Consider the following 140,042-nt stretch of genomic DNA (forward strand, 5'->3'; position numbering starts at 1 on the left):
AGACAGAGCCCGGGGTGGGTTCCCTGACAAGCAGGTAGAATATTGCTGTTGTGATGGCTTGCTCCAAACTAATCTGTGTCTTTAATGCAAAGCCAAGTCTTTCAATGTCTTTAAAGGATTTGGGAATGAATGAAGCTCTCGAGAAAAGAGCCTGAAGACCCAGGGAAGACAGACGTGCGGGGCTATCAAAGCTGAAACGATTCAGGATCAGGAGCTCCCGTCCTGGAAGACAGTGCCACCAGATGAAATTTACAGGAGAAGGCGTCAGCAGAGGGGTAGGCTCGCCGAGCAGAGGAAGACCCAGGAAACAGGCCCGGTCGGAGACTCCGAGATCGAGTTTCCAAGGAAGGACTCGTTAATGAGCGTTCTCAGAACAAGTGGGTATAGCAGCCTTGAGAGGGAGCATCCTGGATCTGCACCTTCTATCACCAAAATTAGATTCCGCTAAATTTAGACTAAAGAAGTACATGGAAAAGTATGATTTTAAAAACTAGCAGAAAGCATAAAATTATATCATCATGGAAGACGGTTTCCTCAGCACCAAAACAATGGGAGAAATCACAGAGGAAAAGTTACATTTTTAACATGAGAATGTTAAACTCGCGTATCATTAGAAAGATCTGAAGTCAGATGGAGGAAAGCTGAATGTGGGTCCCTGCAGGGTGAGATAATCATCGTCATTCGCAGGGTCTGGAGGGCTCTGAACACGGCGATGGACAGAAAGCTCTATGTGTAGACACTAGCAGAGCTCCTGGTCACGGCCACGTTCGGGCTCTGTGGCCCATGGAGCCATCTCTGACTTGTTTGTGGGGAACACCGTGACTCTGTAGAAGAATCTTGAAGGGAAGAAATCGTTTTTTCCCGGGTTATTCTTCTGTTTGAATTCTTTGGTCCTGTAAGAGGGAAGTACACACAGTAAACAGACGTCTGATAAACGGGTCCCCTGCTTTAGGGTTTCTTAACGGACAAATGAGAGCTTCTTTGAATCTTTCAAGCCAGTTCAAGCATCGCGTAGAAGTGGAGGGAAGGATGCAGGTGGTGCTCAATGCTGGCCTGAAGCCCGTGCACCGCCGGACTGCTGTCCGTTCCTGCAAACCAGCAGAAGCAAAGGGAGGAGGGCCGCAGCCCAGGGAGCCCCGGGGGCAGGGACTGTCATCCCCACCCTGGAGGACGCTGTCTCGTGGGCACCGCAACCAAGAACTAACTGAATTCTTTAGAAGAGAATTCATCCTCCCCGTAAAAACCAGGGAGAGACGCCCGCCTCCCAATCCCCAGAGCTTCTACTTCACAAAACTTGCTACTGTAAGTTCATTCTCTGCCCTTGGAAATGCGTGGAAATCCATTCACAAGCACGATCAGCTTCTTGACAATATCACAAACCAGCGGTGTCCTTCTCAAGGACCTGGAGCAACCTCTGTGGGATGGAAGTACCCAAGAGATACCGCACCCCCACCCCCGCAGTGTCCGCGGGAGGCTGACCCCTGTGGGTGCCGTGCGATCTCCGTGTTGCTGTCTTCGTCTGGTCAGGACAGCAGGAGGCGTTTACTCTTCTTCTTCTAAGACCAGCCAGCGCAGGGTCCCCACCGGAGCATGGTTCTGTGTGTCTTGAGAACACACGTGGAACAGGGGACGTCTGCAGACCTCTCAGGGGTGGGCTTTCTTTCCAGCTCCTTGCTGGAGCTCCTGGGGGAGCTCCCTAGCGGGCTCCTGGGGTGCACATCACATTCCTGTTACTGATTCTTCAAAAATAAAGCATTTTCCTTACTGCCTCTGAGAGCACGTTTTCTGTGCTGGGAGAAGCTTTGGTGTCCCTGAGCCATGAGCTGTGTGGGTGGCGGGGACCACGAGCCTTTGCCAGGGACCAAACCCTCCCAAAATGAAGCGCCTACCACCCTTCTGTTGGGCTGCCATGCAAATTAAATATAGTGTGCAAAATCCAGGAGCTCCGACTACCTTGGGCTCCCGTGCCCCCACCGGGCAGGGAAAGGAGGAGGCTCCAGGTGGACGTGGGGCCCAATCCTGCAGTGATGGAGGGAAAGCCTCCCATCCACCCACCACCAGAGGCTTGCCAGCAGGGAAGAGACTCCATCCCCTTTTACGTTTTCGGGAACATCTGCTGGAAAAGGTGGCTACGGAGTGTAGGCATGGTGTGCTCAAGGTGGGGCGAGGCGTGGGTGGACAGGTGATAGTTCCTTGGGCACGTGTTTTCAGGGGTTAACCCAGGGGGTCCTGTGCCTCCCTCTGCATTCTTACATCAGTGTGAGGCTGGTCCACCCTCGTTGGTCCAGAGGGGCCTGCAGGACATGGGCCGTATTTAAGTGAAGTGGAGAGTATATGTAAGTCAGGTTTCTGCAAGAGGCCAGGCTGGGAGCGAGAGGGAGCATCCTGCTGACAGTGCTTGGCTCCTTCTCTTGTTGGGGGGGTAGGGAGGCGCCCCTTCGCCTGGCAGACCCACCTCCTCCGGGAAGACCCTCATCCTCAGGATAGAGGGGCTGAAGCGACCCGTCTCTTGGGGTCTCCCCAAGAAGAGGCCTCCAAGGGGTCGGGCCCCTTCTCTGTCCCACGGCCTCACAGAGACCCCTGCTCGCAGGAGGAATACGGCACTTTTCATCAAATTGGGTTGGGCCCAGCAGAGTTTTAACTGGCTCCCCGGGAACCCCGTTCTGTCTCTTGGGTCCCGGAGAGATCTATTTTTAGTGACTATTTTAGTTTTGTTTTCTAAGGTGAATGAATGTGGCAAAGGCCTGCTGGGGTCTCTCTGATCATGATGCTCCTGCAGTCAGAACCGGCCCCACTGTCTGGGGGGCTGGCAGCTCCTTCAGCTGTGGCCCCCCTCCCTCCGCCGGGGGAAGCGGATGCCTGGCAGACAGGATTCTCCGGCCGCAGCGGGGGTCCCACATTTCTGGTGTGACCTGACATCACCTTCCTGAGTTGGCACAGACCCCACAGGTTAGGGGCGAGGCCCCCAGGCCTGACGGCAGCCAGCAATGGGGGACCGCCGGCTATGAATTCAGGGCTCCCACAATCCCTGTCCAGGCTTGGTGATTTGCTGAAACAACTCCCAGAACTTGGAAGGCACCATAGTTGTGATCACAGCATTGCCACGAAGGCCACGGAGGGGCAGCAGGAGGGTGGGGAGCCCACACAGCGAGGTCGGGGAGGGTCCCGCGAATGGGAGTCGCTGTTGGGGGCACGTGTGTCCTCCCCAAGCCCCGAGCTCCCAGCCTCTTCCGTGTGGGTGGTCTGAGGCTCAGAGCGTTGTCCTTGGTGCCCTCTGGCCAGGGTCTGGCCCTTCCCGCCAGCAGTGCCATCCGTGGGGCACCTCATTCCCATGACAAAGGAAATTCCCGGGGTGCCTGAAGCTCGTGGCGCCCCCACCCGGGGACAGGGACCAGGGCGGCCTTCACTGACTTTACAGGCTGGAGAGAGAGGCGAGGTGTGAACGAGTCCCACACGTACTTGACCCCCCCGACCCTCTTCCTTGCTCCACGGGGCCCTTGGGCGGCCCCTGGTTTAATTCAGCATCGGAGGAAACCGAACGCGTTCGAGGGCCTCGATGTGGGAGAAGTTTCCAGCAGCATGAGAGAGGCACGCCATCTGCTCCACGCCCATACATGAGGCGATAGCAGCCTGCCTCAGTGGTACGGGCTGGACCGTGCACCCCCAGTCCACGTGGTGAGGCCCTGACCCCAGGATCTTGGCCGGGCCTGTATCTGGACACGGGATTCTCACCTAGAGGTGATCAAGGAGAAGGGGGCCACCAGGACGGGCCCTGCTGCTCTCTGGCTGCGGTCCCATAAGAAGAGGGACCAGGACACAGACACACATGGAGGGACGACCCTGTGAGGCCCGGCAAGGAGATGGCCATCTGTAAGACCAGGAGGGGACTCAGGGGGACCGGCCCTGCCACGCCTATATCAGGGGCGTCCAGCCTCTAGACCGGGGACAGTGGAGCTGTGCTGTCCCCCAGCTGTGGGACTCCTTCAGGGCAGCCTGGGGGACAACAGAGTGCCAGGCTGCTGGGTGCTGGCACGGGGCCTCTGCCTCCAGGGGCCGTGGTGGGCCATCGTCAGCTGGGGCAGCCATGGACTGGGCTTTCTTGTGGCTCTGGAGGCTGGACATCCCAGACCAGCTGCCGGCTGGTCGGCTGCCTGGCGAGGGCCTTTTTGTGGCCCACCACGGGGGCCCCACTCTCATGACCTCTTCTAACCCGGACCACCTCCCATCCCATCTCCTGGGGGTTAGGGTTAACTGCATGAATGAACACCAGGACCCTGTGCGAGCCCAAATCTGGTGCTCACGGGGCTCAGCGTGGCTGACCCCTGCTTCAGGCGGTGTGTCTGGCGCCAGTTGAGCCCTGAGCACCGGAGGAGCCTCGGTCCTTGCTATGGGCCAGCTGCTGATCTAAGTGCTGGTCTCCATCTCCTGTAGGCCCCCTATCTGCCTGCAATGTGACCGTGGGGGCTGAGCTGTGCTTGGCAGGATGTTAGGTCAAATCCAGACCTGGGAACGACTGATTTTGGGTCCATGCTGGGACAGGAACAGTTCTCCTTCCTGGGGCTGTGAGGACCAAGGAACACAGATTTGGAAGCAACAAATGGCCTCAACAGGGGCCCCAACAGTGGCCCCCGTCACTGTCTGGGGGGCCACAGATCCAGGTGTCCCCGTGTCCTCCTCATAAGGACGCCCGTCTGGACTGGGGACCTTCCTAAGTGCAGAATGGGCTTGTCTCCAGGTCCTGAAGCAAGTATGCCTGTTTTGGGATAGGGCCCCGTTCTGAGGTTCGAGGGGGACGTGAATGTGGGGCAATGCCGGCCCACGGATGTGCGGACGTCTTTCCTTCCGCCGGTGTCCTTGGGCTCCCCTGCCGTTTACCTCCACACTGAACAAGGGGCTATGAGGTAGGTTCTTGCCTCTACGATCCGGTTTTCGCGAGCGTCCCTCTCCTCCCTCCGAGGGACCTGCCTGTTCTTTTCCTCGTCTGTCTTTCTGTCTCCTAGCCTAACTCCTCCAGGAGCAGAAGGGTGAGCAGAGGACCCCGGGCCCCGGGAGGGCGGGTCAGCAAGGCCAGCCTGGTGTGGTGAAGCCACGTCTGGGAAGAGTCCACGTGGCCACGACCAGGAAACGGGAGGTGCTGGTGAAGAGGGGAATGGGAGCAGACGGCTGGGTGCGGCTCCCACGTCCCACCCAGAACAGCAGGGGAGCTGTGCTGGCTGCCGTACCGGGTGCGAGGCCTGTCCCCCGGCCCCAGTGGGTGGCCCCCGGCTGCGTCCTTCCCCAGCTGAGACACCTGCAGGCTAAGCTCCTCTGCTCCCCTCTCTGTGCACACAAATCCCCGCCCCAGAGTCCACTCCAGGCCTCCCAGCCTATGGCAGGGCCTGGCCATGATAGTGTCTTGGGAGGGGGTTGCTGTGAGGACCGAAGCCGAGCATTGCCGGATATGAAACCCCCGCCCCGCAGGTTGTCTTCCAGGGCAGCTCGAGGGGAGGCAGGTAGATTTTGGGTGGGGGGCCAGGGAGTGAGGTGAGATCCCCCCTCATTAGCTGAGGCAAGCTGGGGGGTCCCCTGCTCAGCTCCATGTGGGAAGGAAGCCCGCCTCTACTTCCTCTGTGTGCGGCTTTGCAGCTCCGAGGCAGGTCGCGGCCGGAATCAGACCTCACGCGGGTAGGTGGTCCTGGAGCAGGAGCCCTGCGGGAAGCGGGTGATGGTACTGGGTGGCGACGTGAAAAACCACACACTTAATTGCTCCAGAAAGTGCTGCGAGCATCAGATCTATATCTGGATTGGAAGTGCTTATTGGCAAAATATTGGAGCAGATGCCGGAGGGAACGGCTTAAGGGGGAGGGTGGGGAGGGCGCCCGCTCGGTCTCCAGACTTTCTGAGTTCGGCACAATTTAATTTTTATGAAATATAACATCTCTTAAAAGGTCGAGAGCTACAATATAAGCCATTTGTGGTTGTTAGAACGGTGTTTTTCTTTTCAAGATAATTTAAAGTGATCTGTAAGGACTGGAGAGGACGGCGGTTTCCGGGAGCCTCGGGAAGGACACGCCGCCACCGCCATGTCCACCCCATGATTTAATCTGCCCTTCACACTAAGCCCCCAAAACTGAATAATGGTCTTGCTCCTTTCAAAATAAACCAGGCATCACAGAGAGCCAGTGAGGAAAATTGATTCCATCGTGTCTAATGAGGACAAAGCATTGCACTCGAAAGCCATAGGATCCTCGAGGCCCATTTGCAAACATCTTCCCGGGATGTGCAGTGAATGTCAGCGGGCCAGCCCGGCCTTCTTCTCCAGGAGCCGTCTCAGGGCTGGCCCCTTTTCTTCCTGACCCCCAGCTGGCTGCCGTCGGACACAGAGGGACGCCTGACAGACTGAAATCTGGTTTCTCTGCGGGGCAGAGCGAGGAGAGGCAAGGAGAAGCCACATAGCCGGGCAGCGAGCTTGCAGAGGGACGTGTTTGCTCCGGGCTGACGGGTCCTGCCCGGCCCTGCATCATGTGAGAAGCAGAGAGCCTGGATCAGAGGCCCCAGACATCACAGAGCCGCCCGGACGGCGTGTGGCTGGGCCCAGCTCCACGTGTCTGAATCAGTGGGTCCGGACACGGCGTTTCTGGTAAGTTCCCCAAAGATGCTGATGCTGCTGGCCTGGGAACCACGTCGGAGATCCACAGCTCTCGGTAAACACGGTGACGCTTCCCGTTCAAACACAGCAACACACACGATGAGCCCAGAGACGCAGTCTGGAGCAGAGGACACTCCGGGAGGGCAGAGAGAAGAAAGTCATTGCTCTGTCCTGACACCACGGTTTTGATGCAGAACGGGGCCAGAACCCATGACTGTGTGAGAATGAGCTGCCCTCAGGTACAGTCCGCTCTGGCCGCTCAAAAGTTCATAAAACAAGCCAAGATGAGGTTTCCAACTTCAAAAAACCCCCAACATAAACACACATGCTTTTCTTAAAAGTGTACTGACTTCCTCAAAGATTTTACTTATTTATTTGAGAGAGAGTGGGAGTGTGCACAGCGAGAGAAGTAGGAGGAGGACCAGAGCTGAGCCTGGAGCCCGACGTGGGGCTCGATCCCACGAGCCCGGGACCATGACCTGAGCTGAGGTCCAGTAGGACACTTAACCGACTGAGCCACCCAGATGTCCCCTTAGTGATCTTCCATGCTGGTCTTGCATCCCGTGACCTTACTGAACCCAGTCCCTGGTTCTAGGAATTCTTCCCATAGATTCCTTGGGTTTTCCGCATAGTCTTGTCATCTGCAGAGAAGGACACCCTCGTCCCTACGTTCGATGTCTGTGCTGTCTCTTTCTTCTCTCACCGTATGGCCCCGGAGCAGCCATGCCTCATAGAGAGCGAGTGGGAGTACTCAGGTCTCCGGCTTGTTTCCAGGTCAGGGGAAAGCGCTCCCGGTTCCCCTGTGAACTACAGTTTAAGTTTTTGTAAGTCCTGGTTATCAAGTGGAGAACTTTTCCTGCTATTCCTGGTTTTTTGAGGTTGTTTTTTTTTTTTTACTTTTTTTTTTTTCCATTTTTGAGTTTCTTGAGAGTTTTTTTTTTTTTTTAATGATTTTATTTATTTATTTGACAGAGAGTGATCACAAGTAGGCAGAGAGGCAGGCAGAGAGAGAGGTAGAAGCAGGTTCCCCGCAAAGCAGAGAGCCCGATGCGGGGCTCGATCCCAGGACCCTGAGATCATGACCTGAGCTGAAGGCAGAGCCACTGAGCCACCCAGGCGCCCGAGACTTGTTTCTGAATTTTGAAAGTTGTCAGGTGCCTTTTTCTGCGTCGGCTGACGTGACCCTGTGGTGTTTCTTCCCTCGCTCATTAACATGGTGGTTACCTCGGCTGCTCCTTTGAGTACGAGCCGCCCCCGGAAGCCGGACTGAGCCCCATTCGGTCAGGGTGTGCACCTTTAAGAACAGAAAAAACACTCACCGCTCTTGGTGACTTGTGTTTGCTTCTGGTTTGTCATGGGTTTTGCAACTATGCCCATGAGGGAAGCTGGTTTATGTCCTTGTCTCTGGGCGAGTGCTCGTCTGACTGTTATCAGGGAGATCTGGCTGCGCGGGGGAACCGGACAGAGCGCGCTCCACTCGCTCTTCAAAGCCCACACCCACTGTCGTGTCCTCAGGCTCCCAACCGTCACGTCCTCGCCTGCAGTGGTTCCCCATAAGGATGCCCCCCCTTTCGACGCTGAGCCGTTCCCCCAGCACAGCCCCAGCCCCAAGACTTTGAGGCAAGTAGATAAGCTTTGGACTGTACAGGACAGCAAATACGTACTCCATCACAGCCTGGAAAGCGGCCGGGCCCGGACTGGAACCCGAACATGACACTGGGTCCTGTGTCTGGTTCAGGGAAGGTGGAGAGGCCATGCTGGGGGGCGAGGGCTTGGTCATCAGGTCACCCTGAGTGAGGACAGGTGACGGGGACCCTCCCAGCAGAGGAGGTGCCGGATGCTCACCCGCCGAGGCAGGGCTGGCTTTGCTCGTTGTCAAGGGTCCCAGGGAGCAGGGCTGTTACAGGTGCGGGGGACCCTTTCCACCCCTGCGGCTCCGGCCCTGGAAGGGGGCTGCGGGGGCCGCTGGGCGAAGTGCAGGAGGACGCTGGCCGGGTCTCGGGGTGCTGCCTTCTGGGTTCTTCGGGGAACCTCGACAGGACTGCAGAAGCTGTTTGGGGTCCGCTCTAGGGACAGCAGCCCTCTTGGTTGTAGCCTCCAGGTGTGGGGCCACATACTGTGCCCCCTGTGGTTTTCCCTTTGTGGTAGGAACAATGTAACTTCTGCATAAGGTCCCGCCTCGGTCAGGCGGGCATCACTATTCCTGCGTTTGGCAGCCGAGGGAGACGAACAGAGGGTCTGGATGACAGACCAGTCGGGGCGTCGGAGCCGGAAGGTCGGAACCGCAACTCTGGTCTGGGTCATAACCAAGAGGTTCAGACCGGCACCAGCTCTGGCGCTCCCGGACCGCTGGCTCTAAGTGACAATTCCCGATGCCCAAGCTTCTACGGGATTCCCTGGTGCAGCTTGGGGTGAGAGCCCGCGGGGCTGCGTGGTGCAGAAGTTGGCGGGTCACCCCCGAGACCCCCGTCACTGCCCTTCCTCAGTCTCTGTGGTGTGTGGGACACAGCCTGGAGCCCCAGCTAGGACAACAGCGGGGTGAACACAGTGGAACCCTTTACCGTGACCTCATATGTCGTCCCCTCGAGGGGCCCGGAGGGGTGGTCAACACAGTTCTTGCTCTTGGGGACATGGACGCTGCTCCAGCCTGCGAACAACTTCCTAACACACGAGAGGGGGAGGGGCGGGGCTGGCTCAGTCGTTTGAGCGTCAACTCTTGGTTTCATCTCAGGTCATGATTCGGGGTCCTGGGATCGAGTCCCATGTCGGGCTCGCGCTCAGCTGGGGGTCTGCTCGACATTCTCCCGCTGCCTCTGCGCCTCCCCACTTGCACTCGCCGTCTCTCTTTCTCTCTCTCAAATAAATAAATAAATAAATATTTAAAAATGTGAATTTTATGGTAGGTGAAGCATATCTCAAAAGAGAAAACGCAACGTAAAATGAAAAGAAAACTAGCCAGAGATTATTTACCACGTTGACCACAAAGAGTCCTTGTCCTCAGTATCCATAAAGGACTGTTGACATCCGTTTTTTTAAACAACGTGGAAACATCAACAAAGGACGCAAGGAGACAGCCTCACATGAGGTGAAGCAGATTTCAAAGGTAGGACAGAGATGGAGAGATTCTGTTTCCCCAGAAAAGGAAAAGGAGATACACATCGTTGATTCGTTCTCATAGTTCCCTGTATTTTTTCTTTTTTACATCTTCTGCTGTGTGAGCTAGTTTTCTATTTTAGAATCTGGAAAATGAATCTTTTAAGATGTGCTATTAACTCTCGCCTTGGGGGCCATGGTGGGAGCCAAAGCAGCCGCAGGAGGGAGGGGCGTGGGACCGCCCGTTTCTGGAGGACACCTGTATGGCCACCCTTATGCCCGGGGGGCTCAGTGGGGGAAGCTGAGGTCCCAAGCTCACAGACGTGACTCACCTTGGCCACATGGCCACGTCTGTGTGGGAGAGTGGATCCCTGTTCTCGTCTGCCCAGACACGGAGACTCCTGTCATCTGCCACCTCCTGAATTGGCCGTCCCAGGGGCCTCGGGGTTTTGGGGAGGGGCAGGTGCCCAGGCAGGTGCAGGATGGCATCAGGCAGAGGGAACCTGCCCTTCATGGAGGGGGAGACCGCACAGTTCCTCACAGGCGCAAAGGCAGACAGACACCTGTCTGGACACAGGACAGACAGTATCACGGAGAGGCAGTGGGCATGGGGCCAGGAGAGCCCAGGCAGCCCCAGGGACGGGCTCCCCTCACAACCGGGTGGGGGGCTGAGCCACAGAGAGGTGACTGCTGGAACACCCAACTCCAGGTGGGGGCTGGGACAGAACCGCGGCAATCATCCGAGTCCCAGCAAGGACTGGATTATTAAGGGGCCGTGTGGAGGGAGGGGGGCGCTCTGGGGAATGAGGGTACAAGAGCAGGGTATGGCTTCTGGATCGTGTGTGTGCACGTGTGTGCATGTGCATTTGTGCTGGGGTGTGCGTGCATTAAGGGGCATCCTTGGGTGCGTATGGGTGCCTGTGTGAACACGCGTGTCTCTGCACCTGTGAGTGCACGTGTGCGCGAGTGAGTGTGCACATGCCTGTGCGTGTTCGTGTGTGTGTGTGTGTACAGTCGCACATGCTTGAGAATGTGTGTATCCCTGTGCCTGTGTGTGTGCATGCCAGAGATGCACCTGGGCTGGGGTGTCCCTGCAGGTGTGCACACATGAACCTGTCATAATGCGGGTGTGCATGTTGCGCGCGTTGCCGCTGACACTCGCTGGGAGCCCGGGTCTCTCCCTGTGCACGTACTGGGTTCTCCCTCTGTGCTGCCTTCTTCCCAGTTCCCTAAATCAGGAGGGGTCCTTGACTGCTGCTGTGGGACTGAGGGCAACCCCCCCCCCGCATCTCAGTGTCCTCTCCTGTCCTCACTTGGGGTTCATGGGGAGGACGGCAGGAGGTGGGGCTCGGAATCCAGCCACCGTTCTACATTCACCGTAGAAAGCGTGACAGTTTGTGTGTGTGTGTGTGCATGCGCGCCCGTGTGCAGGGAGCTGTATTCTCCGCGCAGGGAATGTAGCTGCACGCCCAGAGTCGCCCCGAACGCACACGTCTGACCTTTACTTCCCCACTGAGCATGAGTTCACGAGAACCGTTGGGCCGTTAAAAGCTGCCTGGCCGTGCACACACCGGGAGCCTCCTGTTCCTGTTGTAGGAAGGTCTGACCCAGAAACTGGGAGGCCATGCTTCTCCTCCTGCACCTCTTCCAGAAGCCCTCCAGGTGAGGAAGTGGGTTCGGGCAACACGGAGATCCTTGCTCCGGCTCCCTCCCCACGGTGCCGTGGGGTCAGCTGGGTCCACTGTGCCCTGGCGGCCACGCTGTGTGCTGGTCAGTGGACAGGAAGTGCGCGACCCTGCGAGACCACGAGGCTTCTGTCACTGTGCAGTTAAATGTACAACACACCGTGCCTGGCAGGTGCAATGCTTTTTAAAAAATTTTTTTTAAAAAGATTTTATTTACTTATTTGACAGACAGAGATTGCAAGTAGGTAGAGAGGCAGACAGAGAGAGAGGAGGAAGCAGGCTCCCTGTGGAGCAGAGCGCCTGATGTGGGGCTCAATCCCAGGACCCTGAGATCATGACCTGAGCTGAAGGCAGAGGCTTTAACCCACTGAACACCCCAGGCGCCCCGGCACGCACAATGCTTAATGTCTGCTCCTGTCCAGACTACAGCAAATGCATATTTTAAGGATGGAAAATAGTTTCCCAACGGTGCACAGTCCCATCCTTTCATTTCGTAGGCTGGTTGAGGAAGGAGAGAAGTCCGGTGTCCTCGGGCAGAAAGACACATTTGCAGGCGGCTCTGGGAAATTGGTTAAAAAGCGCTGCCTCGAGCCCCAGCCCAGACCTGCTAAACCAGAAAGTGGGCTGGCAGGGGAGCAGCCCTCCAGGGGGCAACCCACGCGCGCGGTACAGGCCGGGTTTCCCAACCACAGTCTTACAGCACGGGAGTGGGGGTGAAATTCCCGCTTGCATCATTCGGCAACGTGCACGCACACGCACACGCACACACACGTGTGCACACATGTATTTGAAGGCTCTCTGTATGACCTCAGATAAAGGACTGAGCAGGTCATCTGTGAATGAGGGATAGCTTGAACTTGGCTGTCCCTTGGTCCCCCCACCCCCAAAACTTGTAAAATAGATTTGTTTTGTCTGTTTCTCATGGAGCAGGGAGCCCGATATGGGGCTCGATCCCAGGACCCTGGCATCAGAACCTGAGCCGAAGGCAGACGCTTCACAGACTGAGCCCCCAAGGTGCCCCATGATTTCCCTGCTGCTTTGTAGTGGGTGGCTGGGTCCTGAGCTACCTTTCCTGGGACTGGGTGTTGGGGTCGTTTCCAGGGTTCTGTCATGGCATCTTCTGCACCTGGCTTTTGGTGTGCCCGTGCAAGACCCCAGAGAGTGAGTTCCAGGCGACCCGGCACATGGACACGGACATTGGCAAGATGAAATCAGATCGTTTCCCCGAGAGGCGTGGCTCGGCGGACCCTCCTGCTTGGGTACCGCTCCTCAGCGCTCAGGTTTTTCCCTCCTGTGGAGGCGGGCTTTTCGCCGCGACCTCCATGGGCATCCCCCTTGGGACTAAGGAGCTGGAGCATCTTTTCCTTTACATTTATTTGCCAATTACAGTTCTTCGCCCTTTGAATATTTTGTTGCCCATCTGCTCCCCATTTTTAGAGTATGGCTCGTTGGTCTTCCCAAGGGTCCAGAGTCCTGTGGGTAAGTTGGTGAGAACTCGGTCTGAGATGTGTAGGTGGTGCACGCCTCTCCCCGGCTCGTGGCCTGATGAGCAGAAACTTTGCATTGTAATGTCATCAAATTCACTCAGCCAGCCAGCATCTTGCTGGGTTCTTGCTGAAACCATCCTTTCTGGCCCCAAAGTCAAAATGCCTCTCGTCGATGTTCTTTCTTTCTTTTTTTTTTTTTTTTTAAAGATTTTATTATTTATTTGAGACAGAGAGAGACAGCAAGAGAGGCAGAGTGAGAGGGGGAAGCAGGCTCCCTGCTGAGCAGAGAGCCCGATGTGCGGCTCGATCCCAGGACTCTGGGACCATGACATGAGCCAAAGGCAGAGGCTTCACCGATTGAGCCCCTAGGTGCCCTCATCAGCTCTTTAAAAAGGGCTAAGCATTGCGTCTCGTGTTCATTTTTGTTCTAAGGAGACTGAGATTTAGGGTGCAGTAGATAGTCCCAGAACCTATTTTTCATGTCCTAGCTATTGAATATCTGAGTTATTGATACAGAATGTGTTAGTTACTGAATATCTGCCATTTTCCTAGGGGTCCGTCACCTGCCTTTGTCACATAACCAGCCTCCATAGTCACATGGGTCTGTTTCTAGGTCGCCCTGTTCTGTCCCATGCCCATTGCCCCTTCTTCAGGCGCCGCATCCTAGCTCCCCGCCGTGCTCTGCCCTCACACAAGTTTAGAACCAGCTCGCCGATTTATTTTTAAAAACTCTTTGGGGCTTTCGATGCCACTGCGATAGGTTTATAGGCTAATTTGGGGAGAATGGACACTGGGTGTTGGGTTTTCTCAGCCACGCACGTAGAATCTCTCTTTCCATTCTTTGGGTTCTCAGAAATTCCCCTAAAGTTTTGTAATGTTTCCTCACGTGACTCATGCCTCTTTTGTTAGACTTCTTCCTTTTTGATTTTTGCTTCTATTGTAAATGGGATCATTTGGAAACTTCTGTCTCTCTGTTTCAGAGATGAGTAAATATACTGTTACATTTTTAGGTTGATCATTTACCAAGTTATATTGTTACAGGCTGATCACTTCCAATAATTTAGGTCTAGAAATTACCACATTTTCTTTGTGGAGTATCATGTACCATTCAGAGAAGGACAGCCTGGTCCCTTACAATTTTCCTGTGCTCTCTTTGTTTTTCAGAATTGTTTTTCTATTCATTGCCCTTTGCAAGAACCTCCAGTAAATCCTGAATATAAGCTATGAGACCGCATTCCTGATTTTCTTTATCTTCTCCCTGCCCCCAAGATTCTCTCCATTTTTTCATTAGAGACAGGGAGAGAGAGAGAGAGAAAGAGAAAGAGAGAGGGAGAGAGGCAGAGGGAGAAACAGGCTCCCCGCTGAGCGGGGTGTCCGAGGCAGGACTCGATCCCAGAACCCTGGGATCACGATCTGAGCCGAAGGCAGACAGCCAACCATCTGAGCCACCCAGGGACCCAGCATTCCTGATTTTCAATGAAAGTGTTTCTAAGATTTTATCCTAAGGAAAAACGGTTTCTGAACATTTTTACTAGGCACACATTACTGGGTTAGGATGTTTCCTCCCATTTGTGTTTAATTAGGTTGATCATGAATGTGGGATGAGTTTTATCCAAGGCTTTTACTGTTTTAATGAAGACGATCATACGGTTTTCCCCTTATTAATCTGTTTATTTGGAGAATGATATTTGCAGATTTTGCTCACACTGGCAGGCAGAAGAGCCCACAGAAGAAACTGGCGTGTCCTCCTTGTGGTCTGGAAGCCTGTGTGAGTCGGTGGTGGTGGTGGGGGGTGCTCACCGCCATGTCCGTGGCCTCCTGTCCCCCAAGCTACCGACCCAGCCCTCCCAGCGGCTCTAACGCGACCGAAGCTTCTGTTTCCTGGGGAGATGTCTGTAGGTCACATCTTTCCAGGACTGGTTTGGTGTGCTTTCGAATCCATTGGCACAGATTTACTCCTGGTGACGTCTTCATTTTCTCTGAGCTGTGGTTTCTCTGAGTAAGGCCTTTTTTACATTCCCGATGCCCCCCTTGAAGGCCGTGCATCTCTGCAGAGGACTCGTGGTGTTTAGCGGTCTTTTCAGAGAACCCACTTGGCTTTGTTGAGGTCTCAAGATCGAATACTTGTTTTCTAATTCATTTTAGACTTTATTTTTTACTAACCGCATCCTCGTGTGATATTGAATTTGTTCTATAGTTCTTTATTAAAAAAAAAAAAGATTTATTTATCTTGTGGGGGGAGGGTAGGGAGAGAGAGAATCCAAAGCCGACTCCACATTGAGCATAGAGCCTGACGCAGGGCTCGATCTCGTGACCCGGGGATCAAGACCTGAGCTGAACTGAGATCAGACGCTTGACCACCTGAGCCCCAGGCACCCTATGCTTTCGTTCTGTATCCAGACTCTCAAGTGTGGTTCTCAGCTTTTTATTTTCAAACTCAGCTTTCCATTAAATGCCGTACCCACTGTACCTCTGAAGAGGGGTCGGTAGGCAGTAGTTTTTATTATTTATGTATTTATTATTATTGTTTTAAAAGATTTTTAATTTATTTGACAGACAGAGTGACAGTGAGAGAGGGAACACAAGAAGGGGCAGATGGAGAGGGAGAAGTAGGCTCCCCACTGAGCAGAGAGCCTGATGTGGGGCTCGATTCCAGGACCCTGGGATCATGACCTGAGCCGAAGGCAGACGCTTAACGACTGAGCCACCCAGGTGCCCCTGTATTTATTGTTATTTTAAGTATTTTAGTTGTTTCTGTTATTTCGTTTTGAGTCGTGAGATACTCAGACATACGGGGATCTTAACAACATTCTTCTATTTACGTCTGTTCTCATTTTCCTGGGATTGTTGAGGTTTCTTCTGTGTTGGACTTTTGCTGACGCTGCATGTGTGCCCAGAAGCACGTGTAAGGGATCAAACCAGCGGGTTCACGGTGCTGTTCAGCTCTCCTCCGTCTTTGCAGACTGCCCGTCCACGTCATCGCTTCTAGTGGAAACAGGAGCATTACATTACCCGCCCTGACGATCTGCTTCTCGATTTCTTCTGGCAGTTCTGTCAACTCCTAACTCAGATTCCTACCCTCTTTCTGTGGGTAAGTTTAGGGGGATTTTATCGTGTAGACCGAATGCTCGTATCCCTGTCCCAAACATCCGCAGCGAGCTGGAGTCAGGAGGTGGGGCCCCCTCGGTGGGTCAGTGTCCTGGCAGGAGGAGCCCCTGAGAGCCCGTGTCCCCTACTGCCCCAGGGGAGGATGGTAGCCTGGAAGGGGTCCTCAGCAGACCCCACATCTGCCGGCACCCTGGTCGAGTGCTGCGGTGTGCGGGTCGGCGAGGATCAGCCTCTGCCTTCTTGGTGGGGGTCTGAGCTGAGCCCACCCGGACCTGGATCTCCCTGGGGAGTCCAAGCGGCCGTCCCCGTGTGTGGGTGTGTCCAGCCTCTGTGGGGCTTGTCCTATGGAAGGTCATCTCCGTGGGGCTTCTCGACGTCATCCTCTGACAGGTCCGCTCCTGGTCCACCTCTGTCCGCCGTCTGTGGCCTATGCTTGTGTCCGGTCCCCCTAAGATTCAAGAGCTTGGCCGCTTGTGAACTCTGTCACTTTGTGGCAACACCTCCATGTCCTGTAAAACGTCCCGTAAAACGACGCGCAGCCGGCTCGCGCTCCGTGTGCGATCCTCACAGAGTCTCAGGTCCTCAGGCCCAGAGTCCACGCTTGTGTCTCCTGCTGCGTCGGACTCAGTCATGGGCTTCCTTCCGTCATTCATGAGGACGCAGGCTCGCTTGGGTCCCTCTGAGGACCAGGGCCGCCCGAGAAGCCAGCCCACCAGGAGCCTCCCTCCCGTGTCCCTTCCCGACTGCCAGTGTCAAACATGCAGAAAAGCAGAGGGAGGTCTTCCCTGATGGAAGCCATTCAGGGAAAGCTGTAGGCGCCACGTCCTGAGCACGTGGCATCCACGGCCCGGGATCGGGGCACGCCTTTACCCTGTCATCCTCCATGAGGAAGGGCAGGCCGGCGAGCACTTCCTGGTGTCATCGGAGGCCAGCTGTCCCCATAGCCACCCCTCACGGTGCCCTCGGGATCTCCCGTGGACTGTGAACAGCGAGGACCCAGCGGGGCCTCTGTGTCACAACTGATCCTGGTGCCTGTTATTCCAGAACAATCCCCAAGCCTTCCTGTACAAAAGAAGGGCTTTATTTCCCCTCACACAGAATTTCCTGAAGCGGGTGGCCAGGGCTGGCTCCAGCACCCGCATGGAGGGAAGACCCCCCACCCCGGGAGTCCTGGCTGGATGTCCCTTCTCTCCCAGCCACAGGAGGGAAGCCGGGGACATGGAGGACGGCTCTCAGGGCCGGCCACAGCAGTCGGGTGCCCGTCTTCACAGCGGGGAGGGATCAGCAGGGACATCTTTTTTCAGATGATCCTGTCGAGGCCAGATGTAAGGGGGGCGGCAGAGCGCTCCCCTGTGCAGGGGGAGGGCTTGCTCTGGAACGGTCCATGGCAGAACCAAACCCATGCGTTGTACCAGGCCAGACACTGAGCTCTATGGGCTTTTGCCGTGTGAACCGTGCCCCTGCCCTGGGAACCGCTACCCAGATCAAGGTGTGCCAGGGGGCAGGGCACACTTCCGGCGCAGGTGCCCATGCCAGGGTCCGGGGACGGCATGCCGTTACCCTTGCTGCCCCCAGAGCCGTGTTAGGGAGATGTGACGCACACCTGTGCCCGCATCCTGATGTGACCCCCCCACCCCGGGGACAGTGGTGCCTCCTTGGGGCTTCGATCCCCGTCCATGATGACTTCTTGGCATCATCCTAAGTCCCTCCTTGGGGACTTCAGTTCGAGCCCGGTGGCGAAGTGGTTATTCCCGCTCGCGGAGGCACGAGGAGCGAAGCCGGTGGGAGATCACATGACCGTCGGGGGGAGAAGGAAGGCTCACCTGCGTCTCGTCTGACAACCTCTCACCCGATGAAAGGTGCATCGACCAGACCCCCCTCCCGCCACTCGCCGGGAGCAGCGCTCTATAATGCGTACCCGGGAATGCCAGCACGGGCCTGCTTTCCTCTCTGTTTGTAGCTCGTCTTGACCTCAAAAGAAATATTCTTACAGTCGTACGTGTGTTTGCCTACACCTTGCCGGAGGCAGGGTCCCTCCCTGCACGTTGATTTTTTTACCGGTCTCACGACAAACCTGCAACGTTCTAGACTTCGACTGGACCTCCTCGTATTAAACTACATTTTTCTGATTATAAAAATTTGCCGTAGTGCTTTTGTAAACCAGGTACTCGTAGAGAAGTAGGGAAAACACCCACGTGCTCTCTCACCAGAGGCAAAGGGCTTCACACGCTGTTGCCGACCGGGGAGCCTTGCCCCCCATTCCCAGGTCTGCAGCACGTGGACGAGGGCGGGTCTCCAAGGACACGGGTGATTCAGTGACCCGCCCTGACTCAGTGGCCCTGCACCCTCGAAACGCTGGACCCTCGACTTTGTGAGACTCGATGCACCTTAATGTGTGAACATCTGCCTGGTCCCGGTGCTTGGAGGTGAGCCCCGGGGCCCCAGGAGTGGGACCTGTATAATGTGGGTAAGAAACGGTCTCTGTGCTCAGGAGCTCACAAGGGAGGGACATGGATGAAGCCAAAGAATTGTCCCTGGAGACCTTACCAGTGTCCTGGGCTGCTGTGGAAGTGTGACTGTTCAACAATGCAAGTCCCTTTTCCCACCACCTGGCGGCCAGAGGTCCCGGTCCCTCCCCACCCTGGCCTCATGGGAGCTGCTGGTGGCCCCAGGCTTGTGGCAGGGTAGCTGCAGCCTCTGTCCCCTCCCCTCAGGGCTGCTTCCCTCTGCATCCTCTGCTCCTCCTCCAAGGACCCCTGTCCCATGACTTGGGGCCCGCCCTGAATGCAGGATGCCGGCATCTCAGACCCTTAACTACTTTTACCTACAAAGACCTTATTTCAAGTAATTATGTTCTGGGGCTCCAGGCAGACATGAGTTCTGGGGGATCCCACTCACCCACACTGCAAAGATGGACATTTCTGCAACACCCTTTTACCTCAGGGTGGATGCAGGGTCTTGGGCTGGGGCTCTGGTACAGCGACTGCCCCAGGGTGAGCTTGCAGCCCTCACAGGGCTGGAAGGCTCTTGGCCGAGACCCCTAGTGCATGTGCAGAGGGCACTTTCCCATTCAGGTGTTGACCCCGAGCAGGAGGCTGGAGCAGCTGGGCTGTCTTCTCAGGCACGTGGACAGAGCTGACCTGGAATGAGCCAGGGCACGGGTGCACTTCCCTGTGCTGTGTCCCTCCGGCTGCAACATGAAACACAACTTGGGCCAGTACCTGTCACAGACGAGGGTGAATGAGCCCGGTGGCTCTGGTTTCCAGCCCTCTGGCTGCTGCAAAGGGCAGAACTCTGAGAGACAGGGGAGGTTTGATCCCTGGCCACGCAGGGATGTCCAGAACAGTTAAAAAATCACCAGGAGGTCTGGGGGCAGCAGGCAGGGGTGCAGGGCAAGGGAACTGGGCAAGTGTGCTGGGCAGGGGTGCTGGTTGGAGGTGTAGGATGGGGGGTGGTGCAGGGCAGGGGTGCTGGCCTGCCCAGCCTTGCCTAGAGCGCCCTCATGCTAACCAGTGCCAGCAGGTGTCCTGGTCAAGTCACTGCCAGGCTGTGTGAAACCGAGGTCAGTGGGGTCTTGCCCAGGGCATCTCCCGAGTGGGTGGGACACAGCAGCTTTCCTGAAAGTTCTCCCGAGGACGCCTCTGCTGCGGAAACAGGCTCGGGAAAGCTCTGAGGCAGAAGGAAGCCTCTTTCTTTTTAGAGCAAGGAATGGATAAGACCCTCCCTTCCTCTACGTTTTAGGGAAATCGAGCAGGCGACTGGGTGGCGGGAGGGAGGGCGGTTCCCCGTCCTAGCAGGAAACCGCGGGCGTGGATGGAGGACCGCTTGCACCGTGCAGGAGCAGGAGGAGGCTCCTTGCGCCCAGAACGCGCCCTGGCCCGGGGCGATGGAGGGTCCCAGGCAGCGGTGCGGGGGTGGTGAGGAATGGGCAGCGGCTAACCTCCGCACCCCCCCCCCCGCCCGCCCCAGGCGGCAGGGTTGGCGTCTCGGCCCCGCCCCGCCTCCATCCGCGTCCTGTGCGCCCGCAAGCCGCTGTGGGTGTTGGTGCCGAGCACCCTCCCCGCGCCGGAGCCGCAGAGCGCACCGCACCCCTGCGTCGGTTTTGGTTTTCCTGCGAATCCCAGATGGCCTTCTCAGCCTCTGGCTCCTATATTTAACCTATTTAATGAGATTTCTTTTCCAGTAATTCCTGAAACTGGTAATCTCTAATTGGGTCAAATTCTCTACCCACAAGCCAGCGATGCTATTTTTAGCGCAAATCCTCCCGCTGAAGCTTCCCTGCCTTTTGGCCGCAGCTGTCAGAGCCGACTCTGCTCTGGGCTCCCCGAGCAGGCCTCATTCTCAGTGTCTGCTGAGGAACCTGCCCGCCTGGCTCCGGCCTCCCCACCTTCAGCCCTGACCCCCCCAGGACCAGGGACACAAATCCACTTAAGGATCGCGCCTGGTCTCGTGCCACTATAAATAGCGCAGTCGGGAGGCTTTGGACAAGGCCAAGGCTTCCCGGTTCCCTGGCCTTTTGTCCCCGCCTGGCACCGTCCCCCAGGAGAGCGAGCACTACGGCATTGTTTCGTGAACCGCAAGCACCCGGAACGTCCCCAGGGACCATGCTGACCCGCACTAAATGGAATTCATAGAGAATCCTGCCCTTGTCCTCATTCAGCCAGGGGACCCTGCTCCGTTCAGGGGCACGCCACCCTGTCTCCAGGGTGGGAGGCCCTTGTCCTCCCTGACTGCCCCGTCCCCTCCAGGCTTTGGTCCAGGAACAGAGCAGGCTTTCCGGTCCAGGCCCCCTGCCCACTGGGCGCTAGTAGGACCACACAGCGTCCTTCTTGAGAGAGCAGTGGGGACGCGGTTCTACACCAGCCGGCAGGTGCTCTTGGATGATGCTCAGGGCCGGGCCAACTCCCCGACTGCACCTGCCCGGCATCTTCCAGCACTCCTGCCCCAGCAGCCAAGGCTCGCTGTCCCTAGAAGCTGTACTCAGACGTCAAGGCACACATGGCAAATACCGGCAGTCTTTGCGGAGTCCTTTGTCATGCTCAGGGTGACCAGGGACAAGCGAAAACTGATCTGGGCCCCGGAGCCCGGCAAGGACAGAGCCACTACCTGATGAGGGCACATGTCCCTGCACATCCCTCATCCGGCAGAGGGTCCCCTCCTTCTCGGAAAACACCTGCCTGGAAAGCAGTATCTTTTGGATTTAGTAGAAAGCGGTCGTGGTTTAGAGGACTCTCTGGGGATACGCTACATTCGGCCTCTTGAGGGAGGTATGGTTACACCTGGAGGAAGACTCTTCCTTAGAAACCCCGAGTGCAGCAGGTGGGCTCGGATGAGGGGCGTGGCCACCTGAGAGCCGTCATGGTCATGCTGGCCTTCCTCCGGGGATCATCAGACCCCTCCACAGAGCCCATGGCGAGTGGCCACCGTCCTTGGGGTCACCAAGAACTTTCCGCCTGCCCCTGCTGACCACCATAGCCTCGCCCCCGGGCTCCTTGGTCTCTCCTACCAGGCCACGGCCAGCATCTGCTCCTTTGAGGCCACTCAAAGGGAGGGGGTGGGGGAGGGAGGGGCGGGGGAGGGAGGAGGACACAGACCTCGCAGGACCCCGGGCTCCGGGGAGAAGAGCTCAGGACCTGCAGCTCTGTGTCTGGGTCTCCAAAGCTCAGGGTTCCATTTCTGCCCACTGCCTCCAAAAGCACACCTTTCTGGGGGCTTGGGTGCCCCTCTGTGCCCCCTCAGAGGGCACGCCTTTCTGTGGGAGCACTGGGCACGGTTTTGAACACATACTTATCAGTGGGATTCCTGGGCTGGCCCCAGCCTGGAGGCTGGCCTCTCCCACTGCCCAGGTGTCCTGCTCCTCTCCGGCCGAATCCTGGTGCCCATCACGCAAACCTCCTCCTGCCAGCCAGGTCTCCCCGCAGACCAGGTATGCAGTCCGGTGTTATCTGGTGCTTATTGCTCTGGGCTGGCCTGAGACCCTGGCACTGAGGCAAGGATGCCAAGTCTCTGGGGACCCCTGAGCCTGGGTCCGGGCGCAGGAAAGTGGCAGAGCTGGTCGTGAAGCCAAGGTCAGCAAGGTGTGAAGGAACAGATGTGTGGGCCCTGTCCTGCTGCTTCGGCTGTGTGGCTCAGGGATCATCACCCGCTCATGCAGCTCCAGCCCCTGGTTTGACACTCACCCTCTGTTTTGGCCACCTGGGCCATGCGCCCCAGTGGCCTCAGCCAGACTGGTCAGCATCCTGCTGTAGGGGGAGGGTGTGACCACTTACTGCCCAGTGTGGCCCTCAGTCAGCCATCCCAGCCTCCAGCAAGGTAAGCAGACGTGGCCTCCAACTTTTGGGTTAAGGGAGCTGAGCTGGTGTCCTGTCCCGTTCTCGCCGGAGGAATCCTGAACAGACCCCTGGGGCCATTTCCACCACTGTCTACACTGCACATCCCCTGCCCCAACAACCAGCCCAGCAGAATGTATCCAAGAGAGGCGTTTGTGGGGCAAATGCTGCATTCAGCCATCCAGCCGCCAGGGGAGAGGAGGAGGCTGAGCCCCCACGGGGGTTCTCCTCACGCCCTTTGATTCCTGGAGACAACTTGCATTTCCACAGGGTTTCCAGCAGACCCACAGGGGAAATTCCATCCCAAACACAAAGTGGGAGCCTGCGAGGAACACTCGTCTGGAAGCTGTGTCTCTGGCAGAAGTCCCAGGAGCTCGGTGAGTGTCCCCAGGCGGAACCTGGATTACGGCGACTTCTCCAGCTGTTGGGGACTGCTGTGTCTGGAGGGTCCGACTCACCCAGCTCTCGGGGTTAGCATGATGCTCACCTGGTCCTGTGTGCGCAGAACACGCACAGCAGCGGTTGTCCTTGTGTCCACGGTAACCTTGTGGGCTGGGAGCCGTGACAGCCCCTGTTTGTGGAGGAGACGAGGCTCAGAGAGGGTGAGCAGCCTGCCCCAAGTCACACAGCCGGGAGGGGTGGCACGCGTCTGCGCTCTTAGCCGGGACACTGCGCAACGCTGGACTGTGCTCCACGCTGGGCCCCTGTCACACCGCGCCACACCCCCGGTCCAGGGCGCTTCAGGTTCTTGGAAGGACAAGGCTTCAGCAGCTGGGAGCCTCGAATGCCAAGAGACAGAGATTTGCAATCCACAAAAAGTCTAAAAAGTCCGAGGGAGGCCTGGCGCTGTTACCGCTTGAAGCCTGCACTCCTGTCTCAGACGAGGTGCCTGCGATTCTTGGTGGTGTCCTCCTGGGCCAGCAGGACACACAGTGACCATGATGCTCCCCTCCCTCTGCTCACCTCCCATGCGGAGGGGCTGCTTCCAGGAAGGGAAGAATTTCCCATCTGGGTCTGCGCTCTGCGTGGCCCCTTTGCACCTGGTCAATATTGACGCTCGGTAACAGTCAACGTTCTTCAGGGTGGACCCTAGGCCAGAGCACTAGCTGGCCAGGGCCACCTCCCGAGGTGCCGGAGCCCCAGCATGGACAACACACATACTTTCTCACAGCTGTGGAGGCCGGAAGGCTAGGATCTTGGGGTTGCAGGGCTGAGATCTCTGGGCAGGGGGGCGCTGGAGGAGGAGTCTCCCGCCTTCCTGTAACTCCGTGGCTTACGGGCTGATGTGTCTTCAGGCTTGCTCTCCTCCTAAGGTCCCCTTTGTATAAGGACACTGGTTATACTGCATCAGGACCCACTCTAGTCTAGGGTGCTCAGCTTAACAATGTCCGCAGTGACCTTAGTCCCACAGACGGTCACATTCTGAGGTACGGGGGGTCAGGTGCAGCATATGGGGGGACATGGTTTAACCGATGACACTCATGAGAGCAGGGGGTGTGTGCACGGTTTCCCAGCTGGCTTGTCCATCATCCGTGGATGCAACCCGCCTGCTAGTGGCCTTGTCCTTTCAACCCAGCAGACGGCGGCAGAGAAGGTGAAGGGGACAGCAGCCCACCACTCTGCCCCACAGCGGTGCAGTGGGAAGCTCCCACGGAGGTCTGGCACCTCCTGTCTCGGTGAGAGAGGTGGGTGCTGATCCCTCCCCGTGAATGTGCTAGTGGGCGGGGAGGGTGCTGTCACCTTGTGACCTTGACCCCAGGATACTTCTTCATCCCTTCATTCCCAGGTGGCTTGCCCAATTTTTGGACAGCACTCAGCTTTCCTTCTCTAGTACCACTAGGACGTAAAAATACCTATTTAACAAGAGAGTCTACACATGATCCTTGATGCTTGAAGGATCATGCAGACTTGCTACCACTGGGGACAGGTGGGGGACAAGGTGAGGGAGATGGGACCTCGGGGATGTCAGTCAAAAACAGAGGTGGGGCAGGTAACTTCCAGTTCCCCCTCGGCCCAAGGGGCTGCCAGTTCTAAGAGGGGATGGGGACAAGTTACCAGGTGACCAGACAGAGCGCCAGGTCCTGGGGGCACTGGGAACTGGTGGTCAGGAAGTCAGGAAGGCTTCACAGAGGAGGTGCCCTGCCTGTCCAGGAGGGGGGGGACCAGGTGGCCACCAAGAGCGCACTGATGTGAGCTGTTGGGGATGGAACAGTGAGAGCTCCTGGCCAGGGTGACCATGAGGTGCCACTTCTGATGGGTGACACGTTGTGTCTTGTACAAAAACAGCCACTTCTTGTGGCCTAATACCCAGTTCCCCACCTTCTAGACCTTGAGCCCATATAACAGCACATGGCCAATGGCTCTCACCTAGGAGTCTACTTGAAATCCCCACAGTGTCTGAAAAACAGATCCACGCCTGTCACACCAAATAAATCCTGGTGTCTGGAGGTCACCTGGAAAGGACCTCCTGCAGAGGGGCTAGGCTCCTGGTCTCTGCTGTCTGTGATTTTGTGGGACCCCCAGGTCCAGCTCCATGTGTATGGAGGGGTGGACAAGAAGCCGCGTGGGCTCCTGGAGGGGTCAGCGTTTTTGCCCAGAGTCCTTATCTCTCTGTAAGCCACCCGGGGCCAGCCGTTCACCTCTCCTGGTGTGTCCGGGGGACAGGTGCCCGCCCCCGGGGGCCCCTGTTAGCGCCAAAGAAGGCAATGCAGTTGAAGTGAGGCGCAAAGCCCCTTCCCGAGCACAAGCCACGGGATAGGAGGCGCTGGGTGGGGCCCAGACACGCGTGGACACCACCGCACCTATAGTTGTCCCCTGCCAGAAGCATACAGCCCCCTCTCACTTGCGTTTCCAGTCCCCCCCCCCCCCCCCGCCCAGGGCAAACTGCAGTGTCCCTTCTCCCTGTGCTTCCCACCCCATCCCTGCACCCAGAGCTGCACCCCCAGCCAGGGCTCTGGCCTAACTCTGTGTCTGTACGGCTGGGAGGCGCGGCCCCACGCCACGCGTCCCCGTGTTCGCTCGCGGGGTTAGCAGGAGCAGGGCGCCTGGGTCCCTTGCGGCGGCGCCGGGGGTGGGAGGGCGAGCTGCAGGCCCCGGGGTCCCACCGCGAGCTCCTCTAGAGTCGAGGGGTGTCACCCGCTCGGCAGGATGGAGCCCACCCGCCTCATCCCAGGGCATATCGCAGGATTCGTGCGTTTCCCACGCCCCGAGAGACGGCCCCGCGGGCCGCACCCTGCGCCGGCGGGGAAACTGAGGCCCGGGGCGCGGCGGGCGCCGGGGTCACGCCGCCCCGCGGCTCCGCGCTCTGCAAGGCGGGCGCAGCTGGGCCGCCGGAGGACCGCGGCCGGGCGGGCGGGAGGCGCACTGCGCAGGCGCGGCGGCGGGAGGGGACGCGCTCGGGGCGCGCGCGCGGGGCAGCCGGCGCCCCGAGTCTGCCCGCCGCGCCCCGCGCCTCCCGCCCGCGCCCGCCCGCCCCGGCGCCCCGGCCGCCGCCGCATGGCGCTGAGATGGCGGGGGCGCCGCGCGGCCGAGGCGGAGGCGGCGGCGGCGGAGGCGGAGGCGGCGGCGCAGGCGAGCCTGGGGGCGCCGAGCGGGCGGCGGGGCCGGGCGGCCGGCGCGGGCTGCGGCCGTGCGGTGAGGAGTTCGCGTGCCCCGAACTGGAGGCGCTGTTCCGCGGCTACACGCTGCGGCTGGAGCAGGCGGCCACGCTGAAGGCGCTGGCCGTGCTCAGCGGGCTGGCGGGCGCTCTGGCGCTGGCGGAGCTGCTGGGCGCGCCGGGGCCCGCGGCCGGCCTGGCCAGGGGCTCGCACCCCGCGCACTGCGTGCTCTTCCTGGCGCTGCTCGTGGTCACCAACGTGCGCTCGCTGCAGGCGCCGCAGCTGCAGCAGGTCGGCCAATTGGCGCTGCTGTTCAGCCTCACCTTCGCGCTGCTCTGCTGCCCCTTCGCGCTCGGCGGGCCCGCGGGCACCCACGCCGGCGCGGCTTCGGGGACGGCAGCCGCCGACCACGGCGTCTGGCAGCTCCTTTTGGTCACCTTCGTGTCCTATGCCCTGCTGCCCGTGCGCAGCCTGCTGGCCGTCGGCTTCGGGCTCGTGGTGGCCGCCTCACACTTGCTGGTCACGGCTACCTTGGTGCCCGCCAAGCGCCCGCGTCTCTGGAGGACGGTAAGTGCCGCTGCGCGCCCTCCGTCGGGTCTGGGATACACATCTGCCCGGGAGGGACCGGGAACACCGGGGGAGCCGGGCGTGAGTCTACGGATAGGGCGGGTGGGGAAACTGAGGCCGCGAGTGTGGGGGGCGTTCAAGGTCACTCGGCGAGCCGAGGACGCGGTGGGGGCTGCTAGGGCCGGGCTCTTTTCCGAGTGGCCATCCACAAAGCTCTCCTGGGTGTGGGCTGTGGAGAGGGGAGCGTGGAGAGGGCAAGGATTGGCCCAAGGTCAGGCAGCTGGTGAGCGGCCAAGCCGGGCCAGAGCCCTGGCTGGCGCTCTTTGGCTGCACACATGCCAGAAGAGGGACGGAAAGTGGGCGCGGGATGGGCCCCTGGCGGGCAGGGTTCCTGCTGGCTGTGCAGGGCTCTGGGCTCCTCTCCAGTGTGCCTGGACCTCGTGCGGGGCTGGCAGAGTCTCTCTCCCAGCCTGCGGCACCCTGGGGAGGTTGGGAGGGGACTGGGACTTGGGTCTCCTCCAGCCTCCCTGGCGCCCGTTGTGGACCCGTTTCTGGTCTAGAAAGACAGGTTTGCCAAGGTCGAACAGGGCTCCTCCAGTCCTTGCCACCGCCGCCCTGCCGGGGTCTGACCAAGACTGGGAGCATCGGAACTTTGCCACTGCCTTCCAGGAGGGCCAGCGAGACGGTAGCGGGGGACAAGGACGTTGCCTGCTCCCACGGGCTCCTCCCCAGCCGGAGACCCAGGAGACTGGAGGCAGTTGTCCTTGCTGTGTGGGGCTCTCCTAGCCTGACCCAGCAGTGAAACCCACCCACCCAGCGGGGCTTGGAGGGCCCAGAAGGAGGGTTTTGTTTCCGCCTTTGGCAGCATTTTGGCAGGAGGATGGGGGAAATCCGAGGTGGTGGGCAAGCCCATCTAGGGAGAGAATGTGGCAGATGGAGGAGGTGGGGGAGATTGGGGAGATGGGGTGAGGAAGGGAGGCTGCATGGAACAAGCTCTGGGAAGAAGAAGGGGGTGCGGGGAATCCGACTGTGGCCTGGGGGGACCGAGGGCCCCCCCACGAGGACCCAGGGAGGTGCTCTCAGACGGAGATGTCAGGGATGCCCATGGTCAGAGGGATCATGGATGCACAGGGCAGACACTGGAAGTGTATTTTTGGGCCCAGAGAGACCAGCATGTGCTGGGGGCTGGGAGGGGAGGAGGAAGGAATAGGGGAAGGGGCCTGGAGGTGGGGAGAAGAGAGGGACAAAGTAGGAGGGCCGCCAGAAACAGAGGTGAGGCGGAGAGAAGGGGGGAGGGTAGAGGGCTCCCTGCACCCAGGGAGGGGAGGGGGCCTCCGTTCTGGGGGGTTCCCAGCAGGTCCCTGGCTTGTGGCCTTGTCTGTCGTCTGTCCTTAGGAGGTGCTGTTGGACCCTCCCCCCATAACATTCCCTTCTGTTATGTGTTTGGCCCCCATGGTGTGGGCTCCCCAGCTGGACCACCTCCCCACCAGGACCAGAAGGGAGGCCCCGCGGCCAGGTCAGCTCCGGGTGGGGAGGGGAGGTCTGAGATCTGGCGTATGAGGGGTTTGGCTGGTTCAACGAAAGGCGGTGCTATTGTCTTTTTCCAAAACAATTTTCCAAAACATTTCCAAAACAATTTTCCAAAACAATTTTGTGTACAGTTTCTGGTCATCCCTTCTAGAGAACTGAGGGAGTGGAAAGGGTCTGTAAAGGTCTTGGACCCAGGGAGCTCTCCTCCAGGATAAGATGAGCCCCTGTACCCCCGGGGGGCAGGGAGCCGGTCCTGTAAGCTTGGATTCTTAGGGAGCAGGCGTCTGGCGTTTGCTGCTGCTGGCTCCCTGGGCGACACACACCCTTCCCGCCCAGGACCTCAGTTTCCCTACTGCAGAGCTGGCATGCAGGTGGAAAGCCTGTGGGAAAAGCCCTTATTCGGTGTCCTGTCACCTCCAAGGTGCTTTGGCTTCCAGAACGTTCCTGTTCAGATCCACACGTTGCTGCTGGTGGTGGCGATGTGGACAGACGGATGGGGTGGGCGCCGACAAACACGGTGAGGGGCCTGTGTGCTGCCCTGGGGCCGGAGTTTGCCATGGTCCGGGAGGCCGGTGGGGAAGGTGGGAGGCTCACGTACCCAGTGGGGCCTCTGCTGCCCGCTGCCCCACGGCCTCCGGCTGCCCTGCAGTGCAGCCATGTGTCTAGAGCCCCATGTTCCTCGGGAGCTGGTTTGGGGCAGGACGAGAGGTGGAGGCCCATAAGGACAGGGCGACGGATGAGCGGAGCAGTCTGTGCAGGGTGGTTCCTTTTGCTGGACCTTCTGGGCGGAGTATCTGTGCCGTGGGAGGGAGAGCACTGCTCCTGCTCTGGGCACTGAGGCCGGGGGGTCACAGGGGGTTCGGGGTGTCTCAGAGCCTCTGCCCCTCCACAAGGAGGCTCTGGGAGGTTCCCACAGCCATCCTGCCCCGCCCTGGTAGGCCACGTGCTTTGGGGACCCTGTGGCACCCAGGCTGGCCCAGGCCGGCAGGCTGAGAGCGCCCAGGAGGTTGGTGACCGCACGGTTGGGATTTAGATGCTGCTCGGCTGCCCTTCCCTGGGAGGCGGCGGGACCTGCTGGCTCATGCCGGGCCCGTGCTGCTGCTGTCAGCCAGGGCACAAGGAGTTTGGGGAGACAGTCTCACCCCCCCCCCCCCAGCCCAGCGCTCAGGAGGGCGTAAATATTGACCAGGCTGGGACCTTCTTCCCGCCTGTTCCCTCCTGCCCACGGTTGTATGTACATGCAAAGTACAGAAACTCATTCTTATTTAACTGAACAAGTCAGAACCGAAGGCATCATGTTGGGGAACCCTTGAAGTCTGCTCAGGGACAGTGGGGTGGCAAGCCAGGCTGGACTGGGCTGGAGACCTGGGGTGGGGTAGGGGGACATGGGGGCGGTGAGGAGGAGGAAAGGGGGAGATGCCACATGTGTGACCCCTGCTCCCCAGTGGTGGCACTGGGGGACTTGAAGAGCACGGTTTGAGGAGGGAGTGACTGTGCTTGGGGACCGGGGATGGAGCGGGGTTGCTGGCAGTGGTAGCAGACAGAATTGTGCATGCCAAGGTCATGGCTTTGGAGTGGTGGAGGGGGGCAGCAGGGTATGCCTGGAGAGGAGCAGCGGGCTCAGGTGCCCCCAGAGGAGACACCCCGCGGCCTTGCCTCTCACAGCTGTGGGTGTGCACATCCGCCTGCTCCAGCTTCCTTCCTCCCGGGCGCCCTCCCCCCCATTGGCCCCAAATGCCCACTTCTTGGCCAGGGTGGGGCAAAATTGCTGTATCTTTCATCCGGGGCCACTGCTGTGGTCAGAATAACTGCCTGTCAATGGAAGGGGCATATATTTCCAACTCCTTCCTCCCCTCTTCTAAGCCCCAGGCAGGAAAACAGAAAGCACCATCGGGCAAGTGGGTGTTGGCGGGAGTCCCTGTGCCCCTCCAGGTCGTCTGAGCTCTGGGGAGAGCTCGCTGCTGGCAGGTGGAGCGATGTCACCGCCCTCAGAGCCCAGGTACACAGGCGTCCAGGACGCTCACAGCGCGCGCCCCCAGGTGTGGATTGTCTGCTTCCCGCGTCGGTAGTGCCAACTCCCTGCGCTAGGACTCCTCCTCCTCAGAGTCGCCAACCAGACCTAAGCCCCGCCCCGCCCTGCCGGCCCCGCCCCCGCCCCACCCAGTACCCCCTCCCGCTGGCCCCTCCCCCTGGCTCCTCTAAGTCGCCCCAGCACTTCCCCCTGGCCCTTTCCCCCGGCTCTTCCCCACACAGGCCGCGCCCCTGCTCCCCTTTCTTCCTGGCGGGACCCTTACCCAGCAGGACCCCTCCTTCAGCTGGACTCCGCGCCTGCTGGACCCCCTCTCGGGGGGCCTCCTGCACTTCCTGCCCTCCACCAGGCGGCCAGGCCCTTTACCTAGGCTGGACGCTCTTCCCTGCTGGTACTGCCCACGTCCTCCCCCATCTTGGCTGGGTCCTGTGGCTTTGTTTGCTCACCTGTTGGTGCATCCACCTGCCTCTGCTGACCCCGTGCTGCTAGGTGGAGGCTGGAAAGGGGAGGGAGACAGTTGGGACCTCCTGGCTCACCCTGGGGCCCTGTGAAGGCGAGGATGGGGTTTCTCTGCCTTGGTTGGCAGTGACTCCAAAGACCGCCTCCTGGCCTAGGCTGGACCCCCCTTCCCCAGGCCTCTGGTCGCTGGGCAGGGCTCAGCTCTTTCCACCTTGGGCTTCCTGTCTCTCTGCTATTCTCTGAGCAGCAGGTGGTGGTGGGTGTCCCCTCCAGGCCTCCAGGTCTGTGTCCAGTGGGCACCCTGCTGGTACGCCCGATTCCCACCCCTGCATCTGCAGTTCCCCTCCCCATAACCTGGTCTGTTTCCCTGGAGAGTCAGGTTAGCCTCCCTCTGAGCAGCTGGCCCTAAACTTGAAGTCTCTGGAATGGGTCAGGCCAGGGCAGAGGAATTGGGCTGATGGGAAATGGGATCTGGACACGGGGACACATCCCGGCTTCAGGCGAGGGCTGGCACCTGCTCGAGGAGAGTCCTGGGGACTGTTGTCTGCTGCCCCCCACGTGCCCCCCAAGACCCATGGACTGTGTGTGTGCTGGAGTCCGGCCCCACTGGTGGACCCGGTGGGGGTGTCTTCTCTGGAGGATGCTGTGATCCACACTTGGGGGCCAGGCCCTGGGCTAGGGGCTGGGCACCCTATGGAAACGAGACCCCCTGCACTCCAGGAATTTACTGTCTGTCGGGGACACTGGTGGGCACCTGGGACTGCAGTCTGTGCCGGGCCGGGGGGAGTCTGTGTGACCTCCGGAGATGTGTGAAGGGGATAGGGCAGACGGAGGACTCCGGGTGGCTTCCTGAGGCCGGTGTGCTCCAGCCAAGGCCCTGGACAGAGGAGGGCTGGGGATCAGCCAGGGAGGTGGGCGTGCAAGAAAATGCAGGTGCGGGGCGCGTGGAGTGTTTCCTGTTTCTTTGGAAAACGGCGCCGGGCCCTGTAAGCCTTGTCAGCAGATAGGTCTGCTCAGGTTTCTGTTTGGGGGGCCCCTGGGATGCAGTGGGGAGCAGGGGTCCCATGAGTGGGCATGGGTGCTGCTGCCTGGCTCAGACCGGAGCGGTGTCCTTGGGGAGGTGTCTGCTTGCCACGGTCCCTCCTGCTGTGAGAGCTGTCCACCTGCCCTTCCTGGGAGCCGAGGCTTCTTGGGTGATGTCCCTCCTTTTCCTGTGCCCTCTCTGAGGTCGAGAGGGCCAGGGTCAGCTCCCAGGTGGACGGACAATCTGGGCTGTGTTTCTGCAGTCTCCAACCCCGGAAATGTCCTCATCGAGTCTCCTGACTCCGGTGGGGTGGTGGGCTCGTGTGGAGGGTCGGTGGAGCCCCTGACTGTGGGACCTTGGGTGGGGTACTTGCCCCATGCCCGTGTTTCTTCTGGGGGCTCCATGGCTTTTTGGGAGCAGGTACCTTTTCAGGCGCCGTCCTGTCCCTTGAGCATGGGGCCAGTGCTTGGCACAAGCCTTTGGTGACCCGCGAGTTTTGTGACTCCCTGAGCCTGTGTTTGGTGTTTGGTCTTGGAGGTTGGAAGAGACGGCCGGGACGCGGGCGGCGGGCATCCTGTCTGGACGCAGACAGACCCTGGGTCTCCTGGCCCACTCAGTAGTGCTGGTCATGGGCGGGCCCTTGTATGGTGCGTGTACACACGTGTGCACATGGACAGACACACGAACTCCCATGTGCACCTACAAACACAGTCGTGCACACAGGCTTCATGCACACGTCCTCACGCCTTCATGCATACGTCCACTTTTACACACAAACACACCCGCTTGCACACCCACAGGCTGTGCTGGTGCACACCGAATGTCAGCCCTGTGTGTTAGCATTACTATGTTCTTGTGTGATGGTGTGTGTGTGGGGCCCTCCTGTCCGTGACCTTGGGTGGCATCAGAGACCACCCAGGAAGTGAACGAGGCTGCGCTTCCTCGGGTGGGGGGGTTGGGCGAGTGGCCTAGAACATGGGGAGAGTGACAGGGCCAGGCCCTCTGGCCAGCCTGGGTCCCTGCCCCGGAGGATCCCGTTGTGGGACCCCCACCCCCCCGATGCATGGGGCGGGGCAAGGGCAGGGGCACGCTGTCCCTTATTGCCATGCCTGGGTCTTCCCTGGACCCACCCCTTTTCCCTAGAGCCTGGACCCTCTGCTTCTGGGCTGGGGGCATTAGGATCTGCTTTGACCTTTGGGGTGCTGGGGTCCAGGCTGCCTCTAGACCTCCTGGGAGGAAGGCACCCAGCCGATGAGAGGGGCTTCCTGCTTCCCAGCGCAGTCGGCGCGGGGCCTCTGTGTGTGCACACATGGGTATGACCGAGCACATGTGTAATGCACACCCACCTTGGTGGCCTGTGTATGAGTTCCGTGCACGTGTGTGTAGCTTAGTGTGCACATGCATGTGTTCACACACATGTGTACATGGGCATGTGTGGTAGTGTTCTGACGCCTGAGTCCCACGGAGACCCGCAGGGTCTGGATATGTGGGTTTGAGGCTGCTTACTCTCCCCGCCGCATCCAGGACCCACCTTGCCCCAGCTCAGCTTTGTGGTGGGTCTGTGGGCCTAGAGCTTGGGAGCAGGGACAGCAGCAGGGCCGTTGGGAGTCTAGGTGTGTGTGGAGTTAGGGGGCCTCCCCTTGGTGGAGGATGGGGCTGGGAGGGGTAGGAGCCTCACCAGGTAGGAGCAGCCCACCGTGACCATGTGAGCCATGCGGCTGCGACAGGCCCACGGGGTCCTCACAAACTGCTGAGGAATCCCAGGGAAGTGACCTTGGTGGGGGGACAGGACGCCCACAGAGGGACCCAGGTGCGGGCTGATTGGACGCTGATGTGGGGAACCCAGGTGCGGTGGGACGGGACGCCCACGGGAGGACCCCAGCACTCCTGGCACTCCTTTGCTGCTGGGTGCTGACCTGTCCTCGGGAGGCGCTCCCCGTGCGCAGGCCTCCCGGTGCCTCTGCCCATGCGAACGTGCGCTCTTCAGGGCAGGGGCCTTGTGCCGTGCTGGCATCTGGGTGAGGGAGTCCGTTCTGGAAGGTTCTGCAGCCCTGGCTACGGCGACCCCACTCCATGGCCTTCTGCGGGGCTCAGTGTGTGCTTCTCCAGGGGTCTTTGCCTGGTTTCCAGTGGGAGGGAAGCATTCCCGTGAACGCTGTGCCTTCGGGAGGTGGAGGGATCTGGAATCCTTGCTCGCAGACCCGAGCCCAGCTGCGGAGCCCGTTCCAGGATCATCCATTTGGCCTGAGGGCTTCAAAACATCTCTGATTCTTGTTGCCGCAGATCTCCACTTAACAGACATCAGCGCATTCCCCTGTGATCCGAAGGTGCCCTGGGGGGCCATGGGCGGGGCTCATTTCCAAAGTCCGGTGTATTCAAGCCTCAGACCTGGGCTATGGAGGGAGAGCCCCTCTGTGGCTAGAGCGAGTGGGCGCCCAAAGGTACAGGAGGATGTCGGAGCGTCCCAGGGCTGTGGCCAGGAGGTTGGGGACACAGAGGCCCAGCAGTCCCGTGGTGTGGATGGGCCACGCCTGAGCAGGCGGTGAGCTGGGACTGGGGTGCCGGAAGGCCCTCACACCAGGAGCCGCGCTGGTAAAGCCATCAGGGGTCTCAGAGGAGATGTCACTGTGATCTCGCCGTGGCCCCCAGAGAATCTGCCTCTGGGTGTGGCAGCCACAGCCCAGACGGTCCTCAGCTTCTTCAGGGGGTGGGACCCAGGGCAGGAGCTCACAAGAGCCCATTGGAATCGTTTTTTTTTTTTTTTTCTTACTTTCTTTTTTTTTTTTTTTTTTAAGATTTTATTTATTTATTTGACAGAGAGAGACAGCGAGAGAGGGAACACAAGCAGGGCAGTGGGAGAGGGTACTGAGCAGAGAGCCCGATGTGAGGCTCGATCCTGAGACCCTGGGATCACGACCTGAGCTAAAGGAAGAGGCTTTAACTCACTGAGCCACCCAGGTGCCCCTTGTTTTGTTTTTATTATGGAAACTTCCAACACACGCCCCAGTAGAGTAGCAAGGTTAACAGAGCGCTTTCCTGGGGGTGGGCGGCAGTGTGGACACTTGTCCGTGTCCTTCCCCCGTCCTGAGGATGCGAATCTCAGGACACTTTCATTAGTTGGGCCACAGAGACACTCCCAAGCAATGATGTGAGCTTAGAAACACACTCTGAGCGATGTGGGAGAGCTGGCTGGGAGCATGGGGAGGCTGGACCCCATGGAGCCCTTCCGCGCACAGCGGGGTGAGAGGGACCCCACCGACCAGACGCGCGAGACCTTGCGTGGCAGGGAGCCGTGTGTTGATTTAATAAATGGGATGCTCTGTGTGGGGTGGGGGCTCTGCAGTGCGGGTGGAGCTCCCCCCTTTTTATCCTGGGGACGAGCTGCCCCGAGTGAGGGTGAGCGCACCTGCCTGCCTGCACTGCCCGCAGGAGAGGCTGTCCCCCTGTGCTGGGCAGTGGTGGACGGCAGCTTGAAACTGGAGTGAGTTCAGGGGAGAGGTTTGAGCGCTAACTAGGCGGGATCTTGGGGCACGGAGGGGAAGGCACCCGTCCCCGCACTCCAAGAGCTCCAGGCTGCTGGAGAAGACATGGCTCCTGCGTGAGCTCAGAGAGGCTGGGGTGGGGGGTCGGGGAGGCCTCGCGGGGATGCCAGACGATGAAGTGCAGGCTAGTGTTCAGAATTCCTCATGTGCACCACGTGCTCACGTGACCAGGGCTCCCAGCCGTGCTGGAGAACTTGGCCAGGAGCTGGCATCTGACCCCGGCTCTGGTGCGGGGGCCGTGGGTGAGGGCTCCGGAGGGCAGCTCCGTGTGCTCCTGAGTGATGGCAGAGGCTCTGCTCTGCTGGCCGACCGAGGGGGTGTGAAGGACAGGGTCGGGGGTGCACCTGCCCGGATCGCTGCCCCGCACCCTGAGAGTGATGAAGCAGCACAAGTGCTAGGAGTGCCATGGAAAGATCGTGGGTGTGAGGCACACTGTGGGCTGCTGCATCCTGCGGCGATTGAAGCCAGGCTTCTGGTGCCATCCCTGAATGCAGGTGCCCGGGAAGCCCCAGCAAGGCTGCTTGGGGCAGGAACCCCAGACACAAGGCAAGGTGGTCTCCTGCTTTCCCACCTCGGCCTTCAGGTGGTGGCCCTTAACCTCTTGGCCAGGTCTAGCTCTGGGGTCATGGCGGGAGTGGAATCATTTCCATGTGCCAGACCCAGTCCTATTCAGTTTTCATCTCCCTTGGGCTCTACTCAGAGCTCATGTCCTCTGACATGGTCATTGTCCGCGTGGAAGGGATCTGCCTGCCACGGTGGACGTCGGGAGAGTTCATGGTGGTCGATGACTGGGGCCCCAGGCACACGTCGGCTTTTCCTGTCTCTGCACCGGCTCTCCTGACCATCTGAGGGAGCCAGGTGCCCACTGCGGGGTGGGGCTGGGCTCCCCTGGGGGCAGAGGGCTGATGAGCCTGTTTGGCCATGCACACCTGTCTCCAGCTGATCCCATCCTTTCCCCCGCAGTGCCTGTCTCCCTGGCAGTCTGCCCAGGTCCACAAGGCAGGGGTCTACTTTGATTCATTCCTGCCCCTCCTGGCAACACAGGAGGGACCCTGAGCAGCTATCCCTGCTGCACGTGGCCCCTGCAGCCCATGTGCCCCGCTGACGATCCAAGGCTATGCCTCTCGGTCAGCATGCAGTGGAGCTGACGGGAGCAGGACTTCCTGCTGAGGCAGCGGAAGACCACGCTTTCCAGTCCCATGGTCCCCGTGCTCTGCAGTCAGGTGGGAGGAGGACAAAAGATGCTGAAATGCTGTGGGCTGCTTTTCCTGCCACAAGCAGGCACCCTAGTTGACAGTTTCTAGAGGTTTGTTCATTCACAGTGATGCTGGTTCCCTGACCAGAGTCCGCTTGCCCATGAGCCACAGCCATTACTGCTTCAGACATGTCCTGGGTAGTTCCCAGAGGGGTCAGTGTGATGCCTGCGGAGCAAGCGGGCCTGAACAGCCTGGGCACACAGAGGCCTGAAGCCCAGCTCATGTTGTGTTTGAGAGGGTGGTTGAATGGGTGTATGTACATATCGATGGATGGATGGATGGGTGCATGGGTGGATGGGGGGTGGGTAGATGGATGCATGGATGGATAGATTGGTGCACGGATGGATGGATAGGTGGATGGATGGATGGATGATAGAATGGATGGATGGATGGATAGATAGATGGGTGCATGGACGGATGATAGAATGGATGGATGGATGATGGGTGCATGGATGGATGATAGAATGGATGGATGGATAGATGGATGCATGGATAGATGGATAGATGGATGCATGGACGGATGATAGAATAGATGGATGGATGATGGGTGCATGGATGGATGGATGGATGCATGGATGGATGGTAGAATGGATGGATGGATGGATGATGGGTGCATGGATGGATGGATGGATGCATGGATGGATGATAGAATGGATGGATGGATAGATGGATGCATGGATAGATGGATGGATGCATGGATGGATGATAGAATGGATGGATGGATGATGGGTGCATGGATGGATGGGTTGATGAATGGATGGATGATAGAATGGATGGATGGATGATGGGTGCATGGATGGATGGGTAGAATGGATGGATGGATGGATGGATAGATAGATGGATGCATGGACAGATGATAGAATGGATGGATGGATGGATGGATAGATAGATGGATGCATGGACAGATGATAGAATGGATGGATGGATGGATGGATGGATGGATAGATAGATGGATGCATGGACGGATGATAGAATGGATGGATGGATGATGGGTGCATGGACGGATGATAGAATGGATGGATGGATGAAGGATGCATGGACGGATGATAGAATGGATGGATGGATGAAGGATGCATGGACGGATGATAGAATGGATGGATGGATGAAGGATGCATGGACGGATGATAGAATGGATGGATGGATGGATGGATGCATGGATGGATGATAGAATGGATGGATGGATGGATGATGGGTGCATGGATGGATGGATGGATGCATGGATGGATGATAGAATGGATGGACGGATGGATGGATGATGGGTGCATGGATGGATGGATGGATAGGTAGGTGGGTGGATGGATCGATGACTTGGATATATGGGTGGTTAGGTGAGTGGTTGGAAGTCTAGATGGATGATATGGATGGATGGTTGCATGGATGGGACAGATGGATGGATGGAAGGAAGGATGATGTGGATAGGTGGGTGCATGGATAGATGGATGGGTGGGTGGGTGGGAGGAGGACGGATGGGCGGATGGGTGGGTGGATGCGTGGGTGTGTGGAGCTCTTCCTGGGGAGTCTTTCACAGCCCATCTAGGAAGGGTGGGAGTGCAGGCAAAATTGAGAGTCTTCTCTGTTGTATAGGCCTGCAGGGGGGCCGAGAAGGAGGGCCTGGGAAGGACAAGGACCTGCCCCCTCCCCCAGTGCTGATTACGGATCCAGGGCAGTGAGATCTGGTCCACACATGCACGTGTCTGCGTGCCATGTCCCCATGCCACTGGTGGCTCCCCGCAGGCTCAGCCTGCTCAAGAAGGCATGTCACTTCCCATGTCAGGCTGCACCGAGGACTTGCCTCTGTGTGCCTCTGAGGGTCATGGGAAAGCTGGGGTCACTGTCCACCCTTCTGATCCCAGATGTGGGGACTGAAAAATGTCTCGCAGGGTCCCATCCAGATAGCCCGGAGCAGGTGGCAGTGCAGATCTCCCGTTATCAGCATCATGGCTGGGACTGGCCCCTCACTACCCGTGTCCCCTTAGTTATTCATTCAACAAACATCAGGGTGCCAGGTTCACGAGAGGCTCCATCCTAGGCTTGGGGGTCTGTCGGCAGGCCCGACAGGCCAAGACCCTCTCAAGGGGCAGAAAGGGGGCTGGGAAGGTGGTAGGTGAGTGAACCTTCGTGTGTTGGAAGCTGGTAACAGCTGTTGCAAACAACAGAAGGAAGGAGTACAGAGCTGGCTCCCGGGAAGCGCTGTGATACACAAGGGCTCAGAGTCTGCTGCTCTGAGAAGGTCATGTCTGAGCTGAGCCCCTGGAGTCTGGGCATGAACCAGCATGGTGGCAAGAGGGCCCCTGCCCAAGGAGAGGCTCTGAGCAAGGCAGACCAGGCCAGGAGCACATGAGGAGGACAGGAGGGCTAGGGTCCACGGTGCTAGAAGCCAGGTGTGTTGGACAGGTGCATGGAGGCCAGGTGTGTGGGACGGGTACATGGAGGCCAAGTCTGTGGGACAGGTGCATGGAGGCCAGGTGTATGGGGCGGGAACATGGGGGCCAGGTACGTGGGGCTGCAGTGTGTGCACTGGCCCCTTCAGCCTGGGGCTGGCCCCACTTAAGCACTGGTGTGTCTGTGGAGTGGATGCTGGTGGGAGTGGCAAGGACCAGTTCTTGGCCCGAAGTCATGGGGTCATGTGGCTACATGCCATGGACTCTGGAGGTGTTGGCTGGGCCGTGCTTCCCGGGACCTCCTCTCCTCCCATACTCCTCGCCAGAGGAGTGCTGAGCAACCAAGGCAGGAGCTCAGTGCATAAAGGACGAAGAGGGGCCTGGTGTTCCTGGGGGCAGCATCCCAGGGTGTGACCTGGTGTCCTGAGTCAGGTGTGGGGTCGAGAGCAGTGCGGGTCGTAGCCCTCACGTGGCTGGGGAGCAATGAGGAGGGGCTGGGCCTGGCAGCCCTGAGACCCCCAGAGTTAACAGCTGGAACAGGTGGGGGCCCAAGGGGGTCTAGGTTTCCTCAGAGAGGAGGGAGTCTGGCAAGAGACGAGGGGTGTCTTAGGGCGCGGACCTCCAAAGGCCGAGCTTGGGTCCCCCTTGGCCTGTTTTGCCCATGGCAGTCTGTTTGGCTGCCAGTGTGAACCGACACCACGTCTGGGCCACACCTGCCTGCAGGTGACTCTGGGCACAGTTCCTCTGTGTTGTTACCCTCATCATGGCCAAGTGGTGAAACCTCTCTGTGGCCCATTGGGCGGTGGCTGTGCCTGATCACGGGGGTAGGGGTGAGTGAGGGAGGAAGGGGAGGGCAGATGGGCAGCAGGCACTCAGCGACCAGCCACTGGGCCTCAGTTTCCCTGGGTGGATCATCATGGTGGGAGGAAAGGGAAGAAGTGATACAGGTGTGTGTAGAGAAGTGACCTGGTCTGCCCTCACTCTCCTGGCCACTTCTCCCTTGACCCCACGGTCTGCCCGGTGGCCTGTGTCCTATCTCTGCCCCACCTCCCTGGGGACATCACATTTCCGCACTCGCACTCCTGGCGGGCTGAGGACTTCGTCTCTGGAAAAGCCGTGTTTGCTGGCCAGGGAGGCAGGGCTGGTGGCGTCTGGCCCCGTGCGGCACTGTCCACGGTGCTGACCCCTCCGCGTGGAGGCTGGGGGCGCCGGGTCGGGAGGGCGTCTCAGGAAGGTTGGGGCTGGGTCCCAGGGGGTGTCCTGTGTCTCTCTGGTTCCCTTGCCTTCCAAAGGTTCCTTCGAGGCCGGGCGGGGGCACGCAGAGCCAGACCAATCACGTGTCGACCGGGAAGAGTCATGTGCTCTGTGCGGTGACGCAGGACTGTTTGGATGTTTGGAAAAGTGCCTGTGATGGTGCTTGTGGGCATCTTAACCACGTGCAGCGTGCGTTTAAATATTGACTCTGCAGAGCTGCCCTCCATCCTTCCATGCGCTCCGGCGTCCTGCCGCCTGCGACAAGCGGCTTTGTGAACAGTGTGCACCGATGACCCATCCGCAGACAGAGCTGATGGCCTGAGGGGACACTGCCCTGGTCACTGGGACACGGCATGGGCCCCGGGATGGCCATGCCAGCCCCCCGCCCCCACCACCCTGGGCCTACTGAGGGGCTAGTACAGGCATCGCAGAAGCAGTTCCCCCCAGCCTGGCACCTGCTTCAGGCGAGGAGTGCTCTCACGAGGGTGGAACAGCGGGTTTAGAGGGACACAGGAGGATGGCTGGGTCACACAGAGATGGTCAGATCATAGGGAGGGGAGCTGGTCACATGGGGGAGATGGGCTCACTGTGGTTATAGGACTCGGGCAACTCCTGGAGCATCACAGGGGCAGCAGTTTTCCGACGGTGTGGTGTGGGCCGGACGCTGTCCTGGTGGTACGTTCCTGTGTCCTTTGAGACACGAGCTCAGCAGGCATACGTGAGCCTGGGGTCCTCGGCGTGCTGGCAGACTCTTCTGTGTTTGGGGGGAGGACAGTTCTGTGCGAGGCCCTGGGGATTTGTGTCCCTGGCTTTCTCCTGTCCTTGTCACCTTTTTGAACAGCTCTGCTGTTTGCAGCGGCGACCCTGTGTGTCCCTCCCGAGGGACATGTCACCGAGGCTGTCACGATCCCCAGTCCTCTGTCCCAGTCTGCCTCCTGAGTCTGTGTCCCCCGCCTGCTCCCGGCTCCAGCCTCTGGCCTCACCAGGTGCTGCAGTTTCTCCATCCACGCGGCCTTGTGGTCTGCTCTCCCTTGTCCTGCTGCTTGTCCCGGGCAGGTCCCTCTGGCCAGAGACCGCTGCCCACCTGTTTCTGTGTTTGTTTTGTCCCACATAATCGTGTGCAAGTCACAGTGCCTGGTGGAGAGCAGCAGGGACACCCGGACCCTGCAGGAAGTGTGTGCGTCCCATCAAATGTCGAAATCCGTGCTCTTCACGGAGACTGAGGGCAGTGGCTTGTGCAATGCTCATACACATGGCAGCCCCTTGGGGAAGTGGGTGTGGAGCCTGGGTCAGTGCCATGGCCCGAGACTGGTGGGACAGACCCCAGAGGACGCTGGGTGGGGATGTGAGGTCTGATCCTCCCTGGGTCTGCCACGACCTGCGGCGTGGCCGTCGTGGGCTTCCGGGTGGTCTGCACTGGCCGAGAGTTAAGGTTGCTGGAAGCCGACATCCTGCTGGGCCGTCTTCCTGGTCCAGCAGGTGCGAGCCTCCGAGTCTGGGTTGTGGCCGGTGTCCCAGGCGGGTCTTGCTCGCTGCCCCTTCCTTACTCTCATCCTTGGAAGGGAGCGGGCGTCCGGGGATGTGGGCCGAGCAGGGGGCTCCGGACGCTGGGTTCCCTGGACGGTCACTTATCCCGACGGCTCCCTTCATGCTCCCGTGTGATGTGGTCCTTTCTTTCGCTTCCGATCTGCTTCCCTACACTTCCCCACTTGCGAGCATCGGATCTCTCCTGGTGTCATGTTTTCTCTGATACTGTCCTGGGGCGGCTGTCACGTGCAGCCCAGCCCAGCGGCCTGAGCTCAGGCAGACGTCTGTCCCTCGCAGGCCTGGAGGCTGGACATGTGGAATCCCAGAGTGTCCTCTCTGGGTCCTCCCAGGCTTGTTCCTGCGTACACGGCTGTGTTGTGGTCCCTTCATGTTAGGAGGACACCAGTCACACGGGCCTCCCCAGTGACCTTGTTTTAACATAATGACTCCTTGGAAGACCTTATGTCCAAATGCAGCCACACTCTGGGGTGCTGGGGGGACGCTCCCCATGTGCTGTTCCGCTCTGGGACCGCAGGAAGCGGCCGTGCACGGTGGGTCCCGCCGGCACACCCGCCACCCTAGGTCGCACGGTCGTCACACGGGAGGCTCGGCGGAGGGTGTGGGAGCCGCTGCCTAGCTAGCGCCCCACGTGCACGGTGCTCTTGTTCTCTTCCAGCTCGGTGCCAACGCCCTGCTCTTCCTCAGCGTGAACATGTACGGGGTATTTGTGCGGGTCCTGGCCGAACGCTCCCAAAGGAAAGCCTTCCTGCAGGCCCGGAACTGCATCGAGGACCGGCTCAGGCTGGAGGACGAGAACGAGAAGCAGGTCAGTGCGGTGGGGCTGCGGGCTGCAGGGACGCTGGGCATGGGGAGCGTGGGGAGGGGCGGAGGGATGGGGGAGGGAGCATGGGGGGGGCATGGGGTGGGGGGAGGTGCATGGGGGGTAAGCAGGGAGTAGGGAGCACGGGTCAGGGAGGAGGGGAGTGGGGAGCACGGGGTGGGAAGCACAGGGTGGGGAGAGGGGCACCGGCTGGGGAGCATGAACCTGGGGGCACGGGGCTGGGTGGGGGGCGTGGAGGGTAGTGCGGGCCTGGGGTGCAGGGCAGGGAGGGGGTAGTGCGGGCCTGGGGTGCAGGGCAGGGAGGGAGTAGTGTGGGCCTGGGGTGCAAGGAAGGGGGGGGTAGTGCGGGCTTGGAGTGCGGGGCAGGGAGCACAATGTGGGAGCACAGAACACAGGGTGAGGATGGTTGGGGCTTTGGGCCCAGGCTGGCCCCCTCGGCGAGTCTGAGGAGACCGGGCAGCTGCAGTGGGGGCCCCTAGATGTGGAGATGGAGGGTCTGCCATCCTGTGAGGCCCCCCCAGCCTCAGTTTCCCCATGGGTGAGACAGATGTGCTCAGGTGATGCTGTAGGACTAGGAGGTCAGGGAGCACTGACCGCAGAGCTCACTGTGGGGGTTGTTGCTCCAGGGTGGGAAGAGCTGTGTGAGAGTAGGGACTTGGGGGGTGTTCTGCTTGTGGGGGCGGGTGTTGGGGTGGGATTCTGGTGGAATCAGCTTCTGCAGAGCTGGGAGGTGGGGGTGATGAAGCAGGTCCTGGCTGGCCCTGGCGCAGGTGTGCCGAGCCCTGACCTGCTGGCCACAGTGACCCACCGGGAGGCAAAGCCTGCAGTGACCCTGAGGGTATCTCTGTGCTTGTGGTCGTCGTGGCAACCCTGCAGCAGCAGCTGGGCCGTTAAGCTGGGGCACACCTGCCCGGCTCCTACCATAGCCTTGCTGGGGCAGCAGGACCACCCCCAGTCGAAAGGATGAGCAGGACCACCCCCCACCGCCCAGAGCCACTGTTAGCCGTGTGTCCCTGGACTTGTCCATGTCAGCAGTGTCTCCTGGTCCGCTGCTGTCCTGGGCCCCAAGGATGGTCTGGGAGCTCCAGTCAAGGCCCATGACCGGGGGAGGGGGTTTCCCGGTTCTGCTTTATCGGAGTGTCGGTGGCCGAGCCTTGTGTCTGTGGGGGTGGCAGATGGGCTTGCTGGGTATGCACTTGGCTGCAGGTGCCGGGTGTGGAGTATGGGCTGCGTGTTTAAACGCACACACGTGTGTTTATTTATAGACACCGTAACAATACCTAGTGTTGACAGCGAGGGTGTGTGATGGTGAGAAGCACACGGTGTGTGTGTGTGTGTTCAGAGTGTGTGTGTATCAGTGGATGGACTTGACTATGGGAGTTACATATTTGTGTGTACGTGTATGTGCACACGTGTGATGTTCATGCGTGTGCTTGTGTTGTTGCACACATGCGGATCTGTGTGCATTTGCATGTGCCTGTACGTGTGTGTGTGTGGCATGGGTGCAGATATACGTGTCTGTGTTCGCATCCACACGTGTGGGTTTGCATTCGTATAGACTCTGGTTGCCAAGGTGTCTGTACATGTGTGTGTGTGCACGCGTGCGGACATGGGATCTCTGTGTGTGCACGTGTGGGTGTGCATGTGTGTGCACATGTGTGCAAACATGTGCAAGGCATATACACATGTGTATTATGTGACATTGATATAAGTGTGCACGTGTGTACATGCACATGTGCAGGTGTGTGTGGACGTGTGTGCGTATAAACGTGGACATGTGGACACGTGGACATGTGCGTGTGTGGGTGTGTGCACATAACTGTGCATAAGTGTGTGGAAGTTTGCACGCACGTGTGTGGCTGTGTGTCTAAGTGTGTGTCTAAGCATGTGCGTGTGAATGCACGCACACACATGTGTGTGGTTGTGAGTCCTCGGGGGCTGTGCCCTGAGCATTTCTGCTGCCGGCGTTACTCCCACCGACGGAGAGGCTCTTTACCAGTTCTGAGACGCTCGACTGTGGTGGTGTCATCCCCCCTTCAGCGCCTCCCCGACGTCCTGGAAGAAGCCCCATTTGGGGCCACCCCCGTGTGTATCTGAATCTCCCTTTGCTATCCCTCCTGGCTTCTGTCTCCTATGCGCTTCCTTTCCAGTGTCTTTCCTTGCTGGGTGTGTGTCTGTTTTCAACTCTTCTCTTACGTGGGCTGCCTGTCCCCCTGACTGCGTAAGGTTCTGGCCCTAAGGCATCTCCTGGTGCTGCATGCGCCTCTGAACTTGGGCTTGGCCGTGTCTGATGCCCCGGCGATGGCTGCAGTGTGGACCATACCTGCGTGCACGGACTCCCAGCCTCTGCCCAGCACACGCCCCAGCCCCGGGAGTCAGTGGTCACATGTGCTCCTGCCGTCATGGGATGGCAGTGTGGGCCCATGCTGTTGCACATGGGCTCTGAGCAGGTCCGCCCAGCAGAGCCCCCGGTCGTGCGGGGGCTCTGGGCTGTGGTTCTTACGCAGGAAGTCTGCTCCACGGTGAGTGTCCACTAGTCCCGCCAGCCCGGGCAGTGCTCCGTGTCCTCCAGGTTTGGTCTTTGAGCATCTTTTCCCACGTCGTCGTCACGCTGGCATCCGGATAATGATATTTTCGGCCTTTTCCACCGACGGACCCACCGGTGCTTCAGCTATAGCTCGAGGCGGCTGCTCCGTCTTCCGCGTGTGTGTGCGTGTGACTGTGCTCTCGGCAGCGACATTTAGCCCCACGTGTTAGAAACGTTATCCTCACGAGCATCGTGGCTCATGGAGGCTGGGCGTACCCTCGGTTATGTTGCTGAGGGAGCAAATAGGATGTCACTTCTTCCCCTGGGTCTGGGGGGTATTTTCCAAATCACGCCTGCTCTGTTTTATCTCTGCGTTACCCCCGATGGCTCCTGCCAGTCCGGGGGTGGGGAGCGGACGCGGGCCCCATGGTCGGGTTCTGGGGTGTGGACTGGCGATGCCCGCCCCACACTGCTAGGACCGTGCCTCCCGGCCCCTGGGTCACGCGGACGGCCGCTTGTCCACGTGCTTTTGTGCTTCTCCGTGGTGAGTGCGTTGGCATCCCTCCCCGTCCGTGCTCTCGCTGTCCCCATGGCTGCGAATGAGCTGCTCACTGTGGAGAGGCTGGGCTTCTTCAGGAGGGAGCCCCGTGTCCCCAGCTCTGTTTCTGTGGCCTTGCTTTGCTGTGTGTAAGAATGCACTTGTTCCTAGTTCCAGACCTATCTGTTATTTCTCTTGGTGATTTCATCGGGTGCTTCGGGAACAGGAGGGTGAGTGCTGACGGGTCCCTTCCGTGTGTCCCTGGCCGTCTCAAGACTGGGTGAGTCAGGACCGTGACCTGCATGCCTTAACTGTTGGAGCCTGGGGCTTGGGTCTGTCACACGGTGGCGGCTCCCTGGGTAGCTCCGTCCCCTCTCCTCAGGGTCGCTCCCTGCCCCTGGCTGGCTTGGCTGATTTCAGCTCCCAAAGCCCAGTCTCTGGGATGGCTCAGACAGGCTTGGCCCCTCTTGGGGGCTTCAGGTACCTGCAGGCACCTGGTGCCTCACTCCGCCTGGGGACGGCCCAGCAAGCAGGCCAGGGCAGCAGGAGGTGGCTGCGGCGGCTGTGGGCTACAGGTGAGGGACATGCAACCATACAGCCTGCTCAGAGTCAGTGCGTGTTTTCACATTGTGACTCAATTAGCAAAGAACCCAATTTCATAGCCACTTTTAGGGCCTTTTTTAGACCCTGGGCGGGAAAGCGGCACACTGGTGATGTGTGAGGGGATATTAGCTGATGCACCCCGATTCCAGGAGGGGTTGCTGGGGCTATACCCCAATTCTGAGGAAGGGTTCAGAGGATATGCCCCAGTTCTGGGGGGGGGAGTCCTGGGGGGACGCACCTGATTCTGGGACAGGGTCCTGGGGGCAGGCTTTGGTTCTGGGAGGGGGTGCCGGCTGGGATGTTCTGCTCTGGAATGACCACTGTGTGGGGGCAGTTGAGCCCACTGGCTTCTGCAGGCGGCAGCAGATGCTGGGGCGGGGGGCGTCTAGGAACGGGGTCTTGGGTGACATGAGCCGGGAGTGTGCATGGTGCATGGTGGTCACGGGGGGCCTTCACGTGTGGCCTCAGCTGTGAGGACCCGGGAGACAAGGGAAGGGGCAGGGAGGTGTGTGCACATGGCCGCGTGTGGGATCTCCGATGGGTCCTCGCAGGAAGGAAGAGGGTTCAGGCTGAGGTGAGGACATGGAGCAGGGGCGGGCGCTATGAGTGTGCACTGAGCAAGGCCGGGGCGGCTTCCCGGAGCAGGACACGCAGCGCGTCAGAGTGCGACCAGGTGCTCCCTCCTCCCCAGGGCTGTGTCTGCAGGACTGACCTGGCTTGGGTGACCGCGGGCTTGCAGGAGGGGAGGAAGGGGAGAGCAGGGCCTGTGCTGAGGTGCAAACCCCGGGCGTTAGAACCCGTCTGTCCCAGCGGCGGGTCTGGACACCGTGGGACGCACGGCTCTGCTCCCGAATCGGGCTGGACGGCTCTCGTCTATGATTTGCAGATCTGATGCCAACACGTTCTCCACGTCAGTCTGTTCTGCTTTGGGGCAGGTAGGGGGTTTGGTGCTCCCTGGGAGGAGCTGCTAGTCGCTCCCCTTCCCCCACATTGTCATTTAGAACTAACAGCCTTGTGTCTGGGAGACAGATCTTGAGGACGGTACAGCTGGTTTGCTTGCAGGACTTGAGTGAGTGTTCCTGCCTTGCCGGCAGAGCCGCGGGGTCTGGGCGAGGGTTGTCTGCTGCACCGGACGCCTACTCTACTTCTAGAAGTGTCTCTGCCGTACGTTGAGAAGCTCCCTGAGTTGCCAGTGTCCCCAAGGCTGACTTCTCTGGGAGGGACTTGGCGTGTGGAGACCACCCCTCCCACAAATCAGTGTGGACACGGACCGCTATGGCCCCTGCATGGGGTTGTGGCCGAGCATGGGGGTGGGGGGGGTGTGATCCAGAATGTTCTTGCCGCCCGAGTTCACACCCCGATGCTTCTGTGCTGTGGTCTGGTCTGTAAGGAGTTTCTTCCATTTGCCAACCTGAGGCTGGCTCAGAGTTTCTGACTCTGGAGTGACAGAGTAGCCGTGGCAGCGCGGGCACAGCAGAGGCCCAGTGTCCCCAGACAAGCCACGTCCCCCGTTCCCAGCCCCGATGTCCTGAACCACGCTAGGCTCGGCTTATGGATGCCCAAGGTCACACCCTCCCAGAGGACCTGCAGGGTCTTTTCACAGGGGTCTTTCACTTTCAGAACAAAAATGTCCACATTGCATCTTTGAAACAGAAAAGCCTTAGAGCAACCAATTGGGCAGAAAGAACAGGTACCCAGAGGTCTCGGGGATGGGCAACGTGGCTGCAGACAGAGCCGGGCTAAAAACAGATACGAGGGAAACACTCAGGAGGCGTCGGCACCAGAATATTTGAGAACTTAGACAAGAGGCGCCAATTCCCACAAGGCGTCCACTCCTGAAACTGATCCGAGGAGCAGACGAAGGGTTTGGAAAGCCCACGACCGCCGACTTGGTGCTCACGGTCACCTCTGGGTCGGGGGTTCCCCCACGAGCCACGTGGGCATCCAGGGAGGACGCCCTCCCCGCCCCCATTGTCCTGGGGACGTGTGCGCAGGGTAATCCTCCAGAGTCGCCAACAAGCACACACGGGCAGTGGCCCCTGCTCCCAGGGCCCTGCCTCCTGGTGCTGAGCGGAGAGCGGGTTTTGTCTGGACTTCTTGGCACACTGAGATGCCGTGTATGGAGCTCTGTGGGGGCTGCAATGACCAGGTTGTTGTCCCCACAGTTGCCCGGACTCCACGGAAGCAGAGCTGAGGCCACAGCGCCCAGCCCTACGCCCCCGCAGCACCCTGGGCTCTGGCCGGCACCGGCCCTTCTGACTTGTGCCATGGGGCGCGGCCAGCACGGGATGCCCTCCATCCCTCTTCCCGCACGGAGCCAGCTCTGGAGAGCAGGGCCTGCCCAGCGTCCCTTCAACCATGCATGCGGGGTGCTTGCAGTGGGTGGTCCCTTGGGAACAGGGGGTCCTCCCACCTTCCCCTGGGACACTTCATTTCTGCCTGCACATGAGGCAGGTGCCTCCCGCTGGGTTCTTAAAGCCCCTCACGTGGTCTTTTCTCAGGGCTCCGGCACAGAGACCCATGTTGCTTTCTCTTCCTCTCAGGACGCTAGTCTTGTCAGACTAGGATCCCACCCTTTGGCCTCTTTAAACCTTAGTTGCCTCCTGAAAGCCCCTTCTGCAAATCACGTTGGGGATTAGGACTTCAACCCAGGACTGCTGAAGGGACACCCTTCAGTCCATGGCACCTGCCAAGTTCATGCAGAAGACACGTGCGTGGTGGGAAGGTGAGGAGAGGCTGGCCTTACGTCCTGGCTGGGTCATGGTCAAGAGGCCCCCTGGTGCCTGGGGCTGAGTGGGCCCCCAGCCTCGGGGTTCCCTACGTGGCCTCTTTCCTGGGTGCCACGGGAAATAGAACTGAGCAGTTGGAGGTGGAGAAGCAGGCCTGGGCCGATGGAGGAGGCCTCCACATCTGGGCTTGTGGGGTCATAAGTTCAAGAGCTGAAGCAGTTACGGGATTCCCCTGTGGGCTGTCATCCACAGCTCCACACATCTGAATGCATGGCCCATGGCAGGCTCTGGAGACACTGGGCTGCTGGGAGGCTGGTGCCAGCCTTCACTTGGCAAGATTTGATGTAGCTGTGCGTGGGACACAGGTCCTGCCAGTCTCCACAGGGTGAGCCATGGGGAGGATGTGGGGGCATCCATGGGATGTATAGTGTGGAGAAGGAGCAGGGCATCATTTGGCTGGGGCACTGAAGGATGTGTAGGAGTTTTCCAGGTAGAGGCTGGGAAATGGGTGTTCAGGCAGCCAGATTGGGGGGGGGTCACCAGTGTTGTATATGACAGGGCAGCAGGTGGTGGCTGCAGCTCTGTGTTCCTTTGGCTTGGAGGGGGTCATGATGGGGCTAGAATGGCTGCCCTGTTGAGACCGCTTGGGGGTCTCAGCATGTTCCTGGCCCCGCACTGGGGTCTAATCTTGAGCTCCGAGGCTGTCACAGCTGGAGAGCATGGGGATGGGGTGAGAGGCCTCTTAAGGTCACCCCAGACCTCCCCTGACACTCCCCCCCCCCGCCCCCAGCCAGGACGCCTGTCTGACAAGACCCCGACACGAGCTCAGCCTCACGTCCCGGGCACAGGGGCTTCCCCTCCCTGGGCCCTCCTGTTCTTCAGACACTGACCAGTCGTGATTCCAGAACACGGTCTGGCTGTTTACAAAGCCCATTCCCGGTTTGTCATTGTAACAAAGAAAATGGGCGTGTTTGATCGCCCCCTGTGTGAGGACCCGTGTCGGGGATCTGGGATGGGTTTTCCAGGGGGCCTGTCAATTCCTGGAGCCCTCAAGAACTGCAGTTGCTACTTATTTTTTAAATTAAGAAGAAATAAGCCTTATTGATCTATAGTTTACACACTGTCAAATTCAGTTTAAAGGCCAAAACTACTGCCTGAGTTTCTCATATTTATGGTCATCCTCACAATGATCTAACTGTGGAATGTTTTCGTCGTCTGGGAAGAGACTCGTGCCATGTGGCAGTGACTCCCCCTGCCCTCCCAGACTGGGCCACACCCTGGTCGTGCTGTGTCTCCGTGGACTTTCTCGTTCTAGGCTCTCTGTAGGAACAGGGTCATGTGGTGCATGTGTGGCCTCTGGCCTGTGGCTTCCCTCCCTGAGCACGGGGTCTGGGGACGTGTCCACATTGCAGCCTGTGAGCCAGAGCTGCGTGGACGTCCGGTCGTCCCCACTCGGTGCCTGTCCCTGGCAGGGCTCCCGAGAACACGCCCGTGTGAGTGTCGGGTGACAGCAGTTTTCGTTTCCCTCCGGTGGATGGCCCAGAGTGGAGTCGCGGGCCATCTGGGGACTGGCGAGCGTTTCGCACGTGGCTTTACCGTTTCCATTCCCACCAGCAAGGTGTGAGGGTTTTCTCCACACTCGGATTCGTCATTTTCCCTCGATGGAGCCTTCTAGTTGGCACTCATTACAGGTGCATGTGGGGCTGTGAGCCTCAACACAGAGGCATCCCTTGTCCCCTCCATCTCGCTTCCCCAGCAGCAGGGGACGGAGCAGGGGCGGCCAAGACACAGAGCATGCCCGCGCCGTGTGGACCCCCATGCCTCCTCCCCACTGCCAGCTTGGAGCTGTTGTCCGTGTCTGTAAACGTGTCATCTCAGAAGTGGACCCGCGTGGAGTCCTGCTGCATGCAGACTCTCAGGGTTAGCGTCTTCCACAGTCTGCCGAGGGTCGGTCAGGTTCTTGCTGTCCGCGGCTCACCCCCTTTGCTTGCCAGCCATGTTCCGTGGCGTGGATGGCCCTCCGTTGGCCTGACTGCTCACCTGCTGGAGGACATCTTGGAGGTTTCCAGTTTGCGGCGATCGTGAGCAAAGTTGCTGTGAACCTTCCCACAGTTTTTTTGTGTGAATTCAAGTCTTCAGTGCTCCGGTGTGAACGTCTGGGAGTACAGTTGCTGGGCCGTGTGGTGGTCGCGTGTTCAGTTCACTGAGAAATTGTGAAGCTGCTTTCCAAAACGTTTGGATAAGGCTTCACTCCCAACACCAAAGCACGAGGGATCCCGTTTCTCTGCACCCCTGCCAGTGGAGGCTGGTGTCACCAGTGGCTGTTGTAACACCTCTGATAGGTGTGCACCGAAGCATCAGAGCGACTTGAATTTGCATTTCCCTGGTGGCCGTGACACTGAACATCTTTTCATGGGGTTATTTACTGTCTCTGTGTCTTCTTTGGAGAAATGTCTTTTGATGTCCTTTGCCCATTTTCTAACTGGATCAATCGATGTATCATCTGTCTGTCTGTCTACGATCTACCTATTTGTCTACCTATTATCTATATGTCTGTCTGTTTATCATATGTATCATCTGTCTTTCTACAATCATCATCATGTAGCACTCATTATGGAGCGGAGAGGGTTCTTTATGTATTATAGATACTAGTTCTTTGGCCTGTATGTGGTTTGCAAACGTTTCCTCCCGGTCAGTAGCTTGTGGTTTCATCCTCTTAATGAGGTCTTTTGCAGAGCAAATGGTTTTGATTTTGATGAAGTTGGAATTGTCAGTTTGCCCTCTTATGAATCCTGCTTTTGGTGTCAAGTCTAAAACTCTGTGGCTCTAGATCCCAAAGATTTCTCTTACGAGTTTTCTAAAAGTTTTATAGTTTATGTTGAAATATATACTCTGAGTTAATGTTTGCATCATGTGTGAAGTTTACATCCAGGCTCTTTTTTTTTTTTTTCTTTTTTTGTCTGTGGGTGTCCAGGTGCTCTAATGCCATCTGTTGAAAACGCTGTATGTCCTCCATTGCCAGTTTTATTGAGATATAATGGACATAAAACATCATCGAGGTTTAAAGCATGCTGCATGATGTGTTGGGAGGTGATCACCACAATAAACTTAGCTAGCCTCCTTCAGCTCACATAGTTATACCCCGCCCCCCTGATGGGACCACTTAAGATCTACTCTTCCAGGTTTTCAGTATGGTTAGCTACAATCACATGCTGTACATCACATCTCCATAACTGACTTATTTTATACTTGGAAGTTCAGACCTTTTGATCCCCAACACATCCATTTTCCCTCCCACCCCCTGAACCTCTGGGAACCACCAATCTCTTCTTTATATCTGTGAGTTCAGTTTTTAAAGATTCTGCATATAAGGGAGACTCTACTGTATTTGTCTTTCTCTGTCTTACTCCGCTTTGTGTAATACCCCGTAGGTCCATCCGTGTTGTCACAAATGACAGAATTGCCTTCTTTTTTACAACTGAATACTAGTCCATTGTAGGTATGTCCCGTACTTGTTTTCATCCATCCAGGGACACTTAGGTTGTTTCCACGTCTGCGCTGTTGCAGGTAATGCTGGGTTGTATCATAGTTCTGTCTGCCTCCACTGAATTGCTTTTGTACCTTTGTCAAAAATCCATCAGGTGCCTTTGTGTGAGTCTTTCCAAGACCTGTGCTCTGTCCCATTGCCCTGTGTGTTTCTCCTTCCACACAGTCTTGGTGATTTTGGCAATATAATTTCAAAATCAAGTAGAGTGATTCCTCCCACTTTGTTGTTCTGTTTCAAATGATTTTAGTTATTATTGTTTCTTTGCTTTTCTGTATAAGTTTTAGAATAAATCTGGCTTTTGTCTACTAAAATCTTTGCAGGGATTTTGATAGGACTTGTGATAAGCCTGTCTATCAATTTGGGGAATATTGACATCTTTACCATGTTGAGTCTCCCAGTCCATGGACATAGTATGTCTCCCCATTTATTTGGATCTTCTTCAGGTTCTTTAACCATTGTTTTGTAGTTCTCAGCATGCAAGTTCTATACGTGTTTTGATATATTTACCCCTATCAATTCCATTTTTTGAGTAATTGCCAATGATAAGTTGTATTTTTGGTATCAGTGTCCATGTGGTCATTCTTAGTGTATAGAAATACAGCTGATTTTTGTATGTTGATCTTGTATCCTGCAACCTTCTGAGCTTTTGTTTCTGTTTTTGTTTTTCGATATTGTTTTGTTTTGGCATGGTTGTGCAGAGTCCTTCATATTTCTTACATGGATCATCATATTATCAGCAAATATTTAGAGTATTATTTCTTTCTTTCCAGTATGTATGCCTTTCATTTCCTTTTTTTACCTTATTTCACTGGCTGTACTTTCCAATGCTATATGTTGAATAAAGGTGGGAAAAGCAGACATCCTTGGCTTACTCCTGGTTTCAAAAAAAGAAAGTTTAGTATTTCAACATTAAGTGTGATATAATTTGTAAGCTTTTTCTGGATGCTCTTTATTAAGATGAGGAAGTTACCCCCTCTTTCTATTTTTCTGAGGATTTCATTAGGAATTGATGTTAAATTTTGTCAAGTTCTTTTTCTGAATCAATTGTTGTGTGATTAAAAAAACCTTTTTATTTAAATATATGTTATACTTGCAGTGTAATTACAATGTGCAACAATGTTACATTAGTTTCAGGTGTAGAACATAGTGACTTGACAAGTTTCTAGTTATGCTAGCTATGCTCACAAGTGTAGATATGTGTTTTTTATTCTCTATCCTCTTGATATGGTGTAACATTGATTGATATTTCCATATTGAACTCGCATTGTATCCCCTGATTAAACCTGGGCCAGGTGTTATTATGTATTGCTGATACACTAATATTGTGTTAAGGGTGTTTTCATCCGTATTCTTCAGGGATATTGGTCTGTAGTTTTCTTTTTATTTTGATCCAATTTAGATAATATTAACTTTATATAATGAATTGGGTTGTGTTCTCTTGGAGTAATGTGGTATCATATTCAGTAAAACCATCTGGATCTACAGATTTTTTAAATTAAGAATTCAGTTTACTTAATAGATTACAGAGCTATTCAAATATTTTGTTTATAGTATTTCTTTCTTCTTCTTTTTTTTTTCTCTCTCACCTTGACCGCTTTTGATGTTTTTTGTAGTTTTAGAGGAAAACAAAGTGCACCCTGACCTCCCTCTCAGAGAGAAGCCTCAGTCTGGCTGCAGAGCCCAAATAAGATCCCCCTTGGCCGCTGGCAGAGCAGGTTCCGAGTCACAGTCCCTGGGGATGCAGGATCTTTTGCTTGTACCCAAAGCCATGGCAGTGGCGGCTGTCTGGGCAGCTCCAGACCACCAGAGAGGTTCCAAGCAGCAATCGCACACTGAGATTTTTCCACCGGCCTGGGCTGTGAGTGCCTGGTCTTTCTGGGTCTAAGAGCGCCCTGCTTGTGCGCACCTCTTTCAGGGGAGGCTGTGGGTCGTGCACGGGTCTCAGGCTCTGAGAACGGGGCGCAGGTCCAAAAGCACCAGGCTGGGCCTTCGCGAACCTCTCTTGGGGGAGAGTTTGGTGCACGTGTCTTAGGCTCTGAAACAATGGCGTGTATCAAAGGGCGCCAGCTGGGCCTTTGTACCTCTCTCAGGGGAGGATGAGGGATGCATGCATCTCAGGCTCTATAGCAGGGCTCGCGTGTTCTGCCATCTGGCATGGCTCCCATCCCCTCACAGGAGCCGGACCCCACGCGTTCTTGGGCCCGCTGGTAGCTTAGGGACCAAGACCTGGTTTCTCTGCTGCACTCTCTCTGGCTCAGCGCCAGGGGAGGCTGTCCTGGGACCAGGGACTTATGCCCCTGTCCCTAGCCGCCCTGATTCCCACAGTCCCCCCACCCCCCCCACGATCCTTTGCTCTTTTGGAGTGCTTTCAACCAGTCTCCAAGTTAATGCTGGTCCCCAGATGCAGGGCACTCTCGCTCTCGGCGACTTTTCCAACCAGTCGCCTCTGGTGGCTCCCTCCCTTTAGTTTATCTTCCAGTATCAGTCCGACGTTCCCACTCTGCTTTACCTGCCCACTGGCGTCTTCTGCCCCTGTAGAGATCCAGATGTGTATAATTCTGATCTCAGGCTGATTTCATGGGTGATCGGAGTTCTTTGGTAGGTAATCAGCTCACTTTAGGGTACAGGTTGGAAAGGCGCCTCCTCCTACTTCCCCGCCATCTTGTCCCACTCCTATAGTATTTACTTCTTATTGGATGAGTTTTAGTGGGTTATGCTTTTTGAGAAGTTTGTCCATTTCTTTGAAATTGTCAGATTTGTGTGAAGAGTTGCTACTATTCCCTTTAACCTTTTGCTGTCTGTAGGGTCTGTAGTGATAGAATTTTTTCCTGATTTTGTGTATTTGTGTCGCATCTGTCTCTCTTTCTCTCTCACTGGTTTTGTTAGAGGTTTGTATATATATTTTTTATTTTTATTTTTTTATTATTTTTAGAGGTTTTTATATTTTATTGATATATTTAAAATATCACATTTTTGTTTCATTGATTTTGTTTTTTTTCCCTCTTTTCAGTTTCACTGATTTCTTCTTTTGTTTACTATTCCTGTTTTCTTTAGATGGAAACTTAGATTATTTATTTGATAATTTTCTCTTTTTTAATGCAAGCCTATAGTCTCCTAAATTTCCCATTCAGAGCTGCATGCTACAGATACTAGTGTGTTGTATTTTCACTTTCATTCAGTTCTGTGTATTTTTAAAAGTTTCTTTTGGGATATCCTTTCGGCTCCTGGATTGCTTAGAATTATTTTGTTTAATTTCTCAATATTTGGGTTTTTTTCTTTTGTTTTCTGCTATTGGTTTCTAGTTGGAGTCCATGAGTTTCCAAGGCCATACTCTATTATTTGATTTCTTCTAAATAGGCTAAAGTTTTTGTCGTGATCCAGGCAGGAAATGGCTTGTTCTGGTGTGTGTTATGGGGTGCTTGAAAAGGATGTGTATTCTGCACTTCTTGGGTGAGGTGTTTTATAACTGTTGATTATATACTGTTGTATGGTGGTCCTCCTGAGTGCTTTTGTATTATTGGTGGTCTCTGTCCCGCTTTTATATCGCTTTATTTCTCTCAGAAGCCCTCAGCTAACATTGCAGATTTGTCTCTTTCTTCTTTTGGTCCTATCAGGTTTTGGTTCACGTATTTCACAGCTATGCTGTTTGGTGCATGCATATTTAGGATTGCTGTGTTTGGGTAGACTGTATTTTATCATGTGTAATGTCCCTATCTGACTTACAGGATTTTCCCTTGAAGTCTAGTTTATCTGATAATAATACAGACTCTTCTTTTATCTTCTGATTAATGTTCGTGTGATATTTTTTTCCCATCCTTTTCCGTTGAGCCCGACTATTTTATGTGTGAGTTTCCTGGCAACCCTATAGAATTGGGTCATGCTTTCTTAATCTGGTCTGCCAGTGTCTGTCTTCTGTGTGTTTAGAACATTTATTTTTCACGAGATTATTATGTTAGAGCAGAAGTGTTCCATTTTATGTTTTGTTTTCTGTTTTCTTCTCTGTTTCTTTTCCCTGTTTTCCTGTGAGTTACTTGAATATTTTTTTTAGAATTCAGTTTTGATTTATCGTCGTGTCCTTGAGTGTGTGTCTTCCTCAGTGCGGCTTGAGGTTTTACACTATGTGCATAACATCACATTTTACTGTTGTTGCCATCTTACCAGTTACAGTAAAGTGCAGAAACTCCACCTTCCTGTCCTTCAACCTCATCTGTGAGAAACCATCTTAAGTCTTTCTTCTGCATACATTTAGAGCCACATCAGGCGGTGGTATAATTCTTCCTTCAACCAGCACATAAAGGAGAACAGAAATATATTGTAATCATGCATATTTTTGCTCGTACCGTGTTATTTCTTCCTCCCTGATTCCCAGAGATGCTTCCTGTTCTTCTTTTCTTTCTGTTTGAAGGACTTCCTTCAGCCCTTCTTTTGGGGCAGGTCTGCTGGTGACAAATCCTCATAGCTTCCCTTGTCTGAGCTCGTCTTGATTTCTTTCATTCCTGAAGGGCTCTGGGTGGACTGTTCTTTTCTCTCAGCACTGGAGAAACATGCTCTTTTCTCTCAGTACTGGAAAAACATGCTACTTTCTCATGGCCTCTATGATTTCTGATGAGAAATCTGCTTTAATTCAAACTACCTTTCCTCTGAGGGAGAGGCATTGTTACTCTCTCGTTGCTATGAAGGCTACTCTGTTGTCTTCTTTTTCTTTTTCTTTCTTTCTTTTTTTTTTTAAGATTTATTTATTTGACAGACAGAGATCACAAGTAGGCAGAGAGGCAGGCAGAGAGAGAGAGAGAGAGAGAGGAGGAGGTAGGCTCCCTGCTGAGCAGAGAGCCTGATGCGATGCAGGGCTCGATCCCAGGATCCTGAGATGATGACCTGAGCCGAAGGCAGAGGCTTTAACCCACTGAGCTACCCAGGTGCCCCTGGTGTCTTATTTTTCTGATGTTTGGTTATGTTCTGTCCTGGTATGGACTTCTTTGGTTTGTCTCTATTGGGGTTTTCCCAGTTTCCCAAGTGTGGACGTTTATGTCTTTGGTCAACTTTGTGGACTTTTCATCCATTATTTCTCTGAATATTTTTACAGCCATTTTCTTTCTTATCTTTGGTGATTTCATTGACATGAATGTTGGATCTTCTATTACAGTCCCATGGGTCACTGTGTTTTTGGGATTTTTTCTCCCAGGCTTTCTCCTAGGCTTTCCTCTCTTTTCTGCCACCTGTCGAGCTTTTTATTTCATTATTTTTTTGGGTTCTAAAATTTCCATTTGATCCTCTTTTGTATCTTCTATCTCTTTGCTGGAGGTCCCCCCCCCCCTTTTTCAAATGTGTTTGTGGCTGCTCATCGAGTTACTCTTGGAATAGTCGCTTTAAAGTCTTGTTAATTACTCTGATTATTGTGTTTGTCCGGGTGTCGCTGCCTGTTGATTATCTTTATTCATTTGCTGAGACCATTCTGGTTCTGAGATGCTGAGGGATTTTCAATAGGAACCAGGACTTTTGGGGTATAAGGAGTGAGACTCTGGGTCCTGTCTGGACCTTCTGTTTTGGGCTGGTTTTCTGTGACTCCTTCATTTGGCAGGGGAAGGGGACACCACTTGCAGGTGCGGTGGAGAGTCTGTGCTCCACACCGGGCCTCTGCTGGGGCTCGTGGTGGTTCCTCCTTACTGCCACGCTGGAGGGGGGTCTGGCTCCTGCCTGGGAGGGAAGAGCAGAAGAGCCCTTGTTCTCCCCTGACTTGAACAGCAGGCTGTGTGTGCTACTATCCAGAAAGGCCGGGCTGCTGGTGCCGTGGTGTGCGTGCTGCCTCCTCCCAGTGGAGGAGTGTGGTGATGTGCAGGAGTTTCAGTGGTTTGTCTGGAGTGGGACAGTTATCTAGAGTTTTCCTCTCAGGAGGCTGCCCCTCTCCTGGCCTTTCGGCCAGAGAGAGCTGGGTTTAAGGGGAGGCGCCAGCTTGGTGCCTGCTGGTGTTTCTGGGTATTTCTGGGCTGCCCTGTCTCCAGCTCCCAATCTGGGAGACAAGGTGAACAGATTGCCTATGGTCTCACCTCTGGGCTGCTCCTCTGTCCCCACGTCTGTGCCTCCTTCCCTCTGCCTTCCAGAGTCTTCTTGTGACTTTCACATGTAACACCTTGGACTTGAGTACACGTAGCGGGAGGAGGAAGACAACGTCTCCCAGAAGCAGAGTCCTCCAAGCTGTGACTCAAATATTGAATTTTTTTAAGGAACCGTACATTTATTTTAAGCTCCATTTTGATAGTCAGGGTCAGTGTCGTCAGGTTCACAGGATGCTGGGGTGCTTTGTATGATCAACAGATACTTTGTAGGTCCATCTTCATAAAACTGCCCTTTGGATATCTGGCTTTGTATTTTATTGTGCCGATTAGAAGGCATCCATGTTGTGCCCCCTGATGCCGTGTTCGCAGTGCTCACTGCTGCCTGGGGTTTAGGGCTAGTTCGAGATTGGGTGTGGATTGCAGGTAATGTCTTTATGATGTCAGAGAATGACTCTGTCCCAGGTTTTGCTGTTTTTAATCGGGGATGGGCACTTGATCTTGCCAGATGGCGCTTTGCTCCCTATGGGAACGTGGCGTGCCTTTACTTCCGGTTGTGTGTGCCGGGTTTAGGTACCGTCCCTAATCTTGTGCACGGAGCTGATGCTGAGCCTCTGGCCAGAAGGACAGCCTGCCCTTAGGAATTTCATATGACAAAGGCTTATGCAGGCAAGCGTGCTCTTTGCCCCTCATATACAGGTTCCCGGGAGTCCCTTTATGGTTGATGTGGCAGAGCTGATCCGTGTGACCCTGACAACCCAGTCTCCATCTGTTAACTGGTCTGCCATTGTCAGTGTGTGTCCCCTCATCCTCGTGAATCAAGATGGTGGGTAGAGAGCCAACATCGTGACAGTATTCCCAGCAACAGAGGGAGAAAAGGAAGAACAGGCTCTCTTTAAGGAACATTCCAGTAGCTCTCACATGACCTTTCAGACTCCATCTCATGGGCCACCTTTAGCTATGTGTGGAGCCTGGACCATGAAGTGTTTATTTTAGGTCACCAAGCCCCAGATGAGAGGAAGGGGATAGACGGTTGTGCTAGAGGTGGAGAAGGGATCTGAGGACAGCGGCAGCTCTGCCTTCGCCTCTCTCCTAGCTCCTGACGCCACTGCCCAGCATGTTGCCCTCCGTTTGGCCCAGTCTGCCTTTTCAGGCCCTCCTTCCCTCCTGGTGCAGCCCTTGGTCTGTAGCTGTCTCTGTTTCCCTGTCCTAGCTCCAGATCGTAGAGTGAGGACAGCTGGGGTGGTGCACAGACCAAGTCCCAGAGCTGTGTCCTCAGCCGGATCCCCGGAGAGAGAGAGCGGTTCCAGAGCGTTAGGAGAATGGGGTGTGTGTGTGGTAGATGCGGGGGAAGTGGCCTCCCTTGTTAGATCTGATACACCATTTTTATAGGAGCTGATGAGGGATTTCAGTGCCAAACCCAGGACAGTGGTACTCGGAGGTTTGGCAGGCATGATGGGGCGTGGGGCCCCGCGGTACCGTGACCCCTTCTCAGACAACACCTGCCTGTCTCCTCGTCTCATGGGATGGAATTCAGATAGCGCAGGACTGACCCAAAAAGGCAGAGCTGGGATGCGAGGCCAGGCTGCCGTCCTTTTCCCCAGGGACCCTCCACGCAGGGCACTCCCTCAGGGGGTGGGTGCCACCCCCCAAGCCCCTAAACATGGCTCAGTGGCGTAGGCTACCCGGGGTGTGGGGCCCCGTGACACAGGGTCCTTCCCAGGAAAGAGCGTGAAGCTGTGTGTTCTTTGGGCCCTTCGTGGCCAACCTTCTGTAAGGTCCAGCTCTACCTGTGTCCCCGCCTTGTGCCTCACAGCATTTCCAGAAGCTTCCAAGTATGTGCGCGTTGCTAATGCTGCTCTGGGCCTCTCGTGGTTGCGCGTGTGAGTCCTGCCGCACCTCTGGGCACGGCCAGCCACCCGCAAACTGTCTCAGTCTTCACCCCCAGGCCTCCCGGCTAAGGGGGGCTTGGCGCCACCTGCCAGACCCCAGTCACCCACCAGCTCCCATAAACTCTGTAGAGGCTTTTTAACCCCCAGGGCTGTCCTCACACACTCAGCCTGGACATGTCCACGTCTGGACTCCATGTGCTCGGCCAGGACCTGAGGCCTCTCCCCACAGCTGACCTGATGTCCAGAGTGGCCATAGGCCATTGCACCATTGTGAGGTCCCTCTGCATCGGAGTCTGTCCCTTTGGCAGCCATGTGGGTGGACCTCGGGGTACAGCCAGGCCTCACTCCGGGCACAGGCTCTGGGCCCGAGACCAGGGCCGGCCTCCCCGACCCACGCTTGGCTCCAGCCACATCTCGCGAGGCTGGGCCCGGCTTTCCCCCTTGGCAACTTATGTGGAAACACGGTCCCTGCGGAAACTTCTCAAGTGTGTGGGGTATGTTGTCGCAGGCCCATCAAGGGCTCTGTGGAATCCGGAGCCCGCACACCCCGCCCCAGGCCTCCGTGGCCATTTCCCAGAGGACTGCTGGGCTCTGGGTGACTGTTGTCGCTGCCGCCGCTCCCACTGTCCTCCTGAGGTTGTCGCAGGGGATTGTGGCTGTTCCGGGCAGAGATGTGGCCTCACGGAATGGATCTGTGGTCCTGCAGGGTCATTGGCTGCGTGCTCTGGGCTGGCGGATGCCAGGTGCCTGAGGGCTCTGCTGGAGTTCCTCTGGGAACGGAACCGGCTGCCGATGAGGGCCTGGGGCCAGAGCAGAGCTGGGCTGGAGGGATGAAGTGACGGAGGGAGGGAGGGAGGGGCTCCTCTTGCCCTGTCTCTGCCTGTGTTTGCTGTTCTAAGCTGGCTGTCCTCCCTAATTCTACGGGGGATCGCCATGCCGGTTTTTCTCCCTTTGCTTTCTGAAGCAGGGTGGGAAGGGGCGTGAGAGGGACCGAGGGAGGGGCCTCTGATGCAGGTGCGGCCGGCTGGTCAAGGGCCGGTGGGGTTGAGGTCAGGCAAGGATCCCTGGGAAGAAGAGAGGCAGAGTCTGCATGAGGAAACCGGGTCCTCAGAAGAATGATGGAGTCTCCGGGGCAGCCATGCTCCTCTGGAAAAGCCTAGATGTTTATTCCACTCTCTGCAGGGGAAGAAAATCTGACCCCCATAGAGAACGAAGAAACGAGAAGACCAGGGGGAAACGCAGTGTTGTCTGTCTGTCTCTGTGAGATCATGGGAGCCTGTCGGTCCTGGGGAATGGGTTTTTGCAGCCCATCTTGAGGTCCATCTCAGCGCCGTGTTGGGCAGTGGGGTGGCGAGTGAGGCCGGGCCATCCTGTGTTTCCTGCCTGTCAGCCCTGTACGGGGCAGCTGGGGCACACGGGTCGGGGGGGCAATGGAGGAGGGTTGCCACGGTGGCCTGGGCGCTCTGGTGGAGACGCGGGCCCCTTCCCAGTTCTCTGGGAGCGAGTCACCCGGGGAATGAGAGGCCAGGCCTGGGCACAACCCGCCAGGGCTCGGGGGCCAGGCAGGGATCTGCAAGACCAGACCGCGCACTGGTGCATGGTGGGAGGTGTCTGGGCCCTCATGCAGGCAGCATCCCGGTGCCGACCTTGGGGTGATTGAGGACGGGTTGGGAGGCCTCCGCTGTGTCACACGGGCCTGTCTCTCCTGTCCAGGAGCGGCTGCTTATGAGTCTTCTGCCCCGGAATGTTGCCATGGAGATGAAGGAGGACTTCCTGAAGCCCCCCGAGAGGATTTTCCACAAGATCTACATCCAGCGGCACGACAATGTGAGGTAGGGCTGACGCCGGCTGGCGGTGGTGGGCCTTGGGCAGCTCCACTGAAGGCGGTGTGGGGGGAGGAGGAGGAGGAGGCGATTGCAGGGACGGGCGTTGATGGAGAGGGTGAGGGCGAGGGGATGGTGGGAAGTGAGGGAAGCAGAGGTGATGGATACGGGCTGCTGAGGGAGGTAGAGAAGGTGACAGAGACAGGAGGCGATGGTGGGGGGGTGGGGGAAGGAGGTGAGGGGTAAGCGTGGGGGTGCGGGTGATGGCAGAGGTGGGAGCCGTGGGCCGATAGGGGTGGAGGGTCCCCCGTTTGAGGGGAAGAGGGGCTGGGTGTGGGTCAGGAGGCCCAGGTGAGCACCTGCTGGCCGGGAAGCAGGTCCCACGGAGGGCGGGCCAGGAGAACACTTGGCTGACAGTGTCACAGCCGCTCTGTCCCCCTACTCCTCACTTCCTGTCTCCTGCGTGGGCTCGAGAGTGGAGAGGGTTGGCACTGTGGCCCTGAGCTGGTTTGGGTGGTGGAAGTTGAGCGGACTTGGCCCACATCGGAGTGACAGCTGAGCGTTCTGCTCTGCGCCAGGGCCTGGGGTAGACCTCCTCTTGCCCACGCTCTGTCTCTCCCGGCAGCCCTGGGAGGTAGGGATTGTTCCCATTTTACAGGTGAGGAAACGGCCTTGCCCCAGACACACTCTGATGTTTGTGTGCTTGTCTTTAGAGACCCAACTAAAAATAACTGTGCTCCATTCCATCGTGCCTTCCCCGGGAGAGCACTTACACTAGCTAAGTGTGGCACCTTACTTAGGTGTCACTCAGGCAGGCGCTGGTGGCTGCCACGCGGCCCTGCAGACACCACAGAGTAAAACCCTCCTGGTTGTGTTGAGTGCTGTGGACTGAGTCTCCAAAGGCGCTGACATTCACCTAGACTTCCCCTTCATTCCCTTTCTCTCCATGGTGGGTAAGGACAGGCCACAGTGACCCAGCCCCCTGCTGAGACAAGACCACCAGAACAATCCAGGGAGGGTCTGAGGGAGGGGCATAGAGCATCTGCACACAGCAGGGAAGGCATAAGACATAAAGGGCCTCCTGGGGCGGCAGGTGGGGGGGTGAGTCTGGTGCTCAGTGCCCATGTGCCTTTCTCTCCCCTTTTTCTGGCCTACAACAACAAACCCCCTTGTGCAAAGTCACCATTTCCCTCCACCCACATGCCCTGGGAGGGGGCGGGCCACGTTTCCCAGCAGGTGCACGTGTGACAGCTCTGAGATAAGAGAGGAGGCCGAGACTGGGTCCCTGCCCTTGATGGCACGAGCCCCAGCCTAGCTTCCCTGGCCACGCTCGCACAGGGTGAGAGGTGCCTTCCTCCAGCCCAGATGTGAACATCTCACTCTCCTCCTCACCATCCTTGTTAGAGTCCCTCACTGGTTTCCCACCCCATCAGGATTAAAGACCCAAGTCAGTACTCCACTCACAAGTAATAAGGCTGATGCCTTCAGGAACAGTGGTGTAAGGACATCTGTAAATCCTCTCCTCTGGAGAAGCCTTGACAGTACTGACAAAGACTGTCAGAGTCCGTGTTGTCAGAGCACCGGACATGAGCCAAAGCCTGAGGAATCCAGGAATGGTATTTAAGAGAAACAGCTAAATCTTGGCAAAAACAGTGAGCTTTGTAGAGTTCTCACTTACCCTGTTCACTCTTTTTAGCTCTGCGATGGCTTTGAAAACCACTGGCTGCAATCTCAGTGAAAACCTGCCCACTGACAGCCACCTGAGGGGACAGAATGGGGTTAGGGCTTTGACAAATTCTCAGAGAACTGTCCTTATTTGACTGTCTGGGAATTCCCTGGAAAACCTTGCTCAAGGCTTGTCTTTATTTGACCTGACTCAACACTCAGTGTGAACAGCTTTTGCCCTGGGACATTTGTTAAAAACAATCAGTGACAATTGTTTTAACATCATAGCTGTCACAGGCAGTGATAGCAGCTGAGGCCAGCAGCAGGGCACTAAAATCTTAAAACTGGGGAATGAGATGTCTGTCAGGGCTCTGTGAATGTTTCTGGGAATCAGAAGATCATGCCAAACGGTAGGGCTGTGTGCCTGCTCAGGAAGGACCACGAGGACTCTGGGCTGTCCTTGAGGTCTTGAGGCTGACCTTGAGGCTATGTGCAACCAGGAAGAGTAGAGTCAGGCAGAGCTGGAATCTGCTTGGCTACGTGCCCATCATCAAGGACTGAGAGACTTACTGGCTGTAGGCATGTGAGGAAATTTCTGTCTAGCCATTAACGGACCATTAGGCTAACCAACCAGAGATTTTAATGGTCTCACATGAGGATTTGTTAGAAAAGTCACTGAACAACAGCAACAAAAATTCACTGAACAGATAACAACATAAATAGCAACAAGAACAACCCCAATCCTGAGGGTGGGGGATGTTCTCAATTTCAGACTTGCCACATTATACTATTCAGTTTTCCATAAGAACGTGTGCAATATGCAAAAAACACAAATGTATGGCTCATGCAGGAATGAAAAAAGCAGTCCATAGAAGCTGTCCTAGAGCAAGCCCACACATTGGACTTCTAGATAGAATTAATTCCCCATTTTTAAAAAAGTTTTTATTTGAAAGAGAGAGAGAGAGAGAGTACGAGTGGGGGAGGTGTAGAAGGAGAGGGAGAAGCTGACTCCCCGCTGAGCAGACAGCCAGACATGGGGCTCCATCCCAGGACCCTGAGATCATGACCAGAGCTGAAGGCAGATGTTTAATTGACTGAACCACCCAGGGGCCCCTAAATCACCTGTTTTACATACATTCAAAGAACAAACTGTGTCCAAATAAAGGAGAACATGAGAAAGACTTCCAGAAATTCTGACTTTGAAAAATATAATACTTAAAATGAGAAGGTCACTGCGGGGTCAGGGAGGGGCTCAACATTGAACAGATGTGAGCAGGTTGAAGAAAGAATTGGTGAACTTGAAGACATACAGTTGCGATCGTGGAACCTGATGAACAGAATGAACAAAGGGTGATGGAGCGAGAACAGAGGCTCAGAGACTCCAGGGACATTGGCCAGTCCAACAGCACACCCACGATGAGTCCCAGGGGAGCGGAAGGGGGCAGAAAGAATATTTGAAAAAGTATATGGCTCAGAATATCTCAGATTTGATGTAAGGCTCTCACCTACACATTGGAGAAGCTCAGTTAGGGCACACACAACAAGGACACCATTAGACATGTTGTAATCGAGCCCTAAGGGCCAGATACTAGAGGCAAAGCTGGAGAGAAGGCATGTCACAGGCAGGTGACCGCCCACAAGACCAATGTGTGATTTTTCACAGGGAGGGCTGGAAGCAGGGGCTGGGGTGGCACGTTCAAGGGCAGAATTCTGTACCGGGCAGAATCACAGTGAGGGCATCGCTGTGCTGCGTGAGGCGGAGGGAGCCTGTGTGGTGGGGGGTAGGGGGTGGGCCCTGTTGTTTAGACCACCCCACTCTGTAGGAATAGGACGCCCACACACCAGGCTTCCATCCCGCAAGGTAAGGCCCTGTCCCGACGCACACCCCAGCTGGGGCTCCACAGCGGGGCTGCGACAATACCGGGGCTCTGTCGCCTGTCAGCCGGCAGGAGGGAAAAGGGCGAGAAGGCCCACTCGCATCCTACAGGCACGTGCCTCGTGCTCACTGGCTCCTGGCCACTGGCCTTCTTGGGCTGGGGGCAGGTCTGGTGGCCATGGAGTGTGCCCCGCCCGTATCCTGGGGGGGTCAGCAAGAGCCCTGTGGCCGCATGGGCATTCCCGCTTCCCCCAGCCATGTCTATAACGGGAACACGGACACTTTCCTTCCAGCCCGCCCTGAGGAGTAAGCAGGTTCATGTTGGGGGCTGGTGAGGGCAGCCCTCTGCGCGGCTCTGGGCCCCCGCATGCCTGTCGGGGAGGCAGCCTGGCGCCTTTTCCTTGCAGCATCCTCTTCGCGGACATCGTGGGCTTCACGGGCCTGGCGTCGCAGTGCACGGCCCAGGAGCTGGTGAAACTCCTGAACGAGCTCTTCGGCAAGTTTGACGAACTGGCTACGGTAAGCTCAGCCCCCATAAGCGCAGCCCCCATAAGCACCGCTCCCGTACGCACCACCCCCGTAAGTGCGGGTCCCTGGAGCTGTAGGGGGGGCTGGAGCTGTGGGGGGGTGCGGTGGGGAGCCCAGCTGGCTGTGCCTGGTGGGCTCCAGGGTACCACAGCTCCCACCCGGCCACCTGAAATTCCTTTGCACAAAAGAAAGTGCTCGCCCTCACGTACCCAAAGTACCTCTAGGTGGGTCCGAGCTGGAAGATGCTGGCTGGTCATGAGGCCCTGTGCAGGCTGCCCTGCCTTGAAGGTCATGTCTGGGGTCAGCTGGTGACGTGTGACGATGACAGAACCCCCTGCATGTGGCAGGAGAGTGCTGGCGTGCTGAGACCTTTCTGGGACTGGTCACGTTCAGCCTCGCAGAGGTCAAGCCCGGGCCTCGCTAACCAGCCCGGCCTGGGCTTTGGTATGGAGGCAGCTGCCTGCCTGTGTTCCTTGGACCTTGACCCCTTCCCTGTCCTGTAAGGACTTGGGGGGACCCAGGGACATAGAGCCACGCCCACCGGCCCGGCCAGCCTCCCTGGAGGTGGATGCACCTCCCTGAGCAGGTGGTTGTAGGGGAGGGAAGCTCTGCTCAGAGTCAGGACTCTTCTCAGGAAAGATCACTGTTAAAGGGCTTGCTAGAAAGAGTGGACGACGTCATCACACTGGCTGCAGTCTCGGCACTGAGCACGGGCGGGAGAACACTCGGTGTAGGGGGCGAATGGCAGGCCAGACGGACCTGGACGCTGGCCCTGACTCCTCCCTGCCGTTTCCTTGAGGGGTGGCAGGAATCAGAGACGTCCAGCTGTGATGTCCAGATGGGTCGCGCTAGAACCCTTCCTCCTGGGGCACACCGGCGAGGTCCTGGGCCCGTGCCCCATGGGACCCGGTTGGTGGGAGGCTCCTTCCTCTTTCCCGAGGATGAAGGTAGGAGGCAGCTCGGCACCGCAGGCGGGCGCTGCTTCTGGCCATGAGGTCGTTCCATGGGGTGTGGAGCTGCCTGTCCCCGGAGTCCCAGCGGCCTGTGCTCAGGGGTCGGGACACTGGGCTCGTGCCCTGGGAGCTGCTGGGGCTCTGCCCACATGAAAGGTCACCAGCGCCTCTCCCTACCTGACACCTGCAGTTTGGGGGAAGTACATGGAGGAGTGAGGAGTGTGAGCGTGTCCCATGTGGCGTGGGGAGTGTGAGCATGTCCCGTGTGGCCTGTGTGGCTCGCTGGCACGCGGGAGCTCAGCACCTCCTGTGTGCGGGACTGAATGTGTGTTTCGTCCAGTGACTGGGTGCCTGGTGGCCCGGGGCTCTCTTGCTGCTGCTCTGAGCTTTCCTGGGCTGCACCAGCCTCCTGCCCTCCCAAGGAAGCTTCCGGATGAGGCTTCTGTGGCCACCGGGCTGTTGGAGCACCTGCCGCTGGTGGAAGGCTGTGCCCTACCCCCACTGTCCCCATCCGTCTTCCCAGCGACCAGAGGTCCGCATCCTGGCCGCAGTGGGGACGTGTTTGCTTGGTGACTCGGTGATGAGCAGTGCCACCCGCCCGGCTGCCCCTCTCACCCCCCGCTGCCCCCAGGGGACTGTCACCACCCCCCACTCTGGTCTTCACAAGAGCACGGCCCCTGCCCCCAGGACAGTGGGGTCTGTAGACTCTCCTCGTGTCCTTCGGCTGGTGTTCTCACTCTGCGTCTCTACTCACGTCCCGGCTGCTCATTTTCTCAGGTACCGAGCGAGGGCTCTGCTCTGTCTGCGTCCTCTTCCATCCTGCCCCCTTTGCTGCCTGTGTTCTCAAGCTCTGCTGTTCGATTCCTAAACATTTAGGGTTCTGAGGTCCTCTTGATGGACTAACTCTTTTTTGGCGGGGGGCAGAGGGAGAGACAGAATCATGACAGACCCCCGCTGTGCCTTGAGCTGGATGAGGGGCTGGATCCCAGGACCCTGAGACCACGGCCTGAGCCAAATCTAACGTCGGGCACTCAACCGACTGTGTCACCCAGGCGCCCCTAATTAGTTCTTTTTAAAGAAATGACCCTCTTGGGACCCTTCGGGAGCTCAGTTGGTGAAGCGTCTGCCTTTGGCTCAGGTCATGGTCTCAGGACCCTGGGATCGAGCCCCGCATCAGGCTCTGGGCTCAGAGGAGTCTGTTCTTCCTGGTGCCCCCCGCTTGTGCACTAACACTCACACTCACTCTCACATAAATGAGATCTTGAAAAGAAATGTTCCTCTTTACCTGGAACCTAATTTTGTCCTGTGTTAGTATGTCCGGTCTAGCTTCCCTTTGATTATTGTCAGAAAGCGTCTTTTTCATCTTTTTCCACCGTCCCCCCAACCCCCGCCCACTGGTTTGTGTCCTTTTAAAGGGCTGGGTTTGCCTTTTCTACCCGGAATCCGACAGTCCGCATTTGCCGGGCTGTGCAGCCCACCGTGGTTCATCTCCTCTGTTCCTTGTCGTTGTTTTACTTTTCCTGCTGGTCTTTGTGTTCTGTGATGCAGCCCTTGTGCCCATGGTGGCTGACGCGTTGGCGCCATAACCACGGGGACTGCCCGGGGGTCTGCGGCAGAGCCCTCGACTCCGTCTGCGAGGCTCACGGGACACGTCTGCCTGCTTGGCCCTTGTGACGTTGTGCATGTTGTACATTTTGTCATAAACCCCGTTCTGCATTGTTACCGTTTTTGCTTATTCCCCGTTGACGTGAGGAGGCACAAGGGCAAGGTCGTGGAGGTTCATTCAGCCACTCTCGGCCACGTGGGATTGGTGGGCACGTCTCCACGCGGTTCTGCTGCTGGAAACAGGGCATGTGGGCTGGCCACGAGTCCTGTCAGTGTCCGTGTTTCTGAGAAAACTCTTCGTTTTTGTCCTCATGTGTGGAATTTCTTGTCACTGGTGCAGAACGTGGCTGACAGGCGTTTCCTGCGTTCTCGCCAAGGACGGCACTCTGGTCCTCCGGACGAAACACGCGGAGGATGTCTTTTTTCTCTGACCATTTGCAAGATTTTCCCTTCACCGGTGGCTTTAAGCGATTTGATTTGGATGTGCCTCTGCGTGGTTTCCTTCCTGGTGTTTGGGGTCCCACCTCGATCGGTGTACGGGTTCCGTCATCTTGGGAGGAAGCTCTCGGGTTTTCCTGATGCGCCTTGCCCTTGACTGTTGTGACCCGCATCCGTGCCGGCGTTAGTTATCTCCGTTCCTCCGAGTGTTCCCGTGCAAACCAGTCCGAGGGCAGAGCTCGCCGGGGAGTGTGTTCACATCCGTCCCTCCTGTGCCCCGTCCTTTCTCCTCCTCGGGCTTCCCTTGGGCTTGAGCCAGAGGCCGGGACCTACAGGGCAGCTGCATGGACTCACTGGGACCCTCGCATCTCGTGCCTTGGCTTTCTGGCCCAAGAAACGTGAGAGGCGGAATGGCCCGGTGGCCCGCTGTCCCTCCCTGCCCCACCGTCCTTGTCCCGGGAGCCGCTCCGAGCTGTCGGTGCCGCGTGCCTGGAGCGTGCCCACCCGCGGGCTGGGGGTCACGGCTGGGTGGCGCTCTTTCCGCAGACGTGCTGTGCACGCGCCATCGGGCTTGCATGCGGCAGACCGACGGGGGAACGAGGGGCTCTGGCTGGAACGTCCAGCGCAGGAGGGAGGCTGGAGTGGGGCCGAGCGCAGTCAGAACCGGGACCAGCTGGGAGGAGGATGCGGCGCGCCTGTTGTCCATGCTCCGCTCGGGCTGACCCCAGGGCAGATGTGAAGTGGTCGGCGTGTGTGCAGGATGGCCCGAGGGGCGCGACCCCCGCTTCCAGAACGCGGGTGCACTCATGGGTGCGTGCTATCAGGGGAGGCTGCAGGGACGGTCCCAGAAGAACTGTGGTTCCCCCAGAGTCGTGCACCCCGAGTTTTACTTTTCGGAGCTTCCTGCATCGCTTGGGATGAGGCTTTCCTTATTTCTTAATGCGCAGGAAATCAACATCATTTCCCTCAAAACCAGTAGTGTCTGGATTTCCAAGGATCTTGTTTCTGGGAGGCCGCCCGCAGAAACTCGCCCTCACCCTGCCTGCTGGCGGCCGCCCCGGTGCTCCTGCGAGGTCCCTGGGAGGCGGGAGCGGCAGCGGGAATCAGGGCGTCCTGCTCTGGGTGCTGTTTCCTTGGGCAGACACTGCCTTTGCCGCTGGAGGGCTGGCTGCACGCCCATGGGCCACGTGGGGTTGTGGTGGCCCAGGGACCACCAAGGGAGCACGTCCTTTGCGTGCCCCTGAAGCTGGAGTCCCAAGCAGACAGCTTGAACCACGTTGGCATGTCCTTTCTGGGAGAAGGTTCCGTGGCCCCTGGAGTGTGACCGTTACTGCCTGGACCATGAGTGTTGGCAGGGGGCTTGGGGACCTTCTCCCCAGGGTCACTCACTGGTCCTTCCTGCTCTGCCTGCTTCTGGGGGGCAGAGATGTAGCCTGGGGCTGTGCCTCAGGGGTCCCTCAGGGAGGGGACGTCCACTCTGCGTCCACGGCGGCTCAGAGCTGTGGCGTGGCTCCTCCTAGGAAGGTGTGGGGAGCCCAGCTCATGCGATGCTCCTGGGCTCATGGTCAGGGAAGGTGCAGGGAGAGGCATGGTGGTCTGGGCGGGTGGCCTTGCCTGCCATGCAAGGGAGGAACGCGGTCGGTCCCCCGTGTGACACGGAGGAGGCAGGGCTCTCTGCGGTGCGCCTACTGTGAACAATCTAGCCTAGATCATGGGAGCAGCCTGCACAGGTCAGACCCAGCCCTGCCCTCAGGGGCTCCAGAACTCCTGTATGGAAATTTCTCTCCTGTGTGGTGGGCAGGGGGCGTGGCAGCCTCTGCCAAACACCTGTTCCCTCCTGTCGACATTGGCTGACGTCTGTCCTGTCTTGCTTGGTCATGCCTTTCCTCCGAGTCCTAGATGTCACCTCACCTTGTGCCCACAGCCTTGGCCCTTGCCCTTCTCTTGAGCACGACTGGCCACAGCGATGCCTTGTCACCCGCCCAGTGGACAGATTCCCTCTGGGCCCCGTCACCTGCTTGTCACGTCAGGCATCCTTCCCTCAGCAACCTTGTTCCAGGCGGGGTACTTGTCTGGGTGTAATTTGTGGAGGGCACTGACCACCGGCACAGAGCCGGTGCCGTGTGTCACAGCCCCTCAATCCCAGAAGACGGGCACGGCAGGGTGTGCGGGAGGCTGAGGGGCTGGGGGAGCATGGCCGGGATCGCTCGGGGTTTCCACGGAGGAAGAGGTGAGGCTGATGAGGGGACGTGGACCCTGGGCTCCGGGTGTCCCCTGTCCTGGCAACCCGGCCTGGGGGACAGAGCGGGTTTGCGGCTGGGTGTGGGGGTGCAGAGAGGATGTGGGGCTGTGGGCTCCGGACCCCTGGGGTTGGTGGAGTAGGAACAAGCAGGACCTAAATCAGCAAGTTCCCCTGATGCCCATCAGGACACAGACAGAAAACGGGAACACGCACATCGGACCCTTGGGGCCCCCTCCTGTCACCTCCCCTGAGCCCGCAGGCCACCAGCGCTGGGGCTCGGGTCCCTGGGTTTTCCCTGTGTGTTGGGGAGCCTCCCAGAAGCTCCAGCGGTTTCCCCATTCCTCCCCTGGCGTGTCCATCGCCAGCTCCCGGCCAGGTGCAGCGTGTGTCGTGGTTCCTATGGCTCCCACGTGTGTGACCCCCCTACCACCTGCTTCCTGTCACGTCACACCTAGGTGCTGGGGCAGGTGCCCCAAAGGCGGGCTGCTTGGCTATTCACTGGGGTGCGTGTTTCCTGTCATTTTTCCCGCTCTTGTTAGCTTGTGATTCTCTAAATAGAAGAATGTTCTCACGTCCGCTGATGGGTGATCCTCCAAAGCCGTACGTGCTTGGCTTGCGGCACGGGTCCGTTTTCCAGATGAGGGATCCGTGCCCTAGAACGTGCCAGGGGCGAGCGGGGAGCTTCTTCCTCCTGGTGCTCCATTCCGGGTGTTACTGGGGTCTGTGGACTGGGTGTGCGTGGACACCTTCCGTCCGTTCCCGCTGTGCACGCTCATGACTCCCACCCGTGGGCGCCCAGCCTGGTGCCTCCGGTCTCCCTTGGACGGGACTGTCCCTCACCCATGTCCAGGGACAGCGCCACACAGACGCAGCTTCTCTGGTAGCCTGGCTTCCTCCCAGAGCGGGTAGGTGGCCTGCTGGTACTCGGCCTCTCAGGGCACGGGGACGGGCATATTTTTTTGAAAAATAACAGCAAATTCTGAGTTTGTGTGGGTGTTTCCAACTCAGCAAATAACTTCACTCCTTCTATTTTTTTTTTTTAAGATTTTATTTATTTATTTGACAGACAGAGATCACAGGTAGGCAGAGAGGCAGGCAGAGAGAGAGGGGGAAGCAGGCTCCCTGCTAAGCAGAGAGCCCAATGCAGGGCTCAATTTCAGGACCCTGAGACCATGATCCAAGCAGAAGGCAGAGGCTTAACCCACTGAGCCACCCAGGCGCCCCTTCACTCCTTCGGTTTTTGATTCCCTGTCTCCACTCCCTCGAGGCTGGAAGCCTGCAACGGTGAGGTCGTTGGCTTGTTTCGTGGGTTTGTATACCATCGGGTCAGAAGAAGGTCGTCAGTGCCAACACCCGCAACAGGGCCGCCACGTGTGGTTTAGTCCTCCGCCAGCTGTTTCTTTGTTTTGTCCTTGGCCGACATCCCACTGGCCATGATGTCGCATCCCCTGGAATAATGACCTGCGCAGCCACATTTGGACACGGTTCCCTTAGGCTTATTTCATTTTGTTTTCTGGGCATTGCTGTTTGCAACTTAACTTTTTTACAAGGAGATTTATTTAGGTATTTGAGAGATGCAGAGGGAGAGAGAGCTCCCAGCAGACCCCCCAGGAAGCACAGAGCCCAATGTGGGGCTTGAACTCACAGCCCTGAGATCACGACTGGAGCTGAAATCAGGAGTCAGACGCTCAAATGATTGAGCCACCCAGGTGCTCCTCAATGTCACTTTTATTTTTAATTTATTTTTAATTTTTTAAAGATTATTTATTTGACAGAAATCACAAGTAGGCAGAGAGGCAGACACAGAGGAGGAAGCAGGCTTTCTGCTGAGCAGAGAGTCTAATGCAGGGCTCGATCCCAGGACCCTGGGATCATGACCTGAGCTGAAGGCAGAGGCTTAACCCACTGAGCCACCCAGGCGCCCCTCAATGTCATTTTTAAAAGTGTGTAAACTATTTGCACAGCTCGGTTCCTCAGTGTAGACCCGAGACCAGGGGTGCAAGGGAGGACCGCCCTGCCCGCGAGGTCAGACATCGTGCTGCGCGCGGGGCTGTCCTTCAGGAGCTCTCTCCGCTCCAGGCACCAGGAGCAGGTGCACACAAGTGACCGTCTGCTGCCGGGAGGTGCCCGTGATGGGCCCATCTGGGGCTATGAGACGGCCCCACAGCAGGACAGACATCTGCTCCTGGACAGTCCCTCCTGGCGGGCGGAGGATCTGGGACAGCAGGCCCCCATCTCACCCAGGGGCCCGCGCAAATGAACAGAGCAGATGCCGTAGTGGAACGGAAGTGGAAGCAAATGGTGACGTGTGCCCCTCCCAGTGATCGCCACTGCTTACGTCATAGGGTCCCTGCCCTCCGAGGCCCCCGAGCTGCCTGCATGGCAGGCCCGGCCGGTCAGAGCTCGTCCGTGAGCCTGCAGTCCCCACCCGGCGGGCTCAGCGTGAGGCCTTCCCACCTGGATCCCCCTACAGCCGTCTGGGTTCCGTTGGCTACTCCGTCCCCCAGCCTGGGTGGAGGGACTGTCTGGATGCGGAGGACAGAGGTCTCGGGAACAGCTGTGCTGTCGTCGTAAAGGTTTGGGCTCAGCTCCAGGAACCACGGGGAAGATTTTTAATCAAAACACACCAAGGTCAATGAAAACACCTCTTTGGTCTCTCAAGCTGGTCAGCGACAGCCAGGACATCGGACAAGAGAAGGACAAGACGAAACGTTAGCCACTTACTGCCCCCATCTGCTGGGGGCCGCGTCCTGTCCCAGCCCTGCAGCGGCCGGCGAGGAGGAGCCAAGGCTTTGTGCTGGGGGACGGTCACCAAGGTCACGTCTGCCGCTGACAGGCTGCAATCAGGAGGCCGTGGCCCCGGACGCCCCCTGCTAAGTGGCTTTGCCCCCGGCCCTCACGTGGGGATCAGCTGTGCAGAGCAGTAACATTCACCCTCGGGGCTCCCCGTGGGCACCTCCCCACCTTCATGCAGCTCACACACACCTGCCCATCCCGACACAGGACACGCAGAGAAGGGCAGGAGGCCGCGGGGGGCAGAGGGACGCCCCATGCAGGGGCTGATGGGCACATGTCACTCTTGAGGTACCAGCTCCGGCGATGGGTGCCCCCCCCGAAATCATCAGCAAGAATAGTGCCGACCCGTCCGTGGGCTCTTCGGTGGGGCGGGGGGGGGGGCGCCTGGAACCCCAGACTGATCCCTAGGAGGACGTTCCGACAGCCAGGAACGGGATGAGTCTTGGCAGTGGCTCCTGGTGTCCTGCCTGGGCCCTGGGCGGGGGGCCAGCAAGAGGGGAGAGGAGCTCCCGGTCGCTGGCCTGCTTTGACGGCTGGGGACAGGGACGATGGGGACAGTGGGTTCCCGTGTCCAGCTCCAGTGTTGCCCGCTGGCCTGGAGGCTTGGGGAGCGTGGCCAGAGAAGCCTGGCGGGCTGACTCCCAGGGCCCAGGCCTTGGCTCTGCAGTGGGGATGTCTGCCGCCGGCCATCTGCCTCTGGGCTCCCCAACATCGTCAATGGGACAGGTTGCCCCCGGCATGGCCTTTCTGTGGGACGCCGGGACGTGCTCTCAGAGCAGGAGCTGTGGGGCTCTGGGCGTGCAGGACATCTCGGGACCTGTGAGGTTCTCCTCACCTGGGACGCGCTGGCGAGACCAACCCCTTGCAGAGGCCCACGGGTCCGAGGCCATGGGACCCCTGCAACGTGGAGAGAAGCCATGCTTCTCAATGCCTGTTTGTTCTTAGAAATGTCCTGTGTTTTCATGAAATTTGGTGTGTGGACGGCAGTGGATTTGCTGTCACTTTTCTGTGCGTTAGTGCATTTCGTAGAGTGTCTCCACTGTATGTCGTGGTGGACGTCCACAGACAGGACCCGCTCATGGGAAGGAGTTTTGTGAGGCCGTCCATTATTTTAGGGATGTGAATGCGAGCTTTCTGGGGGCATCCGAGATGTGAAACTGCAGTCACAGCCATGTCACAGCCATGTCACAGCCGAGACCGATGGGCTGGCCCACAGCAGGCGCCGGAAAGCCCCTCCCCCTGGGACTGAGGTGGGCGCGACAATCTTAGTGTTGGATAAATGCTGTGGCGGACGTTCTGGGTGTCCCTGTGGGCGGTGAGGTCAGGGTGCAGACCCTGGCGGTCCCCTTGGGGCTCGGGGCCCTGGCAGGTGATTCTTTGGTGACAGCTGCCCACATGTCCCTTGGACCTCCACCTCAGGGACACTCGGGGGCGTGCACCTGCCCGATGGTGGCTGGTGTGTGTGTATGTGAGAGGTCTGACGTGACGCACAGTGTCCATCACGAGGCCATCGGAGCCGGAGGCCAGGAGGGGCGCTGTGCTGGACACCCGGGGCAGAGAACATCCCCGGGAAAGCTGCTGGCTCTGACTTGGGGCAGCTTCCCAACCTTGAACGGTGCACGGGTTTGGCCAGGTGGGTGAGGGACAGGCGGGGTGGACCCCTGTGTGGGAACAGGCCTGTGCTCCGGAGTGCCAGCCCCCAGGCGCGTCACTAATGTGCGCTCTGTTCTCTTGGCCCCAGGAGAACCACTGCCGCCGCATCAAGATCCTTGGGGACTGCTACTACTGTGTGTCGGGCCTCACCCAGCCCAAGACCGACCATGCCCACTGCTGCGTGGAGATGGGGCTGGACATGATCGACACCATCACGTGAGTGCGTGAGAGGAGCCGTCCCCCTCACGCCCCCATGGGCCCCGCGGGCCTGCGCTGTGCTGGCCGGTCTGTCCCGAGGGGCCGGCGGTCCCCCGGCTGCAGAGAGCCGGGCTGCACGGTGAGGCGGGGTAGGGGAGCTCCCGCCCAAGCTGGCTGCCCCAAGACCTCCCATCTGTGGTTTGCTGGGACGTGTCCTCATCCGTGGCCAACCGGGACGTGGTCTGGGATGCATCAGGGGTGCAGAAAGGTACCAGCTTCACCACTTGGCTAGACAGGACACCCAGGGAGTCAGTGGGGATGTCCGGCTCCAGTCCAGCCGAGTCCCATTGAACGGGGCTGCTCGTGCTCGTCTTCGCGCGCAGGGGTTGGTGGGGGCTCTCTGCCGAGGGCGCTCCAAGGGGGCAGGGGCATCTCCCGGGAGCACCACGGGCCGACCGGACCTTTCAAGCCAGCCCCTTCCTGTCGGAGTGGGATGAAGAGTGAGGGACCCTCTGTCGTCCAGGGAAGGCATGGGGCTGGGGGGCCGAGCTGGCGGCCCCTCTGAGCAGTGTGGAGCAGTGGGTGTGGTCCGGGGGCATGAGGTTAACGGGGACCGGTGTAAGGGTCCACACTCGGAACCGGGAAGTGGTGGCCTCACAGTTGTATGGGAAACACAGAAGAACAGAGAGAGAAATGCAAACCAGGAGGCGTGGCGGGGCTGACCTCGCAGACGGGCCCTGCAAGGCAGGGTGGGGGCATCCATGAGCGTCCAGGAGGGGGTCCCCGTGCCAGTGGCGGCAGATCTGTGGTGGAGAGACAGACGCCCAGTGCTGGGGTCAGGGGAGGAAGACAGCCCAGGGATGCCGGCGGTCTGCTGCAGCTGAGGGGTCCCCTGGGTGGACGGGGTCTCCAGAGCAGGGGGTGGTTGGGGCCAGTTCATGCAGACCCCGTGGCGATTCCGGGGAGCTCAGGATCGGGGGACGCCGCTCGTTCCGCCCGGGGGTGACCCGCTCACCAGCCGCACATCCAGTAGGGTTGCTCACTGTGCAAACATGATAGTTCTCCCATGTGTGCGCTCAGGACGGGCTTGCGGGGGGGGGGGGCGTCTCCTGCCACGGGATGGGGCGGTGCCAAGGATGATACCAGGGAGGGGACGGATCTTCTGGAGGGCAGGTGCGTTCAGGCCCCGCCCCCTGACTGGGTGCTGACCGCTCCCGGGGCTGGAGAGGGGCCCAGCCTGTGTTCCTGGTCCGGCGGCTGTTGGGAAGGTTTCAGTTTCTGTGTTGAGGACTACACCAGGAACTGGTGTGGAAGTGAAAGCCCAGGGCTCCCCGGGAAGCGTGTGGGCAGCTCCTCTGCACGGGCCCCTCCAGCTGCAAAGTGTCAGACTTGCACATCAGGCCGGCGTGCAGGGCAAGGCCAGGTGTCTTGGTTTGCGGCGCTGGATCAGGGGGCATAGATGGCGTGGGCTCTGTCCTCCAGGACCCACCCTTGAGCTGGTGCGGCTGCCGTGGCCACTGGCAGACCCCGACGCAGCTGGCCGGAGTAGGGGTGGCCCAGGGTGGGAGGCCGTCTCCGTGGCTCTGGAGGCCCCTCTCCCGTCTCCTCTGTTCACGGCACATGTGTCTCGATGAGACCATCCCTGACACATGGTTTACTGTGACGTGAGTGTCCGGGTAACTGTGCGTCTTCTGGTACCAGGATCCAGACGTGAGGCAGAACCTTCTGGAAGAGGTGAGGGTGTGCGGGTGGCAGGATTGGGTCCCCGTGCCCTTCGCCCCTTCCTGGCTGCCGTGGTGGAAATGCTGTGAAATGAGCAGAAACACCATTGCCTGTTTTCTTGCTCACGTTTTCCTGTGTTCCTTTCCTTCGCAAATTAAAAAAAAAAAAAAATTCCAAAATTTTAACCCTGTTGTGTTTGTTTCTGCACCTCTCACTAGAGGTTGACCCATGACTGAGAAGTTAAAATTGAGAGAAAATGCATTTCATATGCACAAAGTTTGGTAGGTGTCGAGGACACATCTACCGTCAGACCCCCGAGTAAGTGTTGCTGTAAACCCCCGACTCGTGGACTTCCGGACGACGCGCACTGGGGACCCTGGACCCGACGGGAAGCACTCCGGTCGCTGCTGTCCAGGCTCCTCACGGACCGTCTCCCGGTGTTTCTGCACCTGGGTCTGCCGGAGCGGGTTAGCGGCTTGTGGGCTGTGGCCTTGGTCCTGGAGGTGCCAGGGTAGCTGGGCGGCCGTCGGAGCCCGTCAGTGCTCATTCAGCCTGTCCTGGATTGTACACAGGGGAACAGAGACTGGGAGAGGGCAGGGGTTGGCTGGGCTGATGGGATGTCCCTAGAAATCAGGGGCCTCCCTGCTCACGTGTGCTCCCCATGCGGAGTGGCCGCCTTTGCCCATTTGAGGGTCTGAGAGCCAAAGTCTCTGGATGGCCTCCTTGCCAGGCCCCATGTCCATGTCCTGTCTGTGTGTTCCAGACGGAAGACCCCATGGTTTTTATTTCACCATTGAAGCCTCTTGTCTTCTTTTAGAGTTTCTAATTAAGATGTTATAAGGGACCGGGGCACCCCCGAGGCTCTGGTCATTTGGGCCGCCAGCCTGCCTGGTGGCCAGGGTGTGGCCGGGAGCAGTCTCTGACGGACCCTGTTGAACCCTCACCAGGAATGGGGCTTTAGGGATGAAGGTGAGGATCTGGGAGGGCTTCCTGGAGGCCGCATCTCTGCTGGGCCACATCGTATTAGGAATAAGTCAGGTGAACGCACATCAGTGCCAGGTCTTAAAATAGGAAGGAGATTTGTCATTGAGTTCCCAGGCTTCCTGCTCTCCTGGGTGGGGTGGGGTTGGGCTTCTGCACATGGCAGGGCCTCAGGGCATCTTATGCTGGGAGGGGACAGAGGGCAGCTTGTCTGGCGGGCCGTCCCTGTGTGTCTCATGTTTCCTGGTCTCTTCCCCTCGTGACAGACCTCTCTCCATGGGGCTCCCGTGTCCCAGGCTGCGGCTCAGCCTCCTGGCCCTTTCTGGTTGGGCTTTGCCATGGACGGGGGAGGCCCGTTGGACACACCTGCCACGGGGCCCCCTGTGGACAGGCCACCGTCTCACGGCTCAGCGCTCCCTCCCACGAGGCCTCGTTGCACTCCTGTCCCTTGGAGCCCACCAAGAGCCCGCTGCTTCCTCAACGACATGCTGTAGTGTGTTCTGTAATAACGTAACTTCTGCCCGCTGGGGGAGAGTGGAAAACACAGGAAGACAGCATCGGAGGGCCTTGGCACGGCTGCCGCATGTCCCCTTTGTTCTGACTTGTGCACTGTGTGCCTCTGACCGTGGTGGCGAGTCCTAGAGCTGGGGAAGGTGTGCCTGGTACCCCTTGGTCACCCCACATGACCGCTTGCACAGAGCTGCCTGCAGCAGGCAGTGTCCCCGGAGGCTGCAGGGACTCACACTGTCCCGTGTTCCCCAGCTTGGGGGTGATCTCCCCACCTGGGCCTGCCGCCTGATTTTGACATCCACACACTTCTCATCCCATAAAGTCTACTCGAGGGTCAGGTCTGGAGCTTGGGGTCAGACCCTGGCCGTTCCCAGGTTGCTGCTGGCGGTCGTCACAGCGGCCTCTGGCCAGTGAGCAGGCACGAGCTCCTGACCGGGTCAGGGGGCTACAGAGCAGATTGGAGGTCCCAGTTCATGTCCCATGGGGGTTGCTCTGGGTGGGGAGGGACAAGGGTTGGCATGGACACACCGTGAGATGCCCGGGGGCCAGGGAGCTGGGGATCCTGGCCTGGAGCAGCCCTGCCCACCTGGGGCCATGCCCGGGAATCGTGGTCCCGTGCTCCCGCCTCTCCAGGCTCCCCTGCATGGGCGAGCTCATGGGTGTGGACGAGGGCCCAGCCCCACCCCCATGACGTGTCTGTTGCAGGTCGGTGGCCGAGGCCACGGAGGTGGATCTGAACATGCGTGTGGGGCTGCACACCGGCCGGGTCCTCTGCGGGGTCCTCGGCCTGCGCAAGTGGCAGTATGACGTGTGGTCCAATGACGTGACGCTGGCCAATGTCATGGAGGCTGCTGGCCTGCCTGGGTGAGTCAGGGCGAGGTGGTGCACTCTGGGCCGGAGGTGCCTGCACGGGGCCCCCGGGATCTCTGGGCTCCAGGGAAGCCAGCGGCGGACAGAGAGGAGGCCCGGTGGTCGGACCACCCCGTGCTGTCGCTTCTCTCTGCCCTGTGCTCCCCCCGGGAAGGCTGGGTGCGTTTCCACACGGTCCGTGCCATGCTCCTCTGTCCTGGTCCTCCTTCAGACGGTCCCCAGAGCCAAGGCCAGGTGCTCCCGGGTGGCCGGGAGTGGAATGGGGCCGCAGGAGGGCTCCGGGATGCTCAGCACCGGGCATCAGCAGTGCTCGCCCCCGTGGCTGCCTGCGTGGTGCGTCTGTTACGTGTGCGCCTGCGGGGACGCCCCTGGCTCTGCCCCTTCCGTCCCCCACTGCCTGCCCCAGAGGCCCGGTGTCCCTGGGATGCTTCCTTCCTCCTCCCTCCTGGACGGCCCGTGGGGGACACGGCTGACACAGGCAGCATCTGTCCTGACACGCCTTTCAAGGTGGGCTCAGAGGTCGTGCCACTGTCCTCTTGGGCCTGGCCGTCTCTGGGCACCTGACCCCTGGACACTTACAGCCACCCACAGACCTGTCCCTCCCACACGCCGTCTGTCATCCTCCACCCGTCCATTCTGCAAACACCCACCGTCTGCCACTGGGCGTCCAGAGAATGTGGCCAGACCGATGGGTGGATGGACGGACAGACGGATGGAAGGATGGAATTCACATGTGACTCCCCAATCCCAGTTTCATGCTGGGACCCCTGCGGCTAGGTTTCTGGGCTCCTCCTTGAGGCTCGAGTCTCTGAGCAGTCTGCCTGGAGGGACCAAGGCCAGGCTGGGGCACAATGGAAGGTCTCACACACCCCGCCTTGTGGCCTCGTACTGCCATGATTTCCCCAAACTCGTGTGCTGGGTGCACGGGCCAGGCTGCCACAAAGCGGTGGGCCTGGGTCCTGAGCAAACTCTGCCTGCTCCAGGGGTCTCGGGGGAGCCACGGTGGGCATCACCATCACCGCCCCCGCCTCCACCCAGCTCCAGACCTGCGTCCCCTTCCCCCTGCCAGCTGGGACTGTCACATGCATAACTGGGCCTCCAGTCCCACAGGACTGAGACGCAGTGGACGCCGGGCATCTCCTCCCCGTCTGTCCAGGGAGGGTGCTCCCGGGGCTGACTCCGGGCTGGCCAGGCTGTGCCTCGGCTGGAACCCCCGGTGGCGTCCGCTCCCACCGTGTGCTTACACCCGAGACCCCTGCTCCGTCCCCGAGCCTGGAACGCTGGCCGCTGACAGTTCTGTGACTCTGCGGTGGGGTGCGCCCCCCATGCCCATTGCGGGAGGAGGACGCTGAGTGCAGGGGCAGACGCCTATGCACCTCCTTACAGACAGCCTCGGTGCTGGGTGTCCCTTTGCAGTTCAGGGCTAGGCTGGCGGTGACCGTGTCCCAGAGCCCAGAGCCCGGAGGCTGTCCCAGAGCCACAAGGCGGCAGGGGCTCTTGTGCTCTGGTGCCTGGTTTTTCCTGTAGGGAATGGAGGGGACACAGTGGTGTGGGGACTCTGGGCTCGTAGGTGCTTTGCTCGCTGTGGGCGGTAGCTTTGGGCCCCGAGGCCCCGTGCTCAGGTGTCTGGGAGGAGCCAGAGCTGCGGGGTCCTGGGGGCCACTGTGGCTCCTGGGCTTGTGGCTGTGCTCAGGAGATGCGGGCTGAGGGTTTCTTCTTCCATCACCTGGAAACACACTGGGGTGAGCATGAGGGCTGTCCCATCCCGTGTGGGGGAGGGGCAGCATGGTATCCTTTCTCCTCCCCCAATTGCCTCCCTTCTGCCTCCTGCTCCTGCTGACACTGGGCCCACTGTGCCCCTGTACAGGCTCTGAGCACCCCCCCGCAACTCCCCTCTTGCTGGGCTCCCTCCCCCTCTTCTTCCCAGGTGACCCATGCTGCCCAGCGACCCGGGGAGGGCCCCTCCCGGTCCTCGTGTCTGCCGCCACCGCAGGCCCCAGGCACGGCTGTGCTGCTGTTTTGCAGGAAGGTCCACATCACGAAGACGACCCTGGCTTGCTTGAACGGGGACTACGAGGTGGAGCCGGGGCACGGGCACGAGAGGAACAGTTTCCTGAAGGCTCACAACATCGAGACCTTCTTCATCGTGCCGTCACACCGGCGGAAGGTGGGCTCCGGGACCCGCTCGCCTGGGCCTGGGCCTTTGGCTGGGCGAGCTCCTGGACCCCCGGTCGGGGCCCGGGGTCCGCTCAGGCACTCAACCATCCTGCATCCTCTGCCTCCCCTCATCTCCCTGGGCCTTTACCCTGCTCCTGCAAAACAGGACAGGGATGGGGGTGCACTGGGCACACAGGGGGCCTGTGACCGTCGTGTGGGGCACCCGAGGTCGCTCTGTGTAAGGGAACTGACCTGGACGTGCTCGGGAGGGCTAGACCCTCCAGAGTTCAGGGTAGTGATGGAGGGCGCAGGGGAGGGGCTCAGAGATCAACTGGGGGGTACAGGGTATAGGTGAGGGTCTCAGGGCACAGATGGCCCCAGTACTCCTTCAGGACATAAGCAGGTGGGATAGGAGGAAGAGCTTCAAGCTTTGCTGTCCTGTGTCCATGGATCAGGGCTGTGCTATCCCTCGTGCCCTAGGGACTGTGGCTGTGGTGGGCTCCGGGCCAGGGCAGGCTGGGCTCAGTGAGCTCACTCCGGAAGAAGGGGAAGGAGGGTATGGCAGGTGTTGGTGGTGTGGAGGAGGGCCGGGTAAGGCGTTGGTGCTGGACCCCAGGATAGCAGGAGTCACCCATGTGGGTGTGGAAGGTGGGTCTGAGGGACAGGGAACCCGGAGGTGAGTGGGTGGTGGTCCGCAGCCAGCTGCTGGCCCAGCCAGTGACGTCCAGGCTCCAGGGTCCCCCCGTGGCCTGGCCCCAAACCTTCCCACAGCTCCACTGGAGGACTGAGGCCTCACTCTGGTTTTCAGAGGCCCTGGGTGTAGCTGAGAGCCGTGTGCTGTGGGCCTGGCTTGCTGGTTCTGTCCACCTCTGTGTGTCCTTGAGCACACGGTCCCCGTGACCTCCCTGTCCCCGTCAGGTTCCTGCTCCCGGCCCGGGGGCAAGGGCGCAGCGCGGGTCTGCTGACCGGTGTCTGTGTGTCGGCTGCCGGCACAGATATTTCCAGGGCTGATCCTGTCCGACATCAAGCCCGCCAAGAGGATGAAGTTCAAGACCGTGTGTTACCTGCTGGTGCAGCTCATGCACTGTCGGAAGATGTTCAAGGCGGAGATCCCCTTCTCCAACGTCATGACCTGCGAGGACGATGACAAGGTAGGGGACCTCCTGCCCCTGTGGGGACCTCCCCACCCAGGGCCGCCTGGCCCTGTGTGCTCTCCAAAGTGTAAATGCTGTTCAAAGCCAGGCTGCTAGTGTGTTCCTGGAAAAATCTTTCTATCGTCTTGCCTTTTTTTTTTTTTTTTTTTTTCAACTTGGACTTCCATGTGTTTGTGGGTAAACATGTGCGTGGACCCCAAGCAGCTGTCCCTGAGGTTATCCATGCTGGTCAGATGCTCTGCCATGAGGTCTGGAGCCTTGGAGATGGCCCATGAGCCCGGGTGCCATTGGGCAGGCTTGTCTCTGGCTGCCTCCACCGCCGGGTCTTCTGCTGTGCACCTGCTCGCCCCTCTTTGTGTTCAAAGCTGTCCAGTCCATGGAAGGTGGCCTCCGCTGGGGGTGCCAGCCTTGTGGCCTGGCTGCCAGGATTTTCCCCCTTTCCTCTCGGGTTGGTCATAGCTGTCTCTGGGTGTTCTGGTCTTCTGCTGGGTTTGGGGGGCAGTGCTGCTCCGTGGGGGTCCCAGAGTCCACTTCAACCATGTTGGTCTTGTGTCTCAAGGGGCAGAGACCCTGGTCATCTGGGGCAGGGGTTGCATCCCAGGAGCCTGGGATAAGCCTGGAGTGCCACCCCTTTCCCCTCTGTGTCCTCATGTCCTGGGCCCCCCAGCCCAGTGTGGCTCCGTCCGTGACCTATGTCCATTTGCCAAGAACACGCTGCTACTGTTTTCCCTGCCGTCCGGGATATTGTGCGGTGACAGGGAACTCCATCCCTGCAGTTCTGGGGTTGTTCAGGAAGAAGCGAGATTCTGCCAGGCACTCCTGGGGGTTCTTGCCGCATAGGTTTTTGTGGTTTTGACTGTGAGCGCACATTTGCGAGAATTTTGCTGGAAGTTCTTGAAGAGCTGTGCTGACGTGGGTTCTATCATGACTGGCCTTCCCCTCGGCCAGTGTGCTCGGTGGATTTTGGAAGTCCCAGGCAGGCAGACGTGTGCAAATGTGTTCCTGGGGGGGTCCCCTTTGTGCAGACCCTGGTCTAAGAGTGTCCCCCATGCAAGGGCTCCCCTCACTGGTGTTTGTGATGGGGCCACTGGAGGCAGGCCGTCTTAGAGCTTTGACCTCACTGCCTGCCCTGCTCTCGCCCCGTGTCGCTGTAGCTGGCTCGTGAGGGATGATGGGCTCTCTAAGCTCCCCGGGTCTCAGACAGCAGCAGTAGGTCAGTCACCTGCCCAGCCTGGGTTCCCACATCTGGATGTCCTCTAGTGACTTTCTTACCAGCTTCACGTGCATTTGAAAGTGTGTGTGCGTGCACATGTATGAGGGTGTATTTGGGTGTAGGCACGTGCACACACACATGTGCGTGCACCACTGTGTCACACGAGTGTGCATGTACACACATGTATATGAATTGTGCACATGCATGCACGTGTGAGTGTGCGTGAATATGTCTATGCAAGTATGTGCTGATGTGGGCACTGATGTAGGCATGAGTGTGCACATGTGCATGCACTCCATGTGCACGCATGAGTGTGCACATGTGGACATGTGAGTGTGATGCATGAGCGTGTGCATGGAAGTGTTCACATGAGTGTGTGCATGTATGAGTGTACACATACACATGTGCCTGCACGTATGGGTGTGTGCACACACGAGTGCACATGTGCATGCACACACATGTGCCTGTGTGATGAGTGTGAATGCATGTGTGTACATGTCTGCGCGTACAAGTGTGCGTGTACACGAGTGTGATGCACACACGTGAGTGTGCATGCATGAGTTTGTGCGTGCAAGTGTCCACATGAATGTACGTATGAGTGGTGCACACGTGTGCTCGTGGTGGGTTGTGCATGTGTGCATGAGTGTGCACATGTGTGCATGCACGCCTGTGTATGTATGTAGGTGTGCGTTACATGTGTGTGTGCACACACGTGTGCCTGAGTGTATAGGTGCATGCATGTATGCGTGTGCATGTATGAATGCACAAACGTGTGCGTGCACATGCATGCCTGAGTGTATGGGTATGTATACGTGCACATGTGTGTGTGGCCCTTCCCTCCCTGTTGTCTGCAGTCGCTACTGGATCCCTCGCCCCCGTCCTGCTCCTCCTGCCCCTCCTGAGAGCACAGAGCCGGTTTCCTCCTGTCCCTGCATCCTGATCCTAGCCCAGCCCCTGACACCCCAAATCTGAGTGCGGGGGGCCTCCCAGGTCAGGGTCCGCCCACCTTGAGACTCTGCTCCTTCATCTCCGTGTGCTGCAGCCTCCCTCTTTGGGGGACACCTGCTGCCTCACGCTCTCCCGGGTGCCTAATGCACGGGCAGGTGTGCGCCCCTGCCATTGTCCCTGTCACCATGCCTGGTGCCCCAGCATCCAAGGCCGAGCCCCCCAACCGTCCTGTGGTTTCAGGGCTTACCATCTGCACACAGCTCCCTGAGCTGAGAGGGTCTCTGAGCCCCAGGCTTCACCCCATGTCTGGTCCCTCCCCACCAGCCAGCACTCCCGGCCTCCATGGCCCGGGTGGTTCCCCTGCCAAGACTGAGGCACAGGCAGGTAGTCGGTTGGGGGCCCGCGGCTTCCCCTCATCGTCATCTCCTCATGACGACTGAAAATAAGCCCCACCGTGCAGGATGGCAGTGTCTACATTGTGGGAGGCCCCCCAATGGTTGGGACAGGGCAGTGACAAGGCTGGTGGTCTGGACAGGGTAGAGAGGCGCAAAGGCAGGGCCGGCCCACTAGTGAGGGCACCTGGGGAGGTGACCATCTAGTGACCTGAGGGACAGGCCTTTCTGCCTGCAGACACTGTCCACATGGCCCCCAGAGCCTGCGTCCCCTTCGGCACAAGGTCTCACTGGCCTTGCGTCCCGATCATCTGCGTCCAGGCCTGACTTCCATGCGGGCGCCCTCGTGTGTGGTCAGGGTGGGGGTGCTGACGGGACAGCGCCAGGCGGGTCTGTCCCGCTGCGTACTGTGTGTCACGTGTATGAATTTAACGAAAGTCGGCGGCATGACCTACGTGTGGTTTGGTCACTTGTTTTGTCACCTGCCAGTATGGCATCACAAACGTTTCTCATATTAATAAATGTTCCTCCAAAATACGATGTTTATGTCACTGTGGGGGTCTCCAAACTGAGGATAGACTGTGTTGATTCTATGTCTATTGACGTTTAGGTCATTTATGAATCTTTTATTTCCCGGGTGGTGTGAATAACTCACAGTGTTTTTCTCACGGAGCTCGTGGACGTCTGTGGTCGCCTTGGGACACGCACGTCTGTGGGTCCCGGCTTGGCGAGAGCGGTGTGCGGTCCATGCCCACACCGCTCCCTGCGCCCTGCCCAGCCCTGCGGGTCCGCACACCTGCTCCCGCGTCTGTGTCTCCATCCCGGCCAGCAACTTTGCAAACATCGTTTCTACCATTTCGGTGGGAACTTAACAGAGAGAACATTCAGCTCATCTGACACTCATCCTGCTAACTTCCTCCTCCGCTCTTGGGTGTTCTCGATGCACGGTCAAAGCGTGACTGGCTCCTTCTCCACCTCATACTGTTTCCAGTGGGAGAGGCACTCTTTTTCCTTCTGGCTTTGCAGACTGTCACTGTGACGCTTTTGGTCAGAAGCAACCACCCACGTGGGCAAGTGTTGGCACTTCTGCAAATGAGTGGATGTGCCATTTCAGAAACTGCATTCAGTAGCTACTGAGATGACCCGTCCGGTGGTTTTCTCCCTGACTCGCACAGTGATGGGGCACAGGATCCTCTGGCGTCTCCAGGACGCTGAGTAGCTGCTCTCGCTGCCTGAGCCGCACAGTCAGGAAGCCTGCGCTATACACCCAGCCTGGGCTTATCTGCTCTCTGCCCAGGAAAGCGCCGGCTCTCCTCTCTGCCGACATAGTCATGCATGGGTCCCTCTCTTGTGGCTTCCAGTTGTTGCTGGAGTGGATGCGGTGAGCCCTGTGGCCTCCAGCAGCCCTGGGCAGGTCAGTCCCGGATGGGTCAGCCCAGGGCACAGTGGCTGTTAGCTGCTCACCACCTGGCACCCCGGCTCCAGTAGGCGTTCCCTGACTGTGGTCGGGTCTCACGCCAGGTCTGCCATCTGGTGATAGCGTGCACGGTGCTGAGAAAGCCAGGCTGAGTGTGGCATCCTTCCCTCTCAGGCCTCAGCAAGGACTATTCGAGCATGGGCATGGGGGTCTCTCAGTGCCCTCCATGCCCCTCCCCTCCTGTGTGTCCAGCCCGTTCCAACAAGAGGTTCTGTTCCTCTCACTGAGGGAACTTTGCAGCTGTTTCACCAAGGCCTTGGGTGCCCAGGCCTGGCTCCGCCCCTGTTGTGCCCTGTCCTGGGTGGGGAAGCCCGCCTGTTCCCAGGGTGACCGTCATTTCTAGAGAGTCACCTGTGAAGTGATACCTTCAGGTCAGGGCCTGGAGTCCTGGGGCATTTCTGCAGCATGAGGGGCGACCACACCAGGGAGAGCAGGGAAGGAGGGAGACGGGGGTACAGGATGGGAGAGAGCAGCCGCCTGCTGACTGCACCCCAGAGGGCCCGGTGTCGGGCAGGGCCGTGCAACGCCGTGCATCACCGTGTGCCGTCCCCAGCTTGTGCGTCGTGGGTGGGAGGTGCTTTTGCTTGTCTCTGCTGCTCTCCTGCCTCAGGGAGCAGCGTGTCTAAGCCAAGCCCCAGGGAGTGCCCTCCTGCCCACCCCCACCCAGACGAGGCCATCACTGGGTGCTGCAGGAAGTGCCGTCCTTCCTGTCCACCAGCTCACCACCCGTGTCTCCTAGCACCCACATCCCATGGTGGGGGCGCAACTGGGAGTAGAGGGGCAGATGGGTACTGGCCCCCAAGGACACCACCTCACACACGGGTGTGCTCAGAAGTCCTGCTAGCGAGCAGTGGGCTCCGTGGCATCAAAGAAAGCCCCAGTCATGGTGGCTTGAATGAGAGATTAGCTTTCGTAGGTTAAAATATCCCTGGAGAGCAGGCAAGATGGGGCTAATGTGGTGGTTTCACAATCATCTTGCACTAGAGCTTTCTGTGATACTATTATGGCTTGTCTGCTGTCACCTCATGGCCCAAAACAGATGCTGGGGCTCCAGTCATTGCATCCATGTTCCAGCTGGTGGAAAGGAAGGGGAGCAGGTGAGTATATTTCAGCTGCCAAGCCAGCTTTCCTAGCTTGCCCAGGCCTGCTCCTCCATGTCCCCACAAGCCCTGCCTATGACCAGAGCCGGTCACGTCTCCTGCCCTGGGTCAGTGAGCTGAGTGGTGGCTGTCAGCCTCCCAGGAGCCCACCCCGCAGCCTGGCCTTTCTTCCCGGCTTCCCAGGAGGAGCTTATAGTTCTCGATGTGTCTGCCTTGTCTGGGTCTCCATGTGGATGGGGCCTTCAGCCCGCCTGTTGTCGCCACTGAGAATACGGAGAGCCAGCTTGAGGACCCGGTCTGGGCCAGCATGTTTCCCCCTCCTCCGAGGCATGAATGTCTCAGGTCCTGTGAGAGCGCCCCTCGGGGGCCCCCTTTGTTCTCACGTGTCAGACCAGGAGGTTGGAGCATGGAGAGGTTAAGCAGCTCAGTCACGGTGCACAGAGCCCAGAGTTCAGGTCTGCACTGAAGCCACCAGCCTTCCCTTTTGCAGGTGCAGAAAGACTCGGGCAGCCAAGTTCCACAGCATAATGAGCAACAGTTTTCTCTTAACCTTGATTTTGAATCGTTTTCCAAGGAAATACATGTTTATTGTGGAATGTTGTGAAAAATATGGAAAAGAGGAAGACTGTGATCCCACCGCTAGGAGGTGGCCACAGCTGCCGTCCTGTCCCGTCATAGAGGCCGCAGGTCAGGGTGCGGCAGGTCCTCCTGTCTCGCTGCCCAGACTCCTCTGCGTGCCCAGGACGGCACAGCCCCCCAGAAATCAGCCCTGCCTGCGTTGGCCTCTGCAGACCCAGAGGCCACACCTGCTCCTCCCGGAATAACTAGCACCGTCCTGGAGATCCAGGGGCCGTGGCCCACCGGCCTTTCCCTGCATGCTAGGTGCTCACGGGACCCGACCCGCTGTCACGGGAGGTGGCGGGGTGTGGCCCCACCCCCCGGGGTCGCAGCTCACCCAGCGTCCGCATGGACCAAAACGACGGCATGGACTCTGGTGACTGGTGTGTGTGGCTCTGGCCTGTGTCATCTTGGTGGTCACACCCCAGATCCGGAGCATTTCCTTCACAGCCAAGGTCCCCCTTGTGCTGGGGTCACACCACCGCCCTCCCCAAAGCTCTCCGTCTCGTGTCTCACAATTGAGAGTGTCGTATACACCCTGTGACCTTGGCTCTTTCTTCAGACTCAGCACAAAGCCCGGGGGTCCATCCAGGCCATTCCCGCCTCCGCAGCTGCCTCCTAGCCGTGGCCGGATGTGTTCACGGTGGGGAGGGACCACCGCTGGCGTGGTCTGTTGAAGGACCTTTTGGTTGTTTCCCACTTGGACTGTTGCAAATAAAGCAGCAGCAACCGCTCACGTTCAGAGTTTCATGCACACATAACCGCGCATTAGCTGGGGAGATGCCCGGCTGTGCTGCTGCTGGGTCTTCGTTATTTGTTTTATTTTTATTTTTTTTTTTAAGAAACCGCCAAACCGTTGGCGGCGTGATTGCCCCATTTCACATTCCCGGCAGCCACATGTGAGAGATCCGGCTTTTCTCGCCAGCCCGAGGCGCCGGCACTGTTTCCAGAACGTTTTGGCTGTCCCAATAGGTGTGTGGTGACGCCTCAGGATTTTACTTGGCGTGTCCCTGGTGGTTAATGAGGCCGACTGTCGTTTCCAAGTCCTTATTTTCTGTCCGCATAGTTTTCTCTTCTGTTTTTGGGAAAATGTCTGGCTTGCTTTCTCATTCGAGTGATTTCTTGGTGCTGTGGAATTCCGGGAGTTCTTGGTCAACTCTCGATTGTTCCTTCGCACGTGTGGTTTGTACGTATCCCCACCCAGCCTGCGGTTTGTCTTTCACAGGACAGACATTTTAAATTGTGAGGATGTCCAGTTTACCGATGTTTTTCCTTGCTAATGGTGTTTGTGTTTGGTGTTGTAGGAGCTCTCTGTGTAGCCCAGACCCCGAAGATTGTCACGTTTCTTCCAAGAGTTGATCCTTATCTGTTTTATAGTTAAAGCTATGGTGCGTTTTGAGTTCATCTTCTATAAGGTGCAAGGTTTGGGTCAAGATTTACTTCTTTGCGTGTGGATGTCCGTTTGGTTCAAAGCCATTTGTGGAAAAGACTACCCCTCCCGCCATTGAATTGCTGTTGCATTTTTGTCCAGAATCATTGCCCGTACTTGTGTGAGGCTGTTTCTGGGCTGTCTCGTGTGTTCTGTTCCTCTGCCAGCAGCAAACTCTCCTGATCAGAGGAGCTATGCAGTAAGTCTAACATTGGGTTGAGTGATTTTAAGAAAAATGTCTTCTAATCCATGAGCACACGTGTCCCTCCGTTCACTGAGATCTTTGATGTCTTTCATCAGTGTCACTGATACTGATGAGAATATGTGATCAAAAATGATGGAGATGACGAGAAAACTGATCACGTTTTCAGCATAAGAGTTGTGTATGTGTTTCTAGTCCTTCATTTTCCCCTGTGATTATAAATGGCTCTGGATTTTAACTTTGGTCGTCACGTGCTGATTGTTAGTTTAACAAATATCTTTATTTACTTGTCTATTTTTAGAGAGAGAGAGAGCATGTGTGGGACCGGGGGAGGGGCAGAGGAAGGGAGAGAACCTCAAGGTGACACCCCACTGAGCGTGGAGTCTGATGTGGGGCTCGATCCTGTGACCCTGAGATCACGACCTGAGCGAAAACCAAGTCAGACACCCAACTGACTGAGCCACTCCAGCGCCCCAATAAATAGCCTTTTTATGTTTATCTTGCATCCGATGACCTTGTGGAATTCATTTGTCCTAGGACTTTTCTTCCCCTTGGAATTTTCTATGTAGACCATCATGTCATCTGCAAACAGGGCCAGTTTTGGTTCTTTCTTTCTAGTATTTGCCTTTTATTTCCTTTTCTTGCCCTATTGCCATGGCTGGGTCTCTAGTGCCACTAAAAGTCAGGGGGAAAGCGTTCCATCTTTCACCAGCGTTAGCTGTTGGGACTAAGTAGGTCTCCATCTGGTTGGGGGATTTCCCTCCCTCCCTAGTTGTCTGATCGTGTTTATCAAGAATGAGTATTGGGGGATGCCTGGGTGGCTCAGTTGGTTAAGCAGCTGCTTTCGGCTCGGGTCATGATCCCAGCGTCCTGGGATCGAGTCCCACATCGGGCTCCTTGCTCTGCAGGGAGCCTGCTTCTCCCTCTGACTCTTCCTTCCATTCTGTCTGCCTATGCTTGCTCTTGCTCGCTCTCTCTCTGACAAATAAATAAATAAAATCTAAAAAAAAAAAAAAAAGAATGAGTATTGGATTTTGTCAAGCGCTTTTTCTGTATCAATTGACACACCATGGGATTTTTTTTTTTTTATCTGTGGTTAATAGGGTGTTATCCTGGTGTAGGCTTTGGTGTACGGATGTGTAAGCAGACTTGCGTCTCTAAGAAAGGTCATGGTGTGTGCAGCTATTTATACACTACTGAATTCTGTTTGCCGACGTTTTGCTGACAATATTGAAAGACATGGCCCGTACTCTTCCTTTTTTTTGTACTGTCTCTGTCTGATGTTGACATCAGGATCACACTGAATTTATAAAGTACATTGGAAGGTGTTACCTCTTCTGTTTTCCGGAAGAGATCGTATAGAATTGCTGTTAATTCTGGTAGAATTCTCCAGTGAAACCCTCTGGGCTTGGAGATGGAGTGTTCAGGAGATTTCTGGTTAGAAATTGAATTTCTTTAGTAATTACAGGACTAACTGTGTACTCTTCCGTGTCGGGTGAGGTGTGGTCGTGTGTTTCGAGTAGCTCATTGATCCGAGTCGTCAAATCAGCACGTGTCACTGTTCACAGTGATTCCTGCTTGCCTTTCCGATGTCTGCGCGGCCTGTAGTGGAATCAGATGTCATTCCCGCGTTTGTAAGTGCCGTACTATTTCCTTCTTTGTCACGCCTGCGAGACATGTGTCCATCTTATTGACATTTTTGAAGGACCAACCCGTTGTTTCATTGCTCTGCTGGGTCCCGTCTCGCACGGGACGCGGGGTGTCACGTGAGCGTCGTGTGTCCCCATTTGCAGACGCGGGGGTCCTGGCAGGGAGGACAGTCTCGGTGACCTGGGATCTCAGCGCCAGCAGGTGGGGGAGCCCGGACCGCGTCCGAGCCCTGAGCCCGGCCCCCCAGCCTGCAGCGGGCGAGCCCACGGGCGGGAGGGCGCTTTCTCCGCAGCAGGTGGGGTGACGTTCTTTCCTTCCTCCGTGGCCGCAGCGGAGGGCGTTGAGAACCGCGTCGGAGAAACTCAGAAACCGCTCGTCCTTCTCCGCTAACGTCGTGCACACCGCGCCGGGCACGCGGGTCAACAGGTACATCGGCCGCCTCCTGGAGGCGCGCCAGATGGAGCTAGAGATGGCGGACCTGGACTTCTTCACCCTGAAGTACAAGCACGCGGAGCGTGAGCGCAAGGTAGGCGCCAGCCGGGGTGCGTGCGGGGGGGCGCCGGGCCCTGGCTGCAGCCCCCGTGCTTGTCCTGCTGACTTGGGGCGGCCCCCGCATGGCTCGGGCCACCGCTGACGGCCGGGCGCGGTGTCTCCTAGTACCACCAGCTGCAGGACGACTACTTCACCTGTGCCGTGGTGCTCGCGCTCGTCCTGGCTGCCGTGTTCGGCCTCGTTTACCTGCTCATCATCCCACAGTAAGTGCGGCGGGCCCCGTGGTGGGGGGAGTCGGGCCGGGAGCCCCCTCTGTGTCTGCCGCCGGCTCCTCCGTGGTCCCCATTCACAGGGACGGCGCTGGCCAGCTGCCCCGCCACCCGTGTATGGGGGGCGCTCGCTCCCGGCTTGTCCCTTGTCAGGCAAACACTCGTAAGACACCCGCCGTTCTCGGCGTTTCCATCCGCACCACGTGTACCCTCGACTCCAGGACCGATGTTGAGGGAGAAAAGGCACACGGGGTTCTGGGTGTGCATCCATTTTGGACACGTGAAAAAGAGGAAAAGTGGTTTCTGGAAAAGGAGGAAAGTGTAGGAATTTAATGACATTCGGTTATTCGAAGTCAAAGTGAGCTTGGTTGGCAGTGCTTGTTTTCGGCGGGAAGACCCACTCTCCTTCCGGACAAACCACTTTCTTGACAAGACATACCTAGGGGAGTCATTCCCTTTTGTGTTTCCAGAGTTTCCAGAAAGCACAGGAAGCTGCCCTGTGCCCAGACCCTGGGAACACAGCAGCCACCTCCGACCCTATGTGGGGACCAGCTTTTTCTAGAAAAGCTGCTCCCAGATGACATCCAAAGAGAGGGCTGTGCCCGTCCTTTGGGAGGGAGGACCTCACAGTGCACCCAGGTGGAGGGAAGTTGGGGTGGAGACAGGAAGGGACTTGGCGGAGAGCTCAGGGGTTGGAATCACAGGCTCTCTTTGGGCACGCCATGCTCAGCCCTGCCTGCAGTGACCCTGTGGCTTCTGTCCTAGGAGCGTGGTTGTCCTGCTGCTGCTGGTGTTCTGCATCTGCTTCCTGGTGGCCTGTGTCCTGTACCTACACGTCACCCGCGTCCAGGTGCGTGTGTGCGTTTGTGTGTTCCTTTGCGCATGAGTCCTGTCCCAGCGCGTCACCCGGTTCACTGTGTGAGCCCCGTGGAATGAGGGAGGCTGGCTGGCGGGGCCGCGTTTGCTCACCTGCAGACTGGGGACAGCGGGGTCCTCACTATCTTGAGGGAGGACGGGATTGGGGGGTAGCCTGACAGTGCCCTGGGTGCCCTGGCCGGCTGCGGGTCTCGTGAGCGCCCTGTGCAGACTCCCTGCCATCTTTACTTGGGTTTTTGTTTCACATTTCACGAGTGTGACTCTGAAAAGAACTTGGCTCTTTTACCCATGAAGTCACCTGTTGAATATTGCAAAATGTACCTAAATGGGTTAAATAAAATTTCTTGTAACAAAAATGACTGCAAAGCCTCTGTGACAAAAATGTTAGAATGTACTTAAAGCCGATAAAAGAAGACCTAAATAAGTGTAACTTCTGGTTACTTCTGCGATGGAAGGATTTCCTAGGACAAAAATGTCATACTGGCCGGTTCTGTTCCTTTCAGCGCCAGAGTCACAGCGTGGGGTACGTGGTGGCAGGTGGGGTTCTTTTTAATTAAAGAGCTTTGTTTTTGTTTCTTTTTTTTTTTTTTAAGATTTTATTTATTTGACAGAGAGAGAGAGATCACAAGTAGGCAGAGAGACAGGCAGAGAGAGAGGAGGAAGCGGGCTCCCTGCAGAGCAGAGAGCCTGATGCGGAGCTCGATCCCAGGACCCTGGGATCATGACCCGAGCCGAAGGCAGAGGACTTAACACACTGAACCACCCAGGCGCCCTGTTTTTGTTTTTTTTTAATGTGGGCAGTTTGTTGACCTGGGAGGGGAAGCAGGAGCTCAGCCCAGGATTAGGGTTGGGGGGAGCCGCACCGGGGTCCCGGCTACTCGCAGGGCGCTCTGCACCGTCTGCCTCGTGCCTGTTCGTAAACGCCTGTTTTTACAGTAACCTGTTGTGTGGTTCAGTGTTTTCCAGGATGCCTGACCATCCAGATCCGCACCGTCTTGTGTATTTTCATCGTGGTCCTAATCTACTCCGTGGCCCAAGGCTGTGTGGTGAGCGTTGCGGGGGGCAGCAGGGTGAGAGGAGTGGGATGCGGAGGGCGGTCGAGGGGCGGCTGTCTCCTCGGGAAGGGACGCCGAGCTCCTTTAACACGTGCAGATGACAGAAGCTCTCTCTCGGGCAGGGAAGCAGGACAGACTGGGGCAGGAGTGCCAGGAAGGAGGTGGGGAGAGAGTGCAGGGGGGCGGGGAGACGGGGCTACAGTAACAATAGGGGAGGAGCCGGGACACCCAGAGGAGGCTGGTGGTCTGAGGAGGAGGGCAGGGGTCTCTAGCCCTTGGCCCTGCCCACCCTGCTGGGAAGAGCTTGGAAGGCAGAGTAGGAGGGAAGGTCCTAGGCCCTCTTGAGGCCCTGTGTGGGGGTAGGGGTGTGGGTCACATGGGGGGCGGGTCACTAGGGGGCAGGTCCCTGGGGGGGCGGGGGTTACCTGGGGTGCCTGTCCTGAGTGAGAGCCTGTAGCGGGCTGGTCCTGAGCAGGTGTCTCCCCGCCCCTCTGTCCCCTCCAGGTGGGCTGCCTGCCCTGGGCCTGGAGCTCCAGCCCCAACAGGTCCCTGGTGGTCCTGGCGCCCGGCGGCCGGAACGCCCTGCTGCCCGCTGCGCCCTGCGAGTCGGCCCCCCACGCCCTGCTGTGCGGCCTCGTGGGCACCCTCCCGCTGGCCGTCTTCCTGCGGGTGTCCTCGCTGCCCAAGATGATCCTGCTGTTTGTGCTCACGGCGTCCTACATCCTGGTCCTGGAGCTCAGCGGGTACACCCGGGCCTCGGGGTAGGTGCGCTCCCCCAGCGGGACATGCCTGGGTGGGGTCGTTTGCGCCCCCTGGGGCACTGCCTGCTCCGGCCCGTGGGTCAGGAAGCACCTGGGCTCTGCGGCTTCTCCGTGTGTCTGTCTGGGCCCCGGTCTCCGGTCGAGAGTGGCTCTGGCCTGGGTCCATGGCAGGTGCTGGTGAGCGTGGTGTCCCGGGCCGCACAGGGCCAGGTCTGGGGCTCTTAGTGCTGACGAGCTTCCCTTCCTCATGCCCTGCAGGGGTGGTGCGGTGTCTGGGCGCAGCTTCGAGCCGATCGTGGCCATCCTGCTGTTCTCCTGCACGCTGGCCCTGCACGCGCGGCAGGTGGACGTCAAGCTGCGGCTGGATTACCTGTGGGCGGCACAGGCAAGACGCACCCTCTCTGCCCCGTGGAGGGGGGAGGGTGGGTGGCTCGGGCAAGACGCGCCTTCTCTGCCCTGTGGGGAGCTGTGCGACAGAGGGGCCCCTCAGGAGGGGGATAGAGCTTGTGTGGGTGGAGGAGGCAGGGATGGGGCCCGGGAGGAGGACGGGCCCGGGGAAGGCAGGGCTGGGCAGCTGGTGACCGTCTAATGGGCTCTGCCTGACGGGCGCACGAGTGTGGTGGTGTTTCAGGCAGTAAGCTGCCCATCCCCAGAGGCATTCGGGCCCGTGGGGCTGCGGTGCACAGTGGCCCTGCCTTCTCTGGGCTGCCTGTGACAGCGGGTCTCCTCAGGGTCATGGGAGACTCCGGAAAATACTGACGCCTGCACCGTGCACCCCAGATTTAGTGGGTCTGTGGGTGGGGGAGGGCGGGAGCCTCCGTCATTTCCAAGCGCGCTGGCAAATTCCGGCACCAGAGTCCTCCAGGGGGCTGAGGGGTGCAGATGCGGGAGCTGTCCCTGGGCCCCTGGCCCCGGGGAGGGAGGCAACGACCACCGGAGGCTCGCTCTGCCCACCGGCCTAGTGACCAGCACCGGGAGCACTTCTGGGCCTTTCCTAGGATACGGGGCTGGTGTCTCCGGGACCCGCTCGTCACCTGCTGCGTCCTCAGCCTTCGGATGGGGAGGCCATCCGGCTTTCGGGGTCAAGTTCAGACTCGGTCTGTGCCACATGCAAACTTCTTGATGCTGGGCAGGTTTTTTCTGCTCAGCTCCCCCATCTCGGCGTGGGGAGGAGGCGTGCCGCAGGATGGAGGCCCGGGAGTGTTAGCCCTCCAGGGTTTTCTTCTTCTGATGTATCTAGAAGCAGCTTTTCGGTGTCGGGGGCATGGAATTGTGTTTGTTCTCACGGGGGTGGGGCCTGCAGGTGGGGAGCAGAGCACGGAGGCACGGGGCCCGCACCCAGGCGGCTAGGACACGGCTGAGCTGGGATGACCAGGGGTCCAAGTGGGGTCTGGGGCAGCTGGGAGCCTCCTCACTCTGGGAGCCCCGTGTGCAGCCAGAGACCTCATGGGTGGGGTCAGGGCACTGGGACACCTGCGGCCCGACACAGAACGGGGAAGCCCAGAGGACTGGGGGTGAGGTCGCCCACGCCGGGGGAGGCCATCTGCTTCATTCAGGCGGCAGTGCAAATGCTGACCCCTCCTGAGACCTGTGCAGACCCCCAGAAACGATGTTCGCAGGCTGTCTGGGCACCCTGTGGCCCAGGCCAGGTGGCACGTAAACTGTTCATCCCGGGTAGGGTACGGTCACTGTAGTTTCCCACGAGGACGGGGTTGGTGGCGGTCCTGGTGCGGGGCAGGTGGGCTCTGGCGGCAGAGCGGGCGGCAGAGTGGGACCCTGCCTTGCTCACCTCCAGGGATGCCCTGCCTGCAGTGGCCGGTCCAATACTTCCTGGCAAAGACAGGTCCCGGCCAAGGACCTCAGGGCAGGATGCGTATCAAGATCCCGAATGAGGATTCTGTTGCTCTGAGCAAACGAAAGAGAGAAGACAGGCACGTGTGTACGCACACGTCTATTCTGCAGACATACGTGTATCTGCGTGTGTCTACATATAGACACACGTGTGCTGGGGGAGGATGTGGCTTAATTACTCTGTATTACGTGATGGCCGCCCGGGGTAGGATTCCCGCTCCACACTACTCGTTCCTGGGAAGTATGCGGTTCGGCGGTTTTCGGTGTACTTCGATGACGGTGGGGTGGCCATCACTGCGGGCAGCGTTAGAACACGGGACGGCCCCAGAAAGGACCTGTACCCATCAGCGGTCGCTCCCAACTTCTGCGACCCCAACCCCGATCTCCTTACTGTCCCGGCGGAGGTGCCTGTTTTGGTTCTTCTCCATCCCGTGTGCTCAGTGCGTGTCCGCTCCAGGCACTCCCCGCCCCTTGTGCCGGAGAGACCCCGCTCCTGAGGGGCCGTCCAGCGCCGACAGCCGCGTACAAGGGCTCCCAGGAGGGAGGCCTGACTGCGGCCGTTGGCCAAAGTCTCGCTGGATCACAGAGAACGGCCCCTTTTGTGGGCTCTGCCGAGGGACCTGGTCTTGTCTGGCTCCGGCCGGCTGTCCAGGGTGGCCGGGCTGGCTGGTGGAAGGGTGCCCACCCCGCGGTCCGCGGGCCCCTCCGGCTTCTGGTCTGGGTTGTGACTCGCTGCTCGGAGCGGGGAGAACAGCCTCAGGAGGAGCCGGGGAAAGGGACGGGCTAGGGGCCTGCGAGTCTGGCCTCCAGCTCGTTCACCAGGCGCCTGCTCCGCAGCTGCCCTCCTGGACCCAGGCCGAGGCGGCGTGTGCTCTCATCTGGTCCTGCAAGCGCATTTCTGGGCATCGGCGTCCCTTGAAATGTCGGTAAGCCCGGCCCTTGACCCTGCCCTGGGGTCCTCCAGCACCCCATGCCACACCTGGCCGCCGCCTCCAAGCGAGCTTTCCAGAAACTTCAGTGCTAGAGAGACCGTCCCCGTGTCACCGGGAACGGTCGCCTACACGCAACCCATGGACGTGTTTTTCCAAGGATGCGTAACGGGAAATGCCACCTCACCTTCCCGTGAACGCAGCAAAACAAGGCCATGTCTACACTTCGCCTGTCTACCCTCTGGGTACCTAAGCCTGTCTCACAGACATCACGGAGTCTCACACTGTTGTGAAATGGCCAGGCCAGAGCCGAGGGGTTAATGAATGACTGACCCTGAGCTGCCCGCAAAAACCTGTGTGCTCGGGCTTGCCTCTCTCTGTGTGGCCATCATGGTGCTTTTGTTCCAGAACCGTGTTTTCTTTGGACCCCCCAGGAATTTTGATGGTGATAGGGCAGCAGATGTCTGTACCAGAAAATGCTTGACTCAGGAGGGTGGTTCCCATGGGTCCTGGCGCCATATTGGTGGTGCTCAGAGGGAGGGCAGCCCAGGAGGGACTTGCGTGTGACGTAGAACAGTTCTACGTATTGTTGGATTCACTTGGCCAAAATTCAGTAAGATTATTTGCATTCCGGATCATGAGTGTTGTTCTGCAGTCTTGGAGGGCAGAGAGGGCTTTGAGGTCCGAGTGAAGCAGTCCTCACGAGTGGGGACACGTGGCTTCCTTTTTGGGTTTCCGGAAGAGCCCATAGAGTTGGTACCATTTTTTCCTCAGATGTTTAGGGCCATGAAGCCTGGGGGCTTGGATTTGTTTGTATGTGTCCAGGGTGGGAAGGTTTTAACCAAAATCAGTATTTCTAAAGGTAAAGGGCTGATATCAGGTTTTCCATTTCTTTCCGAGGCATCGTTGGAAATTTATATTGTTCCCTGAACATTGTTCATTCTGTTGTCACAAAATTGTTTTTACTCTTCTGTCCTTACCCGCTTGCCATCTATAGGATTTGTGGTGACGTCCCCTCTCTCCTGCTGAGGTAGAATTGTGTAGACTCTTTTTTGATCAGCGTGACCAGAAGTTCATACGTTTTACTGATCGTCTCAAGAAATAGCATTTGGTTTTATTGATTTTCCTGTTATTTTTGAGTTTCCCGTTTCAGTGGAGTCCACTCTCATCTTTACGTTCTTCTGATGACTCTGGGTTTACTCGGCTCTTACCTTCTACTTTCTCAGGATGATTTGTATCTTCTCTGATTCCGGGGTTTTGTTATCCATTTTCCTCCAAGAGCTGCTTTAATCCCACCAATTTTGACATTGTATGTCATTTCATTTTCCTTTGATACAAGGACTTTCTGGTTTTGTGTGTGTACCTGTGCATGTGTGTGCGTTTAAGGTCTTCTTTGGACCAAAAGTTACGAAGAAATACATTCATCTTTCAAAGGTTTCCCAGCGATCTTCTTGTTTTTGACTTTCTACTTACTTATATTGTGATCAGACCTTATGCCTTGTAGCCTTGAATCCTTTAAACGTCCTGAGAATTCTTCTATGCTCCGTGCTCCGTTCTGTCGCTATTGGGTGGTGGGTTTTTAAGTATCAGGCCAGCCGGGAGCGTTCCTCAGTCCCCCAGGCCCTCACAGACTTTCTGCCCATCCTGCTGGTTTTTGAGAGAATCATGTTGAAACCTCCCACTGTGCCTGTGCACGGAAGGCAAATGCCTTTTGAAACGAGCTGCGCTGCGGAGGGGACAGCTTGGAAACAGCGTGTTGCTTGCGTCTCTCACTCAGTGACAGGGACAGTGCGTGCCGCCCACACTAGCTCTTTTTCACCCGTACTTAGGGTTTCCGGGTTGGTAGGAAAATCTCACAAAAAGAGAATTTCAGTGGGTTTTCTCATATTTGTTAAAAACACAGTAACACAACTTTTTCTGCTTAATTTGTAAGAAGATGGACACTTATCCAACACACGTCACGTAAACTTTTGCATGTGGAGATGCATTAAAAAACAGTAATTTTTTGCTCTTCTGCTGGAAATAAATGTCAGTGAATTCTAGGTCATTTGAAAGACACTGAACTTAGAACCAAAACTTTTGATCACAAAGCGATAAACCAAGATTCTTTATTTTGCAAAGTTCGAGCACCTTTACTTGCGTTGTTTTCTGTAAGGAATCTTAGCACTAACGATATTTGGGGGAGAGCAAAATTTTTAGTGCCGTCAACAAATAAAACCGCTCCCTTAAAAATACGGACTTCCTCTTCATCTCACCCTGCAGAAAGCTTCTCTTGCGTCTGTCGGTGCGCGTGTGTTGAGAGGTAATGACCTGCACGTGTCCTGGGAGAGGTTCCGGCTTCCTTCCGGCACCTCCCTCTCTCCCACGGCTGCGGCCTCCCTCCTGCAGAGGCCTGCTCGTCTCCACCCAGTCTTGTAGCTTCTGGGCTCCCTCTCCCATGCCCCTTGCTGCCCGATGGCGCGCTGTGAGGGGGACAGAGCCCGTCCTGTTGCCTTCCCCAGCACAGCGCCCAGAGGAGGCCCAGGGCTGCTGGCCGCACCCCTCATCCTGGCCGCACCATCCCCTGTGCTCCAGGCTCCCTTGTCCTTGTGCCTGGCTTCTGCAGCTCTGCCGCTGGGAGTCACCACTTCTCGCTTTAACTGGTGGACGTTGCACTGAGTTAACAGTAACGGACAGTTCTGGGCTTAGTAAATAGTACACGCTCCCTAACCCTTGATAAGTAAGAGTGTGATCCTGAAATGGAGCATTTTCCCTGCATTTTATGATGAGGAAGCTGGAGCCTGTCACGTGGCCATGAAGCGGGACCAGAACTGGGGAGGGTTGCCTCCAAGCCCAACAGCCATCCCTGTGTCACTGTAGAGGACAGTGTCCCCAAGCCTGAGGCAGCCCGAGAAATGTTCTCCAAACTGTTCCTTTCACAGATTGGGCTGGTGTCAGGTTTGGGAGCTCGGGTGAGTGACCAACGGCCTTCTGGTGGTTTTAGTGTCTGAGGGCTGGTGTGGTTGCTGCAGCAGGGTGGGAGTCACTGCTGCCAGCTTCACTAGTCTGTGCAAAGGCCCTGTGGTCCAGAGGTCCTCCAGCTGCCCAGGAGCATACCCTGGGAGAGCCCCCTTGGGCCGCACCACCTGCTCTGGGGAGTTTGCGCTTGGCTGAGTCCCGTTGATGCTGTATCTGTCCCAACCCCAGGTCCCTGCAGGTCTCCCTGTCTAAGGGCCCAGGATGTCAGTGGTGCTGGCAGTATGGAGATTCTAGAGGAAATGGGATTGGCTGCCTGGCTTTGGGCGTCCCAAGTGACTGACACAAGTGGCAGATGCCTGTGAATGTTCTGGGGCACATTGGAGGCTGCCTGGGGGAGCCTCAGGTGCTGCAGGGGTCTGGGTCCCAGAAGGCGGTGGGGAGTATACCCTGGAAAAGGGGTGAACCCCCCACTGTCCTTTGAAAGTCACAACTGATTGGGGTGGGGACTTGCCCAGAAATTTGTGGCTCCTCTAGGCCCCCAGGATGTCCATGCAGGGGCTCTGCCTGGGGCGGGGTGTGGAGACGAGCCTGTGTAGACTATGGGCCGGCGCCCTTGGGGTCTCGTTTGGATGATTGCAAAGAGCCGGGTACTGTAGGAAAGCTGCACCCATGACCGGTGTGGGACAGATGTCATTTAAAGCCATCGGCACAGGTGCGGCACGGGCAAGTAGGGGCTTGTTTCCGAGGAGCAGGTAGGGGTCGGCAGACAGAAAATTGCCAAGGGGAAATGTCAGGGGTGTGGGGTCTGAGGGTCTGAACTAAGAGGCTTCCGACTGGGGGCAGCGCATGGTGTCGGGTGTCCCCTGGGAGTGAGGGGCTGGGGAGCCCCGTCTGACGTCTGGCTGGGGGAGTCGGGCTGGACTCCCGGTTCTGCAGACTGCAATGCCGAGGCTCTCAGACGCCCACGCGGCGCTCGGCTCAAGGGGTGGGGTCGGGGTCTGCCTGGTCTGGGGCAGTTTGTCACGGGGGTGACTGGCAAGGGGAGGAAGCCGCGTGGGTAACGGAGGCTCTGCCCGCAGGCGGAGGAGGAGAGGGACGACATGGAGAGGGTGAAGCTGGACAACAAGCGGATCCTCTTCAACCTCCTGCCGGCCCACGTCGCTCAGCACTTCCTCATGTCCAACCCCCGGAACATGGTGAGCGGGCACAGCCTCCTGCTCTGCCGGCGGGGCTGCTTGCGGCCGGGCACCCACCCGGGGGGCCCTCCCATCACGTCTCTGCTTGGAATGGCCAAGCTTGGCTGCTTCTGAGTCCGGGCCGCCCCGAGGCCTGAGTGGGACCCCCTGCGTCCACCCGCCTGGGCACCAGGAGGCTCTCTCGGTCCCGGGACAGAGCAGAGCACCTGCCACCCCTCATGGAGGGAGAATGGGCTTCAGGAACCCACGTTCAGGGCAGCCAGGGGTCCGAGCTTGCTGCGAGGGAGACTGCAACCACCCACAGAGCAGGGCTCACACGCGCCAACTCAGATACAAAGAGGCTTGCATCTCAGCCTGACCGGCTTTACCCCGAAGCTCCCAGGGCTCCCGGGCAGCTCAGAGCCCATGCGTCCTCCCCCGCCGCCCCCTTCCCCTGCCTACACCTGCCGCCCGGTGCCACGGCTGACCTCACCTCTGCCCCCAGGACCTGTACTACCAGTCCTACTCGCAGGTGGGCGTCATGTTTGCCTCCATCCCCAACTTTGACGACTTCTACATCGAGCTGGACGGCAACAACATGGGTGTGGAGTGCCTGCGCCTCCTGAACGAGATCATCGCTGACTTTGACGAGGTGACCGAGCCATGGCCCCCAGCGTGGCATGTCCCCCGCATACGGACCTGAGAGGAGGCGCATGTGTTCTGTCCCCTGGGGGGTCCAAACCGGCCCTGACCATGCAGGAGGGGCCTCTGCCGCCCGCAGGCACTGAGTTCCAGTGGGGGGGTGCTGGTTCCTGTCCCCTAATTAGTAAAGGCTGGGCTTGGATGGTGGCCTCACCTCCAAGATGGAGGGGAGGGGCGGGCAGGAGCCTGGGGTCTGCTCCCTGCCCCAGGGCATCTCCTCAGGCTGAGTCTCAGGCCGCTGCTGCAGGGCAGGGTGCTCGGCTTGGTCCCTCCTGGGCTCCTCTTTCCCACGCCCTTGCTGGAACCCCTCAGATCGGCCCAGGCCTTGTCCAGTGCCCACAACATAAGAGACATGCTGCTTCCCAAAACAGGCTCGCTGTCTGCCCTGGGGTTGTACCCACAGTGGCTTCTCTTGGTTGTTACGTAATGTTTAACAGTTTTGTGTTTTATACCAAGCTCATGGACAAAGACTTTTACAAGGACCTGGAGAAGATCAAGACCATCGGGAGCACCTACATGGCTGCGGTGGGGCTAGTGCCCACGACAGGGTCCAAGGTGGGTGCTGTCCGGGGCTTTGCTGCTCAGGGACTGGGCAGTCCCTGACTTCTGCCCCAGACTTCTCTGGGACTCTGTGCGTGTTCCCTGATCTGGGCGCCAGTCTGTCCTAGCATCGGGTCAGGACAGTGGCCTCTGGGCTGTCCATTCAGGGGCCAGCTCTCTCCAGACTGTGTCGCATGGAAAGTCAGCCCCAAGGCCAGTCTCAGGGGGCTTGCTCTGGCCCTGCCCTGCCCCACTGACCCTCCCTCAACAGCCCTGCCTCTTCCTCACTGGCCCTGCCCCCTCCCTACCAGCCACACCCCAGCCCTGCCAGTGCAGCACCATGGAGTGTTCCCCTTTCCCAAAGCAGAATTGTGAATAAAGCCCTCTGGTTGCCATTAAAAAAAAAAAAAGCAAGAAAAGAATTGTAGATGTAAAAAAAAAAAAATGCAATGAATGGAAAATGGTTATAAATATGGGAGATGCTAATTCAGCTCTATCAATGATCACTTTAAATGTGAAAGGAAATATGCCAATTAAAAGAGACTGACAGAGTGGCCAAAAACACAAGACCCAACTAGGTTTGCCACAAGAAACACACTATAAATATAAAGACACAGATACCTTAAGAAGATAGGATGTAGAGGGAGCTTGCATTCTAGCACTCATAAAACAAAATTTAGGTGGCACTCTTAAGACAAAACAAACTTCAGATCAAGGAAAATGATCAGATAAAGAGGGAGACTGCAAGATAGTAAAGGAGTCAGTGCCCTAGGAGGACATTACGGTCTTTAACATGTACGCGCCTAATAACAACACATCAAAATACACAAGGCAAAGCACAGGTGGGACCATGAGGAGCGACAGACGGACCTGCTGTCATAGTTGCAGACATCAGCCCCCATCCCAGTCACGGGCAGATCTAGCAGGCTGCGCACCGCGAAGGTGGTTAAAGGGAACAGCATCACGAAGCACCTGCATAAAATCCGCACCTACCGGCGACTCCATGCGACAATAGCAGAACACGCATTCTTGCCGAACTCAGGTGGGACATTCACCAAGACAGAGCACATCCCGAGCCACAGAACACACCTTAACAAATGTAAAACCATTGAAATCCTACAAAGTGTGTTCTCAGACCAGAATGGAATTGAACTAGAAGTCGATCGGTGGGGAGATAACTTGGAAAATTCCTAAGTATTTGGAGGCTAAGCAACACTTGTCCAAATGACACGAGCCAAAGAAGGAATCTCAGGAGAGGTTTAAACATGTTTTGAACTAAATAAAAAGGAAAATGCAATTTATCGAGGTCTGCAGGATGCAGCAAAAGCAGCCCTTAGAAATTTATGTCACCGAAGTACTATATTAGAAGACAAGAGCAATCCAAAACCAGTTATCTGTGCTCGCGCTGTAGGAAACTAGAGAAAGAACAATAGAAACCTCCGGTAAGAATGGGGAGGAAAAAAGAGCACAAATCAATGAAATTGAAAGCAGGTAGGCACTAAAGAAAATCAATGATGGGGCACCTGGGTGCCTCCATCGGTGAAGCATCCAACTCCTGATTTTGGCTCAGGTCATTACATCAGGGCTGTGAGGTCCAGCTCTGCGTTGGGCTCCCTGCTCAGCGTGGATTTTTCTTGAGATTCTCTCTCTCTCTTGCCCCTCCCCTTGCTTGTGCTAAAAATATATAAACAAACAAATAAATAAATAAAATATTTTTTAAAAAGAAAATCAATGAAACTAAAACCTGGGCTTTTGAAAAATCAATAAAGTTGATAACCTCTGGTCATGCTAACCGAGAAAGGAAGAGAACACAATTACTAATATCAGAAATGAAAGATGGGCCACGTGTACTGAACTGAAACATGAAAAAGTATGTTATGAACAACTCTGTGCCCACTAGTGTCATAATTTCGATCAAATGGACCAATTCCCTAAAAGGCAAAATCTCAACAAGGGGAAATTAAAAATTTTAACAGGCCCATGTCTATTAAAGAAATTGAATCAATAATTAGTAACTTTCCAAAAGAGGAGTAGACCCAGATGGGTTCACTGAACATTTAAGGAAGAAGTTGTACCAGTTCTCTAAAATCTCTTCCAGAAAGTGGAACTTAGTAACTCATTTCTTTCTAACTCATTCTATGAGTCCAGTATTACAATAATAAGAAAGTCAGATAAAGAAACTACAAGGAAGGAAGACCACAGGTCAGTATTTCTCATGAGTAGGGATGTGTGCGTCCTCAACAAACATTAGCAGGTTGAATCCAACATTGTATGAAAACCATAGAGCACAAGGAAGTTGGAGTTGGATGTCAAGATACCAAAGCTAGAGCAACGTTTCGAAGTTCATGAAATTTACTATAGCAACCGAATAAAGAAGAGACATCACAGGTGACCATGTCATTTAATTTCTGCAGAACAGTCACTTGACAACATCCAGCACCCCTTCCTGATTTTAAAAAACAACTGTGAGCAAACTCTACGAATAGGAACCTTGTCAACTGGGCAAGGAACATCCACAAAAGCCTGGTAGTTTTCCAACACACCTGATGAGAAACAAAGCTTCCCCCTCAGATCAAGAGCATGGTAAGAATGCCCCTTGTCATCACACCTATGTGACCTTGATATTGGAAGTCTTAGCTAGTGCAATAAGACAAGAAGAGGAAATAAGTGTATGTAGACTGGGGAGGAAGAAATAAAACACTTTTCACAGATGACATGATTATGTAGAAAATGAAAAAGAATCCACAGAATGTCTGTGATAAGTAACCCTAAGGCGGTAGTAGAAAAAAAGATTAACAGATAAGTCAGTTCCCTACACACCAGCAATAAGCAGGTAGAATTTGAAATTAAAAACACAGTGCCATTGATTGTAGCCCCCCCCCCCATTAAATACTAGGTCATGTTTAACAAAGTAGCTACAATGCTATCTCTGGGAGGAAAACAATCTTTGATGCAATAAATCAAAGAAGATCTAAGTAAGTGAAGACGTAATGTTCCTCTGAGCGTTGGAAGTCCCATGGTCTAGAGGTCAGTTGTGGCCGTCGATCTTACGGATTTACACAGTTGCACTCCAAAGTCCAACAGGTTGCTCTGTGATGTTGACCAACTGCTTTGGAGTTTACCTAGAGGTGAAAGCCCCAGAGTAAGTTAACACAGTACAGTAGAACAGAACGGGGTTGGAAGACTGACACTCCTGACTTCAAGGTCAACCAGAAAGGGTGCCGTGATCAACACAGTGTGATGCTGGGGGAGAACAAACAGCTAGATCGATGGAACAGAATAGAGCCAGACAGACCCGTCAGGAGAGTCAACAGATCCCCGACAAGAGGGCAGACGGAGCAGAGGTAGCCAGCAACACACAGTGCTGGGACCCCGGCACATCTGTCTGTGTAGCCAGATATTAACTCAAGATGTGCTAAATTAACTCATAATGGATCTTGGGTCTCCGTGTAAAAGGCAGGCGTGTTAGACCTAGAAGAGAGAGTAAGAGAAGATCTAGGTGACCTTGGGTTTGGTGATGAGTTTTTAGATACAACACTGAAAGCATGATCCGCAGAAGAAAGCATCATTCTGCTGGGTGTAAATTAAGAATTTAAAATTCCATGTGGGAGATACTATAATGAAAAGACAACCCACAGACCGAGGGAAAAATCTTTGCAAACCACTATCTGATAAAGGACTTGGATCTAAAATATACAAAGAACCCCCCAGGGCACCTGGGTGGCTCAGTCGGTCAAGTGTCCGACTCCTGATCTCCGCTCAGGTTTTGATCTGAGGGTTGTGAGTTCAAGGCCTGCTTTGGGCCCCAAAATAGATACCAAGAACTTTTTAAACTCAGCAGTAAGAAAACAAACATGCTGATTAAAGAGTGGGCAAAAGATCTGAACAGATCTCTTCCCGAAGAAGGCACCCACGACAGGTAAGTGTAGGGAGATGCTCTGTGTCACGTGTCATCAAGGAAATGTAAATCAAGACAACAAGGCCCCACTACACATGGATCAGAACGGCCAACATCCAGAACCCTGGGACACCCAGTGCTGGCAAGGACTCGGAGTGACAGGAACACGCCCCCATGGCTGGTGGGGATGAAGAGGGGCATGGTGTGTCTAGAAAGTCTGGCCGTTTCTTACAGAACGAAGCATACTCTTAACCCTGCGATCCAGCAATCACAATCTTTGGCATTTACCCGAAGGAGCGGACAGTGTGTATCCACACAATATGTGACCTGGGTGCTCACCGCGGCTGTACTCGGGACTGCCGAAGCTTGCAAGCCTCGAGTGTCCTTCATTGGGTGAAGGGATAATGCACCGCGGTGCATCCAGACAAGGAGATGCTCTTCAGCGCTGAAAAGGAACGACACGTCACACGATGGCAACACGTGGAGGAAACTTGGATGCGTTTTCCGGAGGCAAGAAGCCAATCCGGAAATGCTGATGCTAGAGGATCCCAGTTATGGAACGTTCTGGAAGAGGCACAACTGTAGAGATGGTGGAAGGATCGGGAGTTGCCAGGGGGCTGGAGGAGGGGGATGAACACACGGGCATGGGGGACGGGGTGGGGGACAGTGACGCTGCTCTGTGTTATGGTACAGTTGTGGGTGCACGAAATTCTGCATTTGTGGAAACCCACAGGATGTACACACATACCTCCAAGCCCAGTGTGACCTGTAGTTAGTAACCGTCGCGGGTCACTGTGGGTGCTTCGGTGGTAAGGAAGGTCCTAACGCAGGAGGTGACCGGGAGGGGAACCATGTGAGGGAGGTGGCCGACAGGACTCTTACCAAAGGAAGACAATGGACCGTTGTCATTATTTGGCACGAGAGAGGTCGTGTAGCAGCACAAAGCAGTGGGAGCCACGGGCTCTGCGTGAGGGAAACCGCCCTGCTTCCCTGTGCACCTTGGGCCGTGGCAGCCCCTGCCCCTGCCTGCAGGGGTGTGCAGCCTGTCGAGCGGCCGACCCTAAGCCAGCACCCGCCCTGCACGCGGTGGACATGATTGTGCCTGTGTGATCTGGTCCCTGAACCCTTGCGGGGATGGCAGGGCCCCTCCCAAGCATTCCCAGCTGTCAGCTTTGCCCTTGCTCCTCCAAACATGGTAACTCCCGTCTGCTCACGCACAGGCAAAGAAGTGCATCTCCTCACAACTCAGCACGCTGGCCGACTTCGCCATTGAGATGTTTGATGTCCTGGACGAGATCAACTACCAGTCTTACAATGACTTTGTGCTCCGCGTCGGTACGTGGCTGCGGGCGGCCGCCACTCGGGCCAGCATGCTGCGCCCACCCCACCCGGGGCTGGGGGACGCCCGCCCCCACCTACGTCAGGGCCCCAGGAGCGAGGGTGGGGCCTCCCGGGGCAGGCCTGGGGACATAGGGACCCTCTACCCCAAGGGGCACCATCCAGCTCTCGAAACACCTCTGCGTCCACATGCGGCTGGAGGAAAATGCCCCCAGAGGTGGTTCTAGAATTCAGACATCCAGTGTCCAGAGAAATACCTAAGATCCAGGATGGCGTGAGGGCGGCAGTGCGGCTACCAGAGCCGGAGGCATTCTGAGGCTCCGAGCACAGCTCTGTCTGAGGCCTGGTGCCCGTCCGGGTGCCCGCCTGGCCTGCGAGCCGCGTTCCGGCTTTGTCCTCAGGCCGGAGCTCCACCATCCATGCAGCAGTGTGCCGGGAATAGACACTCCTGCCCCCAGGGACCTGGTGGGGTGCAACCCAGGCCCTTCCGCCCAGCAGGTGGGCTCTGTCTGGCCCACGCCCCTGCAGTCACGCGGTGGGGGGGTGGTGTGAGGGGAGCAGCCACTCAGGCCCCTGTCGGGTCCCCAGCTCAGCCCCAGGGCCATCCCACTGCTGGGCCTGAGGCACGGATGAGGCCAGTGGCCCCAACATCATTAGCACCCGTGCCTAACCTGGAAAAGTCTGTGTGTGGATGCAGAACAGGGGACATGTGACGTGGTGTCAGCAGAGCCAGGAAGCCCCGTTGTGGGATGGCTGCAGGGGTGACTGGCGCTCTTCCAGCAAGTCGGGGGCCTCTGCTCCCTACTTCAGAGATCCTGGAAGACCGAACAGTGGTGGGCCCCACATCCTGAACGCCCTGCATGGTGGCAGCCTAGGAAACCGTCAGGAGCCACTGTGCCTCCTGGAAGGGGACTGCGGGGGGACACACTGCCGTTCTGCAGTCTGAAAGGCCTCCTGGCAGCGGGGTTGCTGGTCCAGGAAATGGGACTCTCTCCGCTCCCCGGGGCTCATGTGTAAGCAGACACTGGGACTGGGGACTACCTCGTCCCAATGAGGTGGGTCCCTACTTTGGGAAGGGGCCCTGGGCTAGGTGACCCCAGGAATCCATGGCCCTGAGAGGGGCAGCTCCTTCCCCCGAAGCCTTGCCAGTGCTGACGGCACTCCGTGGCTGTCTTCCAGGCATCAACGTTGGCCCCGTGGTGGCCGGGGTGATCGGGGCTCGAAGGCCGCAGTATGACATTTGGGGAAACACGGTCAATGTGGCCAGTCGGATGGACAGCACCGGTGTCCAGGGCAGAATCCAGGTCAGTCCGCTAGAGTTGCCCGGGGCGTGGGTGCCGTCCTGCAGGTGTGAGGCAGGTTCAAGAGGCCGGGGAAGGGAGGTGGTGGCGAGGGAACAGCTCAGTGTCCCTCCCCCGCCTGCCTCTTCCGGGCAGGGACACAAAGCCGAAGCTGCCTAGTGCGTTGTGTCTGTGCCCTGCAAGGCAGGACCCGAGACCTGGGGTGGTCTTGGTTTGGTTTGTCTTGTGGCCCTGGGGGTCGGCTCCCTCGTGGCCGCGTGCTGAGTCAGGGGCACGATGAGTGCTGGCGTCCCAGCGAGCCCGTCCAGCATCCAGGACTCTGCCCACCTGCCCACCTGCCTTACACGGAGGGGCTTCCTTGGGTTTCGAGGGTGGGTGCTGTGGGGCTGCCTGGCTGGGAGGCTGTGGGCAGCTCTGACACTCTGCAGCAGCCCCCTCTCCTCCGCCCCCCGAAAGGTTCTGGGACGGTGTCTGCCCTTCCCAGGCACGCACAGGTATGAGCGGCTCTCGGGATCCCCCTTCCAGCCGTGCAAACCCAGGTCTGCAGGGGCCTGCACAGCAAACCCGGGGGGCCTCAGAGGAGGAGGAGCCTGTCTCCTAGTGTGGCAGCGGCTGGCCTCTGGGCTCCCGCTGGGCACTCTGAGCGACACTGGGTCCAGTGCTGGCCTCTCCCTCGGGCCAGATCCCTGAGGAGGTCTTCCGAGACCCCGGGTGTACTCAGGCGCCAGCCCGCTCTCCCAGGGCCGTGTGTTCAGTGCCCCGCCTGGTCGCTGGAGGGCGCTGCCTCCCTGTCGGGTGCCTGGTGGGCCCTTGGGGTCTCGTTAAAGTTTAACTGTCAGGAGGCTCTGCTCACAGTGGCCCCAGCTGTAGTCCTTCCTTTGAGTTTCTTGTGTTACTGTGAAACACACACGACATTTTTACCAAGTTCACCATGGGTGAGTGTGCTGCTTGGAGGTGCTAAGTCACACCACCGTCCCACAGCCCGTCCTGGGACACCAGGCCTCCCTGGGCCAGGTCACCCCTGGGAGGGACTTGCCAAAGCCCCATCCACTCTCCAGCCACTCACATGCAAGTTCATAGTTTCCACGATCACACTGTGGTGAGCCCCTCCTGGGCGCAGCACCAGACCTGTCCCCGGTGGGCCCCCAGGGCCATTCTCCATGACGTGGCTGCTGCTCAAGGCCTGGCCTTCCCCGGCTGCCTGGCTGTGGGCGATGTGCCTCTCCAGTCTGTGTCCCCGGCTGCACGCGGGGCACCCCCTGCCACCGCCCCGCCCCCTGCCTGCTCACGGGTCCCCTGTGGATTAAGAGCGAGGGCAGATCCCCGGGGGTACCTTGGATGACCACAGCCCCACGTGCCCCCATTCTGACCCAGGCACCTGCCACACGGGGTCCCGTGGGTCCGACAAGCCCTGTGACCCCCCAGGTGGCCACTCTGCGTGCTGGGGTGGTCTTCCCACGCCCCCCACTGCTGCCACCCTGCATGTCTGTGTCTGGACTCCCCGAGGCACAGAGCACTCAGCTGCCCCTTTAACGCCCATGCCCCAGAGGCCCTGCGATAGGGGAGCTCTGTGCAGACGGGGCCCCTCCCCTCCATCAGGCCCAGTGTCAGTGTCCCAGGTGCGTGCGCCAGGGTGGGACCCTTGTCCGCGCGGGGAGGATGTGGTCTGTCCGTCGGGCCGCCGGTGCTGCCTACACCCTCTCTGCCCAAGGCACCACTCCCGCCAGTGGCCCCGTACACGTGCCTCCTCCTCCGTTGACAAGGAGCACGCCCCCACCCCGCTGCTCCTTTTAGGAGTCCTTCCTCCGCCTCTGGTCCTTTCCTTGAAGGGGGTGCGGGACGCCTGTTAGCCATCCAGCTTTGCTTGTCCCACTCCTCCGTGTCCGGGCCTCTGGCGTGTGCCTGGGGTGCCCTGGGGCTCACACCCCGTTCAGGTGCTACGTCTCTGTGTCCTGTCCAGTGTCCAGCCTTCCGTGCACCCTGGGCCCTCCCCCCGCCAAGAGTGCTGCTTTCCAGAGCCTGCCCAGGCCTAGTGGGCGGCTGGGCCTCCCGCGTCCCCTGGCGCTCTCTGATGTTGGGGACAGGTCGCAGGGGTGGAAGAGGGAGCTCTCTGGCAGCCCTGCCCCCGGGATCCTCCCCCGCTGACCCCGGGGACACTCACCTGCTTTCCTCTGCTGCAGGTGACCGAGGAGGTTCACCGGCTGCTGCGAAAGGGCACCTACCGCTTCGTGTGCCGTGGGAAGGTCAGCGTCAAGGGCAAGGGTGAGATGCTAACGTACTTCCTGGAAGGCCGGACCGACAGAAATGGCTCCCAGGCCAGGTCCCTGAACGCAGAGCGGAAAATGTGTGCTTACGGGCGACCTGGCCTCCAGACCAGACTGGGCACAGGCCCGCCACCAATGGCCCCCATGGCCGGTCCCCCAGTCAGAGCTGGGCTGGGGGCTCTGCAGGGCTCGGGGCTCCCGCCGGGCCCTCATGGCCAGCACCCACCCCCCGGAGCAGCTGGGAAGGAGGCTTAGTGGAGCCCACGCTGGCTGCTGGGGGCTCCAGCAGGGACCAGCCCGGCCCACAGAGCAGGGCCTGCAGCCAGAGGTTGGGCTGCAGAAGGGGTGCCGTCCCGGCGTGACCCGAAGCAGCTGGGCAGTGACGGGCCGGGCGAGCCCTGCCCACCTGGATGCTGCCCACCTCGGTCCTCTCCTCGGTGGCCGAGGAGCGGCTGCCTGGGGTTGGCCAGCTCAGTGTCCAGCGTCGGGACCTTGGGAACATCCGCCACGGCCCCAGGCTTCGGTTCAGCAGGAGCCGTGGAGCTGTGGAGCTGTGGCCGGCAGAGCCGGAGCACGCCCTGAGAAGGCCTGCAGCAGTCCGGGCTGGGAGCCAGGCCTCACGTGTGTGTCTGGGCCCCTGGGCCCAGATGGGCCAGGCCTGCAGCGCGCGGTTTGGGGAGAAGCCGCGCAGCACAGAGGGGGAATGCTGGCTTCCTTTGGGAGCCCTTTCTCGAGGGCCAGAGGCGGGTCTTCTGGAATTCTTGGGGCCCTGAGCCACGTCTCTGTGTTGCGACAAGCATCATCCCTGCTCTGCCTGCGAGTCCCGAGATGTCCCTCAGCCCCCGGATGGCCTCGGCCCTACAAACCCTGGCCTCACTCGTCAGGGAAGGAACCAAGATCGGGGCCGCTGGGCCCTTGCTGCGCCCGTGTCTGGGGCTCCCGCTCTCCTCACAACAGCACAAACCTGCATGGATTTTGAAACAAGCGAACCATACCTCGCCACAGAGAAAGCCCCCTGCAGAGAAGGCTGTACCCCGGACGTGGGATTTCGGAGTGAGTTTGGGGGACACCTGCAGGGAGAGGGCTGCAGGGGACTCTGGGGAGGCCTGGGGGTCTCCCACGTGCACAGGTGCTGACGCGTGGGATGTGTTGCTAGGGGCGCTGGGTGGCAGCTCCGACTGTAGGAGGAAGGCAGCTTGGCACCGGCGGGCAGGGGCTGGGCTTACTCTGGCTGAGCCCCTGTGCATGTCCCCGGGCTGTTCCTGTGGTGGACCCGCGAGGCGTGATGTCCTTCATGAGGCCTCAGCCCTGCCCGGCTGTGGGGCAGTATGGTCGGCTGCCGGGCCGTGCGTGGATAGCCAGCGATGCGGGACTCAGGACGGAGATGGGTGGGTGGACGGCCTCCCTCCTGAGAAGCAGCTCTGTGCGGGGCCACCGAAGGCCATTGCTACCATCACTACTGAGAAGGACTCTGTGGCCCAGCCGTCCCCACTCAGCCTTTAGAGAGACATGGCATGATTCCTTCAGGGGAACCCGAGTCATCTTGGGAGTCCCATGAGCATGTGGCCCATGTGGTGTGCCCGTCTGTGCCAGGCTGCGGGACTGAGGACCTGGCCAGGGACCTGGAGCCTGCCTGCCGGTGGATGCCAGGCTTCCACCAGGGCAGTCTGGGGGGCAGTGGATTACACTGAGGTCCTGACCCCATGCTTGATTGCATGGCAGAGGGACTTCACAGACAGAACTGAAGGTTGGGGTTAGGCCAGGGGCAGGATCCTGAGCTCTCTGGGTGGGCCGCCTGCCTCCTCGAAGTGGACTCAGAGGCAGGGTGGTCAGGATGGCCCAAGGATGAGGTTGCTGTTTAAAGATGCAGGGATCCAGCCATCAGCCATTGGGGAGAGGAGCTGGCTGCCCCTGCAGAGACACGCCGTGGACTCCTTGTCCACCCAAGTGACCTGGGGTCAGGTGGACGCCACCGAGAGTCTCCGTGGCCCCCAGCCCTGCTGGTCCCAGACCGGGGGTCCACAGGACCAGGAGCTCTGGAGCCCTGCCTTGTGCGTGGCCGCGGCGGGAGGCCGTGGGACCACCCACGGCGCCAAGGCCCAGCTCCCAGGAGCGTGCGACACGTCGGTCATCAGCAGTCCAGACTCTACCGTTCCCGAGGGCGCGAGAGCCACCGCAGTGACCCTCGGAGGCGGGTGCACGATGTCTTCCTCTTTATTTGTGATGAGACTTTATGATCTTGCCTTATTTATTTTTAATCTCGTACAGTATTCATGGGCAAACGTTAGCCTTTCAAGTAGGGTTCTCTCTAAATTATTTAAGACACTCTGTAAATAGTGCACTGTTTCAGGGGACACCTGTTCACTCCCACCAAAAATGAGAACAGCCCCCCAACTCCTGTGCGCATGGCACTCTTTATCCAGATGTGTGACTCCTAAGGCACCACGCCCCTGCTTGGGGGCGCCTCAGCACTATAGGGGGACCCGCGTGTCCCTCGTGCACCACTTATGCCCAACCTCAGTAGTGCAGAAGGCAGCACCAAACTTCCAGGCGCTTCCACGGACCGCTGGGCCTGGGGGATCCGCTGCACGGTGCATGTAAGCTACAGCGTGGAGCACCCCCCCCCACCACCACACCAGGCCCTCCCAGGCTGCACGTTAGTCAGACCCCAGAGCCACAGCGCTTCCAGACACTTCCTGTCTCCAGAGGCAATAACTAACCTGTGGAGACAAGGCCAGTCCAAAGCCAATGGTGATTCCAGCACAAGCCATGCACACAAGTTTGCCCACATTCAACCACGCCATGGGGCGGGGGGGCGACACCCCTGTGGCCGCCCAGCCCCTCCTGCAGACTCCGCTCAGGCCCCGAGTTCTGTGGGGTTTGTTGTCGGTGTCCCAGGCACAGGGAGCGGAGGGCCAGCCTCAGCCCTGTCAGTGAAGTCACCCTCGGGGCGAATGCAGGTCTGTGCACACCTGCGACCCTTCTAACCCATCTCAGCGTGCGCACTGGGTGCAGTGAGCCTCCGGGCTGGGACACCCGTCCTGCCTGATGAGCCTGCTCTGTGTGTTGGGTCTGGGCCCCGACGGGATCCAGATGATACGAATGCCTGCTCCAGTCCCATCAGCACCCAGAAGTAGTGTGAACCCCTCCTTGGTCCTGCTTCTGAAGAAGGAAGGGTCCTATGGGCCTCACGCTTGTGTGCCCCGGACAGGTGGACCTGGCTTCATTTCAGCATGTGTTCCCGGGATTCCCCAAGTCTGGGGTCCTGCGGGCCCCTCCCTGTGTGGCCGTCTCCGCCCATGACATGCATGCGCAGCCCACGAGGCAGGGGCTCCCTAAGTGTGCACCTGCCACTGCGTGGGAGCCGGACATTGGGGGTGGGGGGGCGCCCAGCCACGTGGGAGCCGGGTCTCCGAGATGGGGGGCGCCCTGCAGTGTGGGAGTCGGGTCTCGGGGGTTGGGGGCACCCCGCTGCACACCAAGCAGCTCTCTGACTCAGCGGGTCACAGAGCACTGACAACACTTGTAATTCTGAAGCATACGGGCCTATTGGGTCCATAGAAAGTCGCCCCTGGAAACCGACATGACCTGATTTTGTAGCGGCTTCAGTTTTAAAAACAACAAAACTTAAAAAGCAACAAATCAACCTCCTTACAGGAAGTTGGTTTCAAAATGTTTGGTTTGGGGGATGACTAAGGGGCGGGGAGTGGCCGGCTGGAAGCCGGAGGGCACAGCTGCGCCCCTGCACCGGCGTCATGTCCCCCCCCCACCCCCGCAGTGTGCTTGGAAAGCGGGGTGGGGAGTTGGAGCCCCAGCACTCTCCGAGGGGATGCGGAGACCAGGTGGGGATGCGACCTCTTCTCACAGTATCTGGGTTTGCATTTCCGCCCGTGAGTCTTAGACTGGGCTGGGTTGAAGTCTGGTTCAGGGATTGGGTTGCTAGGGGTGGCCTGAGGACTCCCCCACCCCCCCGCCGGAGGGCGGGGTGGGGATGAGGTAGATGGTCAGGAAGGCTGTTTGGCTCAGCCTGAGGAAGAAACTCCAGCTGTGAATTTTGTCAGATGGACTGAGGCGGTGGGGGGTTGGCGCTGACAGGCAGCCGCCCGGGACGTGAGACAGAGTCCCTGATTCTGGGTGGTGGGTAGCGAGGAGCCAAAGGCAGTCCCTGTGCCCGGAGATGGTGTGGGCCCCACAACTGTGAATGTAGGGGTGCAGGGGTGGGTGTGCAGGGGTGCCAGAGTGGGAGGGACGGCCTGCTGTGGCCAGGAGCATGAGGCAGGGCCCCTTAGCTCCTCCCTGTGCCCAGGGCCAGACTCCACACCCTCAGGGCGCTCCCGGGGACACCCCGGCTCCAGACACCAGCTCCTGTGTGCGCACACTGGAAGCCGGTCCTGGGATGCTGGGGCGCGTGGTCACCTCCATGTCCAGTTCAGCGAAGTAAGCCTGATTTCAGAGGCCACGTTTCGGGACTAGACCTCCCTAAACAACGTCATGGTAATGACTCATACATTTGCATTTCTTAAATTTCCCTGAAAATTGTCATCTATCTACTCCCTGTCAGATCTGCTCATGGAGAGAAACAGTAACTCTTCTGCTGGAGCCATGCTGCAATCACATCTGTGTGCATGTGTGCACACGTGTGAACGTGTGCACGCATGTTTGCGAGCATGTGATTGTACACGTGCATGCATGTGCATGTGCACATGTGTGTACGCGTGCTTGCATGCTTGTGTGATTGTACAGTGCGTGTATGTGTGTATGTGTGCACACGTGTGTGTGTGCACATGTGGGTGTGTGCATGCATGAGTATATGCCACACCTGGCAGGGGAGGGTGTTCTAGACACAACTCTTTCTCCCTTTATGAAATCCATGCATTCCTTCCTACACCGGATTGTGTAGGTTCCATGCTAAAGCCGCAGGAGAGGCCAGTAGTCATTGGCGCGTGTAGTGAAAATCTCTCTCTTCTGGAATTCTCCATGTGGCCACAAACTAAGGGAACCTCCATGACCAAGACCCACATCTACTTGGTAGCCCCAGAGCACCTTCTCCACCTGTCACCCATTGGTCGCTTACGGCCCCCATGGTGTCGTGAGGAATCTGGGGCTCAGAGAGGTTATTGACTTGAGCAAAGTCACACAGCACTAGTCGCAGGACCGAGACCCATGCCAGCCTGTCCGAAGCCCTTGGTTTTCCGTCCTACTCAGTGGCTCTTTGCTGACACCGTACTGGGTTTGATGGAACCCCCCGGCTGGTCTTCACCGAAGTGCCCACTGTGGTGGGGACCCTGGCAGGCTGGTTTGGAGTGTTGGCCCCACTGCTTGCTCCCGGGTGCGCCCTGGGGAGCTCAGAACGCTGTCCTCACCGGTGGACCCCCCAAGGACACTCAGAGCTAGCATGAGAAGTCCCACCTTGTGTCGCTTTCTATCCTAAATCCTAAATCTGTGTCATGCCCACAGCCTATCCTGTCTGAGAACACACAGGCCCTCCTTCAGCAGGAAGGATGGTTGCCCATGTCTTTCTGCACGGCCTCTCTGGCATCAAACAGGGGAAGGGGGCCCCAGAAGCTCCCAAACCACACACGCCTACTCACGTGCATGAAGCCAGGTGGCCCCCAAGTGCTGGTCCGCAAGCACCTGAGCCCTGGGAGGCCATGGGTCAAGCTGGCCGTCTCTGCTCTGTCTCCCCTGGTGGTCGAGCTATCCAGCGTCTCATGCCACAGGCACGAGGTGGGTGGTCAGCGCCCCTTCCTGCGGGTCGGATGGCCATGGTCAGGTTTCCTGGAGAATGTGTGGAAGGCAAGACGGGGGTCGCGGAGGCTAGTAGGAAACGGGGCTCCTCGGCTCCGACTGCTTTGACTCTGGGCAGCTCAGAGTCGGTTCAGAAGCTCGATGTGCAAACAGCTCACATCCCGCCCTGAGAGCTGATGTTTAAACAGAGGTTGTCCTAGACTAACGCGCGAGATTGCTGGGCAACTCCGGGGCTCCCTGAACGTGTGTGGGGGTGTGTGCAGGAACAACCACGCAGAGCGCCACGTCTCTGGGCTCGCGCTCCCCACGGCGCGGGCTTCGGGCCCACCAGCAGCCAGAACTGTTTCTTGCCTCCCACCAGCAGCACCCCCAAGCCCCGCGGGCCCAGAAGCACACATCTCCGGGGACTGGCCCCCAGTTGTGGGAATCCCGAGGAAGCCTGCCACCACCTCTTGCACACATGGGAGCACCCGCACTCCCAAGTGCCCGTCCCAGAGGGGCACGCGGGCTTGCCTTCCCCCTGTACAAACTGGGCTCGCACGCATGTGCACCCCGAATTGCATGCCCTGAGATCCCCACGTGTGTGAGACCCACTTTGAACTCGGAAACACGCAGCATGCGCGGAGGGACGGGCCCGCCTTGGGCCATCTGCCGGCTGGCCGCAGAGCGTCCCCGCGACCCAACGCAGCCTGGGGCTCCAACCCGTGTGGTGGTGTCTGCACTGGCCACACAGCGTCTCCCAGCCCAGAGGCCCCCGCCCCCGCCCCGGCCGCACAATTGCATACCATCTTGCACAAAGAAGGTGACATATCGATCACAAACACCTTAAAGTAGCTTGATTCTCACCGAAGGTCAACCCATGGCCCACCCCGGATTTTCTTGCCTCGCCGAGAAAGCCTGTATTCGCCCCTGCACCCTTCCTGTCCAGCTGGGGGATGGCCGCGCCACTCGGTGGAATGCAGGGGCGGGGGGTGGGCAGGGGGACACGCTCGCCGCCTGCGGAGCTCGCTCGAGAATGGTTCTGTAGACCCAGAACCCTGGGACGGGGTCAGAACGACGGCAGCTCACGGTCACCAGGTAGCTTCTGTCAATAGATTTGTATAATCAATACGGGTCTATTTTTACGCCAGCCCACACTGTACCTTCCAGTCTTTTCCAAGATTGTTCGACCGAGACAAGTCACTGAATAATGGGTCCTATTTTTATTAAAAAACCAGTGAATGGACTGAAATGTTAACGTGAATGTACATTTCTTAATTGCGACTTTTCTACTGAGTGTTTGCACTATACTTTCTGGAACCTTATTTAACAAAAATAAAGGAAAAAAATTGCTTGACTAAACCCTGTGGCCGTTTTACTTGCAAACCACAGGGTCATGTGGCCTGTGTGAAGACGTGCCTTCCTCAGGGGAGACTCCAGAGTCGGTGCTATCCTCTGGGCTGGGCTCTGCTCTTCCTGTGACCGCGGGTGGGGGGGGTGTGGGGGCTCGGCTTCTTCTCCCAGCCAGAGACTCTGCGGAATATGATTCGTACTCCTTGGGGTTCTCAGACTGGTCTCGGACTAACTGGTCGGGGACTGTCGTTGAAGGCAGACCGAGGGTGGATAGCATGGGTGGGGGCAGGCCATCAGGAGGCCGAGCCAGGATGGTTCCTAAAACTGGGCTCCACAGGCCAAGGTCAGGTGAAGTTCGGGGTCCAGCAGAGAATAGGCCACGAGACACCAGACCAGAATGTCAGGGAGGGTTTGCCACGGGCCAACCTCCACCAGGATGCACCTAATGCCACCATCCAGAGAAGCCCCCTCCTACCCCCAAGAGGGGGGCAAGAGAAGCAGGTTTGGTGCAGGGATCACAGGGACCTGTAAGTGGTGGGGAGGGGAGGGACTGGGCCAGACTCTGGGGAACATGATAATGTGGCCCAGGCTCAGCACATCTGGTAGAGCCCAAGACCCCATCAGCAGGGGAGGGCTGGCGGGGAGTGGGGTGGAAGAGCTGCCAGGCTCTGCCTCTTCTGAGGACACCCTGAGCCCCAGGGCGAATTTCCAGCCCCTACTCACTGGGCATCTTCCCTTAGAGGTCTGGCAGATGCATCACAGGGAATGCACCACCCTGAGGGGTGTGTGTCTGAGAGAGACCAACCATAATTTCAAGGAATGGCTCCCCCAGTCACGGGGCTGTCAAGTCCAGTCTGCAGGATGGGCGGCAGCTGGAGACACAGGGAGGAGCTGATGTTGCATCCCAAGTCTGATGGCCACCTGGAGGAAGAATCCCCTCCTCCCCTGGGAGGACCTCAGGCGTTTTTTCTTAAGGCCTTCAACTGATTAGACGAGGCCCATCCACATTATGGAGGGCAATCTGCTTTTAATCAAAGTCCACTGCTGGAAGTGTTGATTTCATCTAAACTGTACCTTCACCCTGACAGCCAGACTGGTGTTTGACCAAACTGGGCACAGCAGCCCAGCCAAGCTGACACATAAATAATCACAAACCTGTATCTTTAGGTTCAAATAAAAGCAATCCAGAGTAAAGGAATTTAAAAAACCCTTATGAAAAAAGCATAACATCACCGGAGAAGCCGGGCGTGCATGGACTCCTCCGAGAAAGGGCTACAGGAAACAGGTGGACACTTGTCCAACGGAACCATCCATGAGACAAATGCACAGTGAGAACATGGAGGAGCCGTGTCACCTTCCCAGTTGGTACCTGTTTCATTTATTTTTTATGACTTGGTACATGTTTTAAAAGCCATCATCAAACTAGCAAATCTGAGGCCTCCCTCAGACACCGCTCATGGGCCTCCACCCCTTGCTGGGGGACCGCACAGCACCAATACCCTTGAACCCACAAAATGACTTGTAGGAGGCTAACAAAATTGGTAGACATTTGTACAAAGTGCTCTGTGTCGAGGGGGCTCTCGTGTGGACTTGCACAAGTGGATCCCAAGATCCCACACCGCCATCCCCAGCCCTGTGAGTGGGGTGCAGCATATCCTGCTTGTAAACTCGGCGAGGTGACTGGGCACGCTGGGGCCCAGCCAGCCCTCAAGCAGGGGATCCACAGCATGGACAGGTGGGGTCCCACCGAGGCAACCACGCATACATGGGTGGGCCGAGGGCCCTTGTGTAGTCCGGCGGCGATCGACAAAGGAACGGGGCCCCAGGTTCCTCTTTCTTGCCCAGATGCACAGGGTGAGCATCTGCTTGGTGTCCGCTCAGAGAGCCCAGGCGGAGGTGAGCATAGGTTGTTTTCAGCCTTTGTTTTGCAGCAGAAAATTAAAACACCAAGTGCTAAGACTTAAGTGAAAAATGTTGCACAAACTAGATGCCTGCAGTGAGGCCACCTGAGCCCCGGACGCCGGCAGCCCCTCAAACCAGATCTCTGACACAGTGACAAGGGCCATGAACATCAAATACAGACACCCTGGGTAAATAGCTTTTTTTTTTTTTTTTTTTTTTTTTTTGTCAGGGATAGAGGGAGAGAGAGCGAGTGAGCATAGGCAGACAGAGAGGCAGGCAGAGGCAGGCAGAGGCAGAGGGAGAAGCAGGCTCCCTGCCAAGCGAGGAGCCCGATGTGGGACTCGATCCCAGGACACTGGGATCATGACCTGAGCGGAAGGCAGCTGCTTAACCAACTGAGCCACCCAGGCGTCCCTAAATAGCTTATTTTAGGAAGAAAATGTACCATTTAGGTAGAGATTAGATTAGAAGGGGATCCCTTCTCATTTCAGGTTAAACAGAAACGTACAAGGAGAGGCATTTTACAGGGTCGCTGGCTGTGGTGCTGGCATGGTCCTGAAGATGACCCCTGCTCAGAGACCCCATGAGGTCCCCGTCTGTGCAGCCTGAGCCGGCAGTGCCCACGTCCTGAGTGTTGGTCTGAGGCTGCCCTCCTGCCCATGCACAGCCCGGGTCCCGGGGACACGGAGGTCAGAGGTGGTCGGCGTGGACAGGACACCCTCCCCATGTACCACGTTCTGGCTTCAGGTGGTGGATTCGCTCCTTCCTTGGCCTGCTTCCCCGCCACATCTTTGCGTGGCCAGAACACGCTCACGGTCCATGCTGTTTTACTTGTGAAATGCCCTGCAGGATTGCATTTCAAACACCAGCTAGAGGGCCTATGCCCCATTTGCACATGTTCCTTTGCACAAATGTAAGAATGTGCAAAAATGTAAGAATCTGTTCTGCTGACACGCAACATGAACATCTAGGAAAGTATCTTACCAACAAACCATTTCCTTCTGAGCCCCTGTAATTTCCGAGCTTTCAAAGACAACCTCCCTGAAGTCCCTCTATCATGCCTTCCTCCTCCCTGGTCTCATTCTGCATCTGAATTCGTCAAGTGCTGTCAGCGAGACAGAGAAGCCACGTGATGACACATCTGAGTCCCTTTGCATCAGATGCAGATGCTCAGGAGAACTGTGAACCTGCTTCCAGTACTACAGGTGCAAAGGGTTTGCACTGATGTATCCCCCGGCGCACAATTCCAGGCACACTTTCTGCTTTGTGGTATTTGAAAAACTAGTAAACTTATCATTTCCATAATCTGATAATGTTATAATGAAGGAAGAACCGGGTCAGGACGCTTAGTACCGTGCAAGCCCACTGGACAGTAAACCTGCTCTTCCCGCACATCCGCAACGGCAGCACGTGGCGTTTGAAGTGACTCACCACGTGACTGCAGCCCGTTGCCCCCCCACCTGGCCCCCAACCCTGTGAGGACTGGCCTCCTTCCTTTCTGGAAACCTCCAGACAAATGCAGGGAGAGCCTGGTTCTTGAGCTCGCCCATCCTGGGCTTCCACCACATCCTCCTGGGTCCATCCTGTGATTCCTTTCAGGGTGCCCTGCGTCTGGGGTGCCCTGCGTCCGGGGTGTTCTGCATCCAGGCTGCCTTCTGATTCAGTCAGAAGCTTGATCTTCATGTCTGAGGGTGAGGCCACTGCCGCCAAGCCTGGAGGCTCAGTCCCGGAGATGGCCCAGGGTAGGGCTGGGAACAAACACTCTCTTTTCGTTTCAGAAGGAAAAAAAAAAAAAAAGACTAAAGACAAAGCACCAAACATTTTTAAATAAAGTGGGGATGAACACATGTGGAAGACAAAAATTGATCTCTGTGCCAATAATCGTGCGGTGTCCATGCAGTGCCCGAGCTGCCCATCTGCACCGGGAGGCTGCTGCAGGTTTTCTACACAAGCTGGAGTGCCCGCCCCCCCGCCGCCCCGTGACCCGCCACAGCCCCAGCGTGGAAGCGTGTCCAGCTTTGCGGTGGGGCCCCAGCGGCACAGGCACCAGGGGCTGGATTCCTCACCCCACCCCCACCGAAACCAGCGCCCGGAAGCTGCCAGAACTGCCTCCCACTTGGAGTCCCAGGTCTGACTCCCCTGGAATGGTATCCTGAGCCTGCTGGGTGTGCAGCCCAGCCCTGTGTGGGCGGCTGGGTCACCACGCTCTCTGGTCTCTACATGCAAAATGTCATCCTGTTCCCTGGGTCGCTCGGGGGAAGCTGGTGGGGTGGCAGGCACCCCTAGGGTAGGCATCCACGTCGCCTGCTGGCTCTTGCTCCCTGTGTGCCCCACGCTCCGGTGGCGCCGCCCAAAGCCTCGTTAACTGTGCGGGGACCTGAGCGAGCCCTGGGGAGGGCTGGGGTTTGCAGAAGGCCGTACGGATGGAGGGCCGGACAAGTCAGTGAGGCTGAGGTGGGTGCTCCAGCGCCCCTCAGCCCCTGGCCCCAGCACCGAGGGGCAGTCGTCCTCCACGGTGAGCTCGTGCTGGGTGGCCTCCTCGATGTCCTGAAGTAGGCGGATTTCCCACTGCCTCTCGCGCTCCACCTGGGGGAGGAAAGGCATCTCCGAGAAGGCCTATGTTGCAGAAACACCTGCCGCAGCTGCCCGTGGACAGCAGACGTCCCCCCAGGCTGCACACCCCTCCCCACCCCTGCCCTTCGGCTCTCCGCGGGCTGGGCACACAACTGCACCACAGAGTGGCAACGCCCCAGAGGGCTGCGTCTCTGTGGGCACCGGAGGGGTGGCTAAGGACCCAGGGAACTGAGTCTGACAAGGCAGAGTGGCGGCAGGACGGCTGGGGACAGGGATGGGGAGGGCCAGCTGGGGGCGTGCTGGGAACGTGCCCGCGGGGCGGAGTAGACAACCGTCTTCCCAGGCTGCGGCACGAGAAGGGCCCAGGCCGGGGTTGGGGACACAGAGCAAGATGAGCCCTGCTTCCGATGAAGACGAGGCCTTGGCCTCACAGAAACAGAGGTGGGGGGGGCAGGGGGACTGAGCCAGACCACAAGGGGCGTGTGCAGGGACAGGATCTCAGAGGTCAGGGTTGGCCGTGGAAAGACTGGGGTCCTCAGCCGCTCCATGGCGGGTCCCCTGCACATCGATAGCCTGAACGTGTAAAGAATAGAAGCAAACCCCGGTGGGGGGAGGCGAACGAGGGCCAGGAGAAGCTGGTGTTGCCCGCAGGGGTGTGGGCGGAGGGGGAAGCCAGAAGAGCAGGGCCAGGGGAGGGGCCGCCAGCGAGCACGTGAACCCCTTCCAGAGCCCAGAGCCGGCACAGCGGCTAGAAGCCCAGGGCCTGTGTGAGGGACCCCACGGCTGCAGGGGTTGCCCCACCTATGAGACTGTCTTTGAAACACGGTGAGAACCCCCGGCCCCTCCCTTCATCAGCTCCAGAATATTCCAGCCTCGCTCACACCTCTCCTGGCAGCAGGTGGGAGTATCAGCCCGTGGGACCCGGCAGTAGGGAGGCACCTGGGGCTTGGGGGCGGCCCCGCACTGAGACCCCAGCCAGGAACGCAGGCAGAGTGCCGGTCAGCTCGGCGAGGCCCGGCTTGAAGCTCTGACCGGGCACAGCCACAGAGGACAGGCTGGGAGGGGCGTCAGGAAAGCTGCCCGCCAGCAACGCCCCAGAAGTGTGAGTGAGACTGAGCAGAGAGCCTTGGGAAGCCTCAAAAGGAGCCAGCAGCAGAGCCGAGGTGCCCTGCAGTGACCTTGGAAAGTGCAACCCAGGGCCCCTCCGAGGGGCAGACGAGGGGTGAGAGAAGAAAGAAGAGACGGGAAGAAGCCGTCCAGGCTGTGCCACACCTAACTTCCATGGAGTCCCCGCGGGTGGAGCCGAGTCAGGGCCTCTGAGGCCACAGAGGGAGGGATCCAACAGGCCCACGGGTGCCCAGCCCACGGGCCAGGCGGTCCACCATACACGTTCCACCTCAGGGGAGCAGACCTGGACAGCCGGGGTCAGCTGGGACCCCACATGAGAGGCAAGATGGAAATCCCCTAGCAGTACCCTTCTCAGAACTTTCTAGAACTAGAGTGTCACAGGAGAGGGTGAACGAGGGGCCGGGACACACAGCTCAAAGAAGGAAAGGGCCTCTGGGGGCCAGGGGAACACGGAGGGAGGCGGCCCGGGTCTGCCCTGAAAGGAAAGAGCCAACAGCTTTCTGGGCCCACCTGCACACCCCTGAGAAGGCCAGGAGGGTTCACAGGAGCTTGGAGAGCAGATGGGAATGGGGAGGGGGGGTGGCGGTGCACAGGAGCTCCACACAGGGTCACATGACCCCTCAGAGCAGGTGGGGCAGGACCAGGACATCAGAAAGGCCTGAGCAGTGAGGGAAGGGAAGCTGCCCTTCCTCTCAGGGGTCACCGGCCACCTCCATGGGACCCTGAGCCCCCAGATGTGGACGGGGTCAGGGACTGGTCAGGGACATAGCCAGGGTCAGGGCTGGAGTTAGGGTTGGGTCAGGGACAGGGTCAAGGACAAGGTTGGGGTTGAGATTGGGTCAAGGACAGGGTCAGGGTTGGGTTAGAGGACTGGTCAGGGACAGGTCTGGGTCAGGGACACAGTCAGGGTCAAGTTGGAGACATCGTACCATAGCCTCCAGCTTCTTCAGGTCCCGTCTCCTCCTTCCAGCCATGTTGGGGATCCCGGGCAACCCCAAGGATTGAGGCCAGCTCCCTTCTCCATGGGACTCTGCTCTCTGGTGCTGCTGCCAGGTGACCGTGGCTGGTGCAGGTGGATCTTCCTCAGGAGACGGGGGCTCTGGGTTGGGCCCTGGCTGCCCACCGGCCGCCCCAGAGGCTGAGATGTTGGGAAGCCGCGGAGTCTGGAGAGCAGCCATGGGGCTGAGCCCTGCTCGGGGGACCAGGCGCTTCCAGGAGAGGGGTGTGGGTGGTAGGGACCCAGCCTCAGGGGCTTCTCTCGGGTGGGAGGGGGCGTGGCCTGCTGGTCTCCTGCGTGGGCTGGGGGAGGCTTCCTGCGGGGTCCTATGCTTTAGGACTTTTCTCAAGGACTGCTGACGCCTCGGTGAAGAAGGGGCCTCGTCTTCCTCGGAGGAGCTCACCCCGGAAACCTGCTGAGACAGAACACAGATGTCACTCCCTAGAAGATCTGGACAGGAGCCTTGGGATGGGCACCAGAACCTGTCCTCCTCATCCGCCGCCTCCTCAGCCTCTGCCCTGGGCATAGGGCCTCCAGTCCTGCCCCCCATGGGAGCTGGGAGCACCCAGAGTGCGCTCCCACTGTGCCTGCCTTCCCACCCACGTCACCTGTTCTATATTTCCGTCTTAAAAGAAAGCATTGGCAAAATGTGGTGTCTTAATGATGGAAATGAAAAAGAAGTGCTTTCCAGGTAAAAATGTCATTTTTTTTTTTGAGGAGAAAACTGTAAAATGTTGTCAGTGAAATCATCTTGACATTTACCCTCAACATGAAAGAGCAAAGCAGTGGGCAGACGCGGCTGTTCCCTGTCCAGAGGGTGTGGCGAGTTGGGCAGGGGTGTGGACACCCGAGCACCCAGATCTTGAGCCCCTGATCGCAAGCCCCTGGATCCCAAGCCCCAGGCTTGCCATGAGGTCGTGGTCTCCACGTGCTCCTTGAAAAGTTGTTGTGTCAAAACGACCTGACAGACTTAGCAGCTTGTTGTTTGAAAGAAGTCCTCGTGAGTCTCTTAAAGAGGTATTAATTCATGCTATTAACGCTGGCTTTGAGCCAATCCCTACCAGTCTAGGTAACGTTCAAAGGAATGCTGATTTTATGTTGAACGCCACCGATGGAATGGGGCAAAGTATTCGCAAAGTACAGATCCAGTAAGGGGATAATATCCAAAGCATGCAAGGAATTCATACAACTCTGCAAAAACCCAAATGATCCAATGGGTTCTTCCATGGGGAGAAGACGTGAACAGATATTTCTCTAAAGTAGACATGCAGATGGCCAACAGACACATGAGAAGATGTTACACATCACTCATCACTAGGGGAATACAAATCAGACCACCATGAGATACCACCTCACATCTGTCAGAATGGCTGAAATCAACACCACAAGGGGCCGAGAAAGGTACCCCTCGTGCCTGGTTGCTGGGGACGCACACTGGTGCAGCCACTCTGGAAAACAGTATGGAGGCTCCTCAAAAAAATGAAAACTTGGAATCTCATGTGACCCAATAATTCCACTTCTGGGCATTTAGCAACAGGAAAAGAAACCATCATTCTAAAAATGTACCCACAGGCCCTGCCATGTTCCCTGAGCCTCGTTCACCACGAACAGTCACGCTTTGCTGAATCCCACTCCAATGGGACCATCTCATGCCCCTGTTTGCCAGCGGGAATGATAGTTTCTGGTGATGATGTCCATTGCGGGCAATGCTTCCCAAAAGTATTAGGAAAGCTATTGCCCTGCATGGTATGGGAGGAACTGGAACTTTTTCTCCAACAGAGGGAGAGGGACTGGGATGTTCCTGGAAGCCCACAGTCTTGGCAGGCAGCTGCTTCTGCTCGGGGCAAGAACAGTACCACCAGTTGGCGGAGGGCACTAGTGAGGTGTTTTCCTTGAACTCCTGCTGTGCATTTGTGCCTGAAGGGATGTATCTGGTAGTGAGTTTTGGGGGGAAGGAGAGATGAAAAGCATATTAATGATATGAAGTAATAAAGGGGTAAACTTCTCTTAGAACCAAGAACAGATACATTTGTTGCCTTAAACGTGAACCTGATCAGGGATGCTACAAGGCTGTGGGGAAGTGTCTTAGCCAGCATTTGCTGCGTAACAAATCACGACACACCGGGGGTTGTAAGAAAGACATAGGTGATCACGGTTTCTGTGGGTGGGGAGCTTGGGCTCTCCCATGGGGCTGCTGTCAACTTAGAAAACTGGACAGTCCAATGTTAGCCTTCCTGCAGTCCAGCTCCTCTCGGAGGCTAACGCTAGTGATTTGTAAAACAAAACAAAACAAAAAACAAAAAATATGTGGAATGTACATCCTGTGTACAAAAGAAGTTCGTATTTCATTAATGGAATCCTGATACGCATGCTTGCGTGGCTTGTCACCTCCCGGACAATGGGCCACGTCCCTGAACTTGAACAAAGCACGTCAAGTCACTTATCTGAGCGTGGCACAGGAAACACAAGAGCAGAGCTAGGGGTTTAAATTCCCCAGAGGGGCTTGGAGGTCAGCCAGGCAGAAGAGGTCTGCCAGTGCAGTCTGGTGGGAAGGGGGCATTGTTCCTGTAACCGTGTTCAGCGGGGCGCGCTGGAGCATTCACAGCTGGACCCCAGTGAGCTCTCCCAGCGTTCTTCCAAGGTGGGTATAGCATCGCCAGGCAGCTGGGAGAAGTGCCAGCCCAGGTGAAACCGAAAACAGGTCTGGCTTCACATCCGGACCAGCGGGACTGTCTGCAGGGGAGTCTCCAGGCCTCTGGGGCTAGAAAGTCAGGCAGAGAGCCCTGCATGTGGTTGGAAGTGGGGGTGGGGGGGTCAGTTCCAGAGCTGCTACTCTGTAGCTCTCTGGGTGCTCTTGGTACAATGTTTCCCTTTGCAAAACCTTTAGAAACTGATGAATGTGAACTCCAACCACCCTGAAAAGCTGGATGCCCTCCAGAGAATGAGTCAGATCAGAGAGGGCCAAAGCGTTTCCCAGAGTGGCTGCACGGTCCCCAGACTCGTGGGCACACAAGGTGTTCGATCGTTGGCTTTCTAACATGTGAGCAAGGGCGGTGGGGGGCTTAATGCACATTCCTTTCACGGCCAGCGACGGCGAGCATCTTATCACGGAATTACCGCCAACTCACCACATGTACATCTTCTTGGCTGGTTAGAGGCTGAACCCCTGTAGTACCCTGTCAGCAGCAGCAAACAGAATCAGCTCGCTTATTAACAGTCCGGCCCTTGGTCAGCAAGCTCATGGGCTCCTCACCACCTATGGGAGGCTGCCCCGGAGACAAAGGGCTTCGGGAAAGATCCAGAGCATTAGTGCAGCAAAGACAGCCCAGAGGGATGGGTGAACGCAGGAGTGCATCTGCGGTTAACATGGGAAGAGGCTGAGTTCATGGGAAAAAAACTTCGGATGAGTCAAAAAACAAAAACACAGTGTGATAAAAAATAAAAGTCGACAGTTTGCTGCTCTAAGTACCTTTGCTCCAGATACCACAGTGTTGGCAAAGAGCAAAATCCACAGAGAAGGACAGAGAAACAGAAATAAGCTAGGAAACGAGGCTGCTTCTCGGTGTTGGGTTTTTTTTTTCCTTTTTCTTTCTTTTTTTTAAGCCCATGGTAGATCAAAGAGAAAAAGAAGAGAAATGATCCAAATCCCATGGAAGACCATCCGCGCTTATAAAGGGAGATGAAGCTATTCTACTTCTAAGAGGATCCAGGCTCAGTGCAGAGGGGGGTGTGCGCCAGGCGGGGCAAGGGGACGGGAGTGGATTTCCTGCGTAGCAGAAGCCACCCTTAACTGACTTATTCGTGGACAGGAACTGAGAACCAGTATGCAATTGCAAGTTCCATAAGAACAATTTGAGGGGTGCCTGGGCGGCTCGGTGGGTTAAGGATCTGCCTTCAACTCAGGTCATGGTCTCAGGATCGTGGGATCGAGTCCCTTGTGAGGCTCCCTGCATAGCAGGGAGCCTGCTTCTCCCTTTCCTTCTGCCACTCCCCCTGCTGGTGCTCGTTCTCTATCTCTGTCAAATGAATACAATAACAATCTTTCAAAAAAAGAACATTTTGATATATTTTTGATAGAACAATACTGTAACCCTGACAGCTTACAGAGAGAACAGTGTGGGTTTTCAGGTAATACTCAGCACAAACAATGCAGACATACATCTGGGAATAGAACGCAGAAGAGATTAGTTTTTTGTTTTTTGTTTTTTTTAAAGATTTTATTTATTTATTTGACAGAGAGAAATCACAAGTAGACAGACAGGCAGGCAGAGAGAGAGAGAGGGAAGCAGGCTCCCTGCTGAGCAGAGAGCCCGATGCGGGACTCGATCCCAGAACCCTGAGATCATGACCTGAGCCGAAGGCAGCGGCTTAACCCACTGAGCCACTCAGGCGCCCTGAGATTAGTTTTTTTAAATGAGCGGGAAAGGGAGTTTACTTTCATCGCGTGCTGTGGTTCCGATAGGTCAGCCATTTTGGAAAAAAAAAAATGTAGCAAAACCACATCCCTATATGCCTTACATGAAAATAAATTACAAGGGACTGAATATGATACTCTTAAAGAATTCAGATTGCTAAAAAGAAACAGAATAATTTTAAAAAATCTGAAACAAATTGGATTCTTATATCATCCACCAAGATAAATTCCAACTGCATATAAGATATGAATGCTGTGGGACATGACATGAAACGGGGTCACTTTTGTTGAGGGGTTTAGCCGGGGGCCACCAGCAGGAGAGCTCATCCTTGGTCCTCCAAGGACCAAGCAAGTGAAACCAGCAACTTTGAACCCAGCCAAACCCCTCATACCCCAAACCCCTGCAAACTGCTACCGTAAGAGATTTGGTCCAGTTCTGCTCAGCCAACCCGATTTTTCTGCTGCCAATACCAGTTAAAATTCTAAGCAACATATACATTCTCCATTGTCTTAAAAAAACCCCGAGTTTGATCCCCTAAGGGGACACAATTTGGGTTGCTCCCTGACCTGCCATCAGTTCTGCCTCCTTGCCGAGAAGGCGCAAACACAGAGCTATCAAAGCACTGGGAGGAAACGCGAGTGGCTTGCTCTGTAAACTGGTCAGAAGTGAGGTTTTCAAATCATAACTCGTGACACAGAAGCCATAAAGGAAAATAAACTGAAATAAATTTCTGTAAAGAAAAACAGATGATATACTCAGTGGAAACAGACTGCCCACAGTTTCTGTAAAAGATTAAAAAAAGGCTAACATTCCTCCAACCCAGGGAGAAAAAATAACCCAACAGATAAACATGCAAGGACCCTCATTTTTTTTTTTAATATCAAATGTTTTTCTAATATACTAATAAGATGTCTGTTTTGGGTACAGGCTCTCTCCCCGCTCCCCAAACTGAGGAAAGTAAGGATCTAATGTTCTAGAAGAAGCTCAAAATAACAGGTTATGGGGGGGGGGCTGTGGGGGCAGAGGCCACACCACACCTGCTTAGCCCTCCTATTCCGACGCCTACAAATGAAGATGGGAGAAAGGTCCCTCCCCATCTGACAAGGCACGGGAGACTCAAGGAGACCTGGGCAGCCCCCTTGGCTGGGCTGGGGGTTGGTTGGGGGCATCCTGCACCATCCTGCCCGTCTCCGAAGCCCAGGGCTCTGAAACTCCCCTCGGGGGACCCTACCAGTCTTGCACCCCGCTTTTCCTTGCGCATATAGACCAAGTATTGCGAGGGCTCCACCCCTGCTCCTGGTGCTGGCCCCCTGCCCCCCATCCCAAGGCCACACTGGACCTAGCCCCACAGGACAGGCTTGGGGGAGAGGGAAAGGGGAAGAAGGGTGGGGGTGTACAGGACGCGGAACCGCACTGATGGATGGGGTGGGGCGCTGTCGGTCCCCCAGACCAGGGGAGGTGGGCAGTGGTACCTGTGCCCTGGGCTCCATCCTGCCTCCACGCGAGGATGCGGCTGCTGCACCCCAAGCCGGGGCGCAGAAGCCCCCGCTGCGCCTCACGCAGGCCGGGCCGGTGAAAGCGACCCCACCTGCACACAGCCCGCACCTGTGGCTCTGCGGGCGGCGTAGGCGCAGGGCGGAGCACGGGTGGGGCGAGCCTCAAGGGTCTCCACCTGGCGGGTTCCCACGCGCACCTGTGTGTGTTTCTGGCCTTCCCCGGGCCCCGTGGACGCCCAGACCTGAGCCATCCACGTGTGCACCTGCGTGCCAAGCGGTTCGCCTGCCTCTTCACGGCACGCTGAAGGAGTGGAGACCGTCACCCAGCCCTCCCACCCAAGGCCAGGGTCGTGTTCCAGAGTCTCTGTGTCTCCGTGTCCAGAGGCACGGAGCTGAGAGTGACTCACAGCTGTTGGACTCCCAAAGACCTCTCTGCTGGGAGACTCCTTCCCAGCCTTCACGGGGTGGGCGTCAGAGCCCCTGCAGGGCCCCGCGTGGCGCCGAGGTTCTGGTGGGCAGCCCTGCTGGGACCCGGACTGGCATTGCCGGTGGCTCCCTGGCGCGGGGGCCGGCTCTGCCTGGGCGAGCTCCCCACACGGCAAGCGCCTCCCAGAGTGGGACCGCGGTGGGGGAGGGGCAAACAGGCCGGTGACCACCTGACCAGCGTCGTAGCGTATCATTAGTGAATAACAATTAAAAAAAAGTCTCGCCTGGTACAGTCTGTCCGTTTCCAGATGGGGAAAGTGAGGGCCACAGTGGGGAAGAGTCTGTTCCAAGTTCCTGAGCAAGCCAGGTGGGGCTGCCTTGACGACATCCCAGGGTCCTGTTGTTTCCTCACTGTGTCAGGCCCTCTGAGGGTCCCCTGCCCAGGGTCCCCTGCTCTCCTGACCCCAGCGTCCCCCTGACTTCCTGGCACTCAGGCACACTGCTCTGAGTATAGCATACAGTTCTTTTGTTTGTGTTCACGGCTAAAAACAATTTCGAAATGTGCAGTGTGTGCCTAGGGTCAGGTTAGTTGGTCACACCAACGTCACCTGTCGCCATCACCCTTCACTGCCGCCATGAGCAGTGCTTTGCGGGGAAGCCTGGAGTGTGGGCATGCGCAGGGGCCCCACTGGTGCTCGAGGCCAGCCTGCAGAGGCGTTGGCCCCATTCCCTGCTCCTGGTCTCCGCTGGGAGCCCAGCATGTTCCTAGAGCGGGGTTCAGAGAGGCTGTGTGCTGGGAGATGGATGCCTTTCTTTGTACAGAGGCTGACTTCGGGTGTGACTCGAATCCAGGTCGTAGATGCACAAATGCCCGCTGGCCTGCTGCCTGGAAACCCGCATCGTGGGTACAAATAATGCTCTTGGGGCAGAAAAGTCCAGTTCAGAGCCTGGCTCTTGTCATGTTGCAGGCTCGGGCTTTGGACGAGACATGCAGAGATGGGCCAGGACAGTGACAGCCGCATCACTGGGCTTAAAGATCAGGTGTGGGGAATGCCCAGGAGTGCTTGGCACGTGGGAAGTACCCAGCAGCTGGTGGCATTGGCATTCACTGTACCTGCTTCCATCAGGCTTTCCCGGCCACCTCACGCTGGGGCTTTCAGACCTCCGGCAAAGCAGACTAGCGATTGTTTCTGCATTGGATATGTACTTTCTGTGTTTTCTGTATATGATGATGTTTTGGCATCTTAAGACCTTTCTGGCTGGGGAGAGGCTGCACCATGTGGAGTTAGCCAATCCTTGAAGATAGAAAAGAACCCAGTGGGAAGCATGCCTTCCCTATGGGAACCAACCAGCCCAGAGCCATACCTCCTCCATCTGGACTGAGCAGCCAGGTGCCAGGCAAGTAGGGACACCCTACAGCTTAGACCCCGTTGGAATTATTCAAGGTAGCCAACGCTAAGCCACTCACACTGCCCTGCTCCGCCTTTCCCCTGCAAACTCTGGTAAGGGCTATGGCCAGGGCTTTTCCCTCCTCCTGCTTCTGCCTCCTGACCACCCCGGTACCTCCTGTAGCCCTGTGTGGCATGTGTTGCCTCCTGTCTGCAGGACCTAGAATATAATTAACTTTCCTCCTAAGCCCCAATCCTCTCTAGTCCTGTGTCCATTGACTTTACTATCCCATCCCCAACATGTATGTTCTTAAAACAGATTCTAGGCAAGCAGTATGCTCAAGGTTGCATCTGACCTCAGGCTGTAAGTAAGAGGCTAATGACTGGTACTTTTTGTAAACCACTACAGAAAAGAAAAAGAAAAAAAACCCTGTAAATTTCATTACTGATCAAATAAGCACAAAACACCGTAGCACAAGTACTGCTTTAAGTGTATTAATATTGGTAAAGATAAACCGTCAAAATATCTTCCAAGATGGAAAGTGCCAGGTTTACTTGTGAATCCTACTGAACATTTTTTTTTTTTAAAGATTTTATTTATTTAACATACAGAGATCACAAGTAGGCGGAGAGGCAGACAGAGAGGAGGAAGCAGGTTCCCTGCTGAGCAGAGAGCCCTATGTGGAGCTCGATCCCAGGTCCCCGGGATCATGCTGAGCCGAAGGTAGAGGCTTTAATCCACTGAGCCACCCAGGCACCCCGTGAATCCTACTGAACATTTAAGAGAGAAATTATACCGATCCTTTACGATCTGTGCCAGAGGACAGAAGCAGAGGGACTGATTCCTAACTGATCCTTTGAGGCCAGCGTGACCATAATACCAAAAACAGATGGAGACATTACAAGAAAAGAAAACTACAGATCAAGATCTTTCATGAACATAAATGAAAAAATCCTCAACAAAATATTAGCAAACCAAATCCAACAATGTATAAAATAATGATACACCACGACCCAGTGAGATTTATTCCAGGTGTGCAAGGCTGGCTCAGGAGTTAAAAATCATCCAGTGTCACCCACCACATCAAGCTGAAGAAGAACTACATGAGCATATCAATAGTGGTAGAAAAACCATCGGACAAAATCCAATATGTATGCATGATAAAAACTCAACAAACTATGAAGACGGGAGAACTTCCCCAACTTGATAAAGAATACCTACAAAAACCTAAGTAAAATCAGTTTCTAAGTAAAATCACAGTTAATGGTGAGAATCTTGAAGGTTCCCCATGAAGATCAAAACAAGACAAGGTTGTCCGCTCTCACCAGTGCATTTTAACTTCATGGTGGAAGTCCTAGCTGATGTGATGAGAAAAGGAAATTAAATATATACTGACTGGTAAGGAGTCCAGAAATGGTCTTCGCCAATGACAAAAATAATCAGTGAAAAAACTCCTAGAACTAGTAAGTGCTCAAAGCAAAATTGTAGGGTACCAGGATATGGAGTCAAACAGTTTTGAACATATTAACAATGAATAAGTGGAATTTGAATGTAAAGACTTACATTAGCACCCCCCAAATGAAATATTTGTGTGTAAGTATAACCAAATATGTGCAAGACCTGTATGAGAAACTGTCAGAATGATGGATGATCTCACGCAAGTACTGAGTAGATGGAGAGCTGTCCCATGTTCATGGATAGGAGGACTCAATTTGTGAAGAGGTTAGTTTTTCTCAACTTGACCCAGAGACTCAGGGTGATCCCAGTAGAAGCTGCAGTACCTTATTTTGTAGATATCCATAAACGGATCCTCAAGTTTAAAAAAGAGTCAAAAGACCCAGAATAGCCAACACGATATTGAAGAACAAAGTGAGAGGACTGATGCTACCTGACTTCAAAACTTACTGTAAATCTATGGTATTGTAAGACATGCATCTATAGCGTAGAGGGGATGTTGGTAATTAGTAGAGCGATGGAACAGCTTAGAGAGCCCCGAAATAGACCCACATAGATAGAGTCAGGTGGTCTGGGACAAGCAAATGTAATACAACGGAGAGATTATCTTTTGACAAATGGTACTGAAATAATTGGATGCCTGTGTGCACAGAAATGAACCTAGACGCAGACCTTACAGCCTTCGCAAAAGTAAGTCGAATGGGTCGTAGGCTTACGTGGAAAATGAAAAGCTACCAACTCTTAGAAGACGACCCGGGGAAAACTCAGATCGCCCTGGGTACGGTAATGAGTTTTGCGATGCCAGATGTATGATCCGTGAAAGCAAAAGTGTAGAAGCCGGACATCGGTATGATTTACAACTTGTGATCCGTGAAAGAAAATGTAAGGAGGATAGAAGAAAAGCCACAGACTGGGAGAAAATATTTACAAAATGAATGTGATAAAAGACTGTTATCCAAATGTTAAGAGAACTCTTAAAACTCAAAAGCAAGAAGACAAACAACCTGATTAATAAATGGCCAAAGGCCTTAATGGAAACAGTCCTGAAGAAGAAAAACAGATAGCAAATAAGTGCATGAAAAATTGCTCTACATCATACGTCATCTGGGGAATGCGAGTTAAAACAAGGATATATAAGTAAACACCAACTAGAATGGCCAACACTAAATGGGGGAGGAACACGTGACACCTCTTGTGGTGTGACCAGGGCGATGGCACCCCCCCATGTCATAGATCCCATCCATGCTGTGACGTAGGGGAGACACCCCCGGGATGTCCGTGCTGTGACGTAGGGGACATAACTCCCCCCTTTTCTGCGCAGGTTCCTTTCTCTCTGAGTGGCTCACAGACTGGCAGAGCTGTGTCGCCCCTGCCTGGTGGGCACCAGTGCAGTCCTTTGTTGCCGCCTCTGGGGTGGCGGAGGCCCTACTGCCCCATGGGTGGTTTGTTGTGTTGGAAGGGGATCCTGGCCATGGAGGTTGGCCGATGGGGCTGTAGACATGTTACTGAGCAGGTGTGGAGAGCAGCCCCCGGTCAGGCATCAGAACAGGGACCCCCTCCACACAACCCTGCCCTGGAGGTCCTGGGACAGAATGTGGAGCACATTCTCCTCTCCCGACCATCTAATGAGACCGCAGATCTCATCTCCAGGGGACGATCATCAAAGCTCAACCAAATGAGCCGTGCCTGAGAGCTGAGCAGGGACCCAGGCAAATGCTCCTGGTTGCACCTGTTCCTTTATATGCGGGGCAGAGGAGAGGTGCAGCGGCTCGTGGGACTCCGTCTGGGGAGCGCGAAGACCGAGGCGGGCGTCCTTCAGCTCCTGCAGAGTCCCACCCATCACCCACTGGCCGCTGTGCCTCTCCATCACCCCCTCCCCAGCTGTCCACCTGGTTCTTGCAGGCCGGCCTTCAGCAGGAGTGGAAGAGGGTTTGCGGAGCCCACAGCTCAAGTTTGAGCAGGCCTCGGGGTCCCCGGGGAGCTTGGTCACTCGTTTCAGAGCTCGCCAGTCAGGGTCCGGGTGGGGCTGTGAATGTGCCTCTCTCTTCCCAGGCCCCAGGTGACATGAGCCTGGCTAAGCTGTGACACTGGGGCCGTAGGGTCAGGTCAAGGTCAAGGTCAAGGAAATGAAGACACGTGGGCACGCCCATGTGCTTGGCACTTGGTACACCCCCCCCAAACAGCGCCCTGGGCTGTGCACGCAGTCGGGTGGCCTCTGTCACGATGGGCCATGTCCTTTTCCTGTCCTTCCCTGGGTGAGCCCCTGGGGCCCTGGCCCTGCGTACACCTGCAAGCTCCTGCGTCTAGGATCTGGGCTGTGTGGCTGCGATCCACGATCCACCGCAGGGAGGCTACTTCCCTGCTTGGATTAGCAGGGGGATTAGCAGGGGGAGTGGGCGTGCCTTCAGTTTGAGGACGGTGCCCTTCCTCACTCGGGGAAGGGGCAGCCATGGGACAGGACAGACAGCCACGGCAGGGGCGCCCGGGCTTGCAGGAATTTACATCACCCCTGATGTTGACCGAGGACACAACATCTTTGTGTTTTCTCCCCCCCGGGGTAAAAACAGCTCCCCTCCCTGGGAGGGGCCTCTGGATTACAGCATTCTCTTCCTTTGAAGGTCTGACTTCGCCCTTGACCCTTGCATTGTTTTTTAGAGCTCCGGTTGCCCAACCTCCCGCTGCTAGGGAGTAAGTGGTGTGCGGTGTGTGGGCGGAACTGGACCCACCGGGTGACGGTGACGGGAGGGCCTGTGAGGTTTCATCATCTGGAGACGTCCCGTCTCTGCCCATAGCAGCTGCGGGGACACAGGGTGCTGCTCAGGGTGGTGGAGGTGATGACCCCTTTGTTCAGGACTCCCAGTGTCCTCTAGAGGGCCAAGAACCGGAGGCCCAGGGGGTGGTACGAGGGTCCAGGACATGGAAACCCAAGGTGTCAACACAGGAGGACTAGCCCGGCAGGCCCTGCACCTCCCCAACCTGTCCCTCTCCCCGCCCCCACCCCCACAGCCCTCCACACAGCAGGTGACCCCAGGCCCAGCTGCTCCTGGGGCTCATGCGTGTGCAGTTAGGAAGGAACTGGCAGAGACGCTGGGCACAGTCACGCCCGCCCCTGGGGTCACGCGGAGGGACTGCCAGCTGTGGGCCACTGGCTCTGCCTGTCCGAGCCAGGAGCAGGGCTTTGCCTTCCTCTGCAAGCACAGCGTGCACCCTGGGAGGCGGGGTGGGTGTCTCTCTGTGGCAGGGGCTCCCCAGGGTTGATGCGCCTTCTTGCGAATAGATGTAACTCAGTCCATACATGGGACAGAAAACTTCCCCTCTGTGCCCCACACCACCTTTCCATCCTGTCCCCCCCAGTACAGCCCTGAATCCCACTGAGCTGGTGGTTGGTGGCCCCCCCAAACCCCGACATCAGATGCCTGCAGGCTTCGATTTGGGCCAAGTAGGTCTGCGAAACCCCGGCTCCCCAGCCCCCCAGCCCCCCACCCCTGCTCTCCATCACTGGTCAGTTGAGCGGGGGGCCCCCATCAGTGTCCTGTGCAGGGGGTGGGGGCCCTGTGAGTCCCATGCTGCCCTCCCAGCCTGGCGGGAGACCCACAGGCAAGCTCAGGTTTACCTGGCCCTTCAGCACGGCCCATCTGGCGTGTTGCATGCTTCTGAGACACAGAGGAACCGTCAGCAAGGCTCCTCAGAGAAGAGGACATTCAGTGGCTCCCAAGGGATGGAGAAAGGGCAGCAGGAGTTCTGGGAATCCAGACCCACACTGGCAAAATGGAACCAAGCCTAGGAAACGGTCCATGGAGATAGAGATGAAACTGTGCCCTGCTTCCCGAGGGACGGGGCGCTGGGCTGTGGCTGTCACCCCTCCAGCTGTGTCTGCTCAGCTCCAACCCCGCAGACCCTCCCTCCAGCAGCACCCCTCCCCGCTCCCGAACCAGCTGCCCTTTCCTTCCTGGAGACACTTGTGGACGTGTACGCGGACTGTTCTCCGTTCAGATCTCTGAGAGCAGGGCTGCATCTCCAGTGTGGCTGTCTTGCACTCTGTCCCAGGATGCGGCCTGAAAGGACATCAGCAGGATGGTCTCAGCACTGGTCTCTGGTCTGCAGGCCTGCCCCCCTGGATCGCTCCTGAGCTCCCTTCTGACTTCTGTACCCCTGGACCTGTCTAAATCCTCCCACGGTTGCCCGAGCCCAAGGCACCGTACCTAGAGCCTTTCCCACCTGTTCCCTCTGCTGTCTTTACAGCAACCAGGCAGGAGAACGCTGGGTCTTTCCCTGAACACACTGCCCGCTTCCCCGTGCCCTGCCTCACCCACTCGCCTGCACCGTGGGCCCGTCCTCTGCTGTTTGGA

General features: G+C 57.4%; 1 protein-coding gene across 1 annotated transcript; it reads left to right on the forward strand.

Moving 5' to 3' along the window:
- Positions 1 to 25,836: 25,836 nt before the first annotated feature.
- ADCY1 (adenylate cyclase 1) lies at positions 25,837 to 119,920 on the forward strand. Its single transcript, XM_032304450.1, has 21 exons — positions 25,837 to 26,493; positions 42,172 to 42,321; positions 61,936 to 62,054; positions 65,994 to 66,105; positions 75,890 to 76,017; positions 79,918 to 80,076; positions 82,108 to 82,249; positions 83,235 to 83,390; positions 92,754 to 92,948; positions 93,080 to 93,177; positions 93,949 to 94,033; positions 95,016 to 95,105; positions 95,619 to 95,875; positions 96,134 to 96,260; positions 102,693 to 102,809; positions 103,294 to 103,440; positions 103,947 to 104,045; positions 109,149 to 109,263; positions 110,446 to 110,570; positions 112,748 to 112,810; positions 113,789 to 119,920. The coding sequence occupies exons 1-21, from the start codon at positions 25,837 to 25,839 to the stop codon at positions 114,332 to 114,334; spliced, it is 3,687 nt and encodes a 1,228-aa protein (XP_032160341.1). The 3' UTR covers positions 114,335 to 119,920.
- The last annotated feature ends 20,122 nt before the right edge of the window (positions 119,921 to 140,042 follow it).

Source organism: Mustela erminea, chromosome 11 (genome assembly GCF_009829155.1).
Source record: "Mustela erminea isolate mMusErm1 chromosome 11, mMusErm1.Pri, whole genome shotgun sequence".
Classification (NCBI taxonomy): Eukaryota; Metazoa; Chordata; class Mammalia; order Carnivora; family Mustelidae; genus Mustela; species Mustela erminea.

Coding starts and splice junctions, on each gene's coding strand:
- ADCY1 (XM_032304450.1), top strand. CDS start 25,837: ATGGCGGGGGCGCCGCGCGGCCGAGGCGGAGGCGGCGGCGGCGGAGGC. Junction 26,494..42,171: donor GCCCGCGTCTCTGGAGGACG/GTAAGTGCCGCT, acceptor GTTCTCTTCCAG/CTCGGTGCCAACGCCCTGCT. Junction 82,250..83,234: donor TGCCGTCACACCGGCGGAAG/GTGGGCTCCGGG, acceptor CTGCCGGCACAG/ATATTTCCAGGGCTGATCCT.